We start from the raw sequence: 104342 nt of genomic DNA, 5'->3' as shown, positions 1-104342 counted from the left end.
AGGGAACGGACCACTGAGATGTTGTGTGTTTGTTCCCCAAATGCTGTGCGTTTGTTCCCCAGTCCTTGTGCCACATTCTGTCAAAGATCTGCTTGACCAGAGCACATGAAAACCAGATCAGGCACAATGAGGAGAATGCCTGTCTGCGTCTCGCCATGAAAAGGCATGTGGCTTGCTTATAAACAGGTCCGTGCTGTTCTGGACTTATGTTTATTTAACTGCTCAAGATGAATTCATGCATGCAACATCCTCATCCAAAATGTACCCCAGATCACTGCTCTCAGATGAACATTCGGCTGGAAAACCCCCAGAAACACAGAGCTTGCTCTCAGCTGCCAAACACAAAGGAAACAAAAGTTTATTCTTATAACTGCTAGCTACTCTTTATAGAAATTATGTCTTTTAACTGTTTAATAATATATTCATTAAAAATACAATATTGCAAAAGAGCACCAGAGCCATGGAAGTCTTTATGCACTTAAAGACACGATTCTTCTCAGTTGCTTTAGCGCCACTTACGCTAGGCACCTCTGCTGAGCGTTTTGTAGGGCATTTAATGGCTTCAAGATTGGTTAGAAAAATCAGAGAGAAGATGTTCTGGCTTCCAAAGGCATTGAGAGGCTGGAAAAAAGTGGAAAGCTCTACCTCCTGTGGCAAATAAACCCTCAAGCAGAATGGCACAGGCCAGGGTAGGAACACAGCTGCACTGAGCCACAGCCAAGACCCGGCACTATTTCACTCTTGGTGATTTGAGTTAAATGGGGACAGAAGTCTGACTTTCACTGAACTTTACTGTTATCAGTCAAATGTTGAGCTTCAATAGCCTAAGTCAGTTAAAGAAAAGTCTTCTTTGGTAAAAACAGCTAAAAGTTATCAACTCACTCTAAGTGAAAACTCATCTCTTTTCCATTACTTTCATCTGCTGTATTTTTTTGTGACTGGAAACAGCTCCAGCAGAGGTACAGCAGCTGAGAGAGCCAGACAGGCCAAAAAAAAAGATGATTAGATCACCTTGTTGGCTGCAAATGGCTGATCGGAATCAGTCAGAACAGAAATGTAAACTCTAGATGTTGCATGCACATAAAAAGTACGTACATAAACCTGGTACTATGCTCCAACCCTCCCGCTGGAAAGTTAGTCAAGAAAAAGAAGACTGCAGCAAAGAGCAGGAAACGCCTCAGAAAGGCTAAAAAAGGACCAAGCCTGAAGTTCTTGTTGGAGCAGCTAAGGAATTGAAACTTTAGCTTTCACTTTGCATGGAAGAAACCTAGCCACTGTACTGTCCTGGGTGCATTTTTTCCCCCTGCTTGCACTAGGTTACTCAGAAACAGACATAAATAGGGAAAAAAATATCAACAAGACACTATTCCTCACGATTACAGCGTACCTTAAGAAGCAGAGTGTAAAATCCAGCAAGCCCCGTGCTACAGGTTTCACACCTTCATTAGCCTCAGGAGCCTGGGCTCAGCCCAGTGCAGCAGGACTTGAGTTTGTCTCTCAGGTGAATGGTCTCATCAGCACACCATTTTGAGGCACACTGAGCCTCTCCCTCTCAGATCAACCATGCTTTATACTGACAGGTTAAAACACTATTTCAGACTCAGAGAGCTGAAACTTGCTTTCCAACCATGGCAGTGTTTAGTCTGTGGTCAAAAATCCATGCCCAGCTTCAACTGCAGGCTTGCCGCTTTCCTGTATTATTTATTATACCTCTTAGCCATAAGAATTTAAAGTACATGAAGATGAGACTTGCAGCTGAATCATCTTATTGTATATCCAGGCTGAGGCATAGAAAAAGAAAACACAAAGCCATCAGCTGTCCTGTGCCAGAGGCTTTTCTTCCAAGCTTGGACATTTCCCTGGCGGAGAGCACCAGCAGTGGTGCCCCTGCTCTGGGGAGGAGCTAGGTTTCTAAACACCACACTGATTGGTAAATCCTCCCATCTTGAAAATAAAGGAGTGATTTACTGTCCACAGCTGGTGAAAATTTCCAGGTACAGCATGCCACTAACACACCCTTCAGATAGGGCCTCGTAATAGACAAATGACCTTAGCAGCCCTGGTGTAATGGCAAGCTAGTTTTGTGGTGGCAAATATTCATTGCAGGTCCAAAACCTCCTCCTTCCAAAACAACCAAATGTGTCTAACGCAGTGTATAAGCAGTTGATCATGTTAAATTCTCACTATTAGCTTGTTTAATGGGTTTGGTGCTGTGCTCCAGTACTGGTGCTAGCCCGCCCCAGCACTGGCCTGCGCAAAATGGAGTCCTCCACGCAGCGGCCTTCAGGGTTCTGGCTGGGCCCGGGCAGGAATTGGGGCACCAGGGTGGTCAGCAGAGCCTGCTGCAGTGGTCACCCAGCTTCCCTACACATTTAGAGGTGTTCTGGGGAGAAACATGATAGTTATAAACTTTGAAGTAGATTCAGTAGGGTTTTAGTTTGAGTTATAGGAGCAGTGCTTGCTTGACACCACTTTGCACATCAGTCCTTGAAAGAACCGAGCCTGTATCTCCTGTCTTTCCTCCACCCTGGCACTATGCTGCCTCACTTCCAACCTACATGGCACACCCAGAACCAAAGTTACCATTAACTGTGCTTTTTTTGTGAGAGCCCAGGACTGGAATTGGGCTACATTTACCCGACAGAAATGCGCAATTCATATTTAAGCCATGGCACACCTACATTGCACCATATTCAACGACAGAAGTGTTTTTGTTTTTTTTTTTTTTTTTTTTTTTTTTTTTTTTTTTTTTACTAAAGCCTGAGAACTATTTAACGTCCAATACCAGAGGAGAGAAGGCAAGAGCCATCCCCCACAGAAATGTCATACAACTTCTTACAGTCCTGCAGTGGAAGAATTCAGTTACCATCCTATGTGACCCATTCTCTTAATGTTATTGCCCATATATTCTAGTAAAGGCCGCAAGATACTTTGGGCAAGGATTTTAGCTTTTTGTTTCAAGAATTCACTACTAAGTAATTGATATGAGTAATAAAAGTAGCATAAAACTGTAACTTCATGCAATGATAACCCACTAACCAGTATATATTTATAGAATGCCAAATCCAGGCAGAACTTTGACAAAGCCAGGTGAATACGGAAGCCGCAGTTTTAGTAATGGCAATGACATTGTTAAAAGAAAATATAGAAATAATCCACATTTATGGGGTACCAATCAGTTCCTGATGGCAAAGGTTATTTGCAGGAGGAAAATGGAGAGAGGTATCAAAGGACAGAGCACAATCAGGTTAAGATTAGCAAGCCAAACTGATCTTCGTGCCTCAGATAACTACATGACATTTTTTCAGTTTGTTCCTAGCCCATTCCTGGCAGTCAGCACTGACGGAAGACATATGGTCACAACAACACTGGTAATTTTATCTCCAATGCTCAGAATGAGCACACTGCTCCCTTCTTTCCAGTGCATCTGGAGGGAGGTCCTCCCACTGCTGACGTACATCACGGTGTGTATCTCCTCTCACCCTCTTTGGGGCATCTGCTGGGAAAGCTTCTCTGGGATAAACAATGTTGAAATGTCTCACACGCATCTCAGTTTAAGAGCCTCAGTTACTGTTGGCAGTTACTAGAGGCTTATTGAGCAACAGCAGCTTAAGCCTTGCGGGAAGCAATGGCTTTGCCTCCCTAAGCTGCCTCCTCAGTGCACCTCGCAGTGCCAGGAGTTAAGTGATCAGGTAAGGACACAGGACTTGAAATGCAGGTTTATAGGGAGGAGGAAACAAGAGCTGTGCAGAGGCAGATGGAGTCCTCATTTGGGATCATATGGCACGTGAGGCTTCTGCTTTGGGAAGCCAGAATCAGTAAAAGCATGAGGGCTGAGCAATCCAGCCTGTGAAATCAGCAGGCCACTACATCTGTCCTACTAGGAAAAGCATTGAGAGAGCTACACTACACTATAAAATGCTTTAAAATTGCCCCTGTAATTACTAGTGAGCTCCAGTTTATCTGTGGGTGTGGATAACAGGAAAACCAAACCCTGCCTATTCTTCATTTAATATTTGCAATAATGCAATAAATGCTTACATATAATAATGACAGGCTTCCCAGGTTATGATCTGCTTTTTCCAAGTCCTCCCCTCCCATCTCTCTGGCAAACAACAAGAGATGCTTACCTCTATTTGACCATTATAGTGGTAAATGCAACACCTTTGAAACAACTGCAGAAACTAACTTTGAAAATAATGCCTATTTATAGTTTAGCAAAATAGTTTTTGCAAATGTGCTGCTTTCATGTTGAAACGTCATGCTTGCTAACCCCCAAAGCTACAGCCCATCCAGATATGATGATCATTTCCATTTTTTAAAGTTGAAAATCATTTACACTGTCAGAGAATGAAGTGGACTGGTATATTGTCAGGTGCAGAATGAGAGGTTTACACTCAATTATTTAATCCCATGGCACTTTGCATTTCTAGTAGGTGAATCACTTTTGAAAAGTTGAATGTCTTCCCTGCAAGATTCTGGCAAACCCTGAAAAGTTCATTTCATTAGGAAATGACTGCTCTCTCATTTGTCTGCTTCCTGGGAGTGACACGCAGGTGGCTGCCAAGGGATTTTCTTGGCTCACAGAGTGAGGCTAATGCGTACGTTCAGCTGCTGAGATTTTGCAGTGCCAGTCAGGACTGATGCTGTCCTAACTGTGCACAGCCAATTCAATGGGTTCTTTACATCAGCACCTCAAGGCAAAAACCAGGGCATTAAACCATTGTAAGATGAGACAAAGCATTAAGTGCAATTATCTTTCATCTATGGAGATTGGGAATCATTCTTAGTCAGATCTCATCTAAGACCCCGGTAATGCAATTTGGCGTGACTGATGCAGTTTGCCGTGACTGATGATCCCTGGGAGAGAGGCACAGACCTGACAGCATCTAATTCCTCTCATTTGTCAATATCAAGCTCCAACAATTTAAAGACTGAAGTCTTCTACAGGCCTGCAGCAATGGACACCTGGATTGCCACAGTGCAAATTCAGAAAATGGTGACGTCTTGTCTGAAAATTGCTTCCTTCGTGGTTGTAAGATCATCCCCCCCTCTTTCCCCACCTCCCCAGATATGCTTTTGACTTGTCATAATGTATCCAGCACCACAAAGCATTTTTAAAGGAAAGAGATTATTTTATCCAGAAAATACCCTCAGATTATGCTCTTATTTTACACTAAAAACATTTTTTTTTTTTAATTTTCTCTACTTTTCCATCAAATTCTATGTCTTGTTTAGCTGGAGTCAGTGTACAAGTGTGGGTCCTTGCCTTTACACCCTGGTCCTCAGTTTTAGGCACTGAGAAGGAACTAGCAAAACAGCTTTGCTGTTGGGATGGGGAGCTTGGACCATAAGCATCTCACACAAGTGCGTGGGTGTTTGTGTGTCTTTCCATCAGGATGGTTCTGTCTCATCCCCTGTAGGACAAGATTCAGTTCACTGCACCTATCTACTTAATCCAGCAATTTCCTAGCACTAGTTTTCATTGTTTTGTTCCAGTTCCTTATCTTTGCTTTGACTGCTAGGCACTGTGATGACCTTCCCTTAGGGCTAACAGCCTGTCCAACAGGAAAATGAAAGGGGAGAGTCACAGTAGCTGTGTGAAGGCTCAGAGTGCTCTTTGTTACTTAAATTCCATTTTCTTATTTGACATATGATCAAGGAAGTAAAGAGCATTATTGACAGGAGATGGCATCCAGTGTGGGACAGAGGTGCTCATCTGATGGCCAGAGTTTCTGTCCTGGGAGGTTTGCCACTCAGACAAAGCCCAGATTTGTGGTGTTGCAGAAATTCCTAAATTCTGTAGCTACACTTTTTTTCAGCTGTGTAGAAATCAATGACATCACAGTGGTTCTGTGTGGGACCATTAGTGTGATAAACGTGTGGGAAAATCTAGTGACGAATGATGAATGATATGGAAAATAATGAAGTGTTCCATATCTATTTATTTATTTATGATGAGACCAGTCACCCTCAAACACCCCCACCACAGCCCCTGCTAAGATGCAGCAAGTCCTCCTGGACTTCGTTCCAAGGACGTGGAAGAGAAGGCGGCAATCAGGCACACTCAGAGCAGCTTTCCCAAGGGGACAGCTAGGTGTAATATACTCAACTTTTAGTAAGGCTTTTCCCTTGTCTCTTTGAGCATTCTCATTTTGGAACCTTGGAGTTCTTGCAGGATGAACAGACTGTTAGGTGGGTTGAAAACTGGCTGAGCTGCCCTCTACAGTGTCAACAATTAATAGCTCTACTTCTAGGCATTGGCTGGTTACAAATGGAGTATCCTGGGGTTCAGTACTGACTAATGTTGCTCTACAAATTCATCGGTGATGGGCACAATGTGAGTGCACACCCTCAGTACAATTGTGGACAATACTAAAAAACATGTGGAGTGGTGAACGTGACAGATGGCGGATCTTCAGTCCAGGACTTTCAGAAAACTTGAGGACTGAACTGACAGAAATCTCATGCAGTTGAACAAAGAGAAGTGAAAAACAGGTGCAGAATGTGCCTCTGACCTGATCTAGTATTCACAATCAGTCAGCTTTGATTAAGACATTGCACTACAGACCTCCAGAGGGCCTGTCCCACTGACACTTCTTTTAGCCCAAGGAGCAACATCTTTCCGGAAAATTATGCTGCTTGCTAAAAAGAACAGACTTGCTGATGTGGTCACCAGGCTTTATGACACTGCTGCTGCAGCTGTGCTATGCTGGGACTTAACTGCATGCACTGTGGGGATAAACATTTGGTAATTTGTGTACACCTGACATACTGTTCACTTTTAAGAATTTAAGAGTGAAAAAGGCCAATAATGTAATGAGAACAAGATAAGACTTCCTACAGATAATGTACTATAGTATGATTTTGTCCTTCACCTACATTTCCCCAAAAGACTACCTTATACACTTCCTACTCAATCCAGCCTTCTAGTGGTAAATGTAAAATAAATGCTGATTTTGGTCTTTTTTGAGAGCAGTGGTTGGTGGTCCTAGACTTCCTCCTTGCTATCCCCCTTTTCCTCTCTTTTCGTAAGGAAAGGCTGATTGTTCATGCATGATTTTAGTTTGATGAGTAACTACAGAATTATTTTCCTGGCAAATATTTAGGGAATAGTTGGTTATGGTTGGTATTGTAAAGTGAAAGATTGTGGAGACTATGAAACACTGTAAGAACTACATAAAAAAGCATTCCCCTTAAGACTACTGCTTTTGTGATGTACAGACCATAGAAACAGCTTAAAACTTTTCCATTGGTATCTCTGAAGCTACTTGCAGGTGGCTGCTGTTCATGGACAGCTTGCACCTTGTGCTCTGCTCATGGTTCCCCATTGCCCTCTTGCAAAGTCACTTCGTGTGAGTCTGGCTTAAACCTCCCTCTGCTTTTCCATTAGGTAACTTGGAGAATGTATCACTTAGGTAATATGGTAAGTGACAGAGTTGTTGTATCCACAAAAGTATACCAGATGCAGCTGTGTTTAATTATGTTTAATGGTTTGACCAGATTTAATACATAATTAAAGTAAGTTTGAAGGGTAGTGATTAAATTAAAACTTATGAATACATTTCCAGAAGTTACGATATAATGGTGAAGGGTCTGGTATTCATTGAGGCAAATGTTATTTTTCTTTCAGGTTCTCATAAAGTTGGAGGCAGCTTTGTTTTATTACCACTTTGTTCTAGGCTCAGGGTGGTTGTGGAGGCTTGTGCCACTGCAGTTCCATCTTCCTTCAAATCTCTGAAAAATTCTGCAGACTCTTTCTCCCGTTTGATTTTGAAAGAAGGTGTTCTCCTATGAACAACAAACATCACCAGAAAATCAGGGACAATCTGTATGAGTTTAAGTCACTGTGCATATTTAAGAACTTGTTAGGCACTTACCTCAGCAGCAAAAATAAACCTGCCAGAGGGACCAGGGTTTCACATTATAGCCTGGAAGATTTTTACTGACTCCAAATGCGACAAACTGATTTATATACTACAGGCCAAGTTTCCTAATTTGGCTGTTACTGTGTTTTCAGTGCCTGTATCTGGATTCTCAAAAAGGCCTTTGAGGAAAGTATTCAAACAGCGTAACTTTAGGCAACTGATTTGGTTCCTTAATGTAGGAGTCTGGGTTTCTTTCAGACCCTGCTGGAGAGAATATTCCAAGAAGAAATCCAAGGCACCTCTTTCAGTTTTTTGCTCTATTTCCCTCATGTATTGGAACAAGTTTCTCTCCACGGAACAAATACATAATGCAATCTTCAGATTAGACAATCCATTTCAGTAACTTTGGTGCCTTCAGTAAGCAATAAAAAGAATTCCTCTGGGTTTCCCAAATTTAAGTTGTCAATCACAGACAGGATCAGCTGTCTTCACTGAAGCCCAGTTTTGAAAACTGGCTGTAGCAATCATAAATGACAAAAATGAATTGAGGCAGGGTCATACTCAAGAATATTCTACTGCATTAATGACAGAGGAGCAGGACTTTTTGATCACTCGGTACTCTCTTCTTTATAAGCTATCTCAGTACAAACAGTGATGATGTCTGTTCAGCCTTTCAGCACAGAGCCCTTACCTCAGGAGTGCACTTTTGCTGGTTAGACTTTCAGCAGAGTCTCTGTCTGGAAGGTTCCACAGTCTTGTCTGGGAGGTCTCTGTGCTTGGAGCAAAAGGCCTTACCATTGCTGTGGAACCTGGTCTGTTTCTGTGTTCTACGCAGTCAAAGAACAGAGATAAAAACATTTCAAAGTAGTGTTAGAGGCAGAGTTTGGTGTCTGTAACAATTTCTGGGTCCATACCAGTTATCTCCAAAAACCATTACAATTGTGGTGCCCTGGCTTCCTTTCCACTATGCCACTGCCTAGTGAGGGGTCCAGAAAAAGAGCTAGCTTCAGAGAAAAAGCTGTTGATTAAGATCCAAAACATCCTTTATTTAAAGGATGGATGGAGGTGTTGGGCAATGCCCCTCTCTGGCAATAACCTGACGCTGGCTGCAGTACAGCTGACAGGCTGCTATGCAAGACACCCTGGGCATTCTCCAAGTCACCTACCAGGTCATTGCATCGCAAGGTGGCAGTTACTTGTGCCCTGCTGTCTAACAGAGGCAAAATGTAAGGCTCAAAATGCCTCACATTAAGGACACCTTCTCATTCTTTTTCTCTCACCATCACTTGCTAAAAACATGGTTCAATCCCGAGGGCAATGAGAACGTACCTATATTATTCTGTAGTGACTTCAGCCAGTTTTCCATCAGCATCTGAGAAGGTGCTGCAAAGTAATACTCTGCCCCATCTATCAGCCTGTAAAAACGATAGTAGAAGAGACATTCTAGTTAGTCCTACCTTTTACTTTCTGTCCTTGTGACTGAGGCAAGCATTGTAAGACACAGCATTGATGTCTTCTAGCAACATACAGTGTTAGGTGACTGTAGGCAGGGGTAACCAGACAGGATAGCTATGTAGATTTCTATTAGTGCACATCTCCATAAGACTTACCGTAACATGAAGGTATTCTCTTTCCTGATGTAATTTGTCAGCCTCTCACATTTGGCACCAGCAATGCTGAGGGACTGGAACGCGGATATATTCTGAAGGAGGATGAAATCATAACAAAATATGTTTGCCTTTTATCCTATGATTCAACTCTATACCAACTCGCATGCTGACTACACACCCTACTATCTTTTCCTGCTTCTAACTTCATGGTCAGGCTCACTGAATAGGAAGAACCACAGAGGAACAATGGACTATTGCTTTATATCTTGAAGGCAGATACTAGAATGAGATTCTTAACTGAAAGAATGTTTGAAAACTTATGAAAGCTTATTATTCAGTCTCATAGAATTTGACCTAACTGATATTTTAAAGAGAACCAGTTACCCCTAATCTCAAAATGAAGCAAATGTAACATATGTTTTATCAGAAAGGTTCAAAAAAAGAAATTACCTTAGATGCTTCTTCTTCATCATTATAGATATCAAGCTTTAGTCCATCAAGTTTTGCATAGAAGGTTTTCCAAGACCTCGAGCCCGGCTACAAGAATAAAAATGATAATAAAATCCAATGATTAGCTATATATTTAATTGCAGTAGTGAAATCTTTTGTGGGAAACTTCCACAGTAGGCCAGGAGCTGCCCAGATTATGATAACAGAAGCTCTGTTAGTCATGATTATCTCCTAGAAAAATGAAGTCTGTTGTAGTTTCTGGTGTGAATGATTCAGTAAGGGGCTCTTTGTGAGTCAGGACTGAACAAATGATGTAACATGGTGCAAGCATGCTCTACACCATGCTGCTGCCAGCAATAACTTGGAGGAAGTGCTATCAAAGTTGTTTCTATTTCTGGTCACTAAAAGCTCCACTTTTTTCCAAGTGGAACCAGCCTGTGCCTGCTGGTCACCATCTAGTTTTGGTAAGCCTGTGGTTTCACTCTAACATGGTTGCCAAATTCTTCTTCATCTTCTAAACTATCCCCTGCAGAATGCTACTGAACACTGTGCAAAAGCAACTGCCATTTCCATTCCCACCTGTGTACCAGTGCAAGGTCAGTCTAGTGTCTTGAGACCTTTCGGGATTAAAGATCCTTTTACTCGTACATATTCTTATTTTGTTTTGCCAGTAAATCAAGTTGACTAATTTGGTGATTCAGAGGAAATGAAGGAAAACATGCTGAGGAAGATATGTCAGAGTTTTTTTGGTAAGATGGAAGTTCAGTATCAGAGCAGACTAAATTCAGCATATCCAAAGGACTGGAATAACAAAATATCTCTTCCAGATGATGGAATCCATATCAGCTTCAGTTTTTCAAAGAGACCTTTCACATTTAAGGTTTCCTAGGAAATATTCTATGGGTCAGACAACCCAAGACAACCTGCTTACATGCAAACACTCAGATATCTACATTGTTGAATATTACATCAACAGGTGTTGAATATTAGAAAAGTTCCTGTCCTGTTATGACCATATTCTACTGACCTGATATATTTTTTTTTTTCCCAGGATAAAAATTCATGTTTCAGTCTCATTCAACCTTGGATTAAACAAAGCATGTCTTCTAAAGATGAGCCTTAATTCTCTTCTAGTACAGTTAGAATTTTCAATCACTGAAACTATGGGAGTGGGGACTTCCTTTACCAACAAACAGGGTCTTGAAACTTGTTGAAGGGGGACATGCTTAACATGTTTGTACAGCCAAAGTTCTGGTTTATAAATCCATCACATGTAGACAGACCCTGTTCTGTATGATTCCTAATACAGGCAAAAAATTCATTCTCTCTTTCTGTTAAGGACTTTATCAAGTACTGCTAAAGTCACTGATCAGTCCACTGCTGAGATGGACACTTCTTTAGTAGTTACTGAATTAAACCTGTAGTCCTGCTCCTGCTCTCCCCTTCAGCATGGGTTTATCCTGAAGTCTGACCAGATCTGGACTGTAACTCAAGCAAAGATGAATTAACCCAGCGTGAGGGCATTTTCTTCTACCTGTTGTCTTCCTGGAAGAAGCTGGTCTCTCTTTTCTAGGAATCCCTCCATGTGCTGGAGACTTGTAGAAACCTGAGACACACAAGAACATTGCTGTTAAACATTTAAAAAGCCCTTAAACATGTTAGCAACTTTTGAAGCTTTTTCTAGGTAAATTCCACACTGAGAAACTGAACTCTAGTTCCTCTAGCCTTAATGTTTGTGGCCTAGCTAGAAATCCTCTCTAGTTTGCAGTCACATGTCTGACTTAGTACCTAAATGAAGAGAATTCATGTCCCTCTTAAACAATTTACCCTACATATGGAATTTACTCTATCACAGTATAATAATTAAAGGTTCCTCTTGAAATCCAATCACTCACTTACCTTGAACACTATTCCGTTTGGAGGTGTAAATTACCATTATTATTATTCAGAATAAAGGGTATTTTCATATTGATTACAAGGGACAGATACAACATTCTTACAATACAACTGCTCTATTTGCCATCCAAATGTTATGTGATCAAGAGTCATTCAAGGGTTTGACTGTGATAGCATGATTAAAAAAAAAAAATTACAGAAAAGTAAATTTTCTTACCTTTGAACATTATTTGTATATTATTAAACACAATTTACAACTTAAATTGGCAAAGTATTCATTATACCCCTGCAATAACGCTGAGTTACACCAATGTAGAGTGTTGTACTGGTACACTCAGGTATGTGACAAACACATTTTTTCAGGGGAATTTTTACTTGTCTATGAGCTAACAGTGCATTTCCTGCCTGGATGAGCAAACAAACAGGAGCTACTGGTTCGAGTCTTGTGCTGGGTGATCAGCTTTTGGCAAAGATGCCACTAAGTCCTGCCTCTCTCTGATTTCTAAACTCAGTGGACACTAAGCACCACATAGAGAGGCAAGACAGCAGGGGTAAACCATCAGTTTTGCCTCTCTATGAGGCAGCATCTCCTACATCTCTTTTTCAGTGTTTTGCTACGTGTCCTCTAATTTGGGGAAGAAAACCAGAAATCATTACAGGTGTCAGGCCCTAGGCTATAAAGCTGAGCAAATTAAAAACACTTTTAAGTTGTATGTATCTGCTTAATTCAACTATATTTTTGGAAAGAGTATTGACTGCAATGGCACATAAAATGTCTCTTCATGTTTGGATCCATGAGTGAATCCACTGAAATACCCACTATATAGTGCTTCTTGTGACTTCCTTGCAGAACTTTCTGTATTTCTTTACTTTAACTAGCACAGATTAGCAGTCAAGAATCACTGGGACTTACCGAAGATGCAGTCTCTGTCTCCCAGGAGGACCTAGACAGCAGTAAGCTTGGTGATTTGTCTAGTGGTGTTTGGTCAGGTTTAGGTGGCGTTGACAATAATTTTGTTTGCAGGTCGAAGGAGAAGCCTTTAGCACTCTTTTCTTGAGGTGATAAAAGGCCTATGGCATACGATTCTGACAAACTACTGCTGCGTTGCTGGCTTATGGGAGTAGGAGATAAAGGAGAGGTTAAAGAACTGTAACTTTCCAAAGATGTAGCTTGTGGGACCACCATCTTTGGTGTAGGTGGAGTGATAATCTCACTGAATCTCCTCTCAGGTTTCACTTCTGTTTTGTTGCTGCTCAGCACATCAGGGACTCCCCCAGCAGTGAATTGTTGGAATGCCCCCGGAGTCTTTTCAACTGGGGAAAAAATAGTTTCAAGTGGAGCCCTCCAGGACTGGACTGGTAGGGGCACAGGTTGCAGTTCCTTTGTGCTCCTTATCTCTATCACTTTTGGTGGTGGATTCCTTTTGTCAGATGATTTCCTCTTCAGAGAGGGAACCCGTACAATTTTGCTTTTATCTTTCTGCTCACTCTCTTCTGTATCCGTTTGTTTCAGAAGATTCATCTCCCTCTGTAGGACACAAGTATTCCATTTTTGAAATTACCTGTGTAAGTGCACTCGTGGGTACTTACTTAAGAAGCTTTTATTTTAAGCAAGAATAGTTTTCAAATACACTCTCTCCCGGCACTAGATTTTAAGGACTGTGAATTGGCATTCTTAGCATGTGAACTGAATTTCATTGCTATGCCCCGAGCATTATTTTGTTCCTTAAAGTGTGGATGCTTATGGTAGCTAATCTCAAAACCAGAGACTCCCTGCCCTTACTAAGTTGTCTAGAGGTTATGGCTTTAATAACATCTAGAGAAATAGTGACTTTCTTCTGTGCCACTGCTTCTTTAAACTTGCTGTAAATCCAGGGGTGTTCTCATGGAAGGTTTTAGAGAGGTGGACCACTCAGCCAATCTGGAAAAGTACTGAGCAAAAGGCAGACTCAACTAAGCACATTTTTAGCCTAATGCCAAACATTAAAGCTGTGTTTTGCTGGTTATTTCAGGAAAATGATTTAAAAATCCACTGAGATAGAATCTGGGATGTTGACTGAATATTTTTGTTACCTAACACAATCTACTGTAGAACTCTGATGCCAGAAGGAAAAAGGCCTGTCTTTGCCTTTGTCTCCCTTTATTTTCAGCCCTTAGTTTTCCTCCACCAATGCCGGGTGATTGCAGCTCCCTACTGAAATTCTGAGTGAATCAAAATCTCTATCTTTGTTGTGTGAGAAACCCCATTTTTCATACAGCAACACGTTGTATGAAAAGACACCACCTGGAGTACTGCATCCATGTCTGGGGCCTTCAGCACAAGAAAGATGTGGAGCTGTGGCCCTGAGGAGGACTGTGAGGATGATCAGAGGGCTGGAGTACCTCTCCTACACAGAACAGCTGAGACAGTTGTGGATGTTCAGCCTGAAGAAGAAAAGGCTCTGGGGAGACTTTATTCTGTCCTTTTTATTAATTAAAGGGGGCTTATAAAGAAAGATGCAGAACAACTTCTCGTATGGGCAGATAGTGATAGTACAAGAGGGAACATTTTTAAACTAAAAGAGGCGAGGTTTAGGTTTGATGTTGGGAGGAAATTCTGGATGGTGAGGCACTGGAACAGGTTGCCCAGGGAGGTTGTGGATGCCCCATTCCCAGAGGTGTTCAAGGTCAGGTTGGATGGCACGTTGAGCAACTCGGTCTTGTGGAAGGTATCCCTGCCCACAGGAAGGGGGATGGAACTAGATGATCTTTAAGGTCCCTTCTAACCCAAGCTATTCTATGATTCTAACATCTAAGGACCCAGATCATCCTGTCATATACAGCTCATCAGCCTTCTACTTCTCACCTTAGTTTTCCTGCTGAGCTGAGCAAATTTCTCCTCCTGAGCTGCAAGCATCTTCTCAAAATCATGGTGTTTCTTCAATAGTTCCTCTACTTCAGACACAGAATCCTGAGTGGAAAAAAATTAACAGATACAGAAGTCCAAAATCAAGTCCATCAGAAATAGTAAGCCTGAGATTTTCAGATTTACCCATTCCATTTAGCCAAATGATAATTCTAAAATTATTTCAACTGAACGTCTGAAGTCCTAATAGCGTGTGAAAAATCATAGTTTACACAAAAATGGCTTGTAGCTTGCAGTCTGCTGTACATGAAAAAAAGAATTCAAATATCAACCCTCTTCTTTTTCCATTGAAGCCATGCTTACGTGCAGATTAAGTACTTAGATTTCAGCTTGAACTAGACACAAAACTTATTCCTACCCTAATGACAACATGTGCCTTAAACCTGTGCCTTGCTCTGTCCTTGTGTTCCAATATCTGATTTTGTGAGAATGTTTTCCTATCTTCAAAACCATCATAAGATAATCAATTGAAATTGAAAAAAAACACACACGTGGATGCTGGTCTATAGAATTCTATTTATTCTATAGAATAGAAACTTACAAGCTAACCATCAAGCTGTCTATGCAAAACATTCTACTGCCCCAACAAAAGGTGGGGAAAAAAACAAAACACACACTATTTCCTTTCAAAGAAGGTTCTCACACCATGATGGGGAGAAGGTGGAACCATCTGCAATATCTCTTTTTATGTGAAGAAATGGGATGGAATTCTCCTCAGCCTTCTAGCAGCCCCTGGAAGCCACCACCTCCTGAAACCTACCACCATGTAAACTGCAGCACCTGTCCAAGGCTCACGTCTGTAAAAGGACCAAGCTTCTGCCCCCCTGTAATCTGAAGGCTGCATTACTGTTTAATTATGATTTGTTTCAGACCTGAGCTGAAACATGCTCCAAACAGTCTGTAGGTCCATTTCAGTAGTGTTGTGCTGTCCTTACTCACCCCATAGCTAGGATCTGAAAGAAAGCCCTCCTTGGCAGTCAGCCATGCTTCTGCTTGTTCTAGCTCTCTGCGGAGCAATTGAATCTCCCAGTTTTCTTCATACAACTCTTTCCTCATGTTCCAGCTCTCCTTTACCTTCTTCATCAGCTCTGACAGCTCTAGCAGTTTTTCTTCAATCTAGAAAAAGGACATTGGAAATGCCAGGAGGTGAAGGATCCAATCAGACTTTTGTTTGACAGTCAACTAGAATGTAATCTGCCTTCGTGATCCAGAAGATGACCTCTAGATAACTTTGTACTCAGAGACCTCACCCCACGCTATAGCTGATGGCATTGTGATGTATTTTATCCTAGTTTTTGCGTAGCTAGATGCCAAAATCTTATTTATGTGGTTTATCTTTTCTGTGGAATAGCAATATCTCCCTACTCCCCCCACATAGTCAGTGATTATTGTTTTATGGTTAGATTTAAAATCAGTTTTTGGAGGAACAAGGAAGAATTTTATAAGGCGCTTTTCTTTTCCACATGTAACATGAAGTCCACAATGTTTGTAAGAGAGAAATACATACAATTGTCCCACTTAGTTTTTCTGTTTTGAAAAACAAACAAAGCTGCAAATCCTGCCTATTTAATAAGCCTTCTTTGTTCACTCTCACTTGTAAAACATTTAACTCATCAACACACCTCCACAGACATGAAATGTCCATTCTTCATTAGGTCATCTCCTGCCCGCTGCATTTCTTCAAATTTTAGCCACTGCTTCTCTATCTCACGTTTGTATTCCTCATGACGCTTGATAAGCAGCTCAGCTCCCAGGACATCATTTGCTAGTTCCTCAGATATTACTAATGCATGCATCTCATTGGCCCAAGCCCTACAAAACAGTCAAAAGGGTAGAAATGGAAGAAATATGAGTCTATTGGATACTCAGTCTATTGGGAATGCACACATCCCATGACTCTGGACACAAATACACAGACTTATTTGCTTAAGAAAGACATGAATATGTAAATGTATTGATGTAGGTTTGCTCACACATTTATGGATTTTTATAACCTTTTATAATAATTCCAGTGCTGTTTCAATACATAGCCTGTTACAACACAGGCAGCTGCAACATCTATACATACTGGAGCGCTGAACATTCAAATGCTTAGAAGGAACTCCTGCAACTGCAGATTTAAACAATGTGAGACGTTTAACTAATTTTTTTAAAGATATGTTTTGTAGATGCTTTTAACATTTGGCGTTTCATTCAAATTCAGATTTAAAAAGAAGAAGAAAAAAATAGTGGAATTTCCCAGCAATTGAATTCTTGGAACAAACTGACACCTCATGAGAATGGACAGGAGAGTATATGCATATGGGCAATAAGGTTAAATAAATGTGTGCAAAACAATTCCAGCATTTGAGCAAGTGCTAACCTATTTTAGAAGGTTAACCTTTAACGTAGTTGCTTTGACTCTAATAAAAGTGCTCACTGGTGTCTGTACAGGTGAATAAATTACTTGAATATCTAGCAGACTCCCCCATAGTCCTACAAAATCAAAGGTGTTTTTTTAATTGGAATTAAAACTATCCAGAGTGACTGAATTCTCCAAGACTGTCTAAGAAACAGACTACAGATGTGGGCTTGTCGTGCACACTGTGCTGAAGTGGAGTGGCACAGTCACCTTTCATGTGTGGTATATTCTGTGAAGTGCTGTTGAGAAGATCCTATGTATTATTATTCCAAGAAATCTGCAAGCAAGCTGTAGAATACCTGGGACAGGAATCAAATAACCAAAAGGTGTAATTTAGAAAACCCCACAAAGGAAAGACCAGAAATAAGGCCCACAGCCAAACTCAAAGAGCCAACACATACATCAGCTCCCTGCAGTCACTGAAGTACAGCTGGACTTGTTCTGCCTGGCTTAGTCTCGCCTTTCTCTCCAGAAACTTCTTGTCCAGGTTTTCCCAGCACTCATCCACTTCTGTGAGTCTCTCCATAATGTTTTCCTTGAGTTGAGGGTATGTGCGGCTGAGGTGCCAAGCCTCTCCCCGAATCCGTTCCAGCTCTTTCATGATGGCTCCTAGATCTCTCTGGAACAGAGAAAGAATGGATTGTAAGACCAAGTCCTTAATTACATCTATCAAAAGCAGATTTTAAAGATGGTGCATATCTTATCTTTCCTATCTACTGGCAACAGAGAGGCTGGAAGCATGCCTTCATCCAGATTTTTCCTCTCAATATCCTCCTAGTACCTTTCAACATTCCTCATCAAACATCAAAAAACCTTCTTTAGATGAGACAGACACACTGCTTATGTTGTTAAGTGTGGAGCCAGAGTGTCTTATTGCAGTTCAAATGACACCTTTGCAATTACAATAACAATCTGGAATATACTTTAAGAAAGAAGATTATCCTGAGAAGCAGAAGTAGTAATATCACCATGGTAAAAACAGGAAGAAAAGGGCCCCCTTCTTTGAAGCAAAAAGGATATTATAAGGTGGAATAAATGTATCTTTTGCTGGCTTGCCAACAAGGTAGATGAGATGATTTCAAATCAGGCATCAATCTCCTGTTTTTTCTTTTTTTTCTTTTGTAATTTTATTATTATTATTATTTTCTTCTCTTTTTGTTTCATTTCTTGTAATTTATTTACACTTTTCTTCTACTGCTTCATAACAGATCCCCTTACCTCGACTCCCTCAAGCTGGCTGAGAAGTGTTTGTACACCTGGAAGATCATATCCATAATCATCTATGTCCACCACTGCCTCCTTCTCCTGCATCCAGCCCTTTACTTCATCTACATCGTGATCATACTGGTGAACTTGCTGGGCTGCTCTTAGATGCTGAAATAAAGAAAAAACGTTAATTGCAATACAATATATCATGTCTGCAGTGCAAAAGTAGGCAACCCTGATATCATGTCCTAATGGAGTACAGACCGAACAAGAGCAGGAGTGAAACACCTTCCCATTAAGTCATATAATTTCCCCAAGTTCTCTTTTTCAACGTAAAGAAACAGAGGTATCCAAAGAGCAATTTAACCCCATGTAAGATGAACAATCAAGACAGAGAGCACCAATTGCCCTCTAAAAGGTACCTCTCTCAACTATAGAAAGTGTCCTAGAAAACTGGCTTTGAATAGAGACCCAAGCTCCAGTGAAATAAGGCGAGTTGGGTGAAAATTAGTTCTTCTGAAATGAGATTTATTCTAAAACTATTTTAAATTTAAACTTTATATTAACAATTGTCATGCATTAACTGCTGCTAGCAGACAACAGTGGGCATAAACTATTTCATATTTGAAATATGTACGTAACAGTAGTAAAAACACTTGAAGACATCTGACATTAATGTTCTCCTTGAATCAAATTAAAATGTTGAATTCAATTTCTGCTTTTCTAAATACATCTGTGACTGTAGTTTCACAAAATGGAGTGAGCTGATTTAACAGCTAACTGCTGCCAAAAGGTAAGGGTTTTGGCTCTGGGTTCCCCATCACCTTCCCTCCCATTTCCATTCTTTGACTTCAACAACTCACTAACCCAGAAGAAAATATATTGGCAGTTTTCCTCTCATTTAATGAGTTGAAGTGGTTCAAAAAGGAAAAAAAAAAAAAAAAAAAAAAAAAAGTCCAATAAGTGCCAGAGCTAGCTTCCTGTAAGTGGTGGTAAACCACTAGGCTACCTTAGTTTTTAAGGAAACTGGAGCTAGTAGTGAATTTAGGAAAATGGAATGTCTTTAGGCTAATAAGTATCTTTCATGTATAAGCCTTGCCAGGAACAGTAGGGTAAGCAGTGGCTATAAATGGAAATGGATCAAGAAGGAAATGAAGAGGATACACCTATTACTCTTACCCTTGTGTTTCAACATTTGCAATAGAAACAGAAGAAGGACGTGTGAAAATGAAGGGAAATCAATGTCCCAGCTATTCATGCATTTCCTACCTCTGTCCTTGTCTGGATGGCATGGCATAGTTTCTCCCACATCTCATTGATTTGCTTTGTTCTCTTCTGGATAACGTCTGTCTTGCTGTGTCCATCCTTCTCTAGTTTAGCTGCTAAATCATTTAAGGAGAGAACTTTGGAATGTCCCATAGGTTTTACTTCATTTACAAAATCTTTAAACTTCTTCTCCTGCACCTATAGGATAAATGGGGACACAGACTTAGATACAAGAATTTCTTCCTGCCTCTTCCTTCCTGCCTAAAGAGGCAGAAGAAATCATTTTCTTTGTACTGTGTAACACAAACGCTATGCATTGCAGACTGTAAATGCAAATCAGTTGATAAACCCAGATGATCTGGAGTCAGAAGAAAGCACCATTTGTCTTGATCGTGTAACATCTTATGTGGCAGAGAAAAATCACCCTCATCCTGACAGATCATCCCCAAATCAAAAAGCTAGGAAACAATCTCTTTAGCCTGTACACAAATGAAACAGCTGTTGAAAGCATTAATTCAGTGAACTGAGGAAACTATATCCTTCTGTACCATGTGGAACTAGAGCTGTGAATGCTCCATCCCAGGATTTTCCACTGAAATAGTTGCAAACTATGGCCACATTATGAGGTCCTGTCACATTTAAAACAGCGCCAGAAGTGAAATGTTCTGTCTGCCACTTAGCCCATGAAAAAGCCAACTTTCTGATGCACCTATTTTTTCTACTGGAGGATGTTACCACTGAAAGCCCTTCATAAGCAGATAGCAACCAGTCTGAGTCCTTACTGCAGAGAACGCTGGTTTGCTTAGCTTTTGTCACTCTAACATGTTTCATGTTCAGCAGCTACACAACAATTTTTTAGCAAATATATTCCTGCTTTGCCACACAATGCATGCAACACCTTTTACTTTCTTTTACCTCAACACCATCTAAGTCCTGCCCATAGTCATCGGACTCTGCTATAGACTGTTTACTGGAAAGCCAGGCATCCACCAGCTGGAATTCTCTTTCAAACTGATACAGCTGGAATTGTTCTTGCAGGCATTTTCTCTGGGTCTCAGCCTTCTGCAGGAGAGACTGATAGTCTCCTAGGATCCTCTGGAGCTTTGAAAGTATGGCTGGACTGCAAAAAACAAGAATCAGAAGGTATGTCTTTGTTTTACTTCTCTTTTTGAACACTGTCTTTTCTGATAGGTTGGATTTGCAATACTTTCAAAATACAGAAGAGATCAGACACTGTCATGGAGTGAGTTACACCAACACATGAAAACCAACTAGTTAAGGAAATTAAAGTATCTTACATGAATCACCGCTCTTTTCCTTCTCCCCAGACACAAAAGCAAATTGGAAATGAAAAACAATGAACTATCAAGAACGTCCATTTCCTTTCTCAAGCACAGTGCTTGCTGAACCTTTATGGTTACACATAATCAGAGTTCAGCTGAGAACTAGATGACAGTTCCTTAGAGTAGATAGTGGACAAAGATAGTGATTGGTACTAATTGGCCTGTTGTTGAAAAAACAACAGTTATGAAAACATTAAAATGATCATCAACCGTTTTGGGGGGCTTAAAGTGTGTAATGGTGGTGAAGGAGGGATTGATGTAAATTGTATTAAATTTTAAATTGTATTTCTGAATAAGCCAAACAGCTACTAAAGGACGAACTTTTCCATATTTAGCTTCTGTAAAGAAATTTTTGTTAGACCTGGAGCAGAAGCCTGTTTTTGCATTCCTACCTCTCTGGGTTGTTGCTGTTTATTAAGCGAGCACCTGTCTCCTGCACTTTCTCAATCCGGGGCCTGAAACCCTCCATGTCCAGCTTGGTGGCTTCAAGTTTACGAAGTAAAGCTTGGGTGGATTCTTCATTCTTTCCATAATCAGAGGTCTCCAGAATGAAGCTCCTCTCTGCCAGCCAGGCCTCCACCTCCAGTAGCTGTATAAAAATACAGGGATGAGCTTATGTACAACTGCAATTTATGTAAAGACAAAGAAAACTGGAAAGCATTGGTACCCAAAGAGTCACATCAGTCAAAACAAAAAGCAGCTTAGATGCCTTCTGATCTAGCGGATGTTATTTCAAAAAATACGTACGCAGAACCCAATACTTATGGTTACTTATTTATGCATAATTGCAGTTATGTGGCAAAAGCAACTGTTAGTTTTCTATAGTATCCACATTTACCAGATATGAAAAATGAGAACAGTATGAATTCTGCTCCTATCTCAGCACTTGCAGCCACTCAGCAATACAAGTATCTCTCTTTTTAAGCAAATAAAGACGAAAAGAAGTTTCTTACAAACCATCCCTACCTCAGTCAGGAACCGATGAGCCTCGTATGACTGCATGAGCCGCTGTCTCCTCTCTTGAGCCTCTGCCTTCAAGTTTTCTACAGAAGTCTCAAGCTCCTTCATATGTTCCATAATCTTGTGAGAGGCTGAGTGGCCTCCCCTCACCAGCTTCTGCCCTGTACTGAGCACTGCTTTGGTCAAAGCATCCCGACTGCTTATCTCATTCTCTAAATTCTGGAAAAAGTGAAGAGTAAAATGACAGACAAAAATGAGAGCCATGGAGATTTTTCTATCAGATAATGTAATTGTGCAATTCCATTATAAATCTGTTTTCTAAACACAAGGAAGGGTCAGATGTGCAAAGTCTGATTGAATACTCTGAATGGGAGTGGAAGAGTTTTTCTGGGTGAAGGAGCAATAAAAGAAAGCAAGTTTAGCCACAAAATTTGGACCTTGTCATGTACCCACCTCAGAGTGTGGAGGGAAGAGATTCTAACTACAAACTCTTACCTGTACATTCCACTGAAATATACCCACTTTCACTCACATTACACCACATTTCTTGAATTAAAACATGTCTAAAGAACACACGATTTATGTATATGCTGAGCAGTATAAATCATTTCCCAGGACCTTTCTAGAAGATGCAGCTTTACCTAACAGCCATTGTGAGCACTACTGAAATGCATAGTAACGGACAGCCAAGAAAGAGGACAAGGAAAGAAGAAAAATTACCTGAACCAGCTCTCAAAGACTATTTGAAATTAACATTTGAAGACTAGTAGATTTTCAAAACCATATGTATACTTCTGTATACCCCTTCATATGATCTTTGGTGGGCAAGGACCATGCCTTCAATTTTTCTGTGAAAGGACGTTCATTCTATGGCTAACTAAGCCCGAGCACCTTGAACACAAAGCAAACCCCAGCATTCTATAATTGTTCTATTGATTTTCTCAGCTATAAAGCAGGTGGTTTCAGAGTCAGAGTGCAGTGTTGTGGTAATGTAGAAGAGATGTCCTGTGGGGAGAGGAGCTGCTCTTTCAACTTAAGTATCAGGCTTGGCTGCAAGCAGCTCTGATTCTAATCTTGCCTTTAACTTCCCCCTATTAATTTCAAGACAGCCACTATGTTGTTGAAAAGTGACACCATATTTGACCCCAGCAGAACAGAATCCAGTGGCAAACATTATAAAACATCATGTACTGTGTGTTAATAATAAGCTAGCAGTGTGAAGAACAACTTTGCAGTTGAACATTTAGGAATACGTATTCACAGCACTGCATTTATATCAAAAGGAATTTTTAAAAAGGGGTGGTGGGGAAGTGAGTGGAAACTTTGTTTTCCAAACCAAGCAGCTATGTTATGTATGTTATACTTGTGTGCAAATGCACACAGGACAGTAATTTTTTTTTTTTTTTTTTTTTTTTTTACACTGGAACATTTCATGCACTATCACTTTTTTGGTAACAAACCAATGACTGATTTTACAAATCAAGCTCAATAAGACAAACAATAGAGGGTGGAACTAACAGCACATTTAATTTTTGACTAATATGTTACCTCTGACATTTGTTTGCCTGTAAACCAACAATAAAAAATAAATAAATGTTTAGAGACTAACTACTAAAAGATTCAGATTTAAAGCCTAGATTTTAATCTTGCTTCCAGGAGAACACAAAGCAAAATGGCCTTTTGTTATACAATGGTATTATGGTTTGTATCTCTCATTCTCAAAGTTTATTGAAATATTTTGAGACCTGGCCAATTAACACAAAGAATTGCAGCCTAAAGCATAACCTCCACTGTTCCCTAAGTTACCCCAAATATTTTCTCAAATTAAAACAGCTCAAACATTCCTTCCTTCCATAAACCTAGCCTACTTCCCTAACAGGTAAATAAACCCATAATATTCAGGAGTAATTACCCACATAGCAACATGCATACTTGTAATCATGATGAAACAAGCCTTTGCTCTTACTGTCTAATTGTAGAGTCACCAATTGCATCTCGCTTAAATGCAGAATTTTTACAAATATGAAAACTTACATCAGATACTAAGAAGGTTCAAGCAATTCAGAATATACCCACAGGTCTTAGACCGGAATGTTCTGGCAGACACATTTAAAACATTTTACAGTTCTTCATTAAACTGTGAGTACACCTAGGATAAATCTACTTTTAAAGAGACTTCATCCTTGCCCTAGTATGCCACCTGTACCAGTCTTGACCTTTTACCCTGGGGGCATTCCAATTTTTTTTTTTTTTTTTTTTTTTTTAAAGTTCAGAGTTTTATTTCTAGACATGCAGATTGCACCAAATGCCTGTGCCTACAATATTTATTTATACATACATGCACACTTCCTCCTTGTAAGATCTTCTGTCTTCCCCAGTGCTACTGCAGATTTTCCCCACTGGCACTTGAACTAGCACTTAAATGGGCTGTCATTTGCTAATATTAAATACCAATAGCTGCTGGAAACTTTTAGCATTTTTTTTTTTTTTCCTCTACACCTCGTGTTTGCAAGAGACAATGCTCCTTACTCAAAAACGATTAGAAAGGTAGTTGCTGTTTTAACAGTATTTGAGATGACAGCATTCCAGGCACTGCTGTCTCTGATGGCCCATCTAAACGTTGTGAAATAACTCAGCAGCTATCTTGAAAGTTACCACTGGGAAGAAGGTCAGCTAAGGATCTTATCATCCTGTTAACTCCCTCCCTCCACAGGAGAAGGAGCTGGGAAGTGGTGGTGGGGAGGAGATGTTTTTCTGTGAGCTCATCCTCAGACATCTGAGCAATGAGTTTGCCTGGATGTACTTAACAAGTTTCATAGCACATTTATTAGGACATCTGTTACTCAAAGAGGCTATGCTAGTATGCACAACAGTTCACAAAATCTAGTTCACATTGTAACGGCCAGTTTTTGAACTCAGTTTGCAGAAAGTGCCAGTGTGTCCACAGAAAAGCATACAGTATGGTCCCTACAGCTCTGCAATGATAAGCATGGAATCCCACATGCTGCTGTGTCATAGACATAGCCTTCAAAAAAATATCACTATTACCAGCCAAGGATAGAAGTTATCCCTGGCATCATGAATCCTGCGAGTCAAAGCACAGCAGATCAAGTTTGTCAGAGGCAAACTGAATTCCAATTTTCTCTCTTTGCTTCTAAAGATTGAGCATGGTTCTTTATGATGTTACCTGGTGCTTTTCCTGTAGACTCTGAACAGTTGCAAGGGATTGGCCATAATCCTTGGAGGATGCCATGGGGAGTTTCTCATGAACCCAAGCTAACTCCTCATCAACATCTTGTAAGAACTGGTATTGAAGTCTGCTTGCCTCCAAATTCCCACGTCTCTCATGCAGAGGATCACGTAGACTTTTGTATCTGCAGATTTTAAAGAGAACCTAATGAGGACTGCAGAGTAGTACAGGACGAATGCAAAAGGTTCTTTTCAGAATGATATAGAGAAAGAAAAAAAAAAACGATGCACGGAAGAAGAAGGCTGAGAAAAATAGGTAAACAATAGCAGGAGACAGGCCGGGCACTAACACACCTCTGCACCAGCTGATCCACTCTATCTTCTAGCTCATCGGCAAGGAAATGTTTCTGCTGCTGGAACTCCTGAGCTGTGTTCACAAGTTCTTGTAGTCGGTCCCTATGGCCAGCAATGTCTTCCTCCAGTTCCTCTTGTTTCTTCAGATGACTGTTCAGAACCACCAGATCATTGCTACTATATGGTGCTTTCAACTCATTTTCCACATCTTCCAACCATTTTTCCACATCCTCTATACTCCGCTGAAAATGAAGGGCCTGGGGACAAGCAGGACAAAGTCCAATTAAACTGTTAGGATATATAATACAACATACAATTTCAGCCCCTCTAGGTAAGAATCACATATAAATGCAGAAAAACTTCCCAGTGCTCAGTGACCTTTTCCCAGATAATGATGGCAGCCCAAATGAAGAGGATTCAGTCACAGTGAATACAGATACAGAGGCAGAGAACACCAAGAGCTAATCTTACTTGTTTTGTGTTGCACAAATACAAACGATGGACACAGGGTGCCATTTCACAGAATCAGTGATCTAAATCCTGGTCTAAACTGGCAGCAGAAAGGAACACAGCCTACAAATCCTTTCCCTTCACAAGAGATCCCCAGTTCTTCCCCCAGTTCCATTTGTTCAGTCCACACTTGCTAGTTTCTTTGCTCTGATGGTCTCGATGAATCAAGTGATTATCTGAAGTGACTCAGTCATACGTAAGATTGTGTAGCAAGGCAGCCATGCTACCTCTGGAAATGACACAAAGACCCAACCAATGGCACCCCTGCATTACCTTGTATGTATCCTGCAGCTTGGCCCGTTTCTCTTGGCAGCTTGCTAGCAGTTCCTCCCATAGCTCTTCCATTTCTTGTAGCCTAGACTGAATGGCCTCAGGGGCGTAGTGCTTCTCACGGAGCATCTTCTCCCCTTCCTACAGCAGAGAGAACCAAGTTTTCTTCCTTTGCTGAATATATCACAATGTATCACCTTTGCCTCAACAAACAAAGTCTACTGGCACAGCTATGTAAAAGGACAGCTGCAGCCATCGCTTTCTGACATAAGGAGGATGCAGAGATGAAGAAAAAGAGATAAAGGTAATAACCTCTAAAATTATTTGAAATGCCAGAAGAATATTAAAAGACATCTAAAGGGTAAAGAGAATTTTCGTTATGCAACAGCTACATTGCTTAAAAGCTGGCAGGGATCCTAGTTTGCAACCATGATTTTTTTTTTTATGATGTGCCATATTCCATGATCATTGCTTGAGATTGTCCAGCCACCTAGCCCTTTCTTTTCCCTTTCTTGCATGCTAAAAAAGTGAACCACTGCATGAGATAGTAAAATCTCTAGTTTAGATGGATGTAGTTTCACCCTTTAGTCCCCCTATCATGTCTGTGTTGTCTAAACATAAAGGATTCTGCAATACTGGACACAGGTGAGTATGATGAGGAACTTTAATGCTTACCTTTAATGCTTTACCTTTAATGCTTAGTTATCTCTTGCAAAATACAGCTAGTAAGCACTGTGCTGAGAATAAGGTTAATAAACATGTAACAGTCTGTCCTTCCAAACTTATCATCTGATCGCAGCTTCTGCCAAGTATCTGACAAAGCTTGTCAGACTTCCCTCATATCTCTCCTACTAGCATGCCTCTGCAAAGGCAACACTTGAAAACTTGTCTTGATCTTTTCTGTTGGATACAGCTTATCTGACTTGTTGAAGTTGTGCATCCAATCACCTAGGTTCCCTGCTGGAAAGAAACAGATATACCTCCAAAGTGTGATTCACACCAGAGAGAAGTTTCTAAAGTCAGTGGAATGAATCACTCGAGAGCACCTATCTCCTTCCGTTGCATGCACAGTGAATATAGATAACAAACCCACATTAAACACTAACAGATAAGTTGAAAGAACCCTGTGGGCACACAAATTTTTTGACAGACCAAACGAACAAGCTTCCCAACCTCCTCAAAGACAGAATGAACAACATCAGTGAGGGGGACAATGATTTCCCCTTGCTTGTTCGAGATCTCTAACTCAGTCTGCTTATAGTCTTTCACACCAGCTGCCCAGCCTTGCCATCAACCAGCTTCTGGAGGTCACCATCCTTGGAGGTCTTCAAGAAATGTGTAGATTTAGAACTTAGTAGCATGGTTTAGTGGTGGACTTTAGTACTAGTTTAAAGGTTGGACTAGATGATCTTAGAGGTCCTTTCCAACCTTCATGATTCTACGATTCACTCACAGATTTGATGGAGTCCAGGCGATTCCTATTGGCCATGATCTCTGCTTGGAAAGCCTGGTGCTTCTGAAGTTTGGTCTGTAGATTGCTTGGATCCTTCCAGCTATCATCCTGGGCAATGCTGTTCTTCTCATTGATCCAGGCAGCCACCTTCGGAGGGGAAAGAACAGAAATAGTAAAGAACTTCAGTATGTCTCAGTTCCAACCTGCCAGGCTCTCCTCTAGCATGTATAAAACACAGGATTAGTGAGTGGGGACACAAACGAGTTGCCCTTCTGTGATTCTGCTTCCCTAAGCTCCTCATGTTTTTCACGATGAGGTAACTCCTACACCTCTGTTTACCAGCATCTGTTTTCCTATACCTCTGTTTTCCAGTCATCTGGAAATGGATCTGCCTCCACGAGATATTTCCTATAGAGTGAGAAAGTGTGTGTGCACAGATGTGTATATACAGAAGAAAGGGCAATTACCTCCCTATTTCTACCCTACCATCTATATCTCACAAGAAAAGGACTTACATGTCTCTTCCCATGAATTATGATATAATGGCACATTTTGTATTAAGCACCTATTTCTTACAGATTTTGCTGTGCTCCAAATGGAGGGAAGCTGTGACTTGAAAAGTGAAAAATATTCCTTCACTCTTATCTTCATATTTTCCAATATAATCTATTTCCAGACTTGGTTCCTTGATTTTTCTCTCAGTAAATCCCTTCAGGGATTCAGACCTATGCAGCACAGTATGTTTTAAGAACCAGAATACCGTGAATCCTGTGTAATTGTACCTCATAGGAATTCTTCAGAAACTTCTGCAGAAGCCTTGATTCCTCTAGCAGATGTCTGCGAGCAGCAGCATTCTCCAGCAGTTTCTCTTTTCTGAAAGGAAGACAGATGTGTGAGGAAAAAGCCACAGAGTGATTTAGATAGTATACTGGCTTTTGATTTTTATCTCTAAAAAACACATGATCTAACACTTGGTGTCTAAGAGAGAACTGTCCATAATATGCAGCCTTCTATGATTCAGACTGTCAGAGAAGATGCTCAGGACACTGTAGGAATTTGATTACTAGCAGATAAATATGTTTAAAGTATGCACAAATTCTGTGTGTATGATACCTGCATCTAGGAATCACATTACTGCCTTTCAGGGGACAACTGAACATAAGGTCAGCTGGTTTCTATATGGAAAGCCTATGGGTATAATGGTATTCGTCACTGAAAATATCTGACAAGCCAAAGCTACGACATCCTTTCATCTTTCTTCCAAATGTGGACCTGCAGCACTTTATTCATGTCAAGACAGGCATGAAATAGTTTGATCATATTAATAATTTTCTGTGCTTGCTTTCACTGTAAAGGATTTCTAATTTCTTTCTGTAAATTTTACATACATCTCTTCATCTACCATAGAAATGAACATAACTACTTCCAATGCTAGTATTTGTTTAAGATGAACACTACGCAACATGCCAGGAAAAATAAAGTAATTCATACAAAAGGCCAAGATCTAATCAGAAAGAACTGCAAAATGCCCTAAAAAGATAATTTGAGCAGGGCTTTCAGATCAACCCACTAGAGCAGTGAAAAAGCAGTTGTGTATGAAATGACCTTTCTCAATGGTATTTAATGACAATGAAATATTTAATGGCACAGCAGGCCTCCGTGTGTTGTCTGCAGCACTGTCCCTATGGCCCAGCCAGGGTACAGAATTACAGGAATACTGCCTTTTTCTGAATCTCATCCCCCTTCTGCTTAACTTTATTTTGGAAGCCTCTTACTAAACATTAACTAGTCTCAAGCCAGTTTTGCAAGATCACAGATTGCAGTGGAAAGTCAAGTAAATGCAAACTAGTTTATGGTTCTCTTACAACATTTGGATATATTAGAGTCACACTGGAAGAATTTCATTGCAAACGAGAAGGGTGGCAGACATGGGAAGGGTTTTACTTCACCTCCTCAGAACGGCCTGGCATCTGTTGGTGATGTTGTCTGAGTCATAGTGCTTGTTCTGAATTAGCTGCTGAGCAAACGAAGCCATCTCATCAATTTTCTCCATCTGAGTTTCCAGGGATTTTTCAAACTGCATGTGTTTCCGCTGTAGGCTCTCCACACTAGACAATGAGTCCTGGATGAAATTTCAACAAAGAGAAGCTGCTTTCAGTCAAAGTTATTCCATCTACCACTGATAATGCAGAAGTTAAATGGCATTTACCCCACATTTGCAAGCTGTCAAGAAAATGTATTGGCCTTTGAATTTTTTTGGCATGGAATCTTGGGGCCTAAATGTTCCATGCATAGTCTGAGACTATCATTTCAGGGTCAAAACTGAACAAAACACTGGATGCTTTGCTGCTTCTGCTTACTGTTGTGCTTCATAGAGCATCTCACGCTTCTCGGAAGATAAAGCTGATCACCTACTCATAAATCAATCTTGTGACGGATGCTATTTTTGACAGCAAATATGGGATGCCAAACTGACATGGAAGTTATGTGAAAAAATGTCACAGAAAGAGATTGAAATTAGAGCTTCAGTTTCAGATCATGGAATTTGGAAGAGCTTAGATCCAGATTTGAATCTGAGGACTGGTGTCTGCCATTACAGTTAATCAAGAGACACATTCTAACTTCCTGTAACATTTGTGTGTCCAAAGCTTCAAGAGCTTTTTTTTTTTTTTTTTTTTTTTTTTTTTTAGCACCCCCTTGCACTTTTAATTTTAGAATCAGTGTCAAAATGTTGTTACTTTAATAAACTCTGCTTTATCTCTGCTCTAGAGAAAGCTATAAAGCTCCAGAAGAAACATTGTCTCAAAGGTCATGTCAAATGGGTCAGAAAAACATCTAAACTTCTGGGTGCTTACACGAATCATTGGAAGAGAAATTACTGAGTACTTTCTTTGCATTGCTGAGATAAATATGACTGGAAAAATGGGTGGCTCCTTCTAAGTCTCTTATACTTCAATGGAGGGACTGTAAATACATACCTCCAGGCTGAAACTTACAGAGACAGACACCAGCCAATAGCGTTACATGCTTTTTTTTTTTTTTTTTACCATTTGTACTAATTATGTCTACACTGAACTTTGAGATGTAATTGTAGCTTCTGCACAGACAGCTGATTTGGTACCTATACAAGGTACTGAGTAAAGCATCACAGTTTATATCCAGCATCCTGCATGGTTTTTGCACCCCATGCCTTAGTCTGTAGTTCCAGTTATTGCACTGTTACTGGTACCTGAAGAATCTAATTTAGAGTTACACTAGGTATGTCAGCAGTGACAGGGGTGACAACCTGCACAACGCTAGTAAATTTATTTGGGCCAGATATATTCAGTAAGAGAAACACAGTCTATTTTCTTTCTGTAATAGGAGCAGTCAGACTGGTTAATTACTCTTGGGGCTGAGCAACCCATCCTGTGTAAAGTATTGAGGAAGGAAATTTGATCCCAGATCATCAAGACCAAACAGTAACTTCAGAAGATGGAAGGTTCTGAGCACATCATCATACTTTACAGCTCCCAGTTCCAGCCTGATGCCTAAGAACATTATCATTTCTTGGAGCACCTACCCCTAAGTCTTCATTGGCTAGGAAAGCCTCTTTGCTGCTGAGCCAGCTCTCAGTCTGTTCCACATAGCCATAGAATTTCTGTATAGGAAAAAAAAGCAGTCATAAACATGGTGTAAAGTAGACTTGGGCAGAGTATACTGAAAAAAAACCCTAAACTGCTAGGGCAATTGCAAAAATTAACCACACAGCACTGGATGCTGGATGGCAATAAGCATTAGATGCTGCCAAAACCATGCGCGTAACAACTATTATTGTAGACTTCTCTTTTATAATATGACTGTTTGTCTAAGACATTGGATACAATACAAGTAATTGTAGCATGTTTGCTAATACCGTAGGGAGAGTGCTGTGTAAGGTAACTGGCCAGCAAACAGTACTGTAACATGGCCTGAAGTTAAGTAGAATGTAATACATAAAGAAGCTTAAAAGCAGCCCTTACCATATGGTCTGAGTTCTCATATATATGAAGCTTTTTAGATGGGACTAGTAGGACAAGCTGTTATTTAAGGTACTTGACATCTACCCATTGTAAGATCTCTGTTTCAGTTATTTCTAACTTTTGCCAACAAGTTATTTGGGCAGAAATTTTGTAAAGTGATATGATTATTTCAGGGATGTGTTTCTGGAAAACTGCAGCCAAGACAGTTCTTATGTTAGAAAAAAGGCCAGGGAAAAATACATTATTTTGTCCATGCTATATTTTTCTTCAAATAATTCTTTAAAAATACAAGACTCCACCCATGTTTTGGGGGAGGTTATTGAATTTAGTAGGATAGTGACATTCTATTTTTAGTACATGCCTTTTTTCAACTACATAAATGTTTGACCTAATTTTGCCAAGTTTTTTAACTTCTGAAAAGCAGATGAGCACATGTTCCATATAAATTTCTTTTTTTGATTTGTAAAGATGGAATTTAAACATATAATAAAAATCCTGTGCCTTCAGAAGCCTTCCAGAAACCAGTGTTAAACACTGGGTATTATAATTTCATCCCCAATAGATGGTAATCTCCTGTTATAAATGTGCTGTTTATACCAAGGAAAGTTGTCACTGGGATGTGCGTTCCCTGTAGAATGTCATTTTACTCACCTGTAAATCTTGTGCCTGAAACAGTTTTACATATTGCTCCTGCCATGCTTTGATCAGTTCAGACCAGGCTTGCTGTAGTCTGGAAAGGGACTGGTGAATCTCAGGGGTTGCATAGTGACCAGAACTGGCAAGTTGTTGACCATAGTTACTGAGAGAGTTGAATCTTTCCACTCGTGCTTCAATCTCCTCCTAAAATATATTACTAAGGTTGATGTCAAGGGTTTATGGAAAGCCAAGTATTCAGAATACAGGCCTTAAGGGGAAGAATATAGACTGTAACTTTCCAACACTAATATTTGTATGGAAAATCATTCATGTTTGAGCTATGTTACTGAAAGAGTACAGAATTGCCTAAGAGAAAATAAATGTGGACAATAAATGACTTTATTGCTCTAGGAACAACTGGTCTCCTGCAAATCAAAATTGGGATTAAATTAGAAACAGATCGGAAAATAGTCACGTAAATTAAAACAGTTTTGAACACCTATAATACTGTATACCCCACTGAGTCTTCCTACATAAAGGTGGTTCTTATGAGACAAACAGTATCTAGAATTTTTGCCCTCCTGCCAAATAAATTGGCATCAGATTATTACATTAAAGACACTGTTCTACTTCATTTCATGGTGATAAAATTAAATATTTAACTTTTTCACCTGGTCTGAGGAATGAGTTATGCCTGTATACTGAATCCCTGAGGTGAAAGCATTAAAAGCAACTATGAGACCTATGAATTGAGTATGGAATTCCTGATGGAAACCATTTGAAAATAAAAATAACCATGTACTGAATTAATACATTAACTCATAAACCATCTTAAAAATTATGGCATGGACTACTAAATGTCTGAAATTAGAACAGTTCCTTTTGGGGATTTTTTTGAGAGTGGTGATGGTGCTACACGGCTGTAACATACTTTTTTTTTTTTTTTTAAAAAAAAACTTAGATTAGTACCTGGTGTTCAACTGCAGTCTCCCCTAAGGACTATAGTTTGAGCCACTAACCTGAATAAGAAATAAATCCACTTTTCTTGTCATGCCTATAATTTTAGTTTAGTCAACCCTGTGCAAAAGAATACATTCCCTGGATTCTGCCTTTTACTGTGTGACTATCTCTTTAGAAAAAAGGGATTCCTTTACTAACAGATATTAAAGACCTAGATCTTGCTACTACCTAAATTTAGAATACATTTCATCAGTGCTTTGTTTTTTTTTTTTCCTCAAGTGTTTTCTATTGTTTCTAAAATTGCTGAGTCTGTGACATGAGAAATAATTGTTAATAAAAAGAAGACTGAAAGAGGAGGGTGCATCAGGTATTTGATACTAAATTCAGGTTTGAAAAATGAAATAGATTCTACAAACTAATTATGCTAGTGATGGGACCCACAAAGCACTGGATTTTCATCATTAATATTAGACATGATTCTGGGAACATGCCTTTTAGAAAAGGTAACATAACTGCAAAGAAAATATAACACAAAAGCTGGAAGGTAGCAATGATGCTTGTGAAAAAGTAAAGTAACATTTTTTCTAAGGTTAATTAACAATAGCACTCCTTTTAGAAAATCCACCAAAAATTTTAGCCAAATCAGTCTGCAAATGATTGTGTGGTAATTTGTACTGGGACATGAAATGTTTCATAACTGAAAACGTAGTACCATCCAATGGTAATTTACTGCCCCATGTGAGTCAATGCTGGTTTTATTTTCCTCTAAGGCAAATGGAGTTTGCATCACAAAATCTAGCTCAAAGCTAGATTGCATTTAACTTTTAAGTAACCTGAGTAAAGAGATCAGCACTGAGACTGAATCAGCTTTTAACCTACAGGTTTGGACAGCAGAAGAGGTGAGAGGAAATTTTGGGACTTTTTACAGACCTATCAACTGTTAAATAGCTCACGGGATAGAGTTCTGTGAGTTCTTAGGTGACTTCTGTCACTAACCTGTTACTGAAAACTGTCTTACCATAATATTGACAGACACATGCAGTACAATCTTGCTGTCTGCAGCATTTAATTTCTGTAAGGAAGAATTCCCAGTATATTCAATTGAAAGCAAGAATGATACTTGCCTTTCTCTGCTGATGCTCCTCAATCATGCTTTCAACTTCATTTAGACTTTTAGGAAGTCCTCCTGCTTCCATTAAACCTCTGATGTTTTGGATCCAATCTAGCATTTCCTTCATCTCGAAGTTAAACTTCTGCAATTGATATGAGGCCGCCAGCTTTTCCTTCCTGCAATGGAATGTGCTTTAGCCAACACAGAGTTGTCTAGTTCCTGTCCCCTCCCCATTTGCAGAGCAAGGTATCCTATGAGAAAGCAACTCAAGTGAATTCAAGAATTCTAGCTTTTCCTTGCAGCTCCTAACTTTCTTCACGCTAAACCAAAACTACAGGTGATGACTGCTGCCTTAGAGACAATAAACTCACCTTATTTTCTACCTCAGTTCATTAGGAAGAGAAAAGTGAAAACATTCATAGCTGTTGTTTCCAGAAACAATTCCAACTCAGGCCTAAGCCTTTCTTGTTTTGGAAAGATTCAAGAAAATACCTTCTAGAATCATCCAAAAATAAGTCTTCCAAAAAGGCTTCAAGACAGATTTAATCTGATAGATAGGAGTCATTTTAGTAGCGTTATTTTAGTGGAATAAGCTAGGAACTCATTGGACCAGCTTTCCCAAAGTCACATCTGTGGAACTTCTGTTGTACAAAGTCATCCTTGTTCCAATGCAGGTGTCTTAGCTGCCTGTATATGCTTTGTAATGGACCCTCAAAAACTTTTGGAAAAGTCCCTGGAAAGTAGAATTGTGACCCCAGGGAATAGTTTTGCTCCTGCTAAGAGATATTCAGACCACTAGAAGTCTTTACCTTTGTTTGGCCTGTCCCTGGAGTCGTAGCCAGTTGTTTTTCATCTCCTGTTGCTTCATAGTCAGTTTGTCATTTATGGATGGATTCCTTGTGGAAAGGCGGAAAGATTCCAATTCCAATGGCTGGGAGGAGATTTATAGTGGGGTGAATTTATGCCAAAAAGCTTATGTTTGTTCCTGAGATTGCCTTTCAGGACAAGTAGTTCGTTTTAAAATCCCAGTTTTCAAAAGTGGGTACTTAGATTACAATAGCAAAATATACAAAGAGATTTCTTATATGCAGAAAAAAACCATACACAATTCCAAGCAATCATCCAAGTAAGGAAAGATAACTGTATGTTGCAAAACACCCACAAATGCTACTTTACAATTAAGAAAGCAGTTTTGCAGAATGGTGATAAACATAGAGGAAAATGAAATGCTAATCATAACCTCTGGTAGCCTAATCTAACTAAGATAGGTAACTGGAGCCACAGAGATAGAGCACAAAGAAGCAACCAGTTTTGCCTTTCAGCAAAGGACTCAAAAATCTCTTGTATCTATTTCAGCTAACAGCTGCATCAAAACACCACTTTCTATGTGGACTTCTGGTTGATGCTGCTTTCATTAACACAGCCTGATAAACAGTAAAGAACACTCACCGAAACAGGTTTAAAGTTATCTTTCTTCTTCATTTTCATCAATTTGATAGTGCTATAGAATTTTAATTAGGCAGAAAGGAGAATATGCCAGGCTGTTTTTAATCCACAAGAAAAGCACAGATATACTTTGTAAATGGTATTCGTGGCAGCATTAAAAAACTTCCTCATCTTTCTGTGTTTCCATGCAGAACTCCCCCCTACAGCTTTACTGATGCTATCTGTGGAATGCTCACTGGCAATCACCCACATTTCATATGAGAATTAGCTAAGAAAGTCACAATGTGTGAAGGTATCACACATATCGTCACCATTTGCATACTATAGTGAAGAAAAGATTTAGAGAAATTTCACAAAAATATGTTCCTTATGAAAAGCCTTACTACTCTGGTCAACAGTGAAAACGGTGAGGTATTGTATATTATTTCTGCTATTGCAGTTCAGCTGAAAACATTCTTTTTTTAAAAAAATATATAATTATATAGGAACTCAGACCCATATTTAATACTCAGATGAGTCCTAAACCACGCAAAGTGGGCATTTTTCAAAGGCAAGAGCTGATTATAGATTATAGAGGGAATTATAGCCTAAGATTCTTGGGTTTGACAGCTATATCAGAAAACTATGTGCACTGTAGTTTTGCATTTTAGTTTTAAACAAAACCAGAGTCAGGATTTTGGTTCAAGTCAGTCCAGAAACTGGGAGAAAGATGGAATGCTAAATTTGGATTCCATGCTTTCCAAAAGACGATCCAGTCTGGCTTGTAGAGGAGAGTCGGCGAATCAACTAATATGTTAACAAGGGACTTCTCTTCTTAGATTTGGTCGATCATGAAGAATGGCATCTCATACAGCGTAAAGTACAATTAATTGGCACAATATTTTACACTGAGAATAAATCTGTGTGCTCTGCCATATGTACTGTTTGCTCATACTCATAGATCTGAACAATCACATTGATGTTTGCACTCTATTCCCAAAAAGCAAAAGGGAACTTTTTTTTTGTAGTATCCTCTGTACTTTTCCACTTCTTACCTCCATTTTGGACTTAATAACGTTGATTTCCCTCTCCATCTCTTCATGTCTTCGAATAAGATTTTCCACACTTTCTACATCTTTCCCATAATCCAGTGCTTGTATCAGTACACTCTGGAGGGACAGGGGGATGTGTAAATGGTAAAGATGATACAAAGCAAAAGGGTCATATCTTAATTATTTCAAATTGTTTCCTTCTTCCCTTCTTTTTATTGTTATCTGAATGTTCTTATTGTCCTTTTAAGTATTAACATAGCACTGTATGTCTGTGCTCTTTAAAGAGATGGAAAAAGAACTTTGAATACTCTCAATCCTGCCACTGAGCACTCACATGTAAAACAAAGGCAGTAGTGCTTCCCCGTGTTTCTTAATCTTTATTTTCTCTTCTTTTCTCATAGATGAAAATAGCCCAATATTTAAGTTGTGGAGTACAAATTTGCATAACTGTGCATTTCATGAAATATGGAAAAAAAAATATTCTCAGAACCCTAGCAGAAATGGAATTCTTGACAATGAAGAAGTATATTTGTAGAAATTGTTATAAAAATTTCAAACCAACGGTCTTGTAACTTGAAGGAGTTGTATTACATATTTGGCTACTGACTTACAGTTCAATAAACAGCTTCAGTTACATCCATGAAATCATTAGTAGAAATCATCATATAGCCTTTTTCTTCTATTAATCTCAAAATTACAATCCAGAATAGGCATTTTACCTCCATTTTCCCATATCAATTAATGTAAATCTGAGAACTCACCTTCTCAGTAATTCTCTCTGTGATATCATCGATTTCTCTGATTAAGGCATGAATCTCTAGAGCTCCCTCTAACTTCTTCCTGTATGCACTCAGGTTACCACGGAAACTGTTCCACCTTTTATTGGAAAGAATATTTTAGGGGTGTATTTCACAGGCGAGAATTTGCACAACTGAGTTTTGTGAAGCTCAGAACTAAGTAAAAGACTAGATTTCTGAGCTACAGTGTGTACTGACCCCCAGTTTCTCACAACAAGGGACACAGCATAGAGGTAAAGCACTAGTCTGACAAAACTATCTGGTTGTATTTGTTCCAAGTTTTCAGGATGGGATACAGGTTAAAAGCTAAAAAGTCCTGATGCAGTTTCCTTAAACTCTCAATAACCTTACAAGCCCTACCTTCACACTTTTGGTTCTTAGCTAGTGGACTGTGAAGTAGCAGAATCATAGAATGGTTTGGATTGGAAGGGACCTTAAAGTTATCATCCAATTCCAACCCTCTTGCCATGGGCAGGGACACCTTCCACTAGGTCAGGTTGCTCAAGAAGCAATACGCTTCTTCACCAGTGCACAGGGAAGTTAGTTTTCATGGACATAGTCTGTAAAGTGTGTCTGAAATACATAGTCTGAAATAGTATGTCTGTCTCCAAGGATAGACACATGACTTTGGCTCTGCTGGATCAGAAATCCTTCTGGCTAACTGCTCCTAGAGTTCTGAAAGGCAGCTTCAGTGCCTGAAGTTTGGTAGTCACGACACTAAAGAAATTGCATATAGAAATTCCAGCCTGCCTAATATACCTTATCTTCTCTTTCTGTTATCGCTTTACACTGAACATTTAAAGGCATACTCACTTTTCATTGAGCTGTTTCCGGCGCTGATATATTGTCCTTGTCTCTTCCTTGTTTTGTCTCTCCAGTTTCATGGCCAGGGCATTGATATCCTTGATGTGAGCATCATCTACTGTTGTCTCCTTCAAAGCAAGAAAAGGAACCAAGGTATGTGTTCAAAACGCTTGTGAATGAGTCTGACACATGCAAAACAACAATAACAGCAACAAGCAAGATGTATGCCTTGCTACTAGAAATTTCAGATAGCTCTTATATCGTGCTGTTGTTATCAGTCCCAAGTGAGTAGGCAGTGCCAGCAAGGAAGAACACTAATAATGATACACTGTGTAATGACAATACATAGAATCAGCAATGATCTAGGTCTAGATAAGAACTCTCAGAGCTTCATTTCTAAGACAGGCATTCTAGCAGGGGCTCATCTGTTGAGGAAACACAGCTACAGCTGTTAGTTACATAGGTGGCTGCCGTGAAACAGCTGATATGTGGCAGATTGTTCTTCTGTCTAAAAGGTAAGTGGCTTGTAGTTCCTCACTTTTTTTTTTCCTAGATAGGCTTCTGTTCAGAAGTTCCTTAAAAACTATACAGCCCTGAGAAACCTAGACAACCCATAAATCAGGTTGTAAGGTGTGTCACTGCTTTTTCTTCTAAAGCAACACCACTGTATTTTAAAAGGTATGCTTAACCTTTCAGGCAACTTGCTTCCAGTGTAGCATATGCACCATAGAAAGGATAATATTTGCACAAATACTCTGTACTGTAGTCGATAATTCTTCTGGTGCATGATGGATGGTCAACACTGAACACTGCTCCAGGATTCAAAAACATTCTTTATTTTTGTAAGACTAGTAAATCACAGGCTTAGTGGGGAGACATTAATCACTGGTGTAGTAGAAGCACAGCTGCCACATACCAGCAAATTTTTATTGAAGTATTTACTCCATTTGTATTTTATTTACGCTATATCCATACCAACATGCACATTTCCACATGTATTTCAGTATTATACACAGCCACAAAGTAAACAATAGAAACCAGAAGACAGACATATTACTTTTTCAGAACCCTTGCAGTCTCCTCTTCTGGGAGCTAGCAGCATAGTATTCAGAACATGAGTAGAAAATTTGGCAGCCATCAGCATGGGATAGTTGATCACCATCCTACCCTCACATATGTCTAGTTGGGGAACCTAGACTGGATGGATGTACATACTGTGCCAGGACCAGCCTGCTTCTCTTCATGTCACCCTATAAAGCATGGTATAATCAAGCACCAGCTATGACAATATCAGTCTCAGCTTTTTCTGTTAAGAACCATGTTTAAAGTAGTACAGGAGCAGTGGCTACAAGCTGGCAGAAGCTCTGCCTTAGTCAAAGGAAAGATTTATTTCTTCAGTCTTATGCTGACTAGGGTACCATGCTGTTTCTGTCTCTTTCACCATCCTTCTTTTTGACTCATACAACCTGTAGCACAACTCTTGCTCCCTCCCCTAACTCACGGTTCAGCTGATGAGGACTGAAGGGCCAATGAAGGCCCTTCACTTCCCTGATTCTGTAGTACTGAATTTTGAGTATTTTGGCTTTCCGCCCAGATCCAGTACTAATACACTGCCACAGGAAATCCTGCCAGGCTCTGGAAGGGGAAGCTCAAGGTTTTCTCCCAGATGCCAGGCATATCTATGCTTTTCTTTTGTGTAGAAGAGGATTTTCTGTTGCCTAATAGCAGAAGGTGACAGAGAAGATGGGAGCTGCCGTTACAGTAACTGGCAACTAGGATAACAGGCAAACAGGATAAAGAGAAGATTAAGAGAGAACAATAGAGTAAACCTCAGTCATGAAGTCCTAACAGGTCTCCTTCCAGACCTTCCTCAGAGGAGGAAGCAAGGAGGGGAATGGAGAAATAAAGGAGGGAAATGGAAAAAAGTGGTCAAATTGCTTTTAAGGGCTTGTTCACAGAAGGCTTGTATCAGACTTCAGATTCAAACATTGCTGAAACAACCATTTTAAATCCACCTTTGGGTGGAACTCACTATGAATTGCATACCACATGAAGCAAACTGGAAATTTGCTCAAAACTTAATTCAGACTCGCACAGACAGCTGTTCAGCAACATAATGCAATCCAAAATTTTAGGTTGCATCACAAGCACCTGATGGCTCTGTTTAGACAACATCAAAGCAGAAGGCACAATGATGGAAACCAGTATCCATTTCAATAGCTTATAAAGTGGTAATGCTACCTACCTCCCCGATCTTTCATCTCCTTAGGGTACTGGAACTGTATTTACTACCTGGATATGTTGCTGGGTTGAAAAGTTAACTGCTGCTTCAAGCCTTACAAGGAATGTGGAAGCAGGCATGGAAAACACTTCTTACCCCTGATGTCGCTCCACGGAACTCATTCAGCTTTTTCATGAGCTGCAGGCAGTGCTCGTAGTCATTTCCCACATCACCTATGTTAATCATGACTTCCTGGGGAAAGAAGCAGCAGACAGGCAAACATTCAGGATAAGAATACAAAAACACAATACATCCCAGTGCTTATGCTGATGCAGTTAAGTTCTGTGATGTTCTCTATAAATCACTGACGTACAACTTCTGAAGTACTCTCTTTTGATTTTTGAATAATGATGAGACTTATTCCCAACTCCTTTTCCAATCTCTTACTGATTATGAAACAGCCTCTGAAAGAAAACTTGGTGGATAAAGTGGCTCTCCTTTCACTATTACAAAAAGAAACTTTCAGATTTGATACACAATGAAACTCAATGCCAGTTGCCAAATGCTTCAAGTCCCTTCTATTCTAGTGTGCTTTTAGAATTCCATTTTGACAGAGACACACAAGACCACCACCAACAATCACAATTTCTTTATGTGCACATTTTACATGAGAAGATGTGCTAATACTGTCCAATCAACTCTGGCACAGAAACATTCCAGAATGTTTTTAGAACCTGTTGGATTATTCCCTCCATATTGCCTGTAGAGCACATCACGATTCTCTCACGCAAAAGGCACGAAGAAAATGTCCTGGAAGATGAGACATCTATCACACATTCATTGCAAGATAGCAAGACTGTAGTGCACTGCTTGGGTTAAGTACTGGAGTTCATTTACCTTCTCCCTGATCCAGGCTTCCACCTGGTTCACTTTCTGGAGAAATTCCAGGAAATCCCGGCTATCCTCCAGCATCTTTCCACGGGCAGCAACAGCTCTCTTCAACTTCTCCCAACGCTCCTGAAGCATGCGGACTTGGTGACGGATCTCCCCTGATTTTGGGTGGCCTTTTGATACCAGGGCTTCTCCTTTCTTCACATTCAAGAGAGGGGTTAGAAATGATGGTTACTACTAATTTTTGATACAATTACCATGTTACATAACTTTTCTAGAAGGACTCTCACTTTCCTAACCTGCACAACCAATTACTAATGCAATTTCTCAGGTCTCAAATTATAAAGCTCAATAATGCCTTATGTCTGGAGGGAATCAAGAACAATAGATTTAAGTATTTGCCTGCCAAAGGGAGCTATTACAGATGATTGTGCCCTTCAACTGTGTGATTTCTCCAGTATCAATGAGTATGTTCAGCTACTGGGAATGAAATCCTATTTACCTTTTATAGGAGTAATCACCCCAGGCAAGGAAGAAGTTGGTGATATCTTTCTATTTTGGACAATAAGAAAAGATGGAAGTCCCTAAGTCCCTTGGAGAGAGAAATTAAGAAACCTCTCTGTTGTAAAGTAATGGCATTCTATTTCCATGGCATAGAAACTGGGTTCTTCTCACATGTAGAAAAATTGATAAAGAGCTGGTGAACAAGTTACTCTTCTTTCTCATTCCATCTTAGATAACCTGCAGTAATCTGTAAAAACACTAGCAGAGTGCGAGAGTTACCTTATTAACAGCTGTGATGATTTCTTCATTCGCTAGAATCTCTGCCTCAAAGACTTGATGTTTCTGCAGAAGCTTCATTTTGTCCTGCAGATTGCTGGGGTCTTGTATGGAAGGATCCTCTAGTTTCTGCATGCGCTCACTGATCCAGTTTTCTGCCTGCAGCAGCGTGAAACACCTGAGTTATCATGTCAACTACATGCCATCCTGGGGCCTCCTCCCAAGATATGTCATTATTCAATGCAGCTGCCTATGTCTGGGCTAGGAAGATTGAGCTGGGAGCTGACAGACACTATAGCTTTCCAGTTCCCGAACTATTCTACTTGACAGGAAATAAAAGCAGGTAGGAATGAAAATAATTTTTATCTGACCATAATAATGAAAAAATTCCTTGCATACCCCAAATTTTATCACAAGCCATAAATATATTAGTCAATATTCTAGATTAGACAACAGAGGATCCTTGAGAAGATATGCAATCTTAACATGGTAGACGTATTTAGAATGAGCTTGTGACAACTGGGCCTTGGATTTAGGGCTCTGAGTTTCATCTCCCATCTTTGTCATTGACCTACCTATAAACTAGATTAAGATTCTTGTAAATTCCGTGTCTCGCCTACAAAACAGTGCTAAAATTCCCGTGATCTCAGAGATGTTCTGAGACCTAAATGGAAGATGTGAAGCAATGAAGCTTTCCTGATGTGTCGAAGCACTAGTTAGTTTGTTTGAAAGCAAATACAAGTCTATTTGTTTTTATACTTCATAAAATTCAAAATATTCTAGTCAGGAACATCAGATTCAGACCATCAGGTGGATCACGAGGACTAATAATGCACAGGTTACATGCTTCTCTTAGGGAATTCTTTTTTAGGGGATTTAAATGTATGCAGAATAAAATGGACAACAGGGTAGTGACCTTACTGCATTTTTTTTTTTTTTTAAGTTAGCTAAACTTCAGCATTAGCACTGACAGAAATATTTTCTATCCATCAAAGCGCATAGCTGAACACTTGACATGCACTGTAACTGATCCCACTGTCCTCAGACCACTGAAGTACCCGAATGTTTTGACTACAGAAGAACAGCAAATTGAAGCCAGCTTCATCAGTTTCAAAGTGTCTTGGCTGTCCTTGTGGAAATGCTCTACACACATGCAAGAACTGAAAACTGGAAGATTTTCTCAGTTAATTAATGATTTGAAGTGTTGTTTCAGCTGCCGAAATTCTATAAACAATAACAGAAATAGCTTTCACTAGCAGCACACTCTCCAGAAAACATTTCCCTCCAAAGTACATTTAGAGATTCACACAGCAGCCCTATTCCTTATGTCAAGGTTGCCTGGGACAGCAAACTGTCATCTGCTGTTTTCATTTCTGACACCCTCCCCACAAGCTAGGGCCTTCTCCCATTACCCAGCCACGCATTAACACTTTAAGGTCAATTTAACTGACTTCTCTGTTAGATGGGAGAGGCTCATCCATGCAGTTAGACTGAGAAACCAGTGGATCCCCTGTATACTGCCAAGCAAAGGGTGATTTCTCTCCTACTTTTTTTTTTTTTGTAATAAGGGCTTAATGGCAGACTGTACAAAACTTTAAAAATCACATTTGCATTCTTGGTGACTTGATTTGTTCTCAGGCTTACTTAGGATGCCTCTAGTGAGCGAGAGATCTTTCTCCTGGCTCCATGTCCATATTCAGATGTAAAGCAAGGCTGATCTGTTTTTCCAATACCTTTCTATGAAATGCGTTATGGTTGACTGGACAAACATTTTCACTTTATTGAAGACAAGGACAGTGAGACCAGTGTAATACTCAGTGTAGGTACATGGGAACACCCTTATTTCTATGGGACTCAGAAAAAAAAAAAGTGTGTCCGCTACCGATTTAGAAATCTACATTTTCAAAACATCAGTTGCTGTAATCTCAAAAGGACAAACTGTAAATTACACTGATTTTTAATAACAGAAATATTCAAAATATATACAGAGCTGTGCATGTTCCAAGCATTTATAATTCTTTCTCAGTCCTCTGAAACAAATAAGTAAATGTTATTTATTCTCTTGTACAGAGGGCAAAAGGGAAAGCAATTTAAGTGCCACTAATATAATGAGCAAGTTTCAGAGTCAACTTTAAAATTCAGAGATGACTTTAGAAGTCAAGACTTCCAGCTTTATGATCTTTCCTCTGCAACAACTTACATAAATACATATATTTCTAAGTAGCAATCTGCTCATTTGCCTTCTATGTTAAGACTGAGGTGTATAGGATTGACTGTCCTATTGTCTAGGACAGTCTAGGATAGTCTAGAAGTCTAACTTCTGCGGGACTACAAGAGTGACAGTTTCTAGGACAGTGTGTCCTACCCTGTGAGCTGCCTGTGTAATTCCTTCTAGAAAGTAACTAGGAGACTTTTAACCATGACAACGATCATTACTTTCTGCTGACAGAAAAAAAAAATAAAAAAAAAATAGTCTGATCAACAGAAATTACTTCAGATGACTGCAGGAGGGAGAATTTCTGGGGGAGTGGGATCTGAGTTATGGGACTTCTTCTCCCAAAAAGTAAAAATAAGCAATGACCTCATTGATTTCTCAACTATATTCAAAACTCTTCTCTGCAATTTAACTTCCCTTTGGGGACTATGCTCATAAATGAACCCATACACACCCAAAACATCACTACAATCAAGTTAAACATTCCATTCTACTCACCAAAGAGGAAGGGAGATATTACCACTTTTTTTTTTTTTTTATTTCCTTGGTGGCATTCACATTCTACAGTGGTAGGCAATGAATTTAGATCGGTGGACTAAACAAGTGGCTTGAGAGCAAAAACTCCCTACAGAACTCTTGGCTGAATTAATGTGGAGTAATTGGCTGAGAAAAGGGAAATACTCCTCACTATACAAGACAGACGCTGTGCTAGAAGCGTGTGATTCAAGAAAACAGAATGAAGGAGGACCCCAGCCCAAGCGCTGTTGACAATTACAGAGAGATGGGAAGCAATGAAGAAGTATTCCTAGCCAAAGGGTTGATTGTATCTCTAGGAGGGCAGCCACAATTTCTCCACCAGAAAGGGTGTTTGCAGTTATGTGACCTTCCCATCAGAGGTACATTGCTCTTTTGAAAATATTAGCATTGTGCAATGCGTTGTCCAGTTCATCGACTCCCCTCTGCTAGTCCACAAGGTGGACCAGCTGGTGGTTCATGTGATAGGAAAGGTATGACCAAGTAATACAGGTTAGTATTTGACTGTGTAAATAATTCCTGATGAAGTTTATTTTAAAAAGCAGAGTGCAACTCTGGCTCTTTAGTGTAACCAAAGAGGGTATTTAAGTATTTTATTATTATGGTGAGATATATTGTGCTAAATGGCAAGATATAATGTGCCAAATATATTGTGCTACAAATGGAATTTAGCAGCCATTTATTCCTTAGATGACTTTTTTATTCATTTGTTTTTAATTTGGTTGTCAGCAGCAAATGTGTTGCAGGCCTTTGGTAACAATCCTAATTTGAACTGTCAGGACATGTGCCTTTTTTGTGGGCTGGGAGGTGACAGGTACCAGCAGTTTTTGTATAAAACATGGAGGATGTTCTAAAAGATAAAGAGGCAGAAGGGGTGTTTGTAAGTGTCCCTCTGGGTCTGTCCGCTGTTGTTTATGCCAGCACACTGGATGCTAGCACATTTTTCAGTCATACACATTGTGCTGCCCTTTAAAAGACTGACCTGTTATGTTTTTCCAACAGTGGTGCCAGGAGTCGAGCTACTTGGTTACAGCACTAAGGCCAGAACAGGAGACAGAGACTAACATATTCTGCAGACCAACCTACAGGAGCTGAAGAACCATGCTCACTTACAGCACTGTTTCGAAGGCCTTCAGTGAGCATCCGCTAGTAAAGGTTGGTGCCCTTGCCATACTGGTTTCCACTTTGTATTTACTCTGATATCCCTTTCTTTCCTACCAAAGGAAACATATGCTGGAAGTTACCTTTCCATGAGCTTTATTTCAGCAAAGCTCCTGATGTGTAAAGTGGCTCTAACGGCACAATTCCACGATGATGGTATAGTAACAGCAATGTTATTAGCTCACCTATCCCTTTGCTTGAAAGCATGGCAGTACAATCAGTTGCCATACCAGAGCAGATTATCAATTCATCTAATCTCTGGCAACAACAAACACTTCATTCAACAGTGGTAGGCCGTTTCCCTTCCTACAATCCTCATACCAGTCTAAATCCCTCTTACCTCTGCCAAGTTCTGGTAGAAAAGTGCTAGAAGAAGAGCAGTCTGCAGCTTGTCTCTCCGGCTCTGCGAGAGATCCTTGATCTGTTGCTTCCTCACAAGAATGGTGTTTAGTTTGTGCTGTATCTGTAGCCCATCCAGCCCACCATCCTTTTCTAGCCTGCTTGCCTGTTCTTGAAGAGACATAATCTGAGAAGACAACAAATCTGAAGTCACATTTATGTTTGAAACAAACAAACCAAAACAGGCTCCTTTCTATACCTAAAAGATTGTCTTTTTTGCTGGAAAGATCCAAGAATGTCAGGGACAGGCTTACCAGCATTTCCCCCCAACCTCTCCTGGTACTATGACACATCTACGACTTCCTTGTTATCGCTCTCTGTAACACATCATGGCTACATAGATGAAAAAAACTGTCGCTATAGAAGTCCTTCCCATTAATAAAATGGTGCAAGGAGTGATGGAGCAAGCCTGACCCTCATGGATGCTTAGGTTTTATTACTTTGTGGAAATCAGGTGTTGGGAGATAGCTCTCAACATGAACAATTAGCCTAGCAGGGAGTTGGCACAGGGCTGGGAGCTCATTCCATCTGGGGAAGCCAGGCACAGCCCCAGGCTTGAGAGTTTAGCCTTAGCATGGATGAATTACAGCTGCTGGCCAACTGCCAGGCAGATTCTTTTATGTATGGGTGAACAATTCAGCATCTTTTCCATAGATGCAAAGAAGGTAGACAATTTGGTACAGATATTACATAACAAATATGTATTTGAATAATAAGTCAAACCATCCAGTTTGAAATATTGAATTTTACTTGCTTTAAAAGCCACTGTTTTTCTGTGAAAAAAGGCAGAAACTTCTGATATCCATAACACGCAGTATGGTCTGCTTAAAATATCTGCTCTGGTACGTCCCAGTATTTGATTTACTAAGTGGTTTTCCTGTCTACTTCAAGACAATATAGACAGGATTTGGGCATGGATGGTTTAATATTTTTCTCCACTCCTCTGCCTCTTATTTCAGTAAGATTCCCTATTTTTTCTCTGGCTTGAGTATATCAGGCATATCACACCTGTTCATCAATTTAACCTGTTGCCATATTTAAAAACAAAACAAAACAAAAAACAAACACACAATTATTCCAGCTCATTGATTAGTAGAATATTCATGTTTGGTTACTGTACCTTCTCATCCTGTGATGCCAGTAGCTTCTCGAAAGCCTCGTGTTTTCTAATCAGTTGCTCTACTTCATCTACAGAGCTTCCGAAGTCACTGCTTTTCAAATAAACCTATAAAAAATGTTTAATATTTTTCTCAGTGGATTAAATATCACAGTCTCAATTCACAAATGTGAGAGGAGGTATTAGCTCTACAGTTGATAATTGGAAATGAAATAGTAGAGCTTCATGGTCTTGAGCAAGAAATACCATAGCAGGCCCAACTAAGTAAAGCGACCAGTCACTGCTTACCATGATCACTAAACCACAGGCTGGCAGTGGATTCAAGATGTCTAAGCCATTCTTGTAATCCAAAGCATGTCTGATAGATGTCTGTATGGCTTCTTCTTAGGAGACATCCAACAGCAGAGACTTTGCGGTCTCCCTTGGCAATTTATTCCACTGTTTCATTACCTTTCCTATTAACAAGATTTTCCAAATATCTAACCTGAAAATGCATTGCTAACACCTCACCTTATTACATTGTGCCCTCTTCATCACAGAAAGGAAATGATTCCTTTTACATTTGCTTCAGTCTTGCACATATTTGTAGGCTATTTGAATACTTGGATTTCTATCTTCTCTAGTCTAAAGCCACCCTGATCAGATCAATTGTTCCACAAAGGCTGTCTTCTTGACTTCTGATTATTCTCATTGCTCTCCTCTGGGTTTTCTCCTTTTCCATTTATTCTGAAATGTTGTTCCTACAACTTTATGCAATACTTGGCTGAGGCTGCCATAGTGAAGGTAGTGAAGGCAGAAGAGAACTGCTGTTGCCTTTCAAGCTGTAATCATCCTCATGCATCTGCGTATGGTGCTTATCCTTTACTCAATACCTTGAACTCAAGTTCACCTTGTAATCTATTATAAGTTTCCAGAACCTTTTCAGAAGAACTCCTATCAGACCAGCTTGTCTCCATCCTGTATTTATTCAGCTGATTATTCATGAAAAAATATCATAACTTGCACCTCTACCAAATGCATTACATTAGTTATTTTTTCAGGACTTTTCTCCAACTTGTCTGCACTAATTTTATTTACTGTCTATCCTGTCAAATTCTAACATAAGAAGATCTAAGAATAAAAGATGAAAGGCAGTTTTAAAGAAACTGACTTCTGCTCTATTCCCTTTTAACACTATTAGGACATTTTGTATTAATCCATGTACATCTCTAATGCACCATGGTGTTTGTTAACTCCTTCCTGGTGCTAAGAAAATTGATTACACAATTACTACATGCATTGTGTCACTAGTTAATATTTTGTCAGATGCAAAAGAAAAAACAATGTATTTATGTATTGGTAACAAAAAAAAAAAAAAAAAAAAAAAAGATATTCTGCAGGTCATTAAGCATTTATGTTTTTTCCTGTGGATTTAATTGCCCACAATTACTTCCCTTATTTAACTGTGAGACAACGGCAAGAAAAATAACAAACAAAAACAACAGCAAAAAACAATTGTATGCTCTAATGAGACATAAAAATTGTTTTTGGACAAGGTTTACAGTGTAGTGAACACAAATGAACAGAATTTTGAAATTCAGTCTCCTACAGGGGACTGCATTTTTCAGTTTGGACAAGGCACCATGTGATCCATTCTGTGAGCTAATGGAATTATAAATATTTGGAAAAAGATGAGAAATTCCAACCAGTAACTACCTGGGTAAAGTGCAGAGGTGGAAGAAAGATTTGAGATCAGCGATGTAGCGTGAAAAAATTAAGTAGCACAGAAAGAAACAGAACAGAATGAGCGAAACAACACAACAGGTAGTATTTTCAAAAGAGGACTGTTAAAGAACACAGGCAAATCTGTGACACAAAACACAGAGGAACCCTCTGGATGTCCCCCTGCTCCCACCTGGGGGCCCCACTGAAGCTCAGCCCTGGCCCCAGCCCTTCCAGAGCTGCACTGAAGGGAGGCCTGAGGCTGGCCCTTATGGATGGCCCAGACTGCTCTCATTACCTTGCCTTGTCACTGTGACCTCCAGCTGGTTGATGGACCTTGTTATCGTCACCACCACTTCATTCTCCTTGGGAACTGTGGCTTAGAGAACTGACAGCTAGACTTGGCCTGACTTCCTGGTTCATTTTTGGGACTTAATGAGAGGAATATTTTGCACATACAGAAAAATACGCTGAAGAATATCATGCTTGACCAGATGTTCAAACTACTCTGTACTAATCCACTTGAAGTACCAGAAGACAGGTAAGCAAATCTCATCACAGTCATCACTTCCAGGAAGAGGGGAAGGCCACTTAAAACTGGCCTACATTTTTAATAAGTCTGGTGCATAAATCAGCAGGATGCATAAAGAAATACATTATCAATAATAATTCTCTATTAAATACAAATCCCACCAGAAGACAGATATTTTGTGATTCAAACTTAAATCTTCTGATCTATCCTACTCATCAGGTGTAGGAAATTGTTACAGATTTTTTTTTTTTTTTAGTGTTTTTAAAGTTTGTTTTGCTCTTGTTGGAAGAACCCCCCCCACATGCAGACTCTAGGTCTGTTTGTTCTACTGCTGTATTAAGCCACTTATAATTAACATCCATTTTTCACACATAATTGACATCTACTTTTACACTGAGGAAAAAAAAAACAAAAAAAAACAAAAAAACAGCTATCTATGGAATCTACTTATTCCTGTTTTCTGTATATAAGTATAGAGGCACATACTACTTCTCTACATTTGTGTTTTAAAAGCTAAAGGCACTGTAGTCTCTCTTTCAGATTTTGTGAATTATCTATCATTTTTTGTCAAAAAAAGATTTGCCTGAAGAGAAAGAAAATTCTCTTAATTTTCCACATATCAGTTCAGGACCTTTATTTAGTAACTGTTAGCAGAAACTGCAAACTTTGTGATACATGAAAGAATAGTCATTAGTTTTTCTGCTTTTATAATCTGTGGTGGGAAAAAAGACAAGGGACATCTACTGGTAAAGATGGTTACTTTCCTTGGAAAGGAGAACTGAGGCATTTGAGATCAGGGGTGTGGGACAGTGAGTCATAATCAGCTGCCACTGGAGTGCTCAGTGCTTTGCTCCTACTGAAAATCACTGTACACAAATAATACTGAGCATTCAAAGCCCCATTCCCTGGGCTGTTACAGCAGTGGAAAAAATGCTTCTGTCTTCTGAAAACTTCATACCAGGCCCCTACAGTAGAAGCTCATGCAAATATGCCCGAGAACCCAGATTTTAATACTGAAAAATGTTGCAAAAGAAAAATGGCTGTGTGCATTGCAGGAGAGGCTATGACAATGTGCTTAGAAGAAATCAACCCCAGCAGCACAAGCACTGCTACCTGGCAAACTGATGAGATAAAATGCTTCCATTTGTCCTTTAAACAGAAATCTTACTCTAGCAGTTGCTAGAATCAGAACTGCAATACTTTTCATTTAAGCATTTGTTATACCAATCTGAAAGCAGCATGAAAACTGGCTCCCACACCATGATGTTGGCCCTTGGCCAATTACATCACTTTTTGGCACAGGGAATGGCCTGAGACAGGTCCCCAAACTCCTGCTTTCAATGTGATGTGTTAATTTCAAATACAAAAACACCACATAGCTTTCCTCAGGTAACCTACCAAGGTCTCCCACAGTACACAGCAGGTATAAACTTTCTTTCAAGTTTGTTTCCATTATGAATCATAGCCCATCATCAGGAATTTAACTGTCAGCCACAAAAAACACTGAAGACTTGTCCACTTGCTATATAATGGACTCATTTTTAAGCGAAGACTTGCAAAGACACTTAAAACCACAAAATGGACTTGGCTATTTCTGAGATTTGAAACAGAACATGTAACAAATAGCCAAATTATTAACAATGTGAAGGACAAAAATGGAGGTTTTAACTCTATTTCAAATGGAGTTTTTCACTATTTCTGAGCTAACTGCAGAGATTCAGCCATGCTGTCACGATAAGACCTCTTCTGTATGAGTTAACACAGAACTAAATGTAAAGTGCATCTCAAAACAGATGTTCCTTTTAAGTAAAATAGTACCATATACACTCTTATGTGATAGCACGGGTCTGCTCTACCTTTTAGAGAAATACTAAATGAAACATTTCAGTTATCAGGATGATTGCTCTCAGGATGGCACAACTTCACATTCATACAGACACAATGGAAGCTGACGTGGTCCTGTAAGAAATCTGTCTTCCAAGAAATGTCATTTTTACGTCTCTAGAAGAAAAAACTATTTTAAGTATTTGTGTGAATCCACTCCCTTCTCCTGCTTCTGCTCTTCACAGTATTACAAGCTTAACATATTTTGCTCCCCACTGCCTGCCCTGGGCTTGCTGCTGAGGTTGCTGGAACTCCACTGAAAATTTTTCATCTCTAAGCATGCAGTGAAGGCCAGAGTTACTCCCAGACTTAAATGCTTTCACTTCAAGTGTGTAATCAAGTCCAAACTCTGCCCAGACATATGACAACAACAAGGTTTGATTTGATGTTCTTCTGATAAAAGTAAATACAAAACAAAAAGAAAAAAATTGTTACAATTGTTTTAGCAAAGTAAATACATGTACTTAATACTGAGATAACATAGAGCTCATTACTAGTCACACTATGCTTTGTTCCAGGAAAAGTTATGTTTGTAGTATGATACTTTGCTATAAGTGGAACAAAACACACCAAGTTGTTTATAAAAAAAAAATACATGCACCTTTTCTATCATACTGACATCATTGTTTTGTTGGCCTCTCATTTCACAATACAGATGCAAAATTCTAATTTTAAATGTATTTAATTTTATCTCTCCCCCCCCCCCCCCCCCCCCCGCATGCTATCTATTCTGCATGAGAATATAATTATCTGGTATTGGAAAGGTATATGGGAGGAATACAGAGACCAGTCAGTGTTTGTTTTCCCTTAAGTGCTCTACAGTTACATCCTCTGACCTATCCCATGCATCAAAATTCCCAAGCTCTGTCCCTATCCTGTAAGCAGTAGGTGTTAGACCAGAATCCCATGCCCTTACAACATTATGATTAAAATATTTACTTACAATACATTTGTCCAAAGGCAGATTAAATTCCTCTTAAAATCCCCTTAGTTTCACCACTAGAGACTTTGCTGGGACGTCCAAATTTGACAAGCAATGGAAACTAAATTTCTCTCTTTTCCCTCAGGAAAGGGAGGTATCTCTCTTTTTCAAAGGGAAAATTGATTTCTTCCTGCACACTTAAATATACTGGCTTTTAAAAACAAGGATTACATTAAAAGTTTACAAGCCCATGAATTAACCATTTAGAAATACAGCACAATATGACAAATGAGAAAATAAAAAGTGTAACAGAATAATGTAAGCAAAACTACACTGAGGATTTGTCCCAGGTCCTAGACTGACCAGCAGAAAGGAAAACCAGTTCTTGGCTCTAAAGTCTTGAACCTTCAAAGCGCTGAGCACTATAGCCCAATCATGCAAAACCTGTAAGTACATTCACAGCATTGTGCATTTTAAGTTGACAGCAGTACCCAACTGGTTAAAATGAAACACTTGTTAAGTGCTGGATCAGATCAGAACACTCAGCTTCATTTAGGATGGATCAAGCAGCAACTGCAGCCTTGGTGACAGCGGAACAGGATTAGCTTTCTGATTGCCCCTTAAGTCATCTTACAGGTAGTAGGAACAGTGCAGGAAGCATATGTGAAGGAATCCGCATGGCCTTGATTAACGCAACTTAAAACATATGTTTGCAAATGTTCCTAGAATGGAATGGAAATCTTCACCACTCTCCTCCCAGATTCAAAGGATGCAATGTTGACAGCAATAGATGGACACCACGAACCCTCTGTGTGCCTGTGAGATGAGGACGCTGTGTGAGCTGGTATGTTTGTCAAAAGGTCATCAGGACATACGCTTTTTAGGGTGCATGTTTCCTGGGAAGGCCTCAAACCAGATCTTGCCCAGTGCTGCTGGGTGGAAAGCAATCCTGAACAGCAAACTGGATTCACTGATAAAGAGAGGTCAGCCCCAATCCCCACAGGGTGAAGAGGTGGACCAGCTATATCTGAATCATGTGTTCTGATGAAGATTGTTGGACTTGGGCTTCTTCTAAATTCTCTTACCACCTGGATAGGCATTGCAGTCCAAGGGGTGGCAAGTATTAGGGTGATTTTGGAAACCTTGTGGTGAGCAGGTGTTAGCCCATCACATGGCGTCTTCCCAAACTCTGGCCTTGATGAAGGGTGGTTCTGAAAGACAATCAGCTCTGGATCTAAGTCGTTGCTTGTGACCTCATTCCCATGAGCTGGATTTTCTCTTCCAGTCAGTGCAGCAGGGGACAGCCAGATATCTCTGGAGACAGACTCCTGGGGAAAGCCAGGGTACTTAGAGGAAGTCACATGAAACCTTGTGATTTGAAGGGCTGGAGACCCACCTGAAGGGAAGACTGGTTTTGGTTTCTGGGATCCTGTTGGGAGACCTGCCGCTGTCTCAGGCACCTTCTCTAATTGTGGCATGAGAAGACTTGAATGAATGTGATTGCTTCCACGGGAATCTGCTCGAAAAGGCTTTACTGTCAAGCTGCAAGTTGAAATGTAAAGTTTCATTGAAGCATGGAGGTCTGGCATTTGGATGTTACACTGACTGCAGCCTTGTTGAAGTGGGAGAGAATCACAAGGTTCCAAGGACGCATGCCGATTTTTGCTGTGGAGTGTTGAAACAGCTGGAATAGCAGACAGATCAACATCTAGGCGTGATGTCCAGCTTGGTGGAGCTTTGCAGGAAAGAACATCAGAGGGCAAAGATACAGCAAGCTTCAAGGGATTGTCTTTTTCAGGATGAACACTTCTATCTCTTTCTGAATATTGCTTGTAAGATACAGGTGTTGACCAAGTGCCAGAACCCCCATATCCACGGCTCTGAGGGTCTCTGGGAGGACTGGAAAACCTGGATATCTTATCAGAAGGATCAACACCGTGAGTGGTGTTCCCAAAATCTTTTCTCCGGTCTGTGTGTGCCAGGACAACATCTAGCCTTGAACAATAAGCTCCAGAAGACACACTGCTCGGTGATGACGCACTGCTTGGTGATAAGCTGGCACTTCCTGGAGCCATCTCTGCAACTGATTGACCAGTGGGAGGATGCCAAGCTGATGCTGGCATCTTTTGGAAAGGCCTGTCCCGCACAGTAGATTCAAAAGGAGGAGGTGGGGTCATTCTGCTGGAAGACAGAATCACTTCTGCAGTGGAGACATAGACGGGTGCAGATGAAAGTTTGCAGTCCCTGCATGACATTCTGCAGCTTAGTCCTAAATGATGCAAAACCAAAGCCACAAAAGTTTGCCTTTCCCCCTGTTTTTAAAAGAAACTCCTAATCCTTTTTCCTTTGGTACTGGAACTTTCCATTCTTCTTCTGAAGCAAAGGAATGAGAGGTTAATAAACATTCTCCAGGAAAAAAAATATGATTAAAAAAAATCCACATTCAAAATAAAACCACATAGCTCTTCTAGTACTGCTACCACCACCTATCACGTCTGCAAAGTGATATGAGAGTGGGATGGGCAGAAAGATAAATTACGGAGCATGAGGCTCTGCTCCCTGAGTGTTCTGACAGTGAGACTGCAGACAGAGTAGGAGGGAGCCAAAAATGCTTGCCAGAGACAGCCTGTGAATTTGCTGTTATTTCATCCATGAAAAAAAAAAAAAAAAAAGGAAAGCAGCTAACCTGAGCAATGCATCTGCTGCTGTGAAAAGATTAGAAAGGCACAGAACATACAGGACGCTGCTTCTGCTCAAAGCAAAAATGATTTTTTACTTCCTTCTCTTTTTCGGCTGTTGCTTGTCTGCACTCCGAATGGCAAGATCTCAGTTTGCAGGTTTTAGGAGAGTTTCCTACAACAGTTCCATGCAATGGCACAACTGAATTAATAACAAAAATAAATAAAAAAAGATAGATGTTTGCCTAATTTTCTCCACATGTGCTCTATTTTCTTTAGCATAAAACAATCCTAGACTAAATTCTGCAGAAATCCTTCGAAGGTTTAAGTAACTTGGATGTAATATAAGATGCTGGCATGAAGTCAAACCTGTCACACTGGCACAGACAGCGAATGAGAGAGCAGTTCTCAGTAGCAGTTCTTAAACACTCCTCTGTTGCCTTCTTTCTTCCCCTGTTCCTTGCTGCTGGGAGAGACTTGGTCTAAGGCACATGAAGTTCTGGGAAAACAGGATCCAGTAATTATGGGATGACAGGAGCTGCTCTATACACACATTTTGCAGATGTACAACAGCAAAATGCATGTGACTTGACATGAGTGTTGCCTTGAACATAGCAGTCAGAAGAAACACAAGGGGTGGAGAGATTGCTTACATTTCTTTGCCTGATGGGAATTATTTTTGAATGCATGTTTGCTGCTGTCCATTCTCAAAGCATCAAATGACAAAATTCCCATTGGGAAAGTGGTTTGGAAGTTTTCAATTGATGTCTTGGCTGAATACTTTTTGAAACCACATTTGAAAGGGCTCCTTTCCTACCCTCCTGCCTATCTCCCTAGGGAGCAAGTCTGCGTCACTATGCAGCCATAATTTAACTCCATATAGTAGTAACAGAGCTCTGTCCAAACATAATAGATTCCCCTTCCAATTGTTCTTCAAATGCAGAGAAGTAAAATACAAAGCGTGAGCTGAAAGACCTCAGTTCACTGTCCAATTGTCTTTATTGATCCATGAGGTAGATGGCAGCACCTGCAAAAGACAGCTTTGTAGTTCTTGATATTCCTCCCTCATTCAGATGGGAGTTTGGCAGCTCAGGAATAACCTGTTTGAAGAATTATGACACAGAGGGACGAGAGAATAAAAGAAATACAGGAATTTCAGCTGTAGATGAATCAAAATAGCATTGGTATTTCGTTTCAGGGCCAGGCTGATGCACTGCATATTAAGGAAGGAGTAGAAGGAGTAGAATCCAGAAGGCAATTCCTTTCTGTTCCTCCACAAAAAACAGAAAATGGTCCTCTTCTTGCAATAATTTTCTTTACTGGTTCCATTCCATAAATTCTTCAAAAGATACAGTTTAATTTGTATGCCAACTTGTAGTCCCTGGCTTTTCATCAGTGCAATTTCCTAACCTTGCATCCCGTTGTATTTATACTCACTGTGGATTGACACTACCCTGGACTTTGAGGTGATCACCAATATTTCCAGGTCTCAAAGCAGTAAAACTGACTTAAAGTCAGCAAAATGTGATTCAAAATGAGCAGGGAGCAGTGGAATTTGTGAAGTATGGTTTAGATGTGCTTTCACTAATACTCCCCGGTTTGGAGGCAAGCTGATGTTCTTGGGCAGCTGCCTAAAAAACCAAGATGGCAAGAATGGACATGACAGGAATGAGTCATCATGATGGAAGAAAATAATTCCTGAAAGGAAAGCTGTTCACAATATTGGCCTAATTAGCGCATCCAGGAGTAGTGTGTGTTGAAACTCATCCTGAATGCTCACAGCTCATTGAGGATCTCTTCGTTTGCATCTTTGGAGATGAACAAATTCAGTATTTCCTATTCCCACCTAACTGCACTTACACATTTTCTGGGCTAAATCTAAGGACCAAACCATAAAAGTCTCTTCTAGACACTGCAATAGCTTGGTGATAGTAGGGACAGAGTCAGTGAAGGAGACCTATGGCTGACTGTGATACCCAGATTACCAGTTTAGGAATCCATGGTGTTCTGAAATTTCCCTTGTAAACTTCAGGTAGATACTTGGTCACTAATTTCAATTTCAGAGACATTTGTCTATATGGTGTATGCCGCTGCGACTTACTTTTCTGTTTTAAACCAGTAACTCTGTCAGCATGCAACTGTAATTCTTGTCATGCACGTACCTCTCACAAAAGCAATAGTTCTTCAATCAGTTGTAATCTCCAGAGGATTAAATATAAACAGAAATGATAAACAAAAGCATTTATGAGTCTTCTTTCCATAGCTAGCACATTCTTTCCAACCTCAGCATTCTTTTTTAAATTTTTTTTATTATTTTTAAAATTGGTTGCAGAGAGTAGTGGAAGGAACATAAGGAGCATACAATGATTGTGGCTCCCCTATTCTCTACACCTGCACAGACGAGACCAGTTTGTCATCATGCCTCTATGTTTATTTTCTTGTCATTCTCCATGACCACAAAATGCTGTCTGTGCAAAGGGATGCTGGGAGGGACAGCCCATCCACACCTTAACTGCTCTACTTTTTGAGCATTTACCCACAATGAGAACAACTGAGTACCCAGATGCTTGGAATTTCTTAGAGAAAATGCTACTAGAGAAATATTCTGACACCAAAGCTGCCCATTATGTTTCTCAAGGTCACAGTATTCATTCTCAGGCTTTGCTTTGGCTGAAGAAACTTGTGGTAGAGTCAGACTGTGGCTGATCCCACCATGAGAATTTACCCAGTCTATGATGAAAACCCTTTTTTTGTGTCAGTCTACCTCACAGCATACAGCAACAGTAAATTCACCTGAACAAAAAAGTAATGTGAACTGTAGGTTACCTGTACAGATGATGCTGGGAGCATACTGAAATTGCCAGGTGCAACCCTTTTAATGTAAGTGTAATATAGTCTTTCACAATCAGGACTCTTGACTGAGGGTGAGAAGAAACACTAGCCCATAGCAGTTATGGTATGTATTTACCTCTGAGGTATGTACAGCAAAGCAGATGCCATAGTCACAGTCAGCATGCTAGCTGATCATGTTTCACGATAAGAGAAAGAATGCAGGTGCCAAAATTTTATGGAGTTTACTTTTTCCCTGAGGATGCTGCCCATATAGGAGTTTAGCAATGTCATGTCACTGCTTGGAAGGGAATTGAGAGAGATATAATACAAATAGTGCCATTTGTTAATTAAGTAACAACTAAACATTTTTACTTGACAGAACTATGTATTATTTTATTTCAGGAACCTGAAGATAGGTTAAATTCTCTTGCTTTCACATCCCAGCACAAACTCAGAATGCAGAATGTATTTGCCAAGCATGCCACTTGTAGGGAATCATAAAGATATGTAGTTCCTACAAGCAACAAGAAACAGAAGGCGGCTCCAAGCTCATGTGCCCCAAAGGGTTAAGAATGGGCATGGCACAGTTCAGTGCAATTTTCCAAACGGTTTAGTGTCAGTGGCAAAGCGCTGGTGGGAATCAGAGAAAATTCAGCAGAAACAGAAAAACACTATTTTATGCTGCAAGTGGTCTTGTAGAACTAAGAACGATTTGTCTGGAATAAGAAATGATGTTGAGATACAAACTCCTTCAGCTTTGCTTCAACCCTTCAGTTTGGCAACCTTCATCACATCAATATCATTTGTAAGCCAAGTTTCAACACAGTGACAGCAATCTATCAACTAATGAATTTGCACGGAGTGACTGGAAAGGACACTTGATTTCTGCGCTCCCAGTTTTGTAACAACAAACGTCAGAACTCTAGATGAAACTATTTAGATAGCTCCCATGAAGCCAGGGAAGTTCAAGAAAGAGGAAAAACACTTGAATATTGGTGAGAAATATACTTCACTTCAAGAGCAGCAAAATGATCATACAAAGAATATCTTGCTGGCTTTGCATTAACTATATCAACCCTCTTTTCATGAGAGGCCTTTTCCCACTAGTTCATCTTTCTCTACTACATCAAACAGAAACTACTATTCCTCATGGTCAAATTCTTTCATAGTTGTTCTCCACACTGTTATCAACTCCCTTGCAGACTGAGAAGTCAGTTCCTTCCTGTTCCTGGATTAACTCTGTCAACATCCATTTTGAATTAGTTACGTTTCCCCAGCACTTTCAGCCTGAGAGGAGGTTTCCAGCAACACCTGCAAAGCAATCTTTTTTGTCCTTTTTCAGACCCTCTTTACAATTCCCCCCCCCTCCCTTTTTTTTCCTGCAGCCTACAAAACAATCTCCCAGTGATTAAGCAGTTGGTATACTAAGATCTCTCCAAAGCTGACTAATACTGGACCGTTGTCTCCCTCTTCTGTCTTATATGTTAGCTCTGACATTTATTTGCAATTAGTTAGCTTTGAGGGAAGGACTATATTTTTGTTTCTATTCCCCACCCCATAAGAAAGGGGCTTCTTGGTAAATTGCTAGTCTCCAGATACCATAATGCAAGTAACAACAAACAGCGTCTTGTCTATACACAGACCTAAGAATTTTAAGTGGTAGAATTTTAAGTGGCACAATAATGTCTCTTTTAGTCTGGAAGAGTTTGAAAGCCAAGTCTAACTTCTTGTTTCAAGTTTACAATTCACATACCTCTTGTGAGTTCAGAAGCTTGTCCAGGTGATTCCAATCCTTGTAGAACATTTGTTCTTGATGTACTTTCTCCAGCCACTTCTTCTTCTGTTTCCACTCACTGTATACATTCTCCTTCTCTTCCAACAGAGACTGTAGCTTCTGCTGAATCTGAAAACAATTTCCAAAGAAAGACTCATGTTGGTCTTTATACCCCATGGAGGAGGGTAAAATGGTAGGAAAAGGATCAAGTGGAGTGTTGGATAAACTCCTAAAATTGCACCAAAGTTATCAAACAAAGAAAAGTTGAACAAGTTCCAGCACTTGTATTTGGGCAGAGAGATAATCAGATAGGTGCCTCATCTCAGGAACATAGGAATGACTGTTACAGCATACATAGTAGTACAAGCCAAGAAGAAACAAAGGTGACTGTTTCTCAAGTGTACCTTCTGGAATCAAATCCTACTTCTCCCTTATCTTTAGTCATAACAGTGCAATTATAGCCCTTCAAATTGGGATAGGACAGATAATTAAATAAATTGTGTATATAACATATTATTCTATATTCCGCTAATATATATCTCAACCTTAGAATTTTTCAGCTTTCAAACTCTGTATATCCACAGATCTTATATAAATGATTATCTCTGCATTTTGTCTACAGGCAAACTAGATTCCTAGTTACTACAGTTATACATTGCAGCATTCCATGAATTTTCAGGATTTGTCAGATGGAAGAATAATTTGCATGAACTCCACAGTCTGCTGAGGATATTCAAGTGATGTTATTGAATTGCTTGGGAGAAATAATCTAGTAGAAATAATATTATGAGAATTTTAGAAGCTGTCTGTAATGAGTAAATGAGCATTTTGATTTCCATTTTTTTATGTCAGGGGAGTTAATACACCAGCATAAATGCTACTAGAGAAAATATTCCAACTGTTTTAACTCTCTGATATGCTTATTTTCATTTTTTGTTTGACAGGTCTTTGTCTAGTCTGTCTGGTATGGATTTAGAACTGTGATATGAAACAGTATTTGTGTGAAAACCCAGTTTGGGAAGTGTGTAGATTTATCTCCACTGCTCAGAACATACCAAGCTTCTTCAGTAAGCCCAGCTTTGCTGTGGTGGGCCCTCGGGAGATGTTAGTACTCATCTACTGGTAAGGTAGAAAATGGAACAGATGTTTCTTTGCCCAACATAATTAACACACTATGGCAAATGTAGGTCATGCATATTAATATATGTGAGTGCATACATGCATTTGCTTACAGTACTGTATAGTACAGAATGATAGTTACAGTTGTGTTGAGCAGCTGAGTGTGTTTGACTTTGAACTCAAAGGAGTTTCAATTACCTCTTTTGATCCTATTTCCTCATCCTGCAAGAGTGACTGTCCTAGCTGTACAACATGGTTATATTTCTCTTCTCGTGCTTCAATCTCTGACAGTAGCTGTTGATGCTGGGTAAGTCTTAGGCTGCTAGTAGATAGGTCCCGAATAGTCTCCTTGGCTCTCATTTCCCTTATTATTTCTGCTGTCCATGAGAAATAGTCCCACACCTGGAATCCAAGAAAATGTGAAAGTTGAGGTTAGATCTCAAGCTTGGGTTATCAGACAAGAAAATCATAGCCTGATCATTATAAGTGAATAAAATGTAATAAAATTACAGAAATTAAAGAAAATATTTAATTAGGACTTATAACACTGCTATGAACTTCAGCAAGGGAGGATAAAATGACTGTAGTAATTTCTATGTACCGTATTAAAAGAAATGATTTGTAACATCATAATCATACTGTATTGTATCACATCAGTGACAACATTATAACATTTATTGCCCTTCAGTCTATCATTTCTTAAGCATTTCTCGCATTTATTATTATTCTCGCATTTAATAAATAAAATTTATTTATTAATGGGCTAATACAAGTCCATTCAAAACTCAGATAGTAAACATATTCAAAAATAAAAGAGAGAATTAGAATTTTCAAGTGAAAAACAAAAGGAGCACATTAATAAAGGTGAAAAAAAGGCATGTTACATTTCAGAAAAAAATATTTATGCATATCAGGTATGCAGATTTAGCTCCTGGCTTGTGGAACTACGACAGATTCAAATAGGAACTCAATTCTGGAAGGAAAAAGGATATAGTGCTAGTTTACATTCAAAATATGATGAACCAATAAACACATTTTTGGTATCTTAAAATATCTGAACTATTCAGCTGAAGTAATTATGACCAAGAAAATTCTTTAACAAACCCCTGAGAACTATATTTGGATTGCAACTGACAAAACTTGTGCAAGTAAAAATAATTTGACATTTTTGGTGAGCTTTTTTTTTTGTACTTGATTTATAGCACTTTCATCAGCCCACTTTCTTTTGGTATCTCATTTGACTCTGTAACAGATGCTGTGCCTTTACGTATCACTTCATTAAAAAAAACAAAACAGGAATGAAAGGAGCTGTATGGTAGATTGTATGGAATGATTTAGTTTAAGTTTCATTCTAATTTGTGTTTGGATTAGTTGATTTGATTCTTAGGTGGTAAATGGTCTTTTAGTTTCTCAGTGTATTTTAGAAGACTGTTACAGACAGGAAGTTCTGAAGGAAAACGCTCTTTTAGAGCTAAAAATTTCGCTTGTGAATAGTTGCTGGCTTTTCCACTGAAGTAAAATACATAATGGAAATGGCTTCTTTCCTATTCCATTTTACCAATGGATTTTATCTCTATCATTAAAATCAGGTACAGCTCAAAGCTGGTAGGAAAGCACCCACACAGGAAGGAAATAGTTTCAGAAAAGTACCACAAAATTGAACTTGGCCAAATTGGGGATTCTGAAAAATTTAGGCTTTAAGCCAAGATCTTTACCTAAAGCCAGGGAACACCTATACTCCATGACTTCCTAGTGACTACGGTCCTTTCGAAGGGGCCCACATAGTGCACATGTTGGTGTCATTTTGACTTACAGAACTGTAATTCATGCACAGCTCAATGTCACTGAACACGCTGACAGTGCACTTGGCACAGTGCAAATGTCTAAAACTCTTTGAGATCTAAGCTAAGCATTTTGAAAAAAAATCCACACATCTCAGAATACTTAATGCAAATGAACTAGTCAAGAGCCAACTAGACATTATTGGACTAGCAATGCCAGCAATATTTAAGGATAGACTCAGCATCAGTCCACAGGAAACTCCTAAGCAGAGAGTGACTGACACTGTGCAAATCCTAACACAGATCTCAGAAGAGAAGCCTTAGACCATTCAGAAACACTTTGAGTCTACATCTGAATTCTGATTCCTTGACAGAGTTTCTTGTAAGATTTGATGCCCTCCTGCTGTTACTGTATGCTGTCAGTAAGGACCAGCTTTGCTCTTTAATCAGAGCAAGATCATACTTGATGGGATGTAAGGAGGTACAGTAGATGATTATGCAGAACTCTTACTCCATGGAAAAACTTGATTTATGATCTGCTTTTTAATCTATGTACAACTTCATAAAGAAAAAGCCCCATGGACTGTGTATGAAATATATCAATAAAAAAATATCAATGACAAAAACTGGCCAGCTGTCCCTAACATTATCAAAGCTTGTCGACCTCTTGGCACAGCCGGAAGAGGAAAGGCAGCAAAGATGCCTCTATATGCTCAATTATTTGGGGGACTGTTCTACAGTAGAGCTGCACTAACCTACCCTTTATTGCTGCTGTGACTCTTAGAGCCATTATAAATGGCTACATGATCCTGCCTTGTCACATCTAGACAGAAGGATGAGACCACCAAATTTGCCAAATCAGCTCTTCATTTCCTCAGGAATTATTGCTGGGAAATGTGAAAATTGAGAGCATCAGGAGTATTTCTTGCCAGCAGACTGACAACAAAGAGACAGGGAGATACCTGAGGCATAGCTCTAGGCAGGTCACTAAAAGTGTAGTCACCTGGTTTTGTCATTTTGTAGCCTTCTCTGTTAAACACTGACGGATTTGTATATTTTTTTAAGTATACTCACTGATACAGGGTTAAGAATGCATGATGAAAGGACACACTTTGCCAGAGTAAGAAATAGGTTATAGGTTTGCCATTCAGATAGGATTCATCACAGATTTCAGGCAAAATTTAAATTAAAAGTGTTTGTATTTTGTGTGGTTCCAGCAATAACAGAGTACCCCTACCTATAGGATATTTTGTATTGGAAGTGAATGAGTAAGTTTATGACATTAATTATGAAAGAAATCAATACCAAAGTGAACTTTGAGTAGCTCTATTTTAATGAATAAATCCATTAAGGTCCACCTCCTGATCAGGATGCTCCCAGAATGCATATTAGTAGAAGTTTGCCTTGTTCTTACTGTCTTCCCTAGGTCACTATCAGAAAGATGATGATGGACAAATAAGCCTTTCAACTACATCAGTAGAGCTATTGTAATTTTTCTTAAGTCTTATTCATTTTATCTCTTCCTTGACAGTTCTGCACAGGATAATGAAGTCATAATGGTTAAAAAACAAAGAAAAAAATCCTCAAGAAAAAAAAAAAAAAGAGTTCCAAAAGTGCATCCTTTATCTCTAATCCTCTAACCACACAATGTATTCGTGGATGAAATAGGACAGGTAATGCTGGTTTTCAACACTTTTAAGAGATTTAAAGTGGATCAACTTTGTGTGCAGAAACCTCTTGTGTTAACAAAAGCATCAAGTCCAGTCTCATAGTAGTCTTAATCCCTGCTCACAATCATAAAATGAATTTATGTGAAGTTTTGTCAAAGTGAACTTATCCAGGTTATTCTCTGCTTCCAGCAAACATGGAAACAGAATGCAAATTGCCAAAGGCAGCTTTAATTGACATCAATGTTACACCTGGAATGGTTCAAGAATATGGGGAAAGCAAAAGTATTCTAGAAATCTACATTAGCAATTCCTTCACCCCCATATGAAGACAGGAACAGAATATCCAGCATTAATATGAAAAAGGATTGGCTTTTTTTCCCCATATCATATATGGTATTTAATTAAAGAGGACACCCTTGCTGTTTTGGGAGCTGGCACTGTAATACCTGTACCAATAACTTACTAGCGTACCCATGATTGACACGTTGACGGCAGTCTTCCCCATGTACAAAAGGACAAAAGATAGAAGTGCTTACTAGTGCCTGAAATTGGTAAAGCTTGTGTGCTTTTTCCAGAAGTTTCTTACGCAGTTCCACTTTAGATTTCAGAGCCTTCCAGTTGGTCACTATTGCCTGCTGCTTTGCCTTCAGGTCAGCTACCTGCTTCTTTGAGCAACGGGTCAGCACATGATCTGCAGAATGGATCAGCTCCTGCAGCTATACAGAGAGAAGAAAGAAGAGGGTAGGAAAGAGAGTTCCAATACTAGGAAAATTGTGATAAGGGATTTGTTAATTACACATTAAATTACAATTCAAGCCACATTCTCTGACCTAAATTTTCTCATGTTGAACAGAAGTATCCCTAGCTTCAGTTCTGTGGAATAACAGTGACATCCAGTGTTTGCTATGGCTCATCACAACTGTGATTTTTCAATTAGACAGATACATTCACTCTCTTTTTTTTTTTTTTTTTTTTCTCTAAATCATAGTTAATATATGAGCAATGCAAATAATAGATACCTATACCATGACAGTATAGATTAACTGTAACTACATTCTGTTCATGCTCATCTCATGCTCTTTTACCTTTAAAAGAAAGAAGCAGCTGGTGGTATCAATTTTAGCATTATCTGCAGCATGGCCAAGAGATGCGGCCAGTGATGCTGGGATAGCTACTTCAGTAATCTCAGTATAACACACGCTGTGTTAACTACAGCATTACATTTGCAAAACAAAGGGATAAATAGAAATGTATACTAATTTCATTGGTATAGTTAAAGCTATGCAAGTCACCTAGATACAAGGAAGATTTTTAAGCAACACGAGCTGAAATTTTTCATAAATTTGTGCAACAAGCCTTATCCTTCTTTTCTTTCTCACATTCCCGCTCCTAACCCACTAAACTTGCTGAAATTTTCGGACTGTTGCCCCATCCTTCTTTCTGTAATCCTCTATAGTCAATTAACACATTCTGTGTTCAATCAGTCTCTCTACTTATTAAACAGATTCTGGATTTTCCCCTGTAATCACCTGGAATGCTTTGAACAAGGTGGTACACATCATAAAGCTTGGTATAATCATACATTTCAAATAGCATCAAAAACATCCTTGTGAATCACTGCAACAGTCAGCACTTGCTATAATTTGTCCCTTATTTGTAAGGTTTTAAATGACCTACTTTATCATTGCCCACAGACTTTGAACATATTAAAGAAGCGGGAGGCTCTGAGAAAGGGCCTTAGGGTTTGCCAGGCTTTTATAGATAAGTTCATAAATGTAAGTACTTGTTATGTTATGATTGTCTTGGAAACCTGGATTTTGGATACACATTAAAGGCCACAGATTTCTTTCTTACCTGCTGTTCATTCCCAAGGAGCTCATGCTCCAGTGCCACATGGTTCCGGAGCTGGGTTTGCACACCTCTCATATCCTTAGCAATACCATCTGGAATACTTTTGGACTTCTCCTAGCAAGGATTAAAATCAAAGCAAGCTTTGTTAGTTACTACTTATAGGTAAAACACATAGAGGTCTACTTCAGTTACTCTGTGTATGCATACTGCACTGATAAGGATTACCCTTCTGGGTTACTTTTACGAGAACTGTAAAAGGAAACCATTAGGGTTCTGTCCTAGCACATCTGTCCTAGTAACTCGCTGGTAAGCATCTCAGTGATTATGCTACTCATCTTCACTGTTAGAGATGAAGGTTCAAGTCATTCCTTGGTCAAGCAATACAAGAGAATGTCTTACAGGCTTGGGGTTGTGAATCAATCTTGAATAGCCACTGCAGAGACATATAGTGAATTCTTAAAGTAGCATTGACAGATGGTAGTTTCGGCCATTCTTTGGGACACAGGTGGTCTATCTGTGAACCATCTTCAGATAAAAATTCAGTTATACTCATCCAGGAAAGATAAGTTAAAAATTGAATACATGCAAAGAAGGATTATTTTAAAGACGAGAGAAACTGCATGATCATCACACAAGAGGAGACCTAAGCATTTCTTTAGCTTAACAAAAGTTCTCTGGGAGGATTTTGCTGTTACACAGACATGCACTGGAAATGCTTCAAGCAAAGAAAAAAAAACAACAACAAAAAAATGCATTTCAGCTGGTGGACAACACTGTCACTAGAATAAAATGGTTGAAAACTTGCTCCAGGTCCATTTAGATGCAAATTAGAAGAACATTTCTAACTACTGAGGAAGTGAATTTCTGTAACAGAATCACAGGCTTGTTTGGGGTACCAACAATGTGTACTGGTAAGGTGCTGTAAAAGGAGATGCATGTTGTAGTTGCCTATTGACAGCACGGCAGTTGGTCACCTAAGAGGGATCTTCTACTACTATATTCCTACAAGAAAAGGCATTCCCCGCTAGGCATCTGAGCAGGGAACACAGGAATGGATGGGCATGACTGAATTTTTCTCCCTCAGAGCAATGAAGTTTATTAACAGGGTGTGACACAAGAAGTGCATACTGTTTACCTGGGACAAATCCAGAATAGGGATAAACCAGGAGTTGGTTTCTGGAGTGTTTCTGAACTGTCACTTGTTACAGCTACAGAATTAACTACTTCATTATTACAGTTAAATACGTGCAAGGTTCTGAAAACCTCAGCTGGTATATAGGAGAATACATTATATTTGATTTTCCATTCATAACAGGGAAAGAAAACAGGAATAACATTGTTGAATAGGGTAGCCTTTGCCAGTACAAGCAAGTGGAAAATCTACCGCACTTAACCCAGCAAAGCTCTGTTACCTTGTGAACAGTGGAAGCTCTGTTGGATTGCCCCCTCCTACACCCACCCGCATTAGGGAAACCACACCTCTCAGTACAGCAAGGATGTGGTTTCTCTCCAGAAATTCTTTAGGATTCTCAGATAAAACAGAGGTCTGAAGATTTTCATTGGGACTTTGCCCGCCCCCCTCCCCATTTTCATACTGGGAGTCTAAAATTATTACCAGTACTGACCACTAGAACAAGAATAAAAGAACTCATTTTTGCCATATCTTTGCATTGTCACATGACTGCCTGACATCCTTCCAAGTTAATGTTGCTGTAAACCAGACCAATGCCTTTTCCACTGGAGAGTTCTTTCTTCAGCACGTAAAGCTACAATGGTGTACAAAGAAGAACAGTGAGGCACTAAACAGTTTCTTAGTCAGGCTTGATGACTGAAAACAACATTACTATATGCATTGCAATGAGAGACAACTTCAAGCATTGGTCTTCTTGGCTTCTCCCACAGACCTGCAACTATAGCTGTACTCAGTTTCACCAGTGTTTCTCCTAAGGTGACCAGTCAGGTGCTTAAAAATTACCCAAGAATTATTTTTGAGCACTTTGAGTAATCGAACAGTTTTCTTACAAATATTTTTAGAAGGCAGCAGTAAGCATGCTGAGAAACTTAAGAATACTCCACAAACTAAGCTGAAATGTGGGTTCTTGTTATGAGAGACTTCACCAATATTTTTTACCTCAATATGGGTCAGAGCATCTGTCAGATCTTGGTAACACTTGTGAATCACCTCGGCATCTTTCAGCTGCTCACCTCGTAATCTGGTAATTTCCAACAGCTCCTCCCAGGAGTTCCTAGGAAGGAATAAGGGGAAAAAGAACACATGTAAGACATGAAAGCTCGAAGTAAAGGAGATTCATGGTCTGAAGAAAGACTAAGAACAAGTTCTCCTCTTATTTTTTCAGTCCTGCTATTAAATTCTGTTGAAGTGATTTTGTCATCCTACTTTGTCATGCTACTCTTCCCATGTCCTCCTATCTGCTCCAGGCACTTAAATTGATGCCTACATAAGGGCACCCCTCTTCAATATGCTCTTCAGGTTTTATATGCTACAGCCTTTTGCAGCGATATCGGAGAAGGGGAGAAAGATAGTGGGAAGAAAAACTCCTGAATGAAGCACATGCATGAAGCTCTAAAGATGCATACAACAGCTCCTCAACTACATGAAGCTGCCTCCCTAAAACTGCCACACCAACCTGGATGCCAAATGGATGACTGAATCAGGTTCTCTTTTGATTTCTACTGCCAGGGCTTAGTACCATGCTCAGTTCTACAACTGACACAGCAGGATTTGGAGGACTGAATCAGACCCAACTACTTGTTCATCTTTTTCCTTTGGGCCAGCTTGGACCAATGCCAAACATAATGGGCTCAGAACATCTTAACAGCTGCAGAGCAGTTATGGGATTCAAGCTCAAAAGTTAAAAGCAATAAAGATTCAACTGAACACCCAGCCCTACACTTAGGTGATCCTGTTTCAAAGGGCAAAGGAAGTTCACTCATCCCTTGTTTGCAAAGCATCTCCAATGCAGTTTGTGAGAAGGCAAATCAACAAATAGATAATGTCTGAATTATAGTAGCTTATTTTTAAATGAAGCATGGCAACCATTCTCTGTCAAGTGAGCAAACTACTTATTTTACAATTAGAGAACTGGGTGGATGTGCCTTTTTCTTATTTCTTCTCACTTCATTCTCAAGAGTGAACTGAAAGGACAAAGCATTATAGAGTTAACACAAGTCTCCTACCTTAGTTCTTTCTGCTTCTGACGGATTTCACGGGACTCAGAATGCCCAGAGTTTAGCAAGCTTTCTGCCAGCTGCTGGCAAGTCACAACTCTTTTCCCAGCTGCTTCCAATTGGTGTTGGAATGTGTTATATTTGGCACAAAGTTGCTTTTGAAGGAAAACAACAACAACAAAGGTATTTTGAGAGTTGTTTTTTCCAAAACATATCCGCTCAGCTGTCACAGAAACAAGTAATGAGCTGACCATATTCAGAGATAGAGAAACTGCAGAGGAGGATATCAATGACTGGATATTACCAGAGATTTTACCAAAGACCATGAGGAGCTACAGATTGTTAGCAAAACATGAAGTCTGTGATGCAGATACAAGTCAGAAACATGATTACCAGGGATAGCAATAAACGTTTTCAATGTACAATGAATTTCAATAAATAATACATTTTTACTTCATGAATGCATAAGCTTATTTAATACTTCAAGTGAATAATGTAGTCCAAGTTTAAGACTTAGGACACAACATATTTTGAAATAAATGTTAAAAATTAAGATTACAAATGGCTATTGACTTCTAGTGGGCTGACTTTATACTAGTTTCTGCCATATGAAAAGGCATAGCTGTAGATATCCATTCATTAGCACTTGTAATGAAAAAATCCGTAATGTATACCACATTTAAATATATGGTTATTAAAAATAGGTTTCCCTTTGGCATTTTACTGTGCAGTTGTTTCATGTAGTTCAGGTAACAGGATGCAAGTACTAGCAGTGTTGTCTGCCTGTCATAACCAGTCAGTCCTTCCCACTCACCCTTCAACCTTTTCATTTCCTGTCTCCTAGTGATTTATACTTAATTCTTTCTTTGTCTTTTGCATTTTCAAGGACAGCCTTAGAATCTTTTTAAAGTCTGACTGCATACATTTTGCTTGTTTTTAGATTGTTGCTCAAAAAACTCACCAAGACATGCTCATAATTATTTCCATAGTCTTCAGAGCTTGCTGCTTGTTTCTGCTGAGTGATCCAGTCCTGCAGATCTCCATATTCCCGTATGAACTCATGCAAGACAAGAGTCTCCTCCAGCTTTTTCCCTCTGTTGGGGGAACAAGACAAGGACAAGACAATACAATTAGATGGTGGGAATAAAAAGTGGAGGGCGATAAATAACTCTCTTCCCACTAATACCCAAAGCGTCTCATCAACAAAATTCACTGTCTCTAATAAAAGAGCTGACTTTGTTTCTCACAACTGGAAAGGATAGTTGTAGGATGACAGCTGTCAGCCAGGTCAGACTCACTGGCTGAAGTTTTCAGAAGACTGCAGTACCTTGCTGAGCTCTCTCCCTGTTCAGTTTTGTTTGTTTTTAAATGAGAATACCTTTTTTTTTGAACCTGTCTTTCTAAAGATGGTTGTGTTACTTATGAAAATGAGAAGGAAATCTAACTAAAGTTGGTGCACCAGGAAGGCAAGTGCTATGAAAGACATTCTATGTAATTCAGCTCACATTACATATGCAGCAAAACTGCTGCAACTTGCTGCGTATTTATGATTGCCTAGAGTATCTTATAATACAGCCTGACATACTACAGGCCTTACACAGCAAACAAAAATCTAATTTTCCATCTGTTAACACTGCCTTTCATTGTGCAAATATTCAAGCAAAGGTGAACCTGGCTTCCCCCTGTTTGAATCACAAATGTTCATCACAAGAGATGGAGCCCACTCAGAGTATCCATCCCACCAAGGGAAATGCAGACAGGAGGTACAAACCAGAGCACCATTAAGGCACCATGAGACCCAGATTAATGTTAAGCATGAAACAACACAGAACATTTCTGCATTCAACATACTCAAATATTTTATTATTTCTATTTCAGAGAAATAAAATTTATTTCTCTGAATGTCTAATTCACAGGAATTTCTATTCATGCTTCTACTTTTTAATTTGTAAACAAAATAGAAACAACAGGTAAAACATCAACATTACTGTGGACTGTGCATTACTATGCAGTGAAAGTCCTTAAACAAAACGTAGCACTTTTGCTTAGTAATAATAAAAAGCTCATAGGTGCACAGAATTCAAATACAGAAATAAGCAATTCCTTGCATGCAATTAGGAAAAGGAGAGTTGATAGATATGATCAAAATTCTAGCAAAGTAACTGGAAATATTCTTTATTGACTTCAACGGGCTTTGAATCAAACCTAGGATCTAGGGGGCAATTTAGATTAGAGTCAGTTGCATATTTTCTAGTTCATACCTTGCTGCTGCTAGTTCCTGCAACTCCTGCAGTCTTGCGTGGACTTGCTGCTTTGGTGCATCAACCTCAACATGCTGGATAGAGCCCACAAGAGGAAGATTTTGGGCGCTTTCACTTAGTTCTTTCAGCAGGTTTTGGTAAACAGCAATCTCATGCTGCAGTGCCTGGCAGAGAGAAGAGTGGAATGAGAGCAACTTGTTCAAGAGTTCTACTGCTTTAAATTTTGCACCAGCCTATGGTATAATCAATGAGACATTAAAACAGAAGAAAAACTTTCTGGAAGTATGTGACATTTCCATGACTTGAACGATTTCAGACAATTTGCTCTCAATATTTTTTTGGAAAAAAAAAAAAGTACATAAAATCAAACAAATTGGATGAATAGAAACAATTAGAAATTTCTGATACATTTTAAAACAAAGTATTCCTGGAATAATAACACCCAATCTGTATCTTTGATTCTAGGAGAAAGAAAAAAAAAAAAAAAAAAAAGCTTCTTCATGCATATGTTCAGACTGAAAAGCAGATATCAGATCACAGTTAGTTTGGCTTCAGAAAAATAAGATGAGAATATTTATCACTCTTTTTTTGCCAAACTACTGTTCATTCATCACTAAAGTGTGTTTCTTTCATCCCATAACATCTATATACTACACACGAGACTCTCAGAGTATGCAATACAAAGGAGATCCTAGCTCTGTTAAACTTGTTTGTCAATGGATGCATAAATTCAAACCTTAGAGTGGAAATTCCTTCTCAAAGCAACATAGGAACTCAGTTCTTTCACTTATCCACATTCACAAACATTGAACATTTCTTGTTTAATTCTTCAAGAATTACTAAAAACACTTTTGAAATACCTTATTTTTCTTGAGGAGTTTCAGTGTTCCATCTTCATCTTTACCATAGTCCTTGCTGGTCACAAGTGGACGTTTTTCTGCTATCCAAGTCTCCAGGTCTGAAGTATTCATTAGAAACTATCAGTTAAAGAGAAAGCAAATTAACATCTACTTCAACTTCCATAATACTCATATCATTTTTTGATCTAGTAAATTTGAAATGGAGACCTTACTACAGTAAGGTCTACTGCAATGTGATATTGAATAACAAAGACTATTTAATCCCAAGAACTACTATTTTGCATGAACCAGACTAAGTTGCAGGATTCTTGGAAGAAGCTGGGTTTTATTCCTATTAAGCAGTGAAGCCAAGGAAGACTTCGTTAACTTTGCAAACCCCCTGAAAAAAATGCTTTCTAAATGGCAAATGGAACCTGATTCTAAAAATGGTTCTAATTGTAACCTCTTATAAGGATTTTATATATACTATCAGAGCAACAATATATATATGTTGCTCCGTCAAATCATATGAAGGAGGCCACAGATGGAAGATTTCTGTGCAAGATAACTAAGGTCCTTTCCAGACATCAAAGCTCTGGCAATAAGTTTCTAGTTGTCTTACTGTTCTTTCTTCACATTGACATTTTTATTTGACTCATCTTTTATTAAGGGTAGGTGCTAACTACTAACAGTGTGATATTTCTCCTCCCACTTTCTGAGAAGTTCAAATCACCTATAAAAATCAGGCTTCATTAAGCCTACAGTATTGGCAGCTCTTTTCACAGGTGGAGGAAATAAGAGCCAGATGATCAGATTCTCCAGGGAGCGTACTTTAGATGAGCCTGTGAGCTCTGTGCAAATGCAGTTTGTCTACAAAACCATCTGTGTCATCTGTGTAACTGCACTTCAAATGATCCACTGATGACAATGTTTGGATTATCCAGATAAATATTTGCATGCAATCTCTTTTTTAAGCAGATTAAATGTATGGTCCAATATCTTGTTGAAATAATATGTTGAAATAATAGAATTCCTAACTTGTTCTGAAAGGAAGAGCTTTATCAGTTTTTCAATGTCATTTTGTTGCCTACAACAGGCACAGGTTAGATCGATTCTTTTCAGATTTCCTTTGCATTACTTAAGTCAAAGCCTGATGCTGTATAAAGACATTGAGAAAGGAGCTACTATTAGGAAAAATGGGTGTCTTACACTCAACCATAAGGGATGGGTACAGAGCCCAAGCTAAACCTTTAGAGCACCAACTCTGGACTGGAGGCTGCACTCAGCTGTGCAGCCCAGCCCTCCATTCCCTTGAGTCTCATCCCAAGTAGCTTAAGTGAATTCCAGGCTCAGTAAAGGGAGATACTGAAGCTGGTTTGTAATTCACTTCAAAACTTTAGTCCTCTTGTTTCTCTGAAAAAGCTACTCTTTGAGAACTCTGCTGTAATTTATACCTCCTGGAAGCCAACTGAGTGCTGCAGCTGCTTCATCCTTTCCTCACAGGCTTTCTCCAGGCCCTGCCAGGCAGTCACAAGTTCCTGGCATTTCTCACTTATTTTCTGAGCTGATGGATGCTGGCCCACAATCATTGTCCTTCCTTTATCCAGGACCCGCTGGACTTGCTGCTTGTGAGCATTCACTTCTGCCTGTAATTCCTGGGAATGAGAAAAAAAGAAAATCGAGGAAGAAAGGAAGGGCATGTGATGACACAGACATTTCTGTTCTCCTAGTCATAAACAAAACTGGCAGCTGGTGATGGTCAGCACAGTGTAGCAATTATCTATGCCAGTGAGCACAAGGACTTTTGGTTTCTACAACAGCTGCAGCCTGAGCTGCCAGTCTTATTCCTGTTTGTATAATATTCTGCTGTTAGTATTGCTGTTGAGGGAGGAGATAGGATCTGCAAGGTGACAGAAGGCATTTTTAACTTCCTTCCAACCTCAGCATTACTCACCAAAGTCCTTGGCCCAGTGCTCTGCCCTGATTCTACCCTTTCTCCTTTCCATGTTTTAGGCTCTCCTACGGGATCTACCATGCACCTACCTCAAGATGACATTGCATGTACAATGAGTGCAGTTAAGTATAGAACTAAAATAGTATGAGTATATGAGAGTTAAAATATTCTACTAAGACCACTGCACAAAGCAAAAAACTCTCTATTTAGTGTGAGGTACACTAGCTTTTATCCACTTTTAATGGGAAGAGTTATAAAGTTTCTCAGAATTGGAATACTGTAAAATATGACAATTTTTGTAGATCCTACAGGAATTCCTTGTTCTGGAAATCATCACCACATTGCTGACTTGTCTCAATGTGCTGGAATCATACTTCAGCAAGAGCATGCCACTACATTTTGCTTGCAACAGCCTTTCCTGGAAGTAAAGGAGAACACTGCAGGTGCAGACCAAGTTGAACTCCAATGTGCCAACATGCTGTAATACACTTGATTAAAGGAGTTACCTTGTGTTTTTGCAACAGGCTTTGAGCAACATCCAAAGATTTCCCACAGTTGGTAGAATGGGCAATAGGCAAACGCTCATTAATCCAATTCATCTCCATGTCATGGTAATGGTAGAACTCGTAAAGATCCACTGCAGCTTCCAGCAACTTACGTCTCTCGTTAAGAGGTGCTTGTAAAGACTCAAACCTAGGGGTCATCCATGAAAATATACATTAAAAAAAGCTTTATCCCAGTTTTGCAAAGGGAATTAGCCTATTATACCACAGGGATGATTACAGAACACTGGACACCTACCTCTGCAATTAAACTTCAATGGATAGTACTGGCTGTACATACAAGAACCCCTTCTCCAGAAGGCTACTTTTGGCAAGTATGGAAGAGATTTGATATGAGGGCAGAGGAAATGGGACCAGGACTGTATGAAGCTGTGATACTGTTGATAAGGCTTTGTAGTAATATAGCCATGCATGGATCATGCAGCTGCAATATATAGTGCTAGTGGACAATTAACAACACTCTAATCTTCCACTTCGTAAGCCTACATTTAGAGGGGAATACAGTTAACACACAATCCATGCCTCAATTTCCAACCATTTAAGCAGTGCTCTTTGGAAGAAAGAGAATTTAAGTCCGCTTTTTAGTTTAGTCTTATATGATAACAACACACTACAGTAGAGGGAAAGAAGATTTACACTTTTGAAGCCATAGCCTTGTGTTGTGATGTTTTAAGGAAGCTAGCCACTACTGAATACTGGATCACTGCACCTCTTAGCAAGCAGCTGGATGACCTATAGGTAACAAGTGGACCAGTGTAGGAGGGCAGCAGACAAGAAGTAAGTTCCAGCAATAAATATTGAGGTGAGTCAACAGGCAGCTGTGCAGGTACAGACCAAAGCACTATTGTGGCAGAAACAGTAGGAAAAATAATTCCTGAATATAGCTTAAACTTAATCAACAGAAAGGCATCTTCTAGAATGCGGAACAAAAAATGCTATGTCACAAGGGGTGGAAACAGAAAGAGAATGGCACCTCACCTTTTCAGGTATTTCTGTGTTTCCTCCAGAATCCTCTGGGAGTCAAAGTGATTGGTGGCCATTTTCCTCGCATGAGACACAATAGAGTTCATTTTCTCTGCCAGCTCATGTGTCTCATTTTCTAGCTGTCTGTGCTGCTTGAGTAGATCACGGCTGGAGCGCAGATCATGGCCTGTCTCTGATTCCTGAAGAACCTTCTCAATTTTCTCTATCTTCTTTTTGGCATCCTACCGGGAAAAGGTTACTGCACACTCATAATGACCTTGCAACACCATTTTCTTTCACTCAGCTATTCCCATGACAGCTTCCTGGATACAATTTTTAAATTCGTATGTTCTTTCTTGGTAACACGATGCCAGGTATCTATAAGAGGCACCTCCTGGGAATACTTTGCTTTGCTCTCTATTTTGGTGTACTTTTCTTGCCCAGCCACTGAAGTACATGATTACAAAATCATCTCTTTGAACCATCTTCAGTGACATTGCATAAAACAAACTTCAAAGGCTTCAAATTTTAGCTTTTAATTTCTATACAACAACAGTTTCATTAAATATTAGTATCTGTAAACGGCTTCACAGCATATTGTTCCTCTCATACAATTTGCCTGGATTACTTATTTAATGTAGTGCCATGCCTCAAACCGACTCCAAGCAAGCCAGAATGTTTGCATAGAGTTTAATCTTGCAGAGACTTTTGATTTGTTTCTCAGTATTCAATAGTCACATAGATGCAGTGCTGAGCCAGAGCTCAGCAGCTTTGCATCTTGGTGCCATGCTGGCACTGTTGTCCTACTCTTAGCTTTAGTGTGCTTGACTGGCCTTATATTGGGGTCTTCTCTCTCGAGACTGTAGGCAAAGTCCAGTGATCTGTCTGATGTCCAAACACCTTAAAATATACTTTTACCTGGAGGGTATTCTGCTCTTTTTTTTTGTGAGAATCACTCCATATCAACAGTGAAACCAGGTTTCTAGGCCACCCCTCCCCTCTGCATCCCACCACCTCCTGACCTGGAGCAGTTCCATGAGCTGTTCTTGCTGCCCAGCTTGTCTCAGCTTGTCACCTCGCTCTGTCATCTTGCCATACAGTTCCTTCCACTTCTTTTGTAGCTCTGACATCTTGTTCTGTATAGAAACTGCAGCATAATGGCCATCTTGAACCATCTGATTTCCTTTCTGGAGAAACACAGCACAATTTATTTTATTTATTTATTTATTTATTTATTTATTTATTTTTGAGAAGATCAACTTCTATGAAGTTTGGTACAAGATGGAAGACTTAGCTCCAAAACTGCCTTCACCTTTATTAGTGTTGCAAAATGCTTCTCATTAGCCATCATTTCCTTCTCAGCAGCCTCATGCCACTTCAGTTTGCGTAAAACATTTGTTGGATCACGATACGATTCGTCTGATGCTATCTTGTACTTTTCTTCCATCCATATCAAAAGCTCAGCAGCATCACGATTAAACTCCTTACAGAAACAAATAGGATTAAATAGATTTAATTTCTGGTTTTGTGTGAGTTTGCCATCCTTGCCATTAGGATCAAGCCCTGATTTTTCCAAGAGTTAGGAAATGTGTTGTATTTTCATATGCAAGTTGTTCTACATAATCAGCACTCTTAATTAAGGAGTTATGACATTGAACTACTGAGTTCTTAAGCCCTCAGAGTAATATCTCTTAGTCCCTTTTTACATTACATACTAATCTGCTGAATTCTATTGTCAGCAAAGGTTTGCATTTTTTTACACACTATTTTAACGATATGTGGCGTAACCCTCCCGTATAACTTTGTGTCTCAGCACTAGAAGCCAAGTTCTTGCCAAAAGTACTGTTAGTGTAAATAAGATATATAGCCAGCATAAAGTGGTGAGTCCCAATTATGTATTGTGTACTTTTGGTAGGTATTTTCACATAGGGCACCTTATAGGAAGAGTAATAATCATATTTAATGTTTGTTCATTTATTTATAAACCCTCTGAGTGAAAAATTTTTGTGAACAGAGTCTAAGGAACATAGAGGGAACTTGCCAAATTTGCATTTACAACAGAAAGCCACAATCAAGTGTCCTGGAAAATCAAATCCCTGAAGTGAAGTCCTTCTTTGCATGTGTAGCAAATAAAGGCAATAAATAATGATGAAGACCTGATTAAAACAAAATTAAAATGCAAAAAATAAAAAGTTAATCTTGTTCCTGATGCTTCTCTAACTGTAACACAACATGACTGATTAAGCACAAGAGAACAAGCATAGGTAACACTGCAGTAGCAAAACCTGACCTCAACTCTGAAGAAAAATTGTCACTAGGAATTCAGAATGTGAGCCAGAAGTCATCCATTGACGGTTATGAGTAACACTTTCTTTAAACATTCTCCCTAATTACATTAATCTAGAGTAAAATGTTAATTTTTGCCAAATGATTAAGGCTCAGAAGTATATTAAGTAATGAGTAGTATAAACCTATCCAGTAGGTACAATATTCTGGTGATATTTTGCATTCAATGTCTCAATTTTTGCTTTTGTATTTTGCTCTGGTTATAGCTTTGGAAGATCTATCACCAGTGCATCACTTCTTCCCTGGATAGTGAAATTCTCTGTCTCATAACCAAAGAGAAAGTGGAAAGTGAGCTGCAGTAGGAATGCTCAACAGTTTGAGATATGTCTCCTACTAAGCCAAGGGGTGAAATTACTTCATGCATGCCTGACTAAATCTGCAGATTCAGTCATTTTACCTGCAGTTGCAGGGAATCCAACAACCTTTGTTTTCTCTCAGCATTGCTTTGTACCAACCGTTCCCATCTTCGTCGGAGCGTAGCCATTCTCTCTTCAATACTACCAAGAAAAATAACAAGTCCAATGTAGTAGTAGTAGTCATATAGATGCCCATGGCTATACTGTATTCATTAGTGTAATATGACTGGAATCTAGTTCAACACATCCGTTGACAGGAGGAAGTGATATATGACCCTGTCCTACGACCATGTACAACTCATCTGGAAAATAGCTAATGCTTGCCAGCTGCTCTGGATCTTCCTTTTGTATAGCTGTGCAATGATGCTCTGGAATGGCCTTCTAATGGTAGTAGATTTGGCAAGAAATCTGGTTTTAAGAGCAGTTTTATGAATTTGTGGAAGAAATTTTCAAGAAATTATCACTTGTGATCACAAAACCACAGTCTGTTTGACCTAAGAGGTCCATTCTGACCCTCAATTTCTAATTCCTTTTTTATGCAGAGTTCCCTTTACTAGATTTTAGTGGGTCTATCACAGTAAAGGAATTACAGATGACACTTGAGCTTCCACAACAACACAAAGGAGCTGTTCCTGATGATTTATCTCCTTGTGAAGACATTTGTAAATTTTTAACAGCAAACATACTGTATACATTATAAACATATCTGATACTGATAAGTGAAAGAAAAAATGAAATATGCAAGCATTTAATGTGATTATGTTAAAGCAGTTTTAACACTATACATAGTTTATGATAAAAGAAGAATTACCCTAGTGTTCTGTAAAATGCCATTTTTAACCTAGAACATTTCACTTATTTGTTCTGAGAGAACAGGAAGCTTATATCTTTCTAAAATACTCCCCTTTCCCTGCCCTCATCCAGCAAATCACAGTCTGTAAACATCGAATCATAGAATGGCTTGGCTTGGCAGGACCTAAAAAAACTACCAAGTTCCAACCCCCCTGCCATGGGCTGGATCACCTTCCACTAGACCAGGCTGCTCAAAGCCCCATCCAACCTGGCCTTGATGTCCCATCCAGGGATGGGACATCCACAGCTTCTCCAGGTAACCTGTGCCAGTATCTCACCACCCTAATAGTAAAGAATTTCCTCCTAACATCTAACCTAAATCTAACCTATTTAGTTTAAAGCCATTGCCCTTTGTCCTTGGAGTCTGAATCCTGTCTTAGAGAAAGATTTTCATTTCACTCTAATCATACTGGATAATTTATTAAAACCAAATCCTTCCTGTGGAATCCCTGTCTTTTCTAAACCCCCCTTGGAATAAAAAGGAAGGAGGAGTCTGGACTCACGCGTGAGATGCAAAGTGCCCGCTTTCTATTAGGTTGACCCCATTTTCATTAAGTGCTTCAACTCGTCTCTTCAGCGCCATTAGCACTTGTTCAAATTCACGATGTTGTTTCAGCAGGCTTCGAACAGCATCTACATGGTCCTGCATTTAAGAAAGAAATATTGAACATTTTTTTTCTAGGTCGTATGTTGTTTCTGTAGCAATGAAAAAAAAAGGACCTTACTATCCCCTTTCTCTTTCAGACAGATGGACACTGTACATTTAGCACATGCATAACACGTTCAGGGCTATAAACAAGCAGCAGATGTGTTTAGGCTTGTATCATATCTGTTTCTCCATCTTATATTTGTTCCTACATTATGGTTCCTTTTCACCTCTTAAGAAAATCTGTATTCTGCATCTACATGTATATGCCAGCATGGCCATAATGAATAAAATCTCCAGTGAGGGAGAATAAAATTCTCCTTCACTGATCTTGTGAATATTATCTGCATTTGGTTTTTACCTTCATTTGGTTTAACATTTTTAACATAATTATTGAAAAGAAAAAACGTATTTTTTTCTAAACTGAGTTTTTTATTTCAATGAAAAAAACTAATTATGTTCAAGCTCAAAACCTTTTTTTTAGCATTCGACACCAAACCGGTCACTGAACTGTTTTTAAATCATCTGACATGCAAACACAGCAATAGATTACAACTCTAGCTATTTTTAAAAATGTTTTTGAGACAATGTGTCTCCTTTTCATTATGATGAATACAAACATAAGAACATGAATAAGACCTGAAAGTCGAGTTTCAGTGTATGAAAATGCCATAACCATAAGAATGAGGAAGCTGATTTAATTAAGAAAATTGTTGCGACTCCCTGGATGGGGAGAGGAATTAGGAAGAAACAAAATCAGCTGCCGTACATACCCCAAGGTCATCTCCCCGGAGAAAGGCCTCATGGCTAGAGAGGGCAGCATTGATACGGTCTCCTTCCCTGTTGAACTTCTGCAATTCCAAGCCATCCTGCAGCTTTTTCTGTCGCTGCTCCCACATCTTTTCCAGCTCTTTGTTCTCCTGGGCAAGCCTCTCCATGTATTGTAGGACATCTTTGGTCCTGCTATTACTGGGTAGTTCTTGGATTACTTTGCGCCCAAGCTCTTCCAGTTGCACAAATCTTCCCAGTGACAAAGAAAAAGAAAGAAAAGTGATAACTCACTGCATGAGGGCATATGAATTCTTTTCTACTATAGCTGATTTTTCTCTCAGCAGTACCTAGACACTAAGCTTTCCTCAATCCCACTTGCTCTTTCCCTGCTAGCCATTATTGTACACTACAAAGTGCATGTAGTTGTTTGCTCAGGGATACAGGCTAGAGGTGGTAGGAAGGATTTCCCTATTTGATTTGAAACCCCATAGAAATAGGCTTTCCCATTAAATGGACAAGAAGAGCCAGCTCTGTATCTGAAACTTTATAATGATACAGAGTAACAGAACTGAAGATGATAGCAACTGGAAACATAAGGCCTAGGAAGAGAAGAACTGGGTGAAATGAAATAAAGTGCAGGTGGCATTATTCCAGTGTCAGGAGAACTGGTGAAACACTACTCCAAATAGACATCTCACTCTTCTTGCCATCAGTATAAGAATGCAAAAAATAACTGGATTTTGTGTTCAGCCATCTCCTTTTGACATTAAGTTTCATGAGCATTTAAAAAAACAGCGTAATTTTCACACACAATTTATATACACAACAGACAAGTTTCATCTTCACAGTACTGTTGTAACATCACTCCACTCTGCCCAGCCTGATAGAATCTCTTTACCTTTCCTTCTGAGACTTAATTTCTTTCAGAAGGTCCTGATGTTCCCTCAGCAATTGCTCTGCAGAAGCCACATCCACACCCATTTCTTCACTGCTCAGTTTCTCCCTGATGCCTTCTCCCCACAGCAGAAGCCTGCGGCTGTCTTGCAGGAAGGACTGTTGATTTTGAGCCTGCTGCAGAACATCCCGCTTATTTTGGGTCTCCAACTTGAGCTTTGTCAAAAGCCTCTCCATGTTCTCCACCTGCTCTGTGATGGCCTTGCTCTCTGCGGGGTTGGTGTCTTTAATGCTACAGCAAGAAATCAAATACATTTAATTGGATGAACAGCTTCGAGCATTTAAAGCTTGAGACAAGGCTCTTTAAAAAGTAATAGATTTGAATATTTACATTTCTGTTAAAAAGAATGTCAGCAAAGGCACCAAATACTCTAAACTAGAAAGAAATATTGGTGTGAAAATGGTGTACTGAATAAAGTACAGCCTCTTGAAAGACTCTGGTAACATTCTCATGGTTCAATTAACTCATTCCATTGTGAATGTAAAGAAGACTCAAAGAACTAAACATCGTTAAATTCCTATTTCAAATTCAAACCCTAGTGCACAATTCTCTGTTATCTTTACTTCACTCCCCTGATTACTGTCTTTCAGGACCTAAATGATAACAAGTACAAAATGTGGAATTAATTCCCATTAGTAGAGGCAATTTGACAGAGCCACAAACAATCCTGTGGTTTTTACAGATTCCTTCTACAACAGCAAAGCCTGGAAACAAACACTGTATCAATCACACAGGCATACTCAAGAAATATATACTATATTATAATACTATAGAAACAATATATATAAAATAATATAGAAATAATACTATAAAGAAATTCCAAGGGAAACTTCACAGGCTGCTCATTTTCTTCATAGCCATCATTTACAACATTATCTTAGAAAATTAACAAGGAATATAGAAACAAAGAGCAGTTTCCTTACGATTTTGCAACACTCCTCAAGTACTCAATTTTCCTCTCCATCACCAGGACCTCTCTCTCAATTGCAGACAGTTTGCGCTTGTTTGACTCCAGCCCAGCAGGTGAGTTCCCTGGTTCCAGATCCCTGAGCTGTACCATCTTGTTTTGTAGTAGTACTCTGATGCCCTGACAGTCCTGAAGAAATGTCTTTACATCAGCCACTCCAATCAGTTCTGATCCCTTCTCCTCTTTCAGCAATTCCATGCATTCCCACCTTGGAGAGAGAGAGAACTCAATTACTTGCATGTAGCCTCAGCCACTACCTCAGGACATGCCACCACCTAAAAAACAGATTCAATGTGTAGCCTTTCTTATGCAAAATTTTAGCCAGAGTGAGATTTGTTTCTGAGTTGAATTCAGAAAGCAAGGAAGTAAGCATATATCCTTTTTCTATTCGTTGAAGTCTTATGTAACAGACTTCATCAGAACTTAAGTGGGCTGAGGATGTGAACAACAGTGCTCCCCAGCAAACTCAGAGTTCATCACAGTGACATCTCAAACAAGGGAATCCTGTTCAGGTGACCAGAAACACTTAACATGATGCAAATAAGCAGCACTGGTTAAAACTGGGACCTGGCTGCGCCTCACAGTTCCAGCTGGGTGGATGTACAGGAACATGTATACAACAGGTACCAAACATACATGGTGAAGACAAAACAGGATTTACTGTTCCTTTCAATATTTGCGAAGGGCACCCTCACCCCAACCAATTAATCAAATCAGTTGCTGCAGTACAATATAAATAGAACTGTTTGAATCCACTACTGTTACCTGAGAATGGATTTGCATTGTGCTTTCCCTGCCACAGACATGCAAAATGCTGCAGTTTAAATATCTCAATGTCAAGGGCCTGAGGGAACCCCCCAGTCCTGGATGTATGACATTGTGCTTGGGACCAGCCTACAGCTAGTGCAGCCGAGGCCTGCCCTCTTCCTGCTAGTGACAGTGGGGACAGCTGGGACTCACATCTGACCCTGGCTACCATCCTGGGTCTTCCCTGTTTGCCTCCCTATGGGACTGGCCCTGCCTGCCAGGGCCCCTCTCCTATCCCCATCCCCTTGGCTCCCAGTTCCCCATCCCATACAGAGCAGCCAGCCCTTGCTGTTGCCAGCCATGAGCTGTTGCTGTGAGACCTGGTCCATGGAGCAATGTGTCCCCCTGAAACATCCCTGTGGGGACTCTGATCTGGCCTGGAACCCACATGCCCTGGCCATGCCCAGGGCAGTCCTGAGCAGGCTGCCCCAGTGAAGGTCTGTGCAAGGCGTGGGGATGGCCATGCTGTGAGGAGAGGCTAGCACGCAAGCCCAACGGCCTCTTCTTCCCCCATTGGGGTTTGGCTGCTGGACCCAAGGGCCCTGTCCTGTTGGTGGTTGCAGGGACAGACTTGACAGTGAAGGGAGAGATGCCAGGGCTGATCCCAGCCCTAGGTTACTGCTCTCCTCAGAAGCTGATGCTGCAGGGTTGGGTGCAAGCTACAGCCTGGCTGCATCACCGCCCTGCCCCAGCCCAGGCATGACCCTGCTGACCAAGGCCCTCAGCCCTCACCAAAGATGAATTTCCCATCCTGACTGAAGCCTCTCCTGTCACCATTAGGACTACAAACTTCCCCTGTACCTGATGGGCCCTGGCTCTGGGGAGCCCCAGACTGCTGGCCCCAGGTAAGCAGCACCTGCCCCTTTTGTCCCATTCCCATGCTGTTGGTGACAGCTGGAACCAAACTCAGCAAACTTCAGCTACATACAAAACTCTCCCCTCAGGATAGTTCTGGGAGTTAAAAATCTATCATGCTGGAAATCTCAATGCAGTTTAGATTAGGCATGAAAAGGTCAGCTCTCCAATTGCCACCAGCTGACATTCTGCATTTTCCCATTTTCCCAGTAGCACCTTTACCTGTTATTGATCTCTTGCAACCAAATCTGGATTTCAGCAGATTTGCCAGGACTGCTCTTCCCATATTTAGCAGCTAAGTTTTCAATTTCTCCCAGTTGACCTTTCCCTGCAGCCAGTTCTGTTAAAAAACTCTAAAACAGAAAAGGTACAAGAAGAAGAACTTGAAGTGTTTCTTTTTTTTTTTTTTTCAATTCTATGGACACAGTTCTCAATCATTTTTTGTAGGCACTCATCTTCTACTTTGACAGGTGACATCTCCACCTTGCTGTTCATTTACCTGCCTACTGACACAATATAAACCCGCACATGCAGTTCCCCTATAGTCCTTCTGACTCCTCCTGGTGTGCACACTATGTCTATGCACGTATGTCCCACCCCATAGGGATGCAAGTGCAAATAGGATTTTTTCTTCACATGGCATTTTTCTTTAAGTGCTATAACAGAAACCACAGAAAGAAACCTTTTACACCATGATATTTTAATATGATATCATGTCCACAGGAGAAGTTAGACATAATTGCATCAGCTTCAATAAGCTTGACCTAATTTATACCAAAGGAATATCTATGCACAACACTGTAAGTTGCAACAAATGAAGGACTCTCAAAACTTCACTTCTGATGTCTATCCATTCGCCCAAGGTCAGTCTGATTTAAAAGGGGTCATCTGCAAGCAGCAAAAAGGGATACCTGATATTTCTGTTGCATGACTTCCACATTGTCTGCTTGAGGCTGAAGAGTCCGAAAAATGTTCTCTTTTTCTTTCATCCATGACTGAAATGCTTCGCAGGAGCTACAGAAGCGGTAATATCCGATCATCTCCTCCAGAGCCTTTTTCCTGTCCTGTAAAACAGATGAAAGATTAGGTGTTGCTATAACAACTACTTTGTCTTTTGAAGGAAAAAGTTCCTTGCATGTAAATAAACTACAATACACAGGTGGCAGCTTGTTAGTTTTGATGTTTAGTGACAGACACTGCTGACAGAGAACAGACCGTGTTACCTTAATACTTCTTACCAGAGCAACAGTGATTTATAAGTTTAAGAGAAGCAGTTAGTGTGCTCAGCCCTGGACAGGCAGCAAGACCACTGTGTTTCTTGCTACTGACTGAAGATTCACCCCATACAACGTGTTTTTGCTGGTTTGTTGGGCAGGAGTGTAGCAGGTAGGAGTGAAAGTTAATGAAAGGAGAATATGGAGAACTCAGATTACATTTGTTTACATTTTTCAGCATTGTGACAGCCCAAAGATTTAGGAGTTTTTTTATCTTCTTTTATTTCTTCCCCCCCCCCCCAAGTCAGGTACAGGCTATCATCTGCAGCAAGCAAATATTAGGAAGAAAATACACAGAAGGATCCACTCTTCAGAAACATTTGAAGACTGGAAGGTAAATGGGAAGTTTGCCTGAATAAAGTGAATACACAGGCTCTCATGCAGTTTGATACAAAACTTCAGTGATAATCTCAACCCTGCAAGTTCCACCCTGAATAGCAGCTGCATTGTTCCTGATTGAGGCATAGTATTGTAACTGAAGAGCAGAAGCTGGCACAGCACCTAACCTCACTTTGCATTGCTTTGGACTTGGCTATTTTAATGAAACACATAACATTAATGGAAATGCTGTACCTCAGCCATGTTCTGTAGGTTTTCATAAAGTAAGTCTATTTCATCTTGGGTCTTCCAGATGTTCTCTGGAACAAAATGAACATCTGTACTGGAGCTTCCAGGAAATGCAGTTTCAGATGTAGCCCAGGTTCGACTGAATGGTAGCTTAGTTGTCTTTTGATTCAAGTCACTTGGGGCTTCTGTCTTAACCATCTGTTAAGGAAAATATAACAGAATCAAGTGGACGAATATTTATGATTTGGATAAAAAAATTCACGTAGAAGGAAAATTCGGACTTGCTAGTTCAGACCACAATATTCAGACCTTCTAAACAAAACATTTCCAGTATTTGTTTGAATGTTTCCTTTTTTATTTATTATTTTGAAATAATTAACCAAATAACCAAAAGACATTTAGAATTTATTTAAAGAAGTTTAATTTAGGTCAGTTGAAAATATTCTGACTAAAAATTCTCATTTTGTGCCCGCATCAACAATGGGTTTTCTTAACTTTAAAAACTGCTAACAAACCAAAGAATCTGCATCCTAATGTCTTTTTTTTTTTTTTTTTATAAAATTTTTAATACTTTTTGAAGCTAGCTGAAATGAATACTGTTATTGGAATAAAGGGTGAGATGGGATCTGTGTAGAGCAGTGGAGGGAAATAATTATACAGATGAGCATATTTCTAGCATTTCACAGAACATTAATGAGGTAGGCTAAGACTGGTCAATGAACTTGTTTGTCATCTAAAAATTTGCTTCAATTCCAATTCAATATTTCTACTGAATTAAAAAAAATATATATAATTTCCATAATATAAAATTATAAAACTATCACAGACAAGATAATTTTAAAACATAACCTATTCCACCCTGAAGTGCAACAATGCAAACTTAACAAAGTTTTATTCTCTTTGTTTAGAAAATAAAATTCTGTTGAAATTGATGCCTTACTGAAAATATATAACATTAGGACAGTTTTTTTTTCAATTGAAAAATATTCTGTGTGACATTTCTAGCCAGCTTTAATAATTATAAAACAAATGAACAAAATATGACATGACCACTCATCTACTTACTGCAGCTGGTGCTTGCTTTGCTGCAATATCAGCCTGCTCTTTCAGACGTCTCATCTCTGTGGAATAGGCTGTAATCTCCTTTTCCAGGCGCAAGTGACGATGCAGCAGTGCTTCAGCACTCGATTCGTCTTTTCCATAGTCCTTGCTGGCCAGAAGGGGTTGCCTTTCTCGCAACCATGAATTTGCTTCATCAATGTCAGCAAAGTACTGAAGGGAACACAGAATTAGAAAGCACATGGTTTCATCCTGAAGGTATCATAATCAACTCCCTTCTCTTTTGAAAATAATAAATAAGGCAGAAATGACATTAGGTCTATAGCTATATGGTTACCACCAGGTGTTGTGACAGCTATAAATAAGTTGGCTCTAAAGCTTTAAGTCATCGATGTTCTTTATTATATCAAGTACAGACAGTTCAGAGAATCACGGTGAGTAAATAGGTTCAAACATTGCCTTCTATAACTCTTTAAAGAAACCTAACTAAAGGTTTATGCTGTTTAATGGCAGTGTTGAAAGAAAGCTGGAATGTACAACATTGGTAGACACCTCATAATTCCAAAATATTCATTTCTGAAGGCTCTAAAAATTAACCAGCAATGAACAATGAACTCAGCCTACAGCAAAATCTTTTTTTCCCCCATAAGATGGCCAAACAACAAAATAAAAACCATAGTAGTGAAGGGAAAAGAAAGAAGTAAAACACAATAATGATGTTAAATTTACTAGATAGAGGAGACAATTTAGACTTCATCAAGAACAGAGCTGTTAAGCTTTGTTCAAGCAACAGACCGAGGAAAAGATGTGGGAAAGGGACAATAATAAGAATACCTGAGATTCTGTAATGTGATCTGTGAATGCTGATTGTATAAGAGCTACCTATCTGCAGGTGTGTGAATGTCTGCATATGTAAAAGACCTGTGTAGATCAGAAAGTCACAGTGAGATGTTTCCCAGGCTTTGAAAAAAAATCATGGTTGATCCAAGCCTTATGGTGTGCTTGTTCTGTTTAGATTTTCTGTGTGGGTTGATTTTTTTTTTTTTTCAATTTAGAAAAAATGTCACACAGCTACCAGATCCCACCTTCAAAAAATATTGTACACCAGCAATATTATGCAAGATATTTCCATTAGAGTTTTTAATTGAGAGCAACCCCCAGACACAGTACTCCACTAGGCACAAACCACTCAAATCCCCTGCCTAGCTGGCTTGCAGGAGGGACAAGATTGAACCGCTGGAAATCTCTTTCTGATGACTGAGTGACACCTGAAGACTTCCTTGCACTGTTGCCCTGTATGCAGTGACGCGGGGCAGAACCAAACCACATCTGTGTCTCCCATAAGCAAAGACCTGCTTACCTGTTTGATGAGAGCTGCTGCCTGCAGGCGGCTTTTGCGATTAGCCACTTCATCTTGGAGCTGCTGCCACAACTTTTGGAGGTTGTCTGTCTGTCTCAGGATGTCATCCTCACGTGCAGGATTCTTCTGGCTCAGCTCCCAGCCCCTCCTCATTACATCTGCACAAATGGCCCTGTGGGAGTTGCATTCTGCTTCGAGAGCCTAGCAGAGTGTTAGGAGACAAGTGAGCTCAACTCATTCACTCACCACCAGCTGAGAACAAAAAGGGGGGTTCCTATTCTCACCTACTATAATACATATGCTTGCAAGAGCCCTATGTCTTAGCTGTGCCTATGACTTTTCCCTGAACCCTAAGATGATTGACCCCTGCTTCTCACACACAAGTAATCTAACTTTTTGCAAAGGCAAGTTTGATATACAGTCTTCTCTGAAGGAGATATTTGTTTGTGGTCCACCAGTTCAGGTGTCTTATGCCTTTCAGAAGCAGCAAATACATAAACAGATGCACACACACATTAAAACTACCAAATAGGCTCCTGTTTCAGTTTTGTCACTCAAGTTCACTTGAGTGACAAACAAGGTCTCTACACTTGTTTACAATGATTCGTTGTGAGAAAAAGGCAGTAGCTCATATAGCTAAACTTGTGACATTAGTCCACAGCAAGCTTTTAGGAAAAGTAGTTGTTTCTACACAGTTTACACAATGCTATCCATGGGGCTCCCATCCTAACTGCTGTTATTAGTGATCAGTCTTTTCTTTTTACACCATTTCTTTCTTTCCTCATATCTCTCCTGGCTAGGAAAAGTGATTGGGAAAAACAAAAAAAGTGTTTTTTTCTTTTTTTTTTTTTTCTTTTTTTTTGAGTTCCAGACACTGGTCATGACACTTGAGATAACAAGTGATTTGATAGTTTTCTTATAAGTGCTGCACTGACTGAAGAACATAGATGTTCTGAAATTGTGCTATATACAAAGAAAAGACACTACTAGCAGAATAAGATACCTTGTGCTTCTGAATGGAAGCAGTAATCTGGCTGACATCTTTCCCTAATGTTGTTGTTCTTGCTAGCTTCCATTTCTCAGAAATCCATGATTCTTCCTCTTTGCAGTCACGGAAGAACTCAAATAGCTTCAAAGCCTCTTCTAGCTGAGATTTTCTGAAACAAAGAAACAAACAGTATATCTAAGTCAGAATTAGGATTCTAAATCAGAATAAGGAGAAAATGGTACAGAATAGCATAATCAAAGAGCTTCAGAACTTTGAAAACAGAAAATTTGAATGTCTCTAACTCCTTTTTGTCATAGCTTAATCTATTCATGCATGAAAACATGGGAAACAAAATAAAATTTCCTTCTTCCTCTAGGAGATGAGGAGATAACCACATGATAATCCAACTACACAAAGTAAGTCAAAAGAAATGCTGAGAATGAATCTATTCTTTATCTATAATAGTGAGTCATCTCTTTCAGTCAGCTGTAATGAAAAACATTTAAGTTGCTTGTGTTATGTCTTTATAAATGGAGAAATGAAAAAAAATCAAATGTGAGGAAGCTGTGTCTTCTGATTAAGGGGGACTGATTGACCATCCTGATCAGGAAGAGGAGAGCCATAAGCAGAGTCCTACCGTGTTTTACTCAGAGCTATAAGGTTCTGATACAGCTGACGAAGCATCTGAACTTTTGCATAAAGCACTTCTGGTTTAACTGTGCTGTCCTTGCTGATTTCTGCTGTCCTTTGAGTGATGTGTGTCAATCTGTCATCATAGGAAGAGATCTGCGAGTCAACCAAATTGTGCTTTTGCAGCAAATCTACTACTTCTAGAAGTTGCTTCCCACAGTCCTGGGAATTCACAAGTGCCTGCAAACAAAGTGAGAAACAAAAGGCATTGGCAGAGAATGCATCCAAGGGCCCAGGACAAAAAGAAATCAGTTCAAAGTTTCCTGTTGACTCTGATAGCTTCTAAATGTAAAAGAACAATGTCAGTTATGTAAAGCTGAAAAGCTGCCTAATTAGAAGAATCATACTTTTCTTTCAATTTCACAAGATAATGGCAAGAATCCAGAGTTTCTATCATCTACTTTAGCAATAGTCTTTTCAAGTAAGTATCTATTTTTACATCTAAGTTATTTCTGTTGGCACTTAAGGTCTCAGAAATCTTGTGCACAAGAATAGCCCTTTCCTATACACCCATCCCTATGCAGACTGATTCACAATCTGTATTTGGAGAATTCTTCAATAACCCATTTAATGGTATATTTCGAATGCAGGGCTTTTTTGTTTGAGAAACTTACTTGACTTTGCTTTCTAAATAATGAAAATAGTAATTATTTCATTGTATTTTATTTGGGCTTGGTGAAGGAATTGCATGCTTTAAAGTCTGTCCTCTTTCTAATTGCATCAATTAGTCCAATGTAGGGTGTTACATTTCTTTACCAATCTTTCATTTCATATCTTCAGGCCAGCATGGTTCCAACAACATTATCATCATTAGATGTTCTTTGCTGACTAACATTAGGACAGACAGATTCATAACTTATGGATATTTCTTATCTTTAATTTGAAATGCACAACTTCATATAACCTGTTGATTCTTTCAATTTAGGTACGACACATCCTTCAGTTCTAGGAATTTTTCTGTGTTTAAGTAAAACAAGGCAAGACCAAAGAATGTATATATGCTGTCTGCCGTCACAAAATCAATATGAAACAAGTTATTTCCTATGCTAAAGAGAAGATCTGGGGCTCTGACACCCTAGTAATACTTGGAAATTCTTGCTAACAACAATCACTGTGCATTTGCAGTAGAATTTTTCTCTCTTATAAGTTTAGGTACCTAAAACCCAGACATATGCCTGAGCTAGTTCCCACCTCTCTAATCACTGGAGGTATTTCCAGAAGATAATTCACTGGAATTACCTGGAATGGAAACAGGAGGCTATTTTTTTCCCCTCTTTTACCTTCAGACTTCTAAATTTAGGTGAGAGATGTACCATCTTTATTTTACTACATAATTTGAACCTGTAGTGCACTCCTAGCAATACCACATCTGGCTTTCTGATTAGAGAGAGTCCCTGTAACAAAGACTGTTTTTTTCTCATGTAGGTACCAGCAATGATGAAATTCACAGTTAGACACCCATGTAAAAATGGTGTATTTTCTATAAATGATTGACTTATTTTATGTTGGTACCAGAAAGTGAGTACTGTAGTCCACAGCAGCCCCTGCAATACAATTTTTTTTTTTTTTTCAGGGGCACACACTGGTAACGGTGTCAGTTGTGTGCTGTTGGAGAGGGATCAGTACCTGCAGCTCCTTCAGTTCTTCTGTAATAGCATCAATGTCCCTTAGAAGGCCCAGAATCTCCTGCATTGTATTCAGGGAGTGTTGTCGTTTTTGCAGCTGATCCAGAAGATCCTCCCATTGCTTTGAAATGCTGCTTTGCCTATAAGGGAAGGAGAGAAATGACTGACCTGCTTGGATCAAACGCTCTTGGCAGCATGCAAAAAAATTCCCTGGTGGAGGAGGATGGGCCACAACCGCAAAATAGGTCAAAATGACTTTGTTATCTAATTAGTGTGGCCACGAGGAGAAATTCTGTCTAGCATATCAATTGTCATTGACTTTTTAAATTTAGAAATCGATGCTTATGGTTTCTCACACCTGACATTGCTTTTGTCTGATACAATGGAGAGGCTTGGAAAAAAAAAGTGCTTTTTAAATGGTTGCCTAAAGTAAAAATGTAATCTAAACCATGTCATAAGTCACAATCTCCTCTCAGGAGTTTGCTTTACTCTTTTATAACTGTTTTTCTTAGTTTTCCCACTAGCTTCCGAATTTTTCTGATCTTGGAAAAGCAGTGAAAAACCAGAAGAAAAGTTATTTTTATAATATTTTTAGCTAGTCCAAAATCAGGATATACCGATAATCAGAGAAGCCATAATTTCTCAAGACTTGAGAACTGGAGTCAGTTTGGGAAGATTGAACTAACCTCTGTCTCCTAAAACACAGACTAAAAACGAAATGTGTTGATTTGGAGAAAAAAAAAAATAGTATACCCACAAATATTTTTTATGGAATATAGGATTTTTGGAAGAGCAAATATTGTCATATACTGGTGGAAAAACCTTAAAACCATTTTTCATTACAAATCAGTCTGAGATTTTGGGGGAGAGGAGGGGAGAAGAAAGCATTTATTTTATCTGCTGAAACTGTTCACAGGTAGAAGTTCCTGCCAGTTCTACCCATGAGGAGCAGAGCTATCATTCATAGCTACAATATGTCTTTCTCCTTCACACCACAAAAATTCAATGAATTTCAACCTTCACCATTACATGGTCTCATGACCAAAACTCACTTCTTCAGGATCTGATCTTTGCTGTGATAGTTCTCCTGGCTGATGACTCTGGCCATTTCAGCCAAAGCTGTGAAGCGTTCCCTCCTGGGAAGTACATCTGCCACAATGGCTTCCAGCTTCTTACTGGCAGCTTCCATCCTGTCTGCACTCTCTGGCCAGAAGTCCTGCTTCCCGATCACTTTCCTCATGTCTTCCAAGTAGGACTCACGTAGGGCTGCTTTCTTCAGGAACCTCTGGGCTAGCTGTTCTAGCTTCTCTAGCCTCAGCATCTCCTTCTGCAGTGCTTTTCCCCGGTTGTGCTCTGCCTTTTCCAGGATAATCCAGTGCTTTTCCACGTCCTGCAGTGTCCTCCCCTCTGGGGGCAGGTATGGTCGTTGGTTGTTGGCTCTCTGCTTGGTCCTGATGTTGAAGAGATGAGCTTCAATCATGCCTTTCTCCTGATACTTGGGAGGTTTCTCCACAGTGCGGAAGGTCTTGAAGTTAGCCATGAGTAGCCACATCTCCTGAAGAGAGTTGGGGAAATGACGGTCATCCAGCTCAATCACCTTCTGTTTAATCCATTTCAGGAGGTCAGAGACCATCTGCTCATACAGAAGCTTCAAGTCATCTATCTCCTTTAGGAGGAACACAATCTGTAATGGGAACATAAATATACAAGTCACATAAGAAGCAGAATAAAACAAGATGGGTAAGTAGAATGCAGCATCTTCTTCCAAATACTGCAATATGCGTCAGGGAGGTAACATTTAACAAGCAGATTGCCACAGTCATTGCATTTTTATAACAATCATAGAATGGTTTGGGTTGAAAGGGACCTTAATCTACTTCCCATCCCCTGCCATAGGCAGGGATGCCTTCCAGTAGTAGTAGGTATATCACCGAGGTGGTAATAGCTGTCATGCCAGAGGCCAGGTGAAATCCTAGAATGACCTTCCAATTTATCCAATGACACAGATAAATAAATATTATTTAACATCTTATTTCAGTCTTTATTTAAGAAAACGATAATTTTGGAATTAAGAACATGTGCATGGAGACTGTCAGCAGTTCCTATGTGTGCTGACCAGAAAGCAAGAATCCCATACTGAAGGTTCAGATTTTTTGTTTCACAGTGGAACAGAATTAAGATCTTCTATAAAATTCTCTTTCATAAAAATAAAACAATCTTATTCTATCTGTTAATATCCAATCACCTCCTCTTAGGCTCAACCACCTTGTGTGGGGAAGACCATCTGACAAGATCTTGGTTCTCTCACATGTCAACAAGCAGCCTGTGGTCAAACAGGTCCTTCTCAATCTCTTCTGTTGGAGCTATTTTGCTTTATATAATTATCAGAGAAACAGAATTTATCATAGCTGAACAGGGGTTGGTAAAGATGTTAACTCTGATTCAACAGTAATTTTTCAAGTTCATGACATTTCTCTCTTTCGTCTGTGGTCTGGTTTGCATTTATCTCAACTTCAGGTAAATGCTATCCATATAGCAAACATTAAATCCATAGTGAAATAAAAAATGTTAGGAATAATTCACCCTTTCTTTCCATTTTACATATTTTTCCATCTTTGTATTTTTACTTTATATTTTTTTCCTCACTCTAACTCAGTAGCCTCCCTGCAGGCATCAGGGCTAATGCTGAACAACGTCATCTGCCTCTGTCATCTGCCTGAGCCTGCCCACCCCAAGCAGGCAAATTAATAAAAGAGATGGCACTGAGCAAAGACCCATGCCTTGCAACTGGTAATCTGCTTTTGCCTGACAGAAAATGCACTTGGCGATGAATAAACATCGCAGTGCTGGAAGAGGAGTAAAACAGCACCAACCTTGAGCGAAGGAAAAGTAGCCCATGGTGTCAGGGCTCCCTTCTGTATTTTCTGCCATTGTACCCAGTTCTTGCTGAAAGATCCCAGTAATTGCATGCTCACCTCACGTGGGTGGGAGAAAGCAGATTCACCTCCCCAGGGTGATTCTCTCCGCCATCCTGGTCACCCACTTAGCCTCAGCTCAAAGGCTTCCTTGACACATTCAGGCTTCCCTCCCCAATCCTATTAGTAAATTCAGAGCTGCATATTTGAAGGGACTAAGGACATGAGGAGATTACCATCTGCTTTGCTCTCCTTCTCTATGCTTGTGTGTGTAAAAAATGCAGGAAGACAGGAGAGCAATATTAGAGACAGACTAAAAATACTGAAAGAAACAGAGAAAAAGTATATAAGCAGAAAGACAGAAAAGAATGAATATACCTATACAAAGTGGAAAAAAAAATGGAGCGCAACAAAAACTAAAAAAGGACAGAGTAAAAAATATTATTGCTGTGTTTGCCCTTAGACATAATAACACATAAGAGACATAATCTGTTAATTCTAGCCAAAAAGCAGAGTTTCAGATGGAGTCCAGTCTAATCCCACTCTTCTCACTTATACCCAATCTTTGTTTAATTAAATTCAAAGTCTGGCTCCCATCTCAAACTTCTCTAGAGAACATCACTGTTACTGATACATATTTCAGGATCATCTTATTCTTGTTCTGCACCGCTTAGATGAGCAAGCTCTGCTTCACAAAAGGTTTTTGCCTTGTCACCACCAGGGATGTCCCAGTTTTGCGCCTCCCACTGAGCAAGATATTCCCCCTTAACTGTACAGGAAGTTAGTTAAGTCCATTTATATGTGTAGGCCCCAACCTGAGTGTACAAGTTTTCTGTGGGCTGTTTGTATATTTGAAAAAACAAAACAAACAAACAAACAAGGGTAGAAAGAAATTCTGAAGGTGGAAAAGAAATTATCTCCTAGGAAACTGATCTTCAATGAACAATAACAATATTTTGGCCAAGATCTACTCAAACTTCCTTCAGTTTTCCATTAGCAGGATGCAAGTGGTTTTAATGTAACTCATAGTCTTATGTAAGACTAAATGTATAATGAAACTGATTAAAATATATATACATATTTTAGCTGAGGTTTGCTTTTTTTTTTTTTTTTTTTTTCCCCTAGGAGATTTCTCCCTTCTTTTGTGTTTTTTGCTCATTTTTGCTCATTTTTTACCTCTTTCTTTGCACTTTGGACCTGACTAAGGAGTTAGGAAGAAAGGATGAGAATTTTCACAGGAAATAGAAATTCAGGGTATTCTCACAGAATAAGGAATCATCTTTCCTATTAAATTAGAAAATTCTTGACTGACTCTGCTTTTGTCTAGCTGTAATTCTCCCAAGATTAATGAGATTTATATGGCTTCAGGTGCATTAGGGGCATAACAGCTCTCAAACAAACTGTGAGGTCAAAAAGGGATCCATTTCCAGTGAGATAATTTCAATTCCTTTAGAAATCAGAGCCTACAGATGCTCCTCATGATTCAAGTGACAATAGAAGGTCTTTGAAATGGCTATGCAATTTGATTCAGTTCAAATTATCTTGAAGCTGAGCTTGCAGTAAAAAAACATTTCCAACACAAATACAACTCTATGTATTTCGCTTTTAATTTCTGAAGATAGAAATGCACTTACTTTGGCAAGTCGCTTTTGGATTGTCTGGCCTTGTTTCATTCTGGAGAAGTAGTGGTAATAGAGTGACACATAAGTCATGATGGATCTCTCATCTGGATAGGGTACTGCCACATCCTCAGCATCAAGCAGTTTGCTGATCCCTAGCACTTTCTCAGCAACGTTGAAAGCATTGTTCAGGTTTTTGATGGGTTGGTCCTGCCGCAGTGAGCTATACTGAATAAGATCAGGCCTGGGGACAGAGAAGAACAGAGAGAAGAGAGAAGAGAGATTTGTTTGCTTTAAGTTATTTCAGACAATAAGCCATAAACTGTTTATTAGACTAAGGTATGTGATAGAAATGCTGAAATTAATCTGTCTGACCCTAAGCTTTATTAAGGAGAATCATATCTCATCTACACAGCAGGAAAAAATTTCTCCTTTATGAAACTGAAATACCACTCCCAGCAAATCTCTGACCTTCACTTATTTCTCATGCTCACTGATGGGTGAAAACCAACACCCACTAGACTAGCAATTCTGAACAGGGAGATGACTCCCAGCTGGGTAAGTTTCAGGGAAACAACATGGCATTCTGTTAGAAGATGGAGCAGAACTGTTAGTGAAAAGCAGTTTTAAACTAAATTTAAAAAAAATAAAAAAAGGAAAAAGAAAGAAAAAAAAAGGTAGATTTAGATTAGATATTAAGAAGAAATTCTTTATTATGAGGGTGGTGAGGCACTGGAACAGGTTGTCCAGAGAAGCTGTGGAAGCATTTAAGGCCAGGTTGGATGGGGCCTTGGGCAACATGGTCTAGTGGGAGGTGTGGTAGGATGGTTGCCACGTGACAGGGTGGTTGGAATTATACAATCTTTAAGGTCCCTTCGAAGTTATACAATAAAAACAGTCTCTAAAATAACAACTTCTGAAAATGAGCAATGTGAGTGGGCAACACTGTTCAGAAGTGTGATATTCCCTTAGAAATTCTATTTTACTTCCATCAAAATAAGCAGCCAATCAGGAGCTTTTGGTCCTTCCTTCCTCCCTCCTTCCCTCAGAGGCAGTGTATTTGCTTTAAAAAAAAAGAGTTTTCAGTGAGTAAGGGCAAGGAGAGAATTTTACACTTTCTTGACAAATACATATAATACAGACAGTTGTCCCTTCAGACAACTTGTGCCAGAACAAGACACAAAGAACAAATCATCTTGAACTCAGATTTTACCTGTGGGCATGAATGAGCGCATTGAAGGCCAACCCATCACTCCAGCTTTTAGAGAAGTCCTTCACATTTACATTGGGATAGCTGGCAGTTTTATGCTGACACCAGATTAGTAAGGCTTCATTGGCGAAGAGATGATCAGCTCTGCCTCCAAATTCTTCCTGTGAAGACAACAGGGAAAAGAAAATCAGTTTGAACAATATATGGAAGTGGCATCAGTGGTTTTACTCTTACATTTCCAACAAAGGTCACTTTGTATTACTTCTGTCCTACTTGGAAATCCCCTCTAACAGTCATGACTTCCAGACTGTAACTGACATGAGGGTAGAATGATTTAAAATGAAAGTAGGAGTTTTCTTTCAAAGTAAAAGTTAATTGAGTGAACTCCTAAATTATAATGTAAAATGAAGGTATTTAATTTTATTTTTTTTTATTCTTCTGTAAGGTTTGTAAAAGTCAAATAAAAAGCAAGACAGAGTTTATTTTCTTTCTTAGCTTTGATTGGAAATTCAGAAAAAAATAATGTATTCAGATCTATTAGAAATCATTAACTTTGATTTCACAATGTCTTCATAGGATTTTATCTCTCATGTACTTAAGAGTACATGTTAAATAACTACTTTTTCTTAAAAAGAATAAAACAGTAATAATTTTCCTGAGAGAAAGAGAAAAGGACCAGCCCCAAGCTCATATATAGACGTAACTGTCATCAGATAAACTCTTTCTGGAGTCAAATCCAGTAAAAAGGGAAATCCAGTGAAAATTGTACCCAATTTTCACAAATGAGTGATGAACATGAATATCCTATATATCTCCAAGTTAATGTTTTCTGCCTCTTTGAGAAACTGAAATAGATTCAATTATTTTTACAAATTGCTGGCAAGTAAGTGGGTAATATTATAAGATCTGCATGATCAAAATGAACAAGAAACATCATCAAAATAGTCCTTTCCGGCCTTAAGCTCTACAAAGTTTCTGCATTACTCTAACCAGGCAAAAAAGATGAAGACCTTGTTTTACCTTGTCAAGTCTGATAGATGAAATCTGAAATCGAAGTATAATGATCCAGATGAGTCCCAGGATTAAGGTTCTGTCACCATCTACAATATTCTCAGGACCGATTACTTTCACTTGTACCTGATAATAAACCAATATCTGTCAGGCATTGAACTAAGCACAGCTGGAATATGTAAAACTACTGCAGTGACTTGCTGAAGCTGTTCAAATCAGAGCTCTGAATTCCCAATTTTTACACCAGGTAGCTTTGTGTTTAATGATGTTTGCTCTGCCCCAACATCTGGGAAAACATAACATTTACTTTAAAAAGTAAATAATGAAATATTTTAAGTTGACTGAGAAGAAAAAGGCTGCTGAGAAATATTTTAAATTCATTCAGAAATTGCAGACAGGTGACCAAGAATTACTCAAGCTTCAGAGAATTATCTGAGTTCAGTAGGGACTATTTTGAGAAGCTGCCCAAGTATGAGACCAGTCACCATCTTTGTCAGAGGAACAAAAATGTTCATTGGTCGCTTTGTTCCACTCTTTACAGCCCACAACTCTCCTTCACTTACCAGGGAAATAAGGTTTGGACTTTCGGGATAAAACAGCTTCTATTTCTAAAACCCCAATAAATACATAATAATAACAGAAGAAAAGTGATGTAATTATATGAGTAAAACAGATAGTTTCACTAGCACAGTAAACTCCTCCTTGTCCCCTGTGGCTTTGTGTTTCTTATGACTTTTTCTCCCAGCAGCCCTGGTCTCCTTCTTACAGTCACATATTCTTATTTGCCAGTCCATTTTCTTCTTGTCTTATAGCTTTCCACTATTCAATATTAAAACTGGTCCACATTCTTTTCACATGGCTAATACTTCTATCAGAAAATGTGAGTCTGAGAAAATACATCTTTTTTAATGTGAAAATGAATATTTGTATGTATTTTTCCCAGTTTTCTTATGAGAAGTTTAAAATCTGCATTTCAAAATGTAATACATTTCCATTTAGGAGTGACTTGTTTTGGAGGAACTCTAGATATTTCTAAGTCACGTTACTCATACAACTAAAAATCTGATGACATTTTTTTCTTTTAATAAAACCTGGCCTGTATTCAAAGAACATTCTGTATTAGAGAAGGAAATAAATATGAACATTAGACTAATTAGTAACATGAGTAAACTTTTGTCATCTATAATATCAATATCAGTATCAACTTACCTTAGATTTAAGAAATGTAATGGCTTTGCTGTTGTTCTCTAGAAAATGCACTCTCATCTTTCCCCGGTTTGGTTTGGGCAAAGTTTCTCCAGAAAGCAACTCCAGGAGTTTCATGAGATAGATGCCATCCTTGAGGTCTATGTAAATATTTTCTATCTCAACATTTACCTGAAAAGACCAGTCACACAATATCAACTCTGGCTGCACATTTGGCCCACATAATCTCAACTTTTAATAATAAACAAACAACATCTTGTTGTTTCACCGAGTCTGCTGTGTGTCACTGCATATACGTGAAGGATAGATAAGTGGTGGCTCTTAATTCACAAAACAATGGATTTGCAGAAGGACTGACATTATTTCTGAAAGTAGGCTGAAGTAAAAAAAAAAAACAAACAAAAAACAAAGACAAACAAAAAAAACCACAAAGCAAAACAAACAAAACAAACAAACAAACCAAAACCAACAAACTAAACCAAAACACAATTGAGCAAATAAAAAAAAAAAAGCAGATTTTGAAAAATACTAAAAAGTTCATAATTTTATAAATTAAACATTTTGAAGTGCTGACATTTTTTGTTTCAATTGAAATGAATACTTTCAGCTTTTTATTCTGAGCAATGCATTTCATTTCAAATTTGAGCTAATAATCCCCAAATTAAGTGAAGCAGAATAAAGGAAATCAGAAGATATAACAGGTTTGCTTTATTCTATGACTCATATTACAATCCATAATCTTAATAGTCTGTTAATACCTGCTTAAATCCGCACTACCACCTCAAGTCTCTATATTTAGCGTCTCACACTTGGCACAATTACTAAGCAAAATAATAAGATCTCGTATAAAAATGTATTTCATTGCTACCAGTAGTAAGGTCACCCAATGCTTAGGTGATACAACATGACATCATGTGTACTCTGATCTAACAAGAGCTTGCCTTGGGCGTTCCCTTTTGGCTTCATGCCACTAGCCATCAAGAAGTGACATTAAAACCATGCCACACACCCAGCAATAACTTACTGTGATTCTGAAATCACGGTAAATAATCTTTTCATCTCCCCCAAAAAAAGAGCGAGAGAGAAAATATTTCTGAATTTTAGTAATTTTTTTTTTTTTTTTTTTTTTAATTCAGAGCAGTTAGATGTAAGGGAAATAAGAGATGAGTAACATAGAGATGTATATCTTGGCCAATTACTAATCAGTTGAACAGATTTTTTTTTCTTTTTTTTTTCTTTTTTCTTTTTTTTTTTTTTTCCAGAAATCACTGCAAGTGTAAAAGCAGCTTAGAGAGACTTTAAGTCTATACTTTGTGTGAAACAAGAACTGACAACTTTCTCTGACTATCTCCATAAAGAACTCCCTGTTTAGCTGCCATCTTTACTTTTTTTTTTCTATATTAAATAATCTTAAAATTCTGCCTGTGGTATATTACCATAACAAAAGTTAAAGCTGTTATATTCTGTGGCACTTCTATTCATGAAGAATAGTTCCACTTTAATTTATGACTTCCTATACCTCCTTTATGCCACACTCAGCAACAGTTGTAGTAGCTTTGTTGCATGTCTCCACAAAAAAATAAATCACAGAATGCTTAAAAAATTCAGTCCAGTACTATTCTTAACACCAGACTTGAAGTAGTCAACAGTGTGACTGAGAATACTACAGTGTCCTGTAGTATGATCCTATCAAGGATCATTAAAGTGTGTGTTGACGAGGTTACTACATTGCTGAGAAGACCTTGATAAGCTCTCAGTTTCTGCATCACTTCTTACCGTATATGGTTTGCAAAGCTCTCACAGGATTTTCTTTGCATGCTTTTATGATACACAGTCAAGTACTGTGCAGGAAGTTATGACTGACATTTTAATCTTTGAACTTGAACATGTTTTTAAAATTACAAAAATTACAAAATATATACATCAATTTTTAGCTATATAGAAATAATTTCCTACATCATAAAAGCTTAATTTTCTGCAGGTAGCAAAACAAGAACATGTTTTGCAGTTCCTTTCTCAGAATAAGAACAAAAATATTTTAAAAGTTTGTTGTGCTCTAAGGCTGCCTTTGCACAAATCAACAAGTTAAAACATTGCACTGAAAAAAAATGCATCAAATAATACTGAAACATTGTACAATAGTCATGAGCTAGAATGGCTAAAAGAGGCCCGGTCCTGCTTGGTGTCTCCAATGTCCATTTTCATTAATATCAACAATGGACTCTAGAAAAGTGTATTGTTCTCGGATGATGATTCCATACTGTGACATAGCTACGTTGTTTGTGCCTGAAATTAGTTAATCTGCAGTAAATCTGGTGATTTTTGGAATATGTTGGATTACCTTGCACACACACAAGTAAACTATATGCTACCTCTGATGCTTTCTGGAAGTGCTTTCTTTTTTACTTACAGAAAGCACACTGATCTGTAATTGCACAGTCCTATTTCTGAAGCTGCTAGACCTAAAGTAACTTTTTCAGAACTGAGCAGCAGCTCAGGCTGGACTGACCTCTATGCAGAAGTCTCAGGCAGCACAGAAACTCCTTAAATTTTGCTTAGTCAATTTAAAATGAGGTATTGTTTAGGGAAATCCAAACATTTGTAGATACTTAACTTTTCAGAAGAACAAGAACAAATAAAGATCTTCCTCTGGGAAGATCAGCCAGATAAACTGTGTGTCACAAAAGTGACATCATTCATAGAATGGCTTAGGTTGGAAGGGACCTTTAAGATCATCTAGTTACAACCCCTCTGCCATAGGCAGGGATGCTACCCACTAGATCAGGTTAGCCAAGGCCCCATCCAACCTGGTCCTGAAAACCTCCAGGGATGGAGCATTCACAACTTCTCTTGCCAACATATTCCAGTGCCTCGCTATCCTTATAGTGAAAAATTTCTTCTTAGCGTCTAATCTAAATCTATCCTCTTTTAGTCTAAGACCATTTTGGGTCTTAATAGGTCATTACAGGTTTATAGGTATACAGTCTACAGAAGTAAACTTGAATTTCAGGGAAGACAGGTAGCGTGGACAATGAAGATGGATGTGAGGTGGAAGACAAAGGCTGAAGCACTCTGGTTAGTCAAAGCCTTTCTTGCTTGTGTACATGTGTAATGGTGACACTAAGGAAGGGTATGCAAAAATAAGATAAAACTACAGTGGGTGAAATAATTAAAAACAAACAAGCAAACACACACACGCACAAACACGAAAAAAGCATAGAAGCATAGTAGCTACTTACGTTATTCCTGAAGAAGACATTGTTCATCCAGTTGGTGAAGGTTTTCTTTTGCATGAACATACGCTGCTCCTGCAGCTTCTTGATGTGATCCTTTTCATATTCACTATCCATGGTGGCCTAGGAAGTCAGAAACTCCAGTGAGGTGGTCAGTACTGAAGAGATCTGCCTGGCCAGCTACAAACAACAATAATGTGCCCAATACATATACAGGGAACCTAGCCCTGACAGGTACAAGATTCAATACCACACCCAGCATAATACCTTAATTTCCTCTTGCTTGTACTTTGCACTTTATTTTCACCCAACTTTATTTTTACTTACTAGAGTTCTCCCTTTTGGAATGCATCTCTACTTTCTGGATGAAAATGAGATGTATTTACGCAGCTTTCCCTTTTTCTTTCAGTCTCTCCCCAGCCACTTGATCCCATAAGAAGCACCATGATCTGAAAGTCATTAGTACCTTCCTGGAGCGTGCAGAAAGCATATGACTGAGAATTGATCTTAGACCCTGTTAGAAAAGAGGGATCTGCAAATCACCTAAAGCACTGCTTGAAAGTATGTTACGCTCTTGGAGGACTGGCAGGCATGCTGTTGGCTTTCAGATCACAGTATTCTAGAAGAGATCAAGTAGTTGTTCTGAAAGGAAATAGAACCAACTTGTTTTTTTCCTCTTAAAAGTTCAATTTTTGCATGTCTTTCATTGAAAGGATGGTGACACAGGTACGT

At 39.2% G+C, this 104342-nt stretch overlaps 1 protein-coding gene across 1 annotated transcript; it reads right to left on the bottom strand.

Annotated features, from left to right (window-relative positions):
* Window positions 1-7504: 7504 nt before the first annotated feature.
* Window positions 7505-103727, bottom strand: SPTBN5 (spectrin beta, non-erythrocytic 5; the record flags this gene model as incomplete). The annotated part of the gene is made up of 67 exons (XM_084286987.1): window positions 7505-7791; window positions 8560-8695; window positions 9198-9283; window positions 9479-9570; window positions 9929-10015; window positions 11463-11534; window positions 12738-13352; window positions 14670-14774; window positions 15669-15845; window positions 16352-16541; window positions 17532-17749; window positions 18349-18504; window positions 19606-19800; window positions 20518-20722; window positions 21338-21534; window positions 21912-22124; window positions 25093-25279; window positions 25449-25705; window positions 26232-26369; window positions 27682-27828; window positions 28464-28554; window positions 29631-29803; window positions 31244-31321; window positions 32334-32522; window positions 34403-34565; window positions 35199-35320; window positions 36870-36983; window positions 37628-37742; window positions 38477-38595; window positions 40845-40940; window positions 41586-41777; window positions 42363-42518; window positions 46610-46795; window positions 47789-47893; window positions 60088-60237; window positions 61426-61629; window positions 65215-65394; window positions 66533-66643; window positions 68661-68775; window positions 69728-69873; window positions 70680-70812; window positions 71980-72143; window positions 72840-72956; window positions 74273-74473; window positions 75279-75465; window positions 76314-76540; window positions 77321-77485; window positions 77611-77781; window positions 79042-79141; window positions 80356-80495; window positions 81272-81518; window positions 82168-82455; window positions 83148-83399; window positions 85076-85206; window positions 85765-85917; window positions 86701-86892; window positions 87760-87966; window positions 89114-89314; window positions 90117-90270; window positions 90739-90971; window positions 92418-92556; window positions 93469-94100; window positions 96966-97194; window positions 98164-98321; window positions 99181-99300; window positions 100381-100548; window positions 103617-103727. The coding sequence occupies 67 exons, from the start codon at window positions 103725-103727 to the stop codon at window positions 7638-7640; spliced, it is 11652 nt and encodes a 3883-aa protein (XP_084143113.1). The 3' UTR covers window positions 7505-7637.
* Between the last annotated feature and the right edge of the window lie 615 nt (window positions 103728-104342).

This window comes from Netta rufina (genome assembly GCF_964035555.1).
Source record: "Netta rufina genome assembly, chromosome: 5".
NCBI classification, from domain to species: Eukaryota; Metazoa; Chordata; class Aves; order Anseriformes; family Anatidae; genus Netta; species Netta rufina.
This window is presented reverse-complemented; position numbering and strand designations above follow the sequence as displayed.